The sequence below is a fragment of the Phaenicophaeus curvirostris genome, chromosome 24 (assembly GCF_032191515.1).
Source record: "Phaenicophaeus curvirostris isolate KB17595 chromosome 24, BPBGC_Pcur_1.0, whole genome shotgun sequence".
Taxonomy (NCBI): Eukaryota; Metazoa; Chordata; class Aves; order Cuculiformes; family Cuculidae; genus Phaenicophaeus; species Phaenicophaeus curvirostris.
The window spans coordinates 636,117-757,643 of NC_091415.1; the positions used below are offsets into that span (position 1 = coordinate 636,117).

Consider the following 121,527-nt stretch of genomic DNA (forward strand, 5'->3'; position numbering starts at 1 on the left):
GCGTGGAAACGATGCTGGGAAGCAGAGCACACATCTGGGATTCACCCACCACCCCTGGAGGGGCTCAGCCGTGGCGGCAGGACAGAAAGAAATCAGCCCAGCAGCAGCCCAGCCGAGCGATAGTTACCTCTTACTGGGGTTCACACGAGCGCCTGCGCATCTGCCAACCTCGGGTAGCTCAGGTCTTGGCCACGGGCAGACATCAGCGCGTCTGGAGGGAGAAACAGAAACACGAGAAGTGATGCCGGCTGCAAGAACCTGGGGAGCATCAACCGCCGTGTCCCCAGGCTCGGCCAGCCCCACGCAGCACACGCACATCCTACACCACGAGGACGTGCTGGGAAGGGTCAGAGTTTGATATAAGGAAGAATTTAACTCCCCAAAGACTTGTTTTTTGCTGTTGACTGCTTTAAATACATCCCCTGTGCGACTTATCAGGTGCTCTGGGGGCTCAGCAGGCAGGAGCGTGAGCGGCAAGAGATTTGACAGCAACGTCTGCGCTCAGCATCTTCCAGGTGAAGCCACAGCCCCTAGACCTTGTTCGTCGCCTGCTGGGATCCAAACAGGTTCCAGAGCAAACAACTGCATCCCCCGTAAAACTTCAGTGCTGGATCATCACTTATTATCGCGAGGCCATGAAGACAAGAGCAGGGATGGCGAGGCTGCCCACGGCTCCCTCTCTGCTGAGCTTCACCACACCAACCCCACTGCATCCCCCGGGGCCGACACGGGCAGCATCGGATGCCGTCCGGGTACCAGACAAACCCAGGCTGCTGTGAGGTCTCTGATTTTCACTCATCTTCCACATCTCTGTGTGCTCTGGACCAGGCTGAGCGAGCGAAACAAACTCCTGTAATGAAGTGCCGGCACAGAAAACACTGACATTTTTAATCAAAACAAAGTGATTTGAGGTGGTAAAAGGGCATTTCTTGTTTTGAAGCACTTCAAAATGAATTGTTCCATTTTAAACTGACATTTCGAAATGAAAAATGTTTCATTCAAAAATGCTGATTTAAAGTGATTTTTTCCGTTTTGATTCTCCCAGCTGGAAAAAAAAAGAAGGCAGAAAATGTCACCAAAAATGTTGACATTTGCTCAGATAAAAAAGAAAAGTATCTTGACAAAAACACATATTTTACGTTAGAAAATGATTTAGAGGTAAGAAAATACTCGTGCTTAGCGCTGCGGGATGCTCAGCTCGGCCAGGAGCAGATCGAAGCGTGGAGGGCACGGACACACAGGCATCCTGACCCCCTTCCCAGCTCCATCCCGGTGACCAGGGACCGATCCTGCTCCAGCACAGCCCTCCCGCAAGAGACCCCAGGAGACGCCCCTGAACCTCTCAGCCGGACCAAAAAGCAAGAACCTCCACTCCACGCAGGACAGGGATGAGCTCCCAGTGCAAACTATATTTAGCTGAGAAAAACCGAGCTGTTTGCCGTAGCCAAGGGAGCATAAATAAACCACAGGGTTATCAATAATGCAGCCTGCACGGTCCGCGCTGCGCTCGGAAGGGAAGTCACCGAGCCGAGTGGCAGGAGCCGAGCCGGGGGCAGCACACGGCGCTCGGAGGAGCTTGAGGCCAAGAGGTGCCCCTGCAGCGATGCTCGGCGCGGAGACACCGGCACAGGCACTCGGGGCTCCCGCTCACGCACCAACTCCCATCGGGAAACACAGCTCCGCAGAAATCGCTATTTTGACAGTTATCAACCTCCAACGTCATGAGGCTCCAGCTACAGCTGTTGGGTCTGACATGAAGTTTTTCAGCCTGGGATGTCATTTTGAAATGAAGAGCATGTCAAAGCACTTAATTCTGATTGAAAATATCAGCATTCTGTCTTCTCTGATGTTCCATTTGGAATTTGAGGGTATTTTTCATAACCATTTCTTGCTGGCTGCTGTCCGCCTCTCGGGTCTGAGCTGGGACCTGGAGTAACCACAAAGCACCCAAATCTCTCAGAAGACGAAGCTCGGTGGAAGCCAGCGGGGCAGAGGCGACTGTTCCTCCACGCGGATCCGCATCCTTCCCGGCACCAGCTGGAGCCTCCCCAAGGCTCCCAGAAACAAGCACACCAGGAGAACCCTGCGCTGCCATCCTGGACCCGGGGAGCTCGGCCACTTGTGGAAGCTGGAGACCTTTTCCTCCTTCTTCTTCATTAAAGCCACGCGTAGAGCTGTGACCCTCCAGCCAGGACTGCTCCGTCGCAGCCCGGTGCCCCGCGGTCCTAATGAGGGACTCTCTGTCACACCAGATTATGCTCCAAGTCCTGCCAAGCTGGAGCGTTGTTTGCAGAGGTCCGTGTGAGCCGGATAATTATAGTTAGCAGAATTCCACCCAAGAAAGAGCGAGGGAGGCGGGGGAGGCTGGCACCGGCTGGTTCCTGTGCTGACACCAGCCCTCCGCGCTGCAGCTCCAGCGCTGTCAGCCTTCGCGCACATCTGGCCCTCCAGCTCTGCCAGTTTTCCAACAGCTATTTTCATTCTCCTGCTGTTTCAGCACTTCTTGGAACTTGGGCACCTTCATTTGGTGCCAGAAGAGGTGCAGGCTCCGGTGCAACCAAGCGAGATCCAGGGCTCTGCAGCGCCAGGTGCCCCGCGAGCAGGAGGGACACCCAGACAGAGCCCAGCGGGGACAGAAACCTCCCCACGACGCTGGAGATGTCACGCTGCCCACAGGTGGAGGAGATTTTGTTTTAACACTTCCTTGAAGGAAAAAGTCAGACCGTTTCAGGATCCCTGTGTGCAGGACCAGGGGTCCGGCTGCACACCCAGCCCCGTCACCATCCTGCACGTCGCTGCCGCGCCGCACGGACACCTGGCAAAGCTCAACCTGGACCCTGCCCCACACAGAGGGAGCGCTGGGACCCCTGAGCACCCATGCCCCACTCAGAGGGAGCGCTGGGACCCCTGAGCACCCCCTGCCCCACACAGAGGGAGCGCTGGGACCCCTGAGCACCCCCTGCCCCACACAGAGGGAGCGCTGGGACCCCTGAGCACCCATGCCCCGTGCCCACGGGCACTGCCCGCAGGGAAGGCGATCTTCCCTTGCCCCAAAGCACAACTCTGTGGATGGAGGTGATGGCAGCAGCACGGAGAGGCTGCTGAGTCTCCTGAGAAGCTGACGCTGCCTTCAAAGATCCTGACAAGCAAGGAGACATCCCCACAGTCCCTCGGGAAGGCATCGCACAGGCTCCGCTACGGCTCTGCCTTCCAAGAGAGGGCCAAGCAACAAGGCAGGCTTGGCAGAGGGCATCTCCCTTCTCCTCCAGGGCTGGAACACCAGCTGGGTGCTGGATCCTCTGCCCTGGGCGGCGAGGAAAGGCTCAGCCATGCACAGGCTGTGAGGTGTGGGGCCAGGACCCCCGAGACCTGCTGCTGCCCATGCTGGAGGCCAAGCTGGCAGTGCGGAGCGCCGGCGCGTCCCTGGGGAGGCTGCTCAGCAAAATCCTGGCATCCGCCGAGCGCAGGCAGACAACATCAGCAACCCCACAGCCCGGGGTCCCTCAGGGCAGGGCAGCAGGGTGGCTAAAGCCCAGATCCCATCGCAGCACTGAGGATGCTCAGGCACAGGCAAAGCTGGGCAGTCGCAGCTACAGCGGCCGTAGAGCCGGGACGGGAGGCCAGCAGCTCCACTCAGAGCTGTGCTGATGGGAGCTTCTTCCAGTAACGCCTGCACCCTCGCCTGCTCCGTACTGCGCCGAACACTGCACCGCTCCTCCCCAAGGGAACCCCACCACAGGAGAGCCCAGACCAAGCTCCAGAGCCCCAGGCTGAGCTGAGTCCTTTTGCACACTTCATTTTAGCTCTTATTCGGGGCGCACTCGCCGCGGTCCAGCCCCACAGATGAGCTGGGGAGGGCACCTCGAGGCACATGCCCTCTGACTTGTGAGGTGGCAGGGGAGCAAACAGAAAGGCAGAGGTCTCCTTCCCCCAAGCGTTCTCTCTCTTCCTCTCCTCTACACAGATTTATTTCCAGCGCCTTGCTCATTCCTCCAGCGTCTGCAGCATTTCCCTCCCAACCAAGGTGAGCGGGAGAGTTTTTAACTCTAATTCTGCCCGAGCACAGGCCTGTTCCTGCTCCCTCGCCCGGCGAATCCCACATCCCACTGCTGCTGGCATCCTGGGGGGCAACTCCGCTGGCAGCTCGAACCTCAGAGTCATCCAGTGCCAGGAACCTCTGCCTGGCCGAGCGCACCCACTCATCAGGGGGTTGAACCCCAAGGTCAACAGCACCTCAGTCACTCGTGTCAGTGGAGAGAAGCAAGGTCCTGACAGCTCGAACGGTTTCCCCGTGAGACACAATATCTCACCTCTGCGGGTGGGGGTGAGGGTGCTCCAGCACGGACCAGCTCTCGCAGGGCACAGCGCGCGCTGCGCAGCCCCCCAGGCCTCTCACTGCATCCAAAGGCACAGGAGGAGGGGACCCCTGCTCCCTGCCCAGCACCACGGCACAGACCCCCTCCTGCCTCTCTCTGGAATGGGACTGGTACAACTGGTGCACTCCTCCGGACCACTGAGCCCCCCTCGCAGGGGAGGGGGAGCCCGGCCCGTGCATGCTGCTCCCCACCCTGCGCCCCTCGAGCCGCCCCACGAGGCACAGGATGGAGCATCCCTGCCCCACACCAGCCTGGCACCGACCAGAGGGGAGTCCCCCCCAGCTGAAGGAGTTACAGTGGAGAGGAACAAAGTAGAACAAGGCTGAAGCCCACATCCCACCCTGCCCTGCCTGGAGCTGTGGCTGAGGGGACAGCTTGCACCCCAGGATGGTCTTGATCCCCCTCCCGGTGTGAAGAAGCAGCTTTGGCTGCTGCAACCTCGGAGCAGCCCAGCAGCACTTTCCCTCTCGAAACCACAACCTGCGTCACAGGGCTGGCAGAACTGGGGTAACCTGCACCCCTGGCCAGAGCTCAGCCCCCAGAAGGACCCTGCAGCCAGACCCGGGACCCTCCTAGGGTGAGCATCCCCTCCTGGGGCCAGCATTCCCTCCGAGGGGCCAGCAACACCTCCCGGGGGACCAGCATCCCCTCCCGGGGGACCAGCATCCCCTCCCGGTGCCAGCATCCTTTCCTAGGGTGAGCATCCCCTCCCGGGGCCAGCATCCCTCCCCGGGGCCAGCATCCCCTCCTAGGGGGACCAGCATCCCCTCCTAGGAGCAACACGGGACGGTGAGAGCGCTGCTGCCGTCGCCGCGGAGCGCTGGACCGGAGCCGGCGGGGCTGCCGAGCCCGGGGACTCATCCCCGTCCGGCACTGGCGGGGCGCATCCCCCCCCACCCCGCTCCTCGGGACCGGCGGGGCTCCTCTCTTCCCGGTTCCCTGCCAGGGATCATCCTTCCCCGGCTTCCCGGGACCCGCGGGGCTCCCCCTATCCCTGCTCCTTGCCCGGTACCGGCAGCGCTCATCCTCTCCCCGTTCCTCGGCACCGGTCGGGCTCACCCTTCCCTCGTTCCTCGGCCGGGACCGGCAGGGCTCATCCCCCCCCCCCGCCGCTTCCCCGGGACCGTCAGGCTCTTCCCTCCCCGGCATCCCGCTCCCGGCGGAGCGCATCCCTGCCCGGTTCCCGTCCCCCCCGGTACCTGCGGGAGCCGCCCGGGGCCGCCCATGGCCGCTGCTGGGTGGGCGCCGCCCGCGGGCCGCTCGGGGCTCGGGCTGCGCGGGGCGGGGGCGGCGGAGCCGGCGGCCCCGGAGCCGGCGAGGAGGGAGCAGCGCCGCCTGCCGCCCGACACCGCCCCCCGCCGCCCCCGCGGCTCCGACCTCCCCTCCGCCCGCCCGCCCGTCCGTCCGTCCTCCCATCCATCCGTCCGTCCATCCTCTGGTCCATCCCTCCCTCCCTCCTTCCTTCCATCCATCCATCCTCTGGTCTGTCCATCCTCCACTCTATCCTCCCGTCCATCCACTCACCTGTCCATCCTCTGGTCCATCCATCCCTCCCTCCTTCCATCCTCTGATCTGTCCATCCTCCGTCCCGTCCATCCTCCACTCTATCCTCTCATCCATCCACTCATCTGTCCATCCTCTGGTCCATCCATCCCTCCCTCCCTCTCTCCTTCCTTCCGTGCATCCATCCTCTGATCTGTCCATCCTCTGTTCCATCCATCCTCCACTCTATCCTCTTATCCATCCACTCACCTGTCCATCCTCTGGTCCATCCATCCCTCCCTCCTTCCATCCTCTGATCTGTCCATCCTCCATTCCGTCCATCCTCCACTCTATCCTCTCGTCCATCCACTCATCTGTCCATCCTCTGGTCCATCCATCCCTCCCTCCCTCCCTCCTTCCTTCCTTCCATCCATCCATCCTCTGATCTGTCCATCCTCCGTTCCGTCCATCCTCCACTCTATCCTCCCATCCATCCACTCACCTGTCCATCCTCTGGTCTGTTCATCCTCCCATCCATCCACCTGTCCACCCATCCATCTGTCTGTCTGTCCATCCATCCTCTCATCCATCCCTCCTCCCATCCACCTATCTATCCACCAACCCATTCATCCACCTGTCTCTCCCTCTGTCCATCTCTCCATCCATCCATCTACCCACCCATCTGTCCCTCTCTCCTTACCTGCATCCACTCATCCACTCATCCACTCATCCATCCATCCATCCATCCCTCCCTCCCTCCCTCTACCCACCCCCAGCTGCTGTTCAGACCAGCCCCACGTGGGCAGTTTGAAAAGCTCCCAGCCCAGGTTCTTATTCCTCCTTTTTAGAGCCAAAATTGCCTTATGTAAAATCCCAATTAATTAGACTTGGTTGCTCAAAAGAAAAGGGAAAAGCTCTACAAGATTAAGCGAAACCCCAGTAATAAGATATTAAGGAAATGCACACATCTCATTCTTCAGATCAGAGGGTTTTAATAACAATGCCAAAAATCAATATGAAATGAAAGCTGCTGTTTCTGTTAGTCAGGTGATTTGATGGAGCGCCTGAGATTCAGGTCCCTGTTGCTGTGATAAGTAAATACAAATAGATTACTTCTCAGATCACAAAGTTTTAATGGGAATGATCAAGAGCAAATGCAATCAAACCCACCCTTCACAACAGTCATATTCCAATTAAATTAGGCCAGATCATTCAATAAGGCAGCCTAAAAACTCAAGCTCTTTATTGATGGAACAGCACAGAAATACAAACTTGCTGCTTTCCAGATCACAGCATTTTGATGCAAGGGAAGAATTAAGACTTTGGTAAAACTGATTTCCTTTAAATTCCTACAGAGGTGAACATGGTAACTGCTCCTCCTTCCGAGTCCTTGTTCCTGCCCAGCAGCCTTCAGCATCACTCCCTCCCCCGGCTGGGACTCACCAGGAGCCCCTTATCTCGCAGGGAAGGGGGGAGAGTTCCTATCCATAACGAGATGGGGTTGGTAAGGGAAGGAATCACTCTGGAAAATCCTAGTGATGAGCACTCCTGCTACACTCCCTTTTCCCTTGGACTGGACGGCAGTGGGCACCTCTGGAACCCTCCTGGCCTCTCAAGGTGACCAACCTGCCTTTCTGCAGGAGGGAAACCCAGGGTGTACAAGCAGGGCTGGGGTATGAGGCTGTGCTGAGCAGCTGGACACACCAAAAAGACTTCAAATCCTCTGTGTGATCAGCTTCTCTGCAGCAGTGAGCCAGCAGAGGTGCACAAACCATTTTATTAAAGCTGGGAAAAGCAGAATTCCTGGCAGTGCATTCCCAGGGAAATTTTGTCCCACCTGGCTTTCAGCGGATCACTGGACAGAGATTCAAGATCTTTATCCACTTCCTCAGAGGAGCCCTGGTGCCTCCAGCCTGTGTCAGCACAGAGCACCCAGCTCTGAGGATTTTGCTCTGGGAGGAGAGGAGAGGGAAAAGCCAAATGACCCAGGGAGGTAAATTTGCCAAGCTTCAACTCCACGGAGAGAGAGTCGAAGGGAAACACCTGCAGGAAAAGTGCACCCACCCCAGCTCATGGGGTCTGCAAAGCACTGGCCACAGCACCTTGCAGAGAGCTCACACGTTCCGAGCTGCGAAGGTTTTTCTGCACTCGAGCAGGAGCGGGATAAAGATGTGTGGCTGCAATCAAATTATCCCTTAAAAAACATCACAATAAATTCTGAGCTTCCCAATTACAGGGGACAGGCAAACCTTGGAAACCATTAAAGGGCTGCTTCTTCTGTTGATGGATCATCCCGGGTGCACAGAGCTATTTGCTGAGTTGAGCTGTATTACACTAATTATAAATTAATATATTGCTCATTACACAGTAAAGCTGTGCAGTCGACTAATGCACTGCTGCAAAGAGCCAACTTTAAAACATCCTCTGGTGCTTTTATGATCTAGATGTTTAATTTACTTCAGTTCTGGCCTAAATGCCACCAACATGCTGTTCTTTCACAAAGAAATATCCCTGGCTTCATCCTGCCCCTCTGGGGCTCGGCAGGTCTGGGTGAGGAACCTTAGAACGGCTTTTTTAACGCTAAGCAGTTGCACAAGAAATGAGGGGAGGAAAAAAAGAGCAGAATTTAAGACTAATTCCTGTGTTACTGTTTTTAATCGGTGTTTATGGTGGCAGCAGGCAGGGGATTATTGGTCCTGCTTCCTCCTCACACACGTGTGGCTGCTGCCCCGATGCACTCAGCTCCTCTCGTCCCACAGGGATGGGCAGAACCAGCCCAAGGGCTGCTCTGCTCCCAGGAAAACTGCTTTGGAAAGGAATTAAATCTCCACTCCCTTGAAATCAGACTTCTCATATAAAAGTAACTTCAGAAAATTGCTCCTCTGGTCCCTGAAGAAATTAAAAGGAATCGTTTTCATTACCACTTTTTTGCACAGTTTTGTCCAGAAACAGAGGTGATGCCATGATCTCACTTCCCTTCTATTCTGCATAGACAAACCCTTGGAGATTAAGGCAGGAGAGGACCCAAGGGCTCAGGGTCCAGATCCAGCAGGAACCCCCACATGATGCTGAGCTACAGAGCAGCCTTGGGTTTGGATCAGCCTGAGGAATCCCAGCATCTCCCCAGCTTCACACCCACTGGGGGAACACTGCTGCTAGGAGGAGCTCAGGGCAGCCTGGGGGTAAAGAATTGTCTCTTGAACTGAGCTCAGAAGCTGGTGGCTTTGGTAGGAATCACACAGGGGAGCAGATCTGCCAAAGAAAGCACTGGAAGCTCACCTGGAGCCGTTCCCATGGAGGGCGAATGCCTGGCCCCGTGCTCAGCAGGGGCGGACGCTTGGGTAGGAAGGGAGGCAGGGAAAGCACGGGCATCACGGGCAGGAATGGCAAAGGGCAGAGCTGCCAGTCACTGCATCTGCTCCCACAGTGACTCAGCCTGTGGCCGCGTCCCCAGGGTCACGCCTCGTGCTCGGCAGCCTCACCAGGGGGAACACGGACTCGCAGGCAAGCGGGAAACTTCGCATTGAGTTGGCAGGTGGGAAGAATAGGAGGAAACGTAGCCCTCTTTCTTGGAAACCAGTTCTTAGCGTTGCATTGTTTCAGGGAGCGTTCTTGCAGCGTGTTTTTAGGTCAGCCCATTCTCTCTGCGTGGAGCGCGGCGCAACGGAACCAACAAACGTGAACAGCCTTACGCAGGAGTTACTTTGGAACCCATCGTTTCCTTCTTTCCAAGGAAACCATCCCAGTGACTCAGCAGTGCTTGGCAGCCCTGTGGAGGGAGAAACACTTCCCAGGGAACTCAGGGACTTTCAGCCTCAGTAACACGAAAGGTATCGCCCTCCGAGACCCCACTGAGTGGCCAGCAGCGGGACAGAGATGCCTTAAGCGGAGAGGACCCAGGGCTGCTGGAGAGGGGTGGGATGGACGCTGGCCCCCAGGCTCCCGCTGCTGCTCTCGCACAGCCCCTCTTCGTGCTGGGGCAGCTCCAGGCACCACCTGAAATAAAGATGGGGAGCCAGTGCCAGACACGTACGAAGCTGCATGACCCCTACAAGTGCCAGGGGTCAAACCCAGCCCAGCCACGGGGGTCCCTGTCCCCACACCTGTGAGAAACCCCAGGGCAGCTCAGAGAGAGCTGCAAGTGCCAGGGAGTCCTGAAATCATTCATACCCTGCTCTTCCCGAGGCAGGTGGCGTTCCCACCCTCGCCACCCCTCACAGAAGGGTGTGAGGATGAGGACGGCTGCCGGGTCTCACCTTCAGTGCCATGGGTTGGCTCCCGGGACCGTGTCACAGCCTGTGTCGCCATCCAGTGCCTCCTCGGCTCCCTGCAGCTCCCTAGCTGCCCCCGGAGAAAAAGGATGAAGTGGGGCTGGAGTAGAAACGAGATGCTGGCAGAAGAGATCAGCTGCAGCCCCCTCCAAGAACACGAGCTCAGCTGCTGATGAGGAAGGGGACAGAGGGACAACACGGAGATCTTCTCACCTGGGCAGCTCATACTTGGATTCAGGAATCGTTAGAATTAATACAACAAAACCTGATCCCCTAACAGGGGAAGCTAATAAACCTGCCTGCATCTTACCTAGGCTTTTAGTACAGATCAGAGCTCCTTCCAGCTCCCCCTCAGTCTCGTAGCACCCATAACGGGGTTGGGAATTGCAGCCAAGCCCCACCTGGGGCCCCCAGGTGAGCAGGGGGTGGGAACGGAGGCAGAAGCTTCAAGGAGCGGCGTGCGAGGAGGCAGCAGGGTGGGACAAGGGATAGGAGGGGACTTGAGAAAGGCAGAATCCTGAAGCGGTGAAGGCTCGGAATTAGAAAAGAGGAACGCGGGGGGATCTGAACAGTCTGGAAGACTTCGCCGCGCTTCGGCTCCCTTCGGCTTCCGCTCGGGCCGCGCTTCGGCTCCGCTTCGGCTCCGCTCGGGCCGCGCTTCGGCTCCGCTTCGGCTCCGCTCGGGCCGCGCTTCGGCTCCGCTTCGGCTCCGCTCGGGCCGCGCTTCGGCTCCGCTTCGGCTCCGCTCGGGCCGCGCTTCGGCTCCGCTTCGGCTCCGCTCGGGCCGCGCTTCGGCTCCGCTTCGGCTCCGCTCGGGCCGCGCTTCGGCTCCGCTTCGGCTCCGCTCGGGCCGCGCTTCGGCTCCGCTTCGGCTCCGCTCGGGCCGCGCCTTCGGCTCCCTTCGGCTTCCGCTCGGGCCGCGCTTCGGCTCCCTTCGGCTTCCGCTCGGGCCGCGCTTCGGCTCCGCTTCGGCTTCCGCTCGGGCCGCGCTTCGGCTCCGCTTCGGCTTCCGCTCGGGCCGCGCTTCGGCTCCGCTTCGGCTCCGCTCGGGCCGCGCTTCGGCTCCGCTTCGGCTCCGCTCGGGCCGCGCTTCGGCTCCGCTTCGGCTTCCGCTCGGGCCGCGCTTCGGCTCCGCTTCGGCTTCCGCTCGGGCCGCGCTTCGGCTCCGCTTCGGCTTCCGCTCGGGCCGCGCTTCGGCTCCGCTTCGGCTTCCGCTCGGGCCGCGCTTCGGCTCCGCTTCGGCTTCCGCTCGGGCCGCGCTTCGGCTCCGCTTCGGCTTCCGCTCGGGCCGCGCTTCGGCTCCGCTTCGGCTTCCGCTCGGGCCGCGCTTCGGCTCCGCTTCGGCTTCCGCTCGGGCCGCGCTTCGGCTCCGCTTCGGCTTCCGCTCGGGCCGCGCTTCGGCTCCGCTTCGGCTTCCGCTCGGGCCGCGCTTCGGCTCCGCTTCGGCTTCCGCTCGGGCCGCGCTTCGGCTCCGCTTCGGCTTCCGCTCGGGCCGCGCTTCGGCTCCGCTTCGGCTTCCGCTCGGGCCGCGCTTCGGCTCCCTTCGGCTTCCGCTCGGGCCGCGCTTCGGCTCCCTTCGGCTTCCGCTCGGGCCGCGCTTCGGCTCCCTTCGGCTCCCTTCGGCTCCCTTCGGCTCCCTTCGGCTCCCTTCGGCTCCCTTCGGCCCCGTTATGCTGCCGCGGGTGCGCGCGGCCGTGGCGCAGCTGGTGTCGGCGCTGGGCGCTCCGGCCCCCGCGGGTCCCGGCGCGGAGCGGGGTTCGGAGCCGCCGCCGGAGCCGCAGCCGCCGCGCTGCCGGCCGCCCTTCCTGCAGCTGAGCCCCGGGGAGCTGCGCCGCGCCGGGCAGCGGGCGCTGCGGGCCGTGCTCAGCCCCCGCCGACGCCTGCCCTGGAGCGCGGGCTACGCCGAGTGAGCGGTGGGGTTTGCGCTCCCGGGGGCTCCGGGCGCGGGGAACCGGGGGGAGGAGGGGCCGGGCCGGTCTGGGCGTCCCGGCCGCGCTCCTCGCTGCGGCTCAGCCCGTCGCTCCCCGGCTCCGGCTGCTCTGCCCGGTGTCCCGGGAGCTCGGAGATGTCCAGTTGCCACAGGACCGGCCGCGGCGACACCCCCTCCCCAGCCCCGCAAGGCCGCTTCTCCCCCCTTCCCTGAGGCCGCTTCTCCCCCCTTCCCTGAGGCCGCTTCTCCCCCCTTCCCTGAGGCCGCTTCTCCCCCCTTCCCTGAGGCCGCTTCTCCCCCTCCTGGGGCTTCTTGCTGCAAACCCCTTGAAATTCTGGTCGCAGAGGGTTCCTCCCGCGGTGTGTGTCCGCGGCCTCCTCCCCTGAGCAGATTTGGGGATCTCCACCTGAAATCCGCACAGCCGGTACAGCCTGAGAAGAGTTAGCGTGACTCTTTCTGCTGAGGTTCTCCTGGTTTCACCTTCATCGCCTGCTCCCCTCGGAGGCAGCTGGAGGTGCTGGGACACGGATGAACCATGATCCTGTCCCAGGGTCCCAGCTGGGGGTGTGCAGTGAGGCTGCTGCGTGTTTTGCTGTGCTTGGAGCGGTGATGGGGACCTTCCAAAGCAGCTTTCTCTGGTCTCCCCCTCGCTGGGTGTCTGGGTGGGTGCTGTGCCCTGGGCCCAGCGGTGCTGCCGGGAGCAGTCCTGCCCCTGGCCCCCGATTAGCCCTGTGACCCGTCTGGGATGTCTCCCTGCCTGGATTCTGCTGCTCCAGACTGGGCAGGAGCTCCTGCGCTCCCTGAGGACGTGGGGACACAGATGGGCATTGGGGGGATGAGGTGCTGCGGGGTGGCTGCTGCTGGACCGTGGTGTGAAAGAGCTTTTATACCTTATTTCCTCCCAACAGGGTGATAAACGCGGGGAAGAGCCAGCACAACGAGGACCAGGCATGCTGCGAGGTGGTGTTTGTGGAGAGGAGACCCAGCCCGAGGGGCCAGCTGGCATCCAGGGAAGGCGGCAGGGAGCCGGGCAGGGTGAGAGCCAGGGTGGCAAGAAAACACGATGGAGAGGGTGCCCAGCAGTGGGATGCGAGATGGGGCACGTGGCAATGTGTGTGCACTGCCACCGTTTAGGGGATTCCCTGGGTTCCTGGGCTGGCTGCCCTGCTCCCTGCCAGCTCCTGCCATCGATCCAGGGCTGGCCGGCACGGATACGCTGCTGGCCCACGTGCCCAGCGGTCAGTGGTGGTGGCTGCCGCGCTGGCCCCATCGTGCCTGCCCTTTGGAGGAGCTGGCTGCTGGCAGCACGAGGTGTCTGATGTGGCACTGGGCTTGAGCCAGGGACCAGCCGTGTCCAGACACTCCTGATCAGCTGCCCACATCACTCTTGCCGGCGCTGGGCTGGGACCTGCGAGCCGAAGGCAAAGCCCTGTGTTCCTGTCCTCAGCTGGTGACCCCAGCTGCTCTGAATTCCCCACCCTGTCTACTTCCTCATAGCCTCACTTAACCTTTCTTTCTCTCCCCAAAGGGCAGGAAGGGCTTTTATTTCCACTACTGGGCCTTGTTTGACGGCCATGCGGGCAGCGGTGCTGCGGTTATGGCATCCAAGGGGCTCCATCTGCACATCTGCGAGCAGCTCCGGGACCTCGTGGACATCCTGCAGGACCCCTCACCACCTCCCACCTGCCTTCCGCACAATGCGGGGGCTGGCTTTGTGGAACCCAGCCGGGTGTCCCTCGCGGAAGATGACGAGGAGGTTCCCAATGATGCTGTGCCACGGTTTCACCTGGAGAAAGCAGTCTCTCACGAGAGCCTGGTGATCGGCGCCATCGAGAACGCCTTTAAGCACATGGTGAGTGAGTCCGTGCCTGTGGGGATGCCCCAGTATCTCCTGGGAGCATCTTGCTGTCAGTGCTGGCTCGTCCTCCCTGGCAGAAGGCAGCTCTGCAGCGAGGAGGGGGCTGCAGGACGGTGCTCTCCCCTATGTGGGGGTTCAGGAAGCAGAGGCTTTGGGCTCTAGACCTGTGTGGGTGCAGAGGGCCTCACTGCGCTTCTTTCCAGCAGTCCCAGTTGCTCTTCTCCCGTCTTGCTTTTTCCTGTCCGCTCCACTGTCCTGTTGAAGCCACCTCCCCAGCTGTCCTGCAGGACCCTTGCCCAGCCCTGCTGGGAAGGTGCCGCTGCTCCCCACCTGGAGCAGGATCTCTACTCGGCCAGCGGCAGTGGTGCTGCTGGAGCAGCCGGGGTCTATTTTGGGCTGCTGGCAGCTTTGCTCGCTGGCCTGGGGCCACCTGCCTGGAGCTGCCCTCTGTCTCCCCAGGACGACCAGATGGAGCAGGAGCGAGGGTCCCAGCACCTGTCGGGGGGCTGCTGCGCCTTGGCTGCCATCTACCTCATGGGCAAGTTCTACGTGGCCAATGCCGGTGACAGCAGGTATGGCCCTGCCAGGCAGCACCCGCCCTTCACCCGATTATTGTAGAGCAGAGTGGTGCTGGAGGCATGGCTGGTGAGGAGCTCCCGTCTCTGTCCTTGAACAGCTCCTCTGTTGTTCAGCCTGGAGAAGAGAAGGTTCCAGGGACACCTCAGAGCAGCTTCCAGCACTGAAATGGGCTGCAGGAAAGCTGGGGAGGTGCTCTTGACCAGGGAGGGCAGGAATAGGATGAAGGGGAGAGGATTACAGCTGAAAGAGGGGAGAAAGAGATGAGATTTCAGGAAGAAATTCATCACACTACGGGTGGGGAGGCCCTGGCCCAGCTTGCCCAGAGCAGTGGTGGCTGCCCCATCCCTGGAGGGGTTCAAGGCCAGGTTGGATGGGGCTTGGAGACCCTGATCCAGTGGGATGTGGTCAGGTCTGTGAGTTGGGGAATGAAAATTGCCCGCAGCAGAGCTTTCAGAAATGTGCAAGGAGTCATTTGAGGGCGCAATTCGTAGCAGTGAGGTGTTTCAGGAAAAGGACACACAAATCTATGTGTGCAGATGAGTCCTGAGACAGCTTGGAGCCCAAGGACTTTTGACTGATGCATGTATTTCATAGAATTGTAAATTGTTAAGGTTGGAAAAGACCTCTAAGTTCATCCAGTCCACCTGACAGCCCAACCTTCTCTGTGCTGACTAAACCGTGTCCCAAGGTGCACCCATCGCTGGGTGCGATGCTGTCGTTGTGCCTGGGTGTGTTTGTACCCCCAAGCCATGGAAGGAAGGCAGGTCCACCTGATTCTGAGGCTGAAGTTGGTTTGAATTGCCCTGCATTTACTGCAGGGGTGGTTTGTCCTCAGCGGTGTCAGGCCAGCAAATACGGGCTCTGCAAACTGTGTGAAGATGGAGGCTGTGCTTCCAGCTCTGGGATAGAGGAGGAGAAGAAGATCCAAGGGTGCCTCTGGGCAAGGGGCTGTGTCCCCTTGGGCATCAGACGCTGTCTGATGGGCTCAGCCAGGCCCAGCAGCCCTGGAGGAGAGCAGGGGGCAGTGGGGACACTAGTGTGGGACGTGCTCAATCCCTCCATGACCTCCAGAAACATCTCATAATCAGACTTTTATGTTTTTTAACACATCAAACAATCAGACTGGCCCCAGCAGTGAGCCGGTGTGGGCTGAGTGCTTGCACCCACGCCCTGCTGCTGGTGGTTTCTGCCTGTCCCAAATGTGGCTCCCCTCTAAAGGAGGCTTCACCACCCTTGTGCTGCTCCTTTTCTAACCATCTCCTGTCCTTTGGTTTGCACTGCTTCATTCCCCTCTGCCCCACGCTTCTCTCCTATTTTCTCCTCCTCCCTAACCCTGTCCCACAGGAAGGAGCCTGGGGCTGGGGAGGAGAGCCAGGGATGAGCTCCGGGGCTGAGAAGATGGGCTGGCAGCGGAGGGGAAAGGTTGCATTGCCTGGGCAGCCGTGCAGGGAACTGGGCTCAGAGAGGCAGGCTTTGCTCCCCTCTCACATCACCTCTCCTCTCCTCTAATCTCATCCTTCCATGTTTCATTGCAGGGCCATTATCATCCGTAATGGGGAAATCATTCCAATGTCCAGGGAGTTTACTCCAGAGACAGAGAGGCAGAGGCTGCAGTTTTTAGTAAGAAAGACCTTTCTTCTAACCTCATTCCTGCTGAACCACCTACCAGCCCCTTCCCAGCTCCATCTGGGACCTACTGATGGCATTTGTCCATCCCAGCAGGATGGCGGGGATGGGGAGAGGGCCTGGGATGGAGGCAGCTGCCCTGGCGTGGGAGCACCTCCTGGCTGGTGGAGCCCCACTTTGCTGTGGGGTGAGCGTGAGGGGCTGTGCCTGCAAGCCTGGGCTGGCCAGGACCTGGGGATGCTCAACTGTCAGCATGGGGCCTGTTTGGTACAGTTGCATGGAGTGAGTTTGGTCCGTCTTGTCCTGCTCCTGCCTGGGGAATGGGGAGCATCATCCACCCAGGCTGGGCAGCCGCTTGCTGCCATGGGAGCACCGAGAGGGTAAAGGAGCTGCAGCACTTCCACCAAGCCCTGTTCTCTTCTCTGGTGCCTCCCTGGGGATGCAGGAAGCTGCTGTGTGCCAGCATGTTTCCAGCTTTCTTCCTGAAATCTCCTTCTGCCTGGCTTGGACAAACCCCCCTGTCCCACACAGGGAGACTTTTTAAGGCTATAAAGGCCTCTCTGACAGCAGCAGAGAGGAGGAGACGTTTGTGTTGGAGGAGGTCTTGTTGGATGCGATTTCCTGGCTTGCAGAGTACTTGGAAAAACACTGAGATGCTTTTTTCTGGAGTCTATTTTTGAATGAGGAGGGAACGGCTGTGAGCGGGATCTTCTCCAGGCAGCTGCGATGGGCAGGGTGGAGGCACAGGGCCAGGCGCACGCTTGCTCTGCTGCAGGGTGCCCAGGCTGTGATCAGGGTCATCCCTTGGAGCAGGACAGGGCTCTCCACCAAATCCTCCGGTGTTCCTGAGGGTTCTCCTCCTTTCTTTCATCTCTCTCTTCCTCCATCTGCCTTTCCCAATGCTGTCTCTGTTCCCGGTCCCCTGCATGCTCTGCTCCAGGGAGTGCTGGGGCTGCCCCTCATCACCCCCGCAGCTGGGACACGGCTTCTGAAGAGACCCGTCATCTTTTCCTTGGGCAGATGCCATGCCCTGTGCTGAGCCCAGGAGGTTTGTGGCTGTGACTCCTCGGGGGCAAATCCCTGCTTCTCCTGGAATGTGCTGGGGTTTGATCCCTTCTGGGATCCATGCAAAAGCTTCGCCTTCGTGCTGGGTGCGGATATGCCCAGCTCCTGTCTCCCCTCTGGGCATAGCACAAATGGGGGTCTGAGGCTGCTTTACAGCTGCCTGCTCACGCTGCAGCAGAGCACCTGATGTTAGCCCCACCACGGAACCCACAGCCAATTTCCCAGGTCCCAGGAACCGGTGCCTGATGAGGTGTCACAGGCAGTGCTGTGTGGATCCCCCTCTCCCAGCCCTGCAGCTGAGCCACCGCTTCGTCCTGCAGGCGTTCCTGAAGCCCGAGCTGCTGGGGAAGGAGTTCACCCACCTCGAGTTCCCCCGCAGGATCCAGCCCAAGGAGCTGGGCAAGAAGATGCTCTACAGAGACCACAACATGACCGGCTGGTAACCCCCGACCCATGGGAGGCTGTGCCGAGGGGCAGCAATGGGGTCCTGCGGCCGCCTGGCTCCAGCATCCCTTCCCGCGGGGCAGGACCCTGATGTGCTGGGTGCCTGGACCTGGAGGGGCCTCATCCTGGGGGATGCTGTGTCCTGAGCGGGCAGGGGAGGTGCTGGAAGCCTTCACCTGCTGACATGTTCTCTCTGGCTTCTCTTAACCAGGGCTTACAAAAAGATAGAAGAGGAGGACCTGAAGTTTCCTCTCATCTATGGGGAAGGCAAAAAGGTGAAGCACCGTGGTGGGAACTGTGTGGGGGCCACTTCCCGCTCGCCCTTGCTGAATCCGGGTGTTCCAGCCTGGTTTTGTGGTGCTCTCGCCACTCCAGTGTCACCGATTCTCAGCTGGGAGTGGAGGTGGAAATGAAGCAGCTTAAAGATTCCTTTTGGTTTTGCTGTCCTGCAGGCACGGGTGATGGCCACGATTGGGGTCACGCGGGGCCTGGGAGACCATGACCTCAAGGTCTTCAGCTCCAACATCCACATCAAGCCTTTCCTGTCCTGCTTCCCAGAAGTGAGCCCGGCTGCCGGCCGCTCCACGCCCAGGGGTTCCTGCAGCAGCCAGAGCTGGTCAGGGCGACCAGGACCATGGTGCAGTGGGAGCCTCCTCTGCCTCTCTGCCCCTCACCCTCCTGTCTTGCCCTGTTGCTCTCCAGGTCAGGGTTTACGACCTCACGCAGTACGAGCACTGCCCGGATGATGTTCTGGTCTTGGGCACTGACGGGCTCTGGGATGTCACGGATGACAAGGAGGTGGCTGGCGTGGTGATGGAGGTGCTGATGAGCTACGAGCCCAATGACCCATGCAGGTGAGCGGCGAGTGGGCAGGGGGTGAGCGTGTCCTGCAGTCTGATGCCTCCCCATGGCCTTGCTCCCTAGAGCACTGCTGTGGCCATGGATCCCTGTGTCCTCAGGGCTGCTGCTCTTGCTCCGCAGCATGCAGTGCTCCCCTGAATGTTCCTGTCTGAGCTGGGATCTCTCCTCTCCAAGTACCCTTTGTGGCGCCTGTAGGTCTGCCAGCTTCTCCTTCCTTGCCAGGGAGTGCAGGATGCTCCGTGCGGGAGCCTGCGGGGTGTGGTGTGGGTGCTGAGCCGCGCTGTGCTGTGCCCTGCAGGTACACCATGGTGGCCCGGGAGCTGGTGGTGCGGTCCAGGGGCACACTGAAGGAGCGGGGCTGGCGGCTGGCCAACGACAAGCTGGGCTCTGGCGATGACATCTCTGTCTTCGTGATCCCTCTGGGCGGCCCGGGCAACTACACGTGATGCCCGATGACCCTGGGGCAGGGGGGCTCGGCTTTCCCTGCCTGCATGGAGAGGAGCAGGACATGGACTCAGCTTCGGGGCCACCTCTTCCCCAAACACTCCCTTCCTGAGCCGAAGGAGAGGACCTGGAGCCTCTGTTGGTGCTCCTGCCCAGAGCATCCCCCTCCACCTGCTGCATCTCAGCCCCAATGGAGATGGAAAGGCCTTGGATGGAGAGTGTGGACTGGGATTGAAGGATGTTTTTCATGCTGCTACTTCTTGATTGCTGTGAAAAGCCTAAAGGCTCCCTGGCCGCTCGCTGCGTCCCTTGCACCTTGCGCTGTGCCTGTGTGCGCTGGCTCTGGAGCTGCGTGATGGCCGGTGGGGCAGCCCTGCCTGGAGGAGCAGGTGCCTGCTGCTGCCGGTGTCTCCTTACCCCCACCCCGTGCCACTTGCACCACTGACACCAGAGCTGCCGTTGGAGCTGGATGCTGGGGTGAGGATGGGCCGTGGCGTGGGGTGAAGCCCTGCTGGCAGCCAGGCGATGCTCAGCCCAGCAGAGGTCCAGTTGTGGGTGGGCATCCCAGCTTTGTCCAGCCCCTCACGCCCTCATTCCAGCCACATACCTTGTCTTGGCCTCCACCCGGGGAGGCTGGGGCGCACAGAGAGCCCCAAGGGAGGAATGAGCTTGTGCCATGGGTTTTACCCCTGCTCTTCCTCATGCCTTCGATTGCTGCTGTGTTTCTGGAGCCAATTATTTATTATTAACTGGAGAGTTGAGCCGGAAAATGTCTAAATCCCCTCTTGGGGGGTCAGTCTGTATGAGTACATGGCTGTATTTGTGAGCGGTTCTGAGTTGGCCGCTGCTGAGCTGCAGTTGCACACAGAGCAGCCCTATTCAGCCAAGCTTAACAGCTTAGACGTGTGCTGCGTGGATCTGCTTAGCTGGGGGCTGGAAACCACAGTGAAAGCAGCTTGGTTGGGACTGGGGCAGGGAGACAAGTCCCTCCCTTTCCTTCATGATCTTAGAGCTGATGCTGAGCAGGGCTGTAGCAGCAGTTGTTCTGCACAGGGTCTTGTTTTGCATCGTACGTTGCTCTGACCTGGGAGATGCTTTTCCTGGACCTCGGCAGAACGTTGCAGCCTCCTAAAACACAAGGGATGGTCTCGTCCTGGCAGCATGGTGATGGTTCTGTGCTTTGGATGGGCTCCGTGGCACCAGTGCTTCGTGTCCTGCTGTTGCTGGTGCAGCCAGATCTTGTCAGGCATCACCCCTGATGGATGTTGTCTCCTGTAATCAGCAAGATGTAAATAAACTGGGTGCACTTCACGGGGAAGTGAAATTTATCCAGGGAGACGTGAACCTGGTGCCATCATTTGTGCCGCAGGAAGCGATACCAGGGCTGGGAGCCTGTCCTTGCGTAGCACCCTGTCTTTAAATAAAGGTTTTGCCAGTCACAGTCCCACTTCAAAGTCTTTCTTGCAGAGCTCTTGCAAAGAAGACTTGCCTAAAAGCCAATTAGCGCTGATTAATTTCCGTAGGCGGGCTTGGTAGTGAATAGGCCGAGGCAGAGCTGTGTGAGTTGCTTTCCCCGTGCCCTTGGTGCTGGCTGGACCCCGTGGAATGTCCTTCCCTTACCCAGGGGGAGCGGGAGCTGCTGCTGGTCTGTGTGGGGCTGGCTCGGGCCGAGACACAGCTCTGGGGGTCACGAGATCCCAGAAATGACTGTGGAGATAGGATCTGGGGGTTGCCGCAGCTGCCCCTGCCTCTGGGGTGGGCTGCCTGCTGGGGGCATCCCCACTGTCCTGCGTCCCCCTGGCTGCTCCCCTGTGCTCACACACACTCCCCACCGCCCCAGTTCCCACCGTGGTTCACACGGCGCGATGCTCTTCGTACTGCTGGCTGAGAACTGGCTCTGCTTTTCCAGGTCACTGGGAGCTGCTGCACGAGGCGCGGAGGCAGCGTTTAAAGCTTCCTCTGTGGCTCTTTTTTTCCTAAGGAAACATTTCATTTGGAACCAGCTCCTGGCCTGGGGCTCGACGCATTCAGAAAAATCATCTCGGAGCCCTTAAAATAGCAGCGGTTTGTGGGGCTGAGCCAGGGCCCGGGGTTGCCTTTCCCTGGCGGGGGGAGACGGCAGCGGGTCTGGAGGGCACAGGGGGAGCGGGCGCTGCCCTGCATCGCCCTGCGGTTCCGCTTGGCTCGGTTCGGCTCGGCTTGGTTCTGTTCAGCTGTCTGGCCTGGCTCAGTTTGGTCCCGTTCAGCTCCGCTTGGATCAGTTCGGTTCCGTTTGGCTTAGTTTGGTTCTGCTTAGCTTGGTTTGGCTTCTCCTGCCTCGGTTCATCCTCACTCGGTTCAGTTCCTCCCGGTTCGGTTCCCCCCGGTTCGATTCCCCCCGGTTCAGTTTCCCCCCCGGCTCGGTTCCTCCCGGTTCGGTTCCCCCCCGGTTCAGTTTCCCCCCCGGTTCGGTCCCCCCGGTTCGATTCCCCCCCGGTTCAGTTTCCCCCCCGGCCCGGTTCCCCCCTGGCTCGGTCCCCCCCGGTTCAGTTTCCCCCCCCGCTCGGTTCCCCCCCGGTCCGGTTCCCCCCAGTTCGGTTCCTCCCGGCTCGGTTCCCCCCGGCCCCGCCCTCCGTTCAGCCCCCGGACGGGGCGGTGCCGCCCGAGCCGCGCTGGGACTGGGAGCGGCGGAGAGAGGTGCGGGAACTGGGGTTACTGGGAGAGACTGGGGGAACTGGGAGCTGGGGTTATGGGGAGCTGAGGTTACTGGTGGAGACTGGAGGAACTAGTGTAGGTTGTTGCTGGTGGGGATGGGGGATCTGGGGTGCGAGGTTACTAGTGGGGACTGGGGTGGGGGGGTCACTGGTCAGGTCTGGGGTTACTGGTGGAGACTGAGGGGACTGGGGTGTGGAGTTACCAGTGAGGACTGGGGGAACTGGGAGCTGGGGTTATTGGTTGTGTCTGAGGGAACTGAGGGGGGGGGGCTACTGGTTGGGTCTGGGGTTATTGAGGTGGGGACTGGGGGAACTGGGAGCTGGGGTGTGGGGTTACTGGCGGGGTGGACGGTTACTGGTAGGGGGTTAGTGGTGGGGTCTGGGGTAACTGGTGTCTGGGGTTCCTGGTAGGCTGTGGGGATGGGATGGGACGGGACGGGATGGGATGGGACGGGAGCAGCCGGGACGGGGTGGGGGTCCCTGGGCGTGGGGCAGGGATGGGTCAGCGGTTCTTGGCCACCCTGGGCCATCGCTCCAGGGGTTCCTGACCCGCGGGTGTCACCCAGCTAGTGGGGGAGCCAGAGGCTGCCACCCCGTCCCACCATCACCCCCCACATCCCCGCTCCGGCAGTGTCCCTGCGCGTCGCCTCGCTCCTGGAGCTGCCGCGCTGTGTTTTCTTCAGAAAAAAAAGGCAAAAAGCTCCCTTTGCTTCCAGCTGAGCTCATTTTTAAACATTTACGTTAGGGGGGCTCGCAGGGAGGGAGCGATAATTGTGTAACGTCTTCGGAGCAGGGGAGCATTCCAAAACCATGACTGCGCCGCTCTTTCCAGCAGGAACCGGCGGCCAAGTCTTCCCAGGGGCTGCCAGACCCCTAAATCCCGGCTCAGCCCCCTTGGTGCCCCAGTCGTTCCATGGGGCACGTCCACGGGGGGAGTGGGGACCCGGCTGAGCCCCCCAGCTCCCCGACATGGTGTTCAGGTGGTGCAACCAGAGACAGGGAGGCAGCAGCTCTGGGTTGGCTGCATCTCACTGGGACCGGTTGCATTGGATTCTCATTTTTCCAAGTGCTTTTTGGTGTCTAAGTGGTTTCAGTTTATGTTCAGCTCGTCCTTCCCAGCTACAAGCGGCAGAGCTAAAGGCTGGGGGGTGGATTTTATGTGTCTTCAATTGATCTGTGCTCCTGACAGCTCCGGCTTCTCCAGGGAAACGTGTTTTTAAGTGGAAAATAAGCCAAGCCACTGTCTTCCAGCGTGTTATCGAGTGTTTGCCCGCGCTCACCTCCTAGCGCGCTGTTTGCCCTGGACCGGTACGAAGAGTAAGGAATGTATTAGCAAATATTGACCGGCCCCGGGGCAGTGGCAGTCGGGCATCGCTCTGGTACCAGCAGCTGTGGGTCTGGGGGATGCTCTGGGAAGGTTTCTGCGAGCTGCTTGTAGTGTCGTGAGTCTGGGAACACCGTCGCTTCCGTGGGAGGTGAAATAAGAGCTCGGCACCATGTCCTGTGGAAAGGAGGCGAGGGCAGGCAGCGCGTTCCCACGCAGCTTGTGGTTCAAGCCTTGTTTAGGATCTAAAAATTCTTCTGCTCCAAGTCCCTGTCTCTGTTTGGCTTGTGGACATTTCTGGGGGATTTAGCAATGAAAAGAAGCCAGCTTGGCTGCTCCGCTCTGACTCTGGCTCCGGGCAGTCGCTGCTGCGCTGGAGCGCGCTGCAAACCCCGGCTGCCCGACACGGTGCAGCCAAGGAACGGCTCACAGTGGCAGCAAATATAACTATCAGGCCCAAAACTGAGCTCAAGATCCTTTGTTTGAGAGTGGCTTCTCGTGTGGATGTGGCAGGTCTAGGTCTGAGAAGGTTTCAGGCAGCTTTCTCGGGGTAAATACAAGCATTTCCCTTGCTGCCGGGTTGGTTTGGTGTCAGTGGCTGGTGGAGTGAGGTGGTTCCGAGCAGTGGGAGTGATGTTGCGGGTGCGGGTTGTCCTCCGGGTGCTGGCAGTGGTTGGGATGAAGCCTGGTCTCCTCGGGGCTGCGTGGGGCTGCGCCGGCGTGAAATTCCAGGTGTTGTGCCAAAACCAGCACCAGTTTGATGGACTCGAAGCTGCGATCGCCTGGGAGCTCAGAGCTCAGGTTCTGCCCTGGCCTCGCATTCCCTTTTGCCGTTGCTCTTTGCTTTGAGCCCTTTTGGAACTTACATTCTTCTTCTGCATGAGTCCCTCTGATTCCTGAGACACTTGCCAGGACATTGCCCTGGGCTTCCTTGGCCATGGTTTAGATATCTCAGCAGGTTAAATCCCCCTCAACGGGTGCACTTAGCAGATTGTAAGTTGGAAGTTTACTTTCTTTTCCTCGCAGCAGCTGTGCCAAGAGTCCCACAGCCGCTCCTGGCGTGGAACGCCACTGCAGGGCCATTCCTGCCTCTGTCCCTCTGTCCCCAAAGACCTTCCATCCCCTTCCAGCTGATCTGGGGGCAGCCGCTGCCGTGCTGCACGCTCGGTAGGGTCCCTGCTTGTGCCGGTGGGAGCCCTGGGGCTCTGGTGGCGCTGGCCGGTGGCTCTTGTTTGCCTAGCGGTGCCACTCCGGGGTCCTGTCCCGAGGTGCCCTCGCCGGCGAGCCCTGCGCACACAGAGCCATGTTTAGAAGCGGAGACAGCTCGTCCTTGGCTGCGCTGGTTAGAAAACACTTTCTGTGTTCCCTGCTGGCGTTCTGTGCTCTCAGGATGCTGTGAGCTCCCGTAGATCCTGTCTGTGTTCCCTCTTGCACAGCCTGAGCCGCAGGTGTAGGGTTTGGGGCATTTGAAATCCAGTTATGTGCTTCGTGGTGGTTCTCACCTCGAGCCTACTCTGTGCTGCGTTAGCCCAGCTCCTTCCCAAAGGGGTTAAATCAGAACTTACGTGCTTCTGTTTGTTAAAACATTGTGAAACTTAGTAGAGCTGAAGATGTGGAGAACAGAGCCAGGAAGGTCTCACTCTGTTCATGGAGTGGTTTTCCTTCTGTGGTTGCGTCGCGGTGCCGGGGGGTCCGGGTGGGATGGGGGTGACGGGGCTGCATGCAGTGGGCTGGTTGTTCCCTGAGCCTCCAGTCTGAGGGGAGTGACCAGAGGGCTGCTGGGGTGGAGAAGTGTTTCCTAATCATCCGACAGGCAGCCTGTAAGGAGATGCCTGGTGGCAGCTCTGCATGGCAGGAACACGAGCCCGAGGTCTGTTCTCTCGGCTCCAGCCAACATCACAGAATCATGGAATGGTTTGGGTTGGAGAGGACCTCAAATCTCATCCAGTTCCATCTCCCTCTGGACCAGGTTGCTCAAACCTGTCCTTGAACACGTCCAGGGATGGGGCAGTCACCACAGCTCTGGGCAACCTGGGTCAGGACCTCCCTACCCTCAGAGCAAAAAGATCATCACCAGGGCGATGCTGGCGGCTCCAGGAGCGCTGGCTGGAGGCTTGGCCCTCCTCCTCGCTCCACTCTCCTGCGCTCCTTCTGGATGAGGAGATTTTGGCCAGAGATTGGGACACTGGTGGGGTCTGAGGGGCTGTGAGGAGCTGGTCCTTTCACACTAGGGAATGTCCCTGCAGAGGGGGTGTCCCTGTGAAAGGGCTGCTCCCAGGACAGCTCTGTCCCTGCCCAGGGTTTTGCCTCCGGCCAGGGCTGTGGGCCAAGCAGAATCGAGCTGGTTTTGCTGGGAGGTGGTGTGACAGGTCCTGCCAGGGTGGGTCTGTCAGCCACAGCACTTGAGGAATTCCTGCTGTGGAACAAAACCCCTGTGTTGGCTCGGGGACCTCGGATGCACCAAGGAAGTCAGTGGATGGGTTTCTGTCCCTAGTGTGATGCTTCCTTCAAAGCGTTAACGTCTTTCTCTGCCATTTCCCGAGCTCCCCTAGCAGACCTTGGCTGGCTGAAGCATCCTGCTGCCGGAGGAATTCCCTGTTTCCTGCTCAGCAGGAACTTTTCACATTTTGAGGCACAAAGCTGGGAGAGGCCAATAACACAAGGGCTATCCTGGAGCCCCAGCTGCTTTTATGGTGGTGACTTCAGGATGGCTGCTTGGAAATCAGAGCAGGGTGATTAGATCTGGTTTTGCTACTTCTTGGCTCACGGAAGGAGCTGCCTGAGGAGGAGGAGGTTGGTGTGGTCAGCGTGGGCGCTGCCGGCAGTGGTGGCACGGACTAAACCAGGCTGGCATCCCAGTGTGGCCCCATCCTGCTGCGCCAGGCAGGGGAGCTCCGTGGGGCTCGGCAGTGCCGCTCTGGAGGAGGTGCTGGCACAAAGTGGCCTCTGCCTTTTGTTATCTCTGTGAACGAGCAGGAGGCATCTCCAGCCAGGCACCCAGAGCGCGCGCACGCCCCAGACCCGTGGTTACCGGACGGGCCAGGTTGCATTGCCAGCACGGTGACTCGGGGTGCTTAATGCTCAGCAGAGTTTAAACTCTGAATTTCCATGTCTGTGGAGGACTGTGTCCTTTTGGACTGCTGTCAACTGTAGAGAAGCGATCCCCCTCAAATTATCGTCACGTTTTCCACTCTCTTTTATCCCCTCGCAATCCAAGAACAGCGTTAAGCCCTTCGTGCCGGGCGTTCCTGTCCCAGGGACTGGCCTCGTCCTGCTGGGTGGCAGAGCATCCCCTGGCAGAGGAACTCGTCTCTCAGAGCTCAGTCCCACCGGCAGCTGGTGCTGGATCACAGGGTGAGGGCTTGGAGCAGGGCAGCCCAGCCGGCAGCCGAGGTGCTCGCAGCCTCCTCACCCCGCTCACCTTCTTAAGCCAGGTCAGGGTCAGCAATGGGCTGTTTCTGGGCTGCTCTCGTGAGTAATGGAAGGGAGGGAGCTGAGATTTGGGTGGGGACGGTGCCTGTGCCTGGTGAGTCACCGCTCAGTGTCCCACGCCAGCGCCCAGAGCCGTCCCAGGCCAGGGTGGACACTGCTGGTGACTCTGCTCTGACTTTAGGGCACTGCGGGTTGGACTGATGATCTGTAAAGGTCCCTTCCCACCCAAACCATCCCGTGATTCTCCGATCGGCCACCCTCCTTGCCAGGACGGCTGCAGGCAGTGGGGCTGCCGGCCTCCCCATGCTCTGCCACGACGGTTGGTTCTGGTTTAGGTGTGATGCCCAGCAGACCCGGCACGGGCAGGTCTCGGTGTCTGTCTGGGAGTGAGCTGTTTGTCTCCCTCCCTGGCACTGCAGATGTCTCTCTGCTGCCTGTGTGGGTTAGATAGCGGCGCGTCCCACTCCACCTTTCTTCCTCCGTTCGCCTTTGTGATACAGAGTCACAAATCACATTTTGCTGTGGGCATTGGAACTTTGTGTCTCAGTAAATAAGCTTCTTTGTCCATGAGCTGTCCTTGTTCTGTGCTGTGGAGATGGTGGCTGGAGAGGGGACGAGCCGCTGGTGGGATGAGAAGGCTGGTTTGCAGCGGGTTGATGCATTTCATGTATCCCCAGGGATACAGTGTCCTCCAGAGCTTTCCCTCCAGTCCTTTTATCCACCTCCATAGCACAAATGTGTCTCCTCGGGATGAGCCCCTGGGTGTCCCTGGGCCAGCCCTCTGTCCTCGCTCTTCTCACCTTACAAGTGCTGCCTTACTTAATTTTATTAATGGCTCCACAGGTCTCAGCAGCTACAAACCATTCCTGAGCCAAAGCGCTTGCACCCTGCAAAGATCCACGGCTAGGCAGGTCCATCTGGATTTGGGGGAAGCCGTTCTCCCTCCTGCCCCAGCCAAGGTTGGATCGGTGAGAGCTGGGCTGGTCCCTGAGGCTTGAGATGGATTTTGGCCTGGGGAGTTTCCTCCAGGCAGGAGCTTAGAGGTGACCTGCTAAGTATGGAGATGAGAGGAGCTCTCCTCAGGCTGCTTTGGAATGCAAGTCAGCGCCCAGTCTAATTTCAAAATCCTTCACTTGCAGCTAATTTTAATGGAACCTTGCTCAGGTTTTTCTCTTTCCCTTCCTTTTATTCCAGAGGAGGGTGTGAGCGCCCAGGTGAGGCCAGCCCTTTGTTAAGGTTGTGTTTGTGCCCCGGAGAAATCCTGGAACGGTTTGGGTCAGAAGGGACCTCAAAGCCCATCCAGTCCCACGCCTGCCCTGGGCAGGGACACCTCCCACTGGATCAGGGGCTCCAAGCCCCATCCAGCCTGGGGTTTGGGAAGCTACTCCTGGGTGGGTGGGTCCAACTCTTGGAACTGAATCATCTGGGAATCTGGGTATGGGAAAGAGATTTTTGGTGCCTGAGATGGGGAAGGGATGTGATCCCACCACAGCTCCATTCCTTGTGCCTTGCTCAGGCACCATGGCAGGCATTCCATGGCATCGTCTCAGGCACAGTCGTAATCTCCCTTTGAAACTCAGGGATGCGAAGGCAGAGTTTTGCTTCCAGGACTGCATCTTCATTGCTCGGGGCAGAAAGCAGCCTGCATTACTAGGGGATTTTGGCTCTTTGCTGAGCAAGGGCTGGCAGACTCTCCCTCCCCCGGTGCCAGTGTCAGCTCCCAGCGGTCTTGTGGCAAAGGCTCCTTTGTCAAACAGGCTGGGATGGGGCCAGCCCGGTGTCGGGTGCCAGGCACGCAGGTCGGGCTCGCCTGGACCTCCAAGAGCTCCTCCCGCAGCTGCTCCGTCCCGCTCACCCACTCGTGTCCCCGCAGCGATGGCAGCAATCAGGAAGAAGCTGGTGATCGTGGGAGACGGTGCCTGCGGGAAGACGTGTCTGCTGATCGTGTTCAGCAAGGACCAGTTCCCCGAGGTCTACGTTCCGACTGTGTTTGAGAACTACATTGCTGACATAGAGGTAGATGGGAAGCAGGTAAGGACTGTCCCGGGGTGCCGGGGCTGTTCCCTCCCCTCGCTCCCGTGATCTGGTGCTGCCTGTGGGTTGGTCTGCAGCACCCAGAGGCACCCACAGCATTGGGGAGCCCCATGTCTCCCACATTCCTGGGTCACCCTGAACGTGACCTGGTTTGAGGAAGACCACGGCTGGACCTGAGGAAGAAAAACTCACTTGCTGCTGAGCTGCATCCCTTTTCCATCCCAGGTGGAGCTGGCGCTGTGGGACACGGCGGGACAGGAGGACTACGACAGGCTGCGGCCCCTCTCCTACCCGGACACAGACGTCATCCTCATGTGCTTTTCCATTGACAGCCCGGATAGCCTCGGTAGGGCCCCAGGGGCAAGGGGCGACTGGGGGGTCCCACAGCACTGGGTGCTGCTGCTAAACCATCTGGGGGTGCCAGTCCCTCCCCTCCATCCTCCTGCCTTTGCACGTTCTCCAGGAAAGTGCTGGGAACTTGGTGGGGGTGGTGGGAGAGGGGGATGCTGCGGGGTGAGCTCCCCCGTTCCCATGCGAAAAGCCCAGCACTGGTTCCCGTGGCCGTGGGGAGGCTGGGGGGGAGCAGCCCCTCGGCTCAGGGGGTTCCACGTGTGCTCATTGCAGAGAACATCCCCGAGAAGTGGACGCCTGAGGTAAAGCATTTCTGCCCCAACGTGCCCATCATCCTGGTGGGGAACAAGAAGGACCTGCGGAACGACGAGCACACGCGGCGGGAGCTGGCGAAGATGAAGCAGGTAGGGGCAGCCTCTCACAATTCTGCCTCGCTGGGGCTCCCTTGGCTGCGCTGGACCCTGGCACCGAGGGCTGGGTGCCCCGAGGGCAGGCGCTGGGCTCTCGCTGCTGGTTTCTGGTGATGTTTCTGAACCCTCTTTCGAATGCTTTCCAGGAGCCGGTGAAGCCGGAGGAAGGGAGGGACATGGCCAACAGGATCAATGCCTTCGGCTACCTCGAGTGCTCGGCCAAGACGAAGGAGGGTGTGCGGGAGGTCTTCGAGATGGCCACGCGCGCCGGCCTGCAGGTCCGCAAGAACAAGAAGCGCAGAGGCTGCCCGCTGCTCTGAGCAGCCCCGTGGGCCAGGAGGAGCTGCCTGTGCCGCGTCCCTGCGCCGCGCGGGGAGGGAGCGCTGGCAGGTGACAAAGCGGGACCTCGTGGTGCCAGTACCTGCCCCGAACCCTCCACGCGAGAGCTGCCACCCAAGCCTGTGGGGTGTCCCTGCGTGACTCTGGGGCCGTGAGGGGCCAGTGCCTTCGCTCTCCCTGCTCTCTACAGGCTGGGCATTCGTGTAGCTCTCAGTGTCACCCATTTTGTACCAATCTCCTTGATTTTTGTCTCTCCTGTGGGGATTGTAGTGGTGTTTGCTGTCCCCCCACAGCTCGTGTGCGGGGTCTGCTGGGCCCTTGGGTGCTCTGCCCTCTCCCCATGTGCCGTTTTGTACCAGCTCGCCCAGGGCAGCTCTCGGCTGGCCAGAGTGCTCTGCTCCCAGGCTCCGAGCTCTGCCAGTGATGCCTTCAAATCTGCATCAGTCATGGACTCAGCACCAGTAAATGGAATTGCCTAACTGGGGGAATAAACCCAAACTAGTATTTTAGCAACAGTAATGCCGTTTGTGTGGTGTCCAGGCTGTCCTTCGAGCCCCTGTGCTGGCCAGGGCTGCTCCTGGGGGCCGGGTTCCACCCTGCAGCCCCTCTCGTGTCACCGGGCTCATCGCCTGGGTAAGAGCCAGGGAGCAGCGGCTCTGGGAAGGGCTGGGACGGAGCTTCCCAGCCGTCTGTGGTCCCCAGTGCCATGAGCGCTGCAAGTCACACCTGTACCTGCTCCAGCGAGCCCGTCCCTGCCCTGGCAGCCCCAGCTGAGGTGACCAGACATCCACACGCTGCTTTTCTCTAAACATTTATTCCAGGGAAACCCAGTGAATCGTGCCCACGCAGCCGTGCCGGCTGTGGGAGTGGGGACCCCGGGCCCAGCTGACAGGGTCCCCGCGCACTCAGGGATGCTGCCTGGGGGCCAGACTTGCACTTTAGCCATTCTTCGAATGGTGGGGACGGTCACAGGGTCACGGCCGTCCTAAAAGCTTTTTAAAAAGGAGAGGGGAGTCCCGCTCTGCGAGGGGAGGTGGCTGCCCCCCAGTCTGTGTGCTGGAGCCTGGCAGGACCCCCTTCCCGGGGGGCTCAGCCCCGTTCCCACAGGGATGCACGGAGCACTGAGCACCCTAGGACCGAGGAAAGGGATGAGCAGGCAGCTGCTGGCAGCCGGGGGCAGGCTGAGGGTGCTGGAGCTACACGGGGCTTCTTTCCCAGGTGGGTTTCCTGCGGAGAAAGCCCATGGCAGAGTTGGTCCCCGAGTCGGAAGGGGACAGGCAGCCTGGGCAGGAGCCTGGCCTGAGCCCTGACACGCTGAGCTGCAGGAATCATAGATCCCTAGGTTGGAAAAGACCTTTGAGATCAAGTCCAACCGTCCCTGCCCACTACTAAACCATCCCTGAGCACCTCATCTCCCAGTCTTTTAAACCCCTCCAGGGATGGGGAATTGACCACCTCCCTGGACAGACTCTGCCAGGGCCCGAGAACCCTTTTGGTGAAGGAATTGTCCCTGGTGTCCAATCTGAACCACCCCTAGTGCGACTTGAGGCCACCCTGGTGCGGAGAAACCTCTCAGCACCCCTCACACACACGAGCTGGCCCCACAGCAGCTCCCAGCGCTGCTCACCTGGCTGCTACTCGCTGAGCTGCAGCGCCTGGAGGTTGGCGGCGAGGCCGTCCTCTTCTGGGCTCTCGTCCTCCCAGGGGTAGCCCGTGTAGCCTCCCTGCTCCTGGCAGTACCTGAGGAACCTGTGGGCACAGCACGGGGAGGCGGGCAGGAGGTGGCAGCGCGGCCAGGTGCCCGAGAGCGATGTCTGCGACGGGGCCAGCCTCACCTCCGCCAGTGCTGGTCCTTGCTGAGCACAGCCGGGTTCCCCACCACAATCAGCAGAGCCTTGGCTCTGGTGATGGCCACGTTGAACCTCTGAAAAGAGAAGAAAAGCGAGGGCTTTGCCCTGCTTCCCCAGCCTCGTGCGGGTGCCGGCACCGAGCACTCGCAGCAGGACATGGGAGGGGAGCAGGGGGTGCTTGGGGGTCTGCTTAGGGCAGCACCAGACCTTGGGGTTCTTGAGGAAGCCCAGCCTGAAGTCCTGGTCGAGCTGTAAGTGCTCGCTGCAGCTGCGCACGGTGGAGATGAGGATGATGCGCCGTTCCTGGCCCTGGAACTCCTCCACGGAGCCCACCTGGGACACGGAGAGCAGGTGAGGGGCCGGGGGCAACCCTGGGCCGGTGGGGGGACCCTCTCTCCCCTGTGCCCTGGGCTGCACCTTCAGCAGGTGGATGTCCGGCAGCGCCCGCAGGACGGGGTCCAGGGAGGTGATGGCTTTCCGGACCTTTTCCACCTAGGGGAAGCGCACAGCACAGTCCAGCTGCCACAGAACCATCCCAGTGCCCCCCTGTCCCCATCCTCGTCCCCAGAGCCGTGTCCCACACCTGCTTCCTGTAGGGAGAGATGATGCCAACCTCCTTGGGCGAGACGGTGGGGCAGCCGCCCTTGCCCTGGCTCTGCAGCAGCTTCTTGAGGTAGTGGAGCAGCACCTCGATCTCGGACGTGTTGAAGAACGAGGGGCTCTTGGCCTCTCTCCGATCTTCCCCGCAAACCCCGTGGAAGATGATGGGGAAGCCCTGGAGGGGGAGAGCGTTGGGCTCTGCTCCCCCTGCAGCCTGGGGCTTCACCTGGGGGCCCCTTCCCTATGTCCCCCTCACTTTTTTGGGAAGCTCCTCCCAGTCACAGTACAGACTGCGGACGTCGAGCCCGTCGCTCTTGCAGGCCTTCAGCTCGCTGTCGTAGAAGAGCTCGTTGGGGATCCTGAGGATGGCCTCGTGGGACCTGGCAGAGGCAGCACACGGAGTCATGAAATGGGTTGGGGCGAAAGGGATTTGTTAAAGCCCCCCGAGTTCCGAGCCCTGCCGTCGGCAGAGATACCTCCCACTGCATCAGGGCGCTCCAAGCCCCACCCAAGGTGCACAAGGTGGGTACCACACGTCTCATCTGCTGGAGCCGGAGCCCAGGGTGCACGCCCTGATCCCGCACCCGTCCCTGCCGGCACCTTCCCCATCCCCACCTGTAGTTCCAGAGCAGTTTGGTGACAAACTGAGGGTCGTATCCATCGCTCGACTTCTTGTAGAGGGGGTTGTGCAGCATCAGCCTCTCCAGCAGTGAGGTGCCTGTGCCCAGAGAGACGCTGTGGCTCCCGGCGAGGCCGCCTGGCTCCAGCGCCGGCAGCGCTCCCAGCCCTCTCCCCGCTCACCCAAGCCGTGCTCGATGGCCAGCGGCGACCTCAGCACGGGGCCCAGCTGCTGGGGATCTCCGGCCAGCACCAGCTGCCCCCCCTTGGGGTTGGTCTTCTGGTCCATGGCGCTCAGGAGCCCTGGGCAGAGGGGGAGCTCAGCCGGGGGAATGGGGGGTCCCCACACCAAGCAGAGACACTGGTCCCCGAGGCCACTCACCCGCGATGGCCACCACGCTTTCGGTCTCCACCGCCTGGCCGCACTCGTCGATGAAGACGTGGGAGAAAAACCCTGGGGGGAAGTTGGCCGACACCAGCCTGGGGGAGAGGTGGAGGAGGCTGCCTGAGCATCCCCACCCTGCCCTGGCAGCCTTCCTCCCCCCATCCTCATCCTCCCGCAGACAAGGGGTCCTCCCATGTCCCCCTCTCCTCCCCGCTGCACCCCTGGCCCCGAGGCAGCCCCTGGATGGGCGGTGGGGATGATCTCAGCTCCTCCGACCTTCCCGCTGTCACCAGTGTGGTGATGATGATCCGATAGCAGCCCAGGTGCTTCTTGCTGGGGTACACGTAGCGGCTCTGCTTGTCGTCCCAGTTGACGCAGGGCTGAAAAACAGGCGCTGGGTGGGATCCTGGCGTCCCGGGGTCAGCAGCCCCGCGGTGCCGCGGGCGCAGGGCGGCGGGCAGGGACGTACCCTGATGTCTGCAGGCACCTCCTGGTAGTTCCTGGAGCTGGCGAGGAGCCTGTAGACGTACCGGGGGGCGAAGTCCTTGATGAGGCGCTGGCACAGCAGGTCCGCGGCGCTGTTGGAAGGGGCGCACGCCAGGATCCGGGCGTCCTTGAAGCACGTCCAGACCTGGGTGCGAGGAGAGGGCGAGGGCGCTGAGCCCCATCGTGGGGCAGGGCGGGCAGCAGTGCTTAGGGCTGGATCTGGACACCAGCCGCTCACCTGCTTGATGGCCTCCACCAGCGTGACGGTCTTGCCGGTGCCAGGGGGACCGAAGATGAGGTACGGGGCTGGCCTGGACATCCCCGTCACGATGTGCGTCACCGCCCTGCGCTGCTCCTCGTTCGCCAGCAGCTTGCGGTCGAACCATCTGTGGGAGCGGAGGCTGAGGGTGCTGGTCCCCGACCCCCACCCCGTCCCATCCCCTCCACTCACTGGGGCTGGAAGGTGTCCGTGAAGAGGGACCTTTGGCAGGAGCCAGAGGGGAAGAGGACGCTGGACAAGCCGCGCTGCATGGCCAGGGCCACCGCCCGGTGCTGCACCTGCAGCGGCAGCCGGCTGAAGGTGAAGGTCACGTCGAACCGCAGGTTGTTCACAAACCTCTTCGTCAGCCTGGGAAGGAGCAGGGTGAGCAGGGAGCGGGGATGCTCCCTCGCCCTCCTCGGCCCATACGCAGCCCTCGGGTGCCGGGGCCCTCCCAGCCCAGCTGGGGTTGGACACCACTCACTTGGAGGAGAAGCCCAGCCTGACCTTCTCGAGCTCCACGCCGTGCACGTAGCCCTTGTACTGGACGAGCGGGGAGCAGCCCCGCTCGCTGCTCAGGTGGACCAAGAGGTGATCGCCCTTCAGCACGGACGGGCGGTTCTCGGCCACTCCAGGGACCTGCGACAAACCCCCCGTGAGACGCCAGGGGAGCCCCAGCCCCTCTCCCAGTCCCTCTGCTCCTCCTACGCACGCTGAGGACCAGCAGCGCCTTGTCCTGCACCATGGCCGCGTCCTGCATGTCGTAGCGCCTGATGTCCACCTCCATCTGGATCTCCTCCAGGTGAAGCAGCAGCTGGAACTTCTGCTGGTAGTTCTCTGCCTGCAGAGGAGCCTCCAGCAGCGACCTGCAGGCAGCAGAGACGTCACCGTGCCCCAGTGACACCTTGGCCAAGGGGCGATGAAGCGCAGAGCCAGGCACGGCTGCCCCCACCCTGCAGCACTCATAGAATCATTAAGGTTGGAAAAGAACTCTAAGATCACCAATTCCAACATCAGCCCCATCCCCACCGTGCCGACTGAACCATGTGCTACGGCCACATGGTTTCTGAACCCCTGCAGGGATGGAGACTCCACCTCTGCCCCGGGCAGCCTCTGCCAGGGCTTCACCACTCTGTCGGTAAAGAAATTGTCCCCGGCACCCAATCCAAACCTCCCCTGGTGCAGCTTGAGGCCAAAACTTGAGGACTCACCGCATGGCAGACCAATTGGAGCTAGCAGCAGCGTTGGGTCCTAGCAGGATCGTGTCCTTGAGACTCTTCGGGTACTGGTAGGTGCCCAGAGGGATTTCCCTCTCCAGTTCATTTTTCTCATAGCTGGGTGGAGGGGACAGCGGTGCCGCAGGGCTGGGCTCCCCTCAGCCCTGGCAAATAGGGTGTCCCCAGCCCTGCTGTCACCAGCCGTCACGTGGGGACCATAGAACCATGGCAAGGGTTGGGTGGGAAGGGACCTCAAAGCCCACCCCGTCCCACCCCTGCAATGTGCAGGGACACCTCCCACTGGATCAGGGGCTCCAAGCCCCATCAACCTGGCCTTGAACCCCTCCAGGGATGGGGCAGCCACCCCTGCTCTGGGCAGCCTGGGCCAGGGCCTCCCAAGCTTAAAAGCAAAACATTTCTCCCTAAGATCTCATCTCAACCTCCCCTCTTGCAGCTCAAACCCATTCCTGCTCATTCTGTCCCTGCCCTCCCTGATCCAGACCCCTCCCCAGCTCTCCTAGAGCCCCTTTCAGCACTGGAAGCTGCTCTAAGGTCTCCCCAGAGCCTTCTCCTCTGATGAAGCTCTCTCCCAGGGTTCCGCACAGCCGGGTCCCAGGTTGCTGAGCCTTGTCCCAGCTGAAGCCCAAGACCCTCCGTGCGGGATGGCAGCTGGTGGCCCCGCCACATACCTGCTGGGGGGGACGCCGTCCTCGGTGACGACGGTGATGGGGCGCTGCAGGCTGGCCTGGTATGGCTGGAAAGGCGCCGAGGGGCCCAGCTCCTTGGCCAGCTGGCTCTCGGCGACGGCTGCCACGTGGCGCCCGATGCTGAAGGGCTCGTCTGGCTCCTTGGTGAACTCGAAGACCACCACGGCGGGGAAGTACCCATTGCAGGTGGCCAGGCAGCGCACCTGGATGGGGTAGGTGCCACCTGCGGGGTGGAGAGGCGAGAACAGAGTCCTGCATCCCGTCCTGCAGGGCAGGGCGCGGGGCAGGTGCGAGGCCGTACCTGGGTGCAGCAGCAGGGACTGGCCCTGCATCGCCCCTTGCTCGTCCGTGAAGGAGAGCTCCCGCGGCCGCTGGCACGGGCGGCACCGCCGCAGCATCACCGCCTCCACCCCGCAGTTCTGCACCTGCAGCGTGACCGTCACGGGCTGCCCGGGCACCACCGCGAAGCGGATGCAGCCGTCACCCTGGTCGTGTTCCGAGACGATCTGCACCCCGTGCTTCTCGCGGATGAGCTCAGCCCTGCGGGGAGGGAGGGTCAGGGTCCCCTGGCCGCCCGGGGGTCCGCGGGGCCGGCGTGGGGAGGGGGCTGCTGTACCACTTCTTGGCGCGGCTCTGGGGCGCTGGCGGGCTGGGGCTGGGCTGCTGGCCTGGGGCGTTCGCGGGCACCAACGCCGCTGCGTCCGCTCGGGGTCTCCGGTACTGGTCTGCCACCACCATGCGCCTCTTCTCCTGCGAGGAGCAGCCAGCGTCACCGCGGCCACGGGGGCTTGTTGGGCACCGGGGCAAAACCAGTCCCCGTGGGAGTCACTGCGTGGCCCCAGCCCGAGGCCACCCTCACCTTCGTGAAGTGCACCACCTGCCCGTGCACCTGCGCCTGGTGGGACACCTTCAGCGCGTACAGGATGGTGGAGAAGCTGGGCATCTTCTCATCGGTCCTGCACAGGCCAGAGAGAGGGGTTTGTGCGTGGGATGGAGCATGGCTGGGGACACGGAGAGGAGGTGAGCGGGAGGGGAGGGGGTGAGGGGCGCTCAGGGACCCCTCTCTGCCCTGGGAGAGGGGGCACTGGGGCTTTATGCTGGCCCCTTGCAGATCTTTACAGGATGCGCCAGCAACTCCACACTGTGGTACAGTTCTTGCAGCTGTGCCACGGCCCTTCCAGCTGTGCCACGGCCATTCCAGCTATGCCACAGCCATTCCAGCTGTGCCATGGCCATTCCAGCTGTGCCGCACATCGCTGACCGTGCAGTCCCTGTCCCTGCCAGGACACAAGCAGCAGTGGGGCAGGAACATGTCCCTGTTCCCAGATCTTTCAGGGGCTGAGGTGATGTAGGTGAAGTCCCCTCCAAGTCGCAACGTCTCCCCAGGCGCCTCCTCCCACACCCCGGATCGCGTCCTGCAGCCCGCGGCAGCCTGCACCCCGGCTTTGCTAATTATTGACAGAGGTGACACTGCACGAGGCCGGCGTGACCGTGTCAGCGGGGTGAGGCGGGGAGGGTGGCGAGCGGTGAGCGCCCAAGTCCTTCAGCCAGGGAACACCCAGCAGGGCTCTGGGAGATGGGGACCTTGGGGACACACAGGGCTGGTGTCCGGAGCTCCGTGCCTGGAGAGAACACGACCCCTGCATTTGAATTTACCTGGTCCTGGTGTCTCCAAGCTGCTTGGAAAGGACACGCTGTCCACCCCACCCTGGCAGGGGATGGAGGGGAGCCCCTGCAAACCCCCTGCGCCCCAACTTCTGGCTGGGGATGGCTTGGGAGCCCAGGTGAAGCCCCAACGATGCTGGGGACCAGTGATGCAGGCCAGGGGAATGGGCGATGCCGGCCAGGGACCAGCAGTTCTGGCCAGGAGAAGGGGCTGGCGAGGTGAGCAGGTTATGGTGGACAGGAAAAAGGGGGGATGCAGGCCAGGGAAAAGGGGGATGCCGGCTAGGGAAAACGGGGATGTCGGCTAGAGAAAAGGGGGATGCCGGCTAGGGAAAACGGGGATGTCGGCTAGAGAAAAGGGGGATGCCAGCTAGAGAAAAGGGGGATGCCAGCTAGGGAAAAGGGGGATGCCGGCTAGAGAAAAAGGGGGATGCCGGCTAGGGAAAAACGGGATGCCGGCTAGAGAAAAGGGGGATGCCGGCTAGGGAAAAGGAGGATGCTGGCTAGAGAAAAAGGGGGATGCCAGCTAGGGAAAAGGAGGATGCTGGCTAGAGAAAAAGGGGGATGCCAGCTAGGGAAAATGGGGATGCCAGCTAGGGAAAAGGAGGATGCCAGCTAGGGAAAAGGAGGATACCAGCTAGGGAAAAGGAGGATGCCAGCTAGAGAAAAGGGGGATGCCGGCTAGGGAAAAGGGGGATGCCGGCTAGGGAAAAGGGGGATGCCGGCTAGGGAAAAGGGGGATGCTGGCTAGGGAAAAGGGGGATGCCGGCCCGGGTGTGGCAGCGGGGTCCTCGCTCTCACCTGCCGCGGAACTCGAGGCTGTAGATGCCCCGCAGCGCATCCCGCCGGCTCTCCGTCTCCCGGCCCGTGTCCCGCAGGAACCGCACGAACTCAGCCCCGCGGCGCCGGGACTCGGCCAGGCTGAGCCGGGGCATGACGAGCCGGGACGAGCCGAGCGAGCAGCTCCGGGGCTGCTCCCACAGGGAGAAATGAAAGCGAAAGGGGCCGAGCGGAGCGGCTCCTCCTCCTGCCCCGCAGCATCGCCCAGGGACCAGAGGGGGCATCGCCCTGCAGGTGCCGCATCCCTCCCAGAAGGGCTGCATCCCCCCTAAAAGTGCCACATGCCCCCCTAGAAGGGCAGCATCCCCCCTAAAAGTGCCAGATTTTCCCTCTAGAAGGGGAGCATCCCCCTCAAACGTGTCATGTCCCTCCCCAGAAGGGCTGCATCCCCCCTTAGCAGTGCCACATCCACCCCAGAAAGAGCCACAACTCCCCCAGTGGGGCCAAACGGTGCGTGACCGGGGGCTGCGGGGCCGGGGGTCTGAGCTGGGGAGGGCACGGGGCTGGGACCTGGAGCAGGAGATGCCCAGGTGTGCTGCATCCCATGCTGAGGGGCAAGAGCTCCCATGCTGCTCTGTAAAAAGGGCAGCAGGAGCTGGTTTCTGTGTTTGCCTCTGATTTCTGGAGTTCTTGCCCTCCAGCCTCTCTAGCGAGGACAGTGATCCCTGACCAGCCTCTGTAAAACGGCTCCAGACACTGGTACTGCTTGTGGAGCAGCCTGGGTGCTGCTTTTTCACTTTCTAAGGCTGTTGGGGTAAGTTTGTTGTTCTCCCCACCTCAGCTTGGGTGCCTTTTTCTCTGCCCTGAGCACTGCTGGTGTCCTGCTGCAGTCTGGAGGTGGCTGGTGATGGACCTCATGCAGACAGCTGGAGGGCTCTGAGGGTGCAAAAGTGGGAGCTTTGCCTTTGGAATTGCTGATTGTAAGTAGTTCTGTTACATATTGCAGGTAGGACCCTGGAGCTTTAAGCTTTGGCCTTGCAAACAGGTTGGAAAGCTCTTTCCGCAGGGAGCACTGGGCTGGCGGGGACCCCAATGCTGCAGCACCGGGGCTGGGCTGGCTCTGCCTTCCCTGGCTGGTATCTAAATATTTTGAGAAGGACAAAGAGATAGAAACAGTCTTAAGGCTGGAACAAGCAGCAGTAAACTACTAACACAGAGCAGGGAGAGACTAGCCTTGAGACAGTTAAAAGCTTTGTTGTGTGTGCAGCCTTATCACGGGCCCTGCTTCAGCGCCGCATTCCTGGAATTGCTGCTGTGCTTGTCTGGATGGGACCACAGCCACAGACCACAGCGCCTCAGGTGCTCGTCCACACAACCTTTCATCTCCTCTGGGTGCTGCGAGTGGGGAGGAAACCCCTTCCACAAACACCCGCTGGCAGCAGCGCTGTCCTTGAGCCGCTCTGCACAGCCCTGCTTTGGCCAACACATCCAGCAGCTTCACCCGTACAAGAGGCTGATGTTGCAGTAGGACACAGGATAAGTGGAATAACCTTATCCACTGTTTTCCCCAGGGTGAAGCGGTTGAGAGGAAACAGTCTCAAGTTGCGCCCGGGAAGGTTTAGATTGGATATCAGAAAATCTTGCTTCACTGAAGGAGTTGTTGAGCAGAGGCTGCCCAGGGCAGTGGTGGAGCCCCCATCCCCGGAGGGGTTCAAAACCCATGTGGATGTGGTTCTGAGGGACAGGGTGTAGTGGTGGAGTTGGCAGGGTGAAGTTTACAGTTGGGACTCCAATGATCTTAAAGGTCTTTTCAAACCCAAACAACTCAATAATTTGAGTTGTGTGACAAAAACATATTTCACACGGACACCGCTACCATTTCATGGTAGTGCCGTGCAGAAACTGCAGCATGAGGCGCAGCTAGGCCCATCCTGCTCCTCCAGCCCTGTCCCTTCTGTAGGGAAACATAGCAAGATGCCCCCCAGAACCCACAGGGAGGCCTGGTGATAACCAAGCACAAAGCACAGGGTGTTCACCAGAGAGTTTTCATTTTGTCATGAACCCACATTCAGACCTAGAAAGGCACAGGTGTGCCTCTTCAACTCCCTCCAGAGAAGCTGGTAGGACTGCTAGATTTAATTTTACAGAGTTAAAAGTAACACAGAACAGGCATTTAGAGAGCAATGTGATTAATTCCAAATTCATCTTAGAGTATGACTGGTCACAAATAAGCCAAAACAGAAAGAATTTTCTCTCACTTTGGTGCAAGTTTATTTGTTTTGTACACTATCCACCCATACACCTGTGAGACAAATGCTATGAACCTGCCACAAAGCATCGAAGCACAACATACCTATTATCCTGGAGACATCTGCATTTTTAACCACCACCCAGCCTATGCTGATCTGCAGGGATTCAATGCAGGCACCTGGGGTTCTGTGAGAATGCAGATGTTGGATAACCGTATGCACACGAGGAAGGGGAGAGGAAAAACATTCACTTTTAGGGGACATGGCTCAAATCTTCAGATTTAAACAAAGTTCCGTCCCTGGAAAAGCTGGCTGTGTAGGGATTTCTGGGAAGGATCTTGTAAACTCATTTCATACAGTAAAACCTAAGCCTGCGGGCTTTTTGCTTTGTGGAGGTCAGCAATGAGGATACATGAGGACTGTCTCTTGCATTTACTACACCTCGCAGCACAGCGCCTCGCGCTCTTGGCAGACTGGACAAACTCACTGGCGTACCTGGAGCACTGTATAGGGCGAGGGGAACACTCTGTACCCGCAGCTGTATCGATAATAGGGCTTTTCCATCTAGGAAGTTTTCCAGCCAGGACAGCCACTGATTGAAAACATCCTTCTGAACCACGAATGTGGCTTAATTAAAATGATCTATTGGTAAACGCAGTCACAACAGGGAGTTTATGCGGCAGGAAACACAAAACACAAAGACAACGCTATTTGTTCCATGGTTCTCTCTCAGGCTAGAAAACCTGTTAGCTTTGAAAGCCCTAGGAAAACGCTGCGCTGGTTTAGAAACCATCTACTTGGCATAGGACCACATTTGATTTTTGCACACGAACACCTGGTAAATCGCCTTCTTTCTGCATTACGCGTTCTGCATTTCTTTGCCGATCTTGTAGCTGAGGATTTTGTTCCAGTCGATCTTGGTGCGGGTGACAGGGAGCTGCCGGCGCAGGGCTTTGAAGGTGGTGTCTGACATAGTCTGGTAGTTTTCACTGATCGCTGTCTGCAAGGGCAAGGAGACTCAGTTACAGCAGCAACAGGATACTCTGCCAAAGCACAAGTTGCTGTTACAGCCACAAAGCCCTTTCTACAAGGCAAAGGCGCGCTAGTAGCTAAATTAATAATGCAGTCACCAGTGTGCGTGCAAGGAAACTGTTTCTATTAGTGAGCATAGCAGTGTCTCCCTCAGTGTTTCCATCACTTCTCGGTCTGGAGTCTCCTTGCACACACGCTGGGACAAAGTAAAAAGCTGTCACACACGTTTCCTCTTCAGTGTTTTCAGCTGTCACAGAGTAAAACGTTTAGACTCACCCACTCCCTTTCCATGCTTGTTCCAGGCATCAATTGTAACCCTTTAAAATAACTATACAGTAAACCTGATTATTAGTTACATGTAGCTTCACAACTGTATTCTTTAAACAAATACTACAGCTTTCTTCTAAGTAATTCTTACAGCCCATATCAGATTTACTCAGAAACAGAATTGTAAGTCAGTTTTCCATGTTTCCATTAACTGTAAATGGATACTGACATGATCCTGTTGTATTTATTTAACAACTGATCTTACCTGGTACTCATTTTCTGCATTTTCTATTATCTTTATGAATTCCTTAGCTGTCTGGACATCACTCTACAAAGGAGAAAAAAAGATGTCTATATCTTTAAGGGCAACTTACAACAGTTACACAATAGATTTCTTCTAAAATGACAGGCTGAGTACAGATGGGGCGGATAACATCAGCAACAGGTTTGTAGCTGTGTTCCTCTCACTATGGATGTCTGATGATACAGGTCTCAGGACAGGGATCTGTGTTGGCAGAGCAGGTGCTCCAAACTGAACCAGGCTGCACTCTAGTGAGCAAAACTGAAGCAGCCCTTCATGGCGCAGAGGAGAGTTTTGTGGCTGTTGCTCCCCCTGCTGTGCTACTGGACTTTGTATTTCCCCCTTGCTTACTGCCCTTCCTGTTCGTTACCCTTGTACGCAGACAGAAAACACGTTCTGCCCTCTTCAACTCCCAAGATAAGCTTTCCAATAGCGACTGTACTTTAGCAACCGTTTAACTTCAAGCAATTGAGAATCTGTGTTTCCCATGTAACTCTGAATGCTACAACTTCACTGATAAGTCACCCTAAAATTCATTACTTAAAGTCAGGAGCATGTCGTCGTAGACGCGTGTGCTTCATGAGATGCTTGGGAAATCAAATAGCTGCTTTCCCATAAAAACCCCTTTTAGCATACTTACTGAAACCTGTACGGAGTCCTGGATGTCTTTATGACTAACAAGCTGGACATTGCCATCTTCATAATAATGAACCTGAGAGACAAATGCAGGTTGTCATTAACACACACTTGACAATCCCTGGAGCTCCAAATGCTACCGGAATGGCACAACAGTGCCAGTCTTCTCTGCTTACATGAAAACTAAAAGCAGATGGATTTTCTAAAAGGTTTCATTCTTTGTCAAGACTGTTCAAGATTGTGTAAATGCAGTTAATGTCTAGAACTGAGATAAGAGCCATTATAAATGAATTCATGGCGTAGGCTTTAGCCCTATCAAGTGAAGCAGACCTGGAGGCAAACAGGGTAATACTGTACAATCAGCCACAAGCTGGACTGTGGCTGAAACACCAGCTTTAAGAGTTAATTTCTTGCATTGTATAGTTTAATAGCATCTTGATTTGAGAAGGATCTTGGCTGGATTACAGTGTGTCATTCTGAGCTGGATGCATTAGCGTAGGAGAAACGCAATGCAGTCTTTCCTGTTACGGCCAGAAAAAAGGAACTTGCCTGGATCTTGAGCACTGCAGCTACTTGAGCTGTTGGTGGTGTGATGGTGAACTTCCATTCTGATCTCCAGCGACCGTTCCTAAAAACAATCAAACCAGGAACACTGCATTTGCAAAAACCTCCAACAACAAAAAGAACCAAGTGAAAAAGAGTGAGGTGTTTCTGCTGACATCTTATGGCCAAGATTATAGTGCCTTTCACAGCACTAGATTAAACTCCTGAAGCACAGCTGGATGCAATGCAGTTCAGTACAGATGCAGCTGTGCTCTGGAACATGTACAGGGGGATCTATCTAACTCTGCTCATGCCCTTCCCTCTGGGTAGGTCACTGAGCCCACTGAAGGCTTTAGGGAAACGCCATGGGGGCTGCAAGGAAAGCAGAATGAGAAGGAGAGCTTCTTGGGAAGCCCAAGACTGTTTGCCCTTCAGAATGTGCCAGAAGACACAGAAGACAGGTTGGTTTGAGGAGCAGTAAAGGAAGAAAATAGACTTAATTGAAATGGTCTTACCAGAAGTTTTTGGGCTGGAACTGGTGGCTCTCGATGCAGGCAATAATTGTCTGCTGCCCATCTATAGATTTACCATAAACCTGTGTTTTGAAAAAAGAGTTAGAAAGGCCCAGAATTGAGAAAAGCCATTCCTAATCTCTGTTCTTGGCAGTGCTGTGGGGGCTTGCTATTACGGTATCTTACTGGGAACATGCAATTACCCTGTCCCACGCCTCCCCTTGCACAAACATAACACCCCTTTTATTGTCTGCAGCTGTTAAGGTGCTTAGCAGTTGTGGCTATGACAAATAAGGTCTAACACATCTTTACCACTGTGTGCATTCCAAGGTCTCTGCACCCTCTTCGGAACTCATTATTCCGAAGTTAGCAAAACCGCGAGTGAGGATGGAGAACTCAAACAGCACTGCCTGGCACATGGAGCAAGGAACTGTCAGTGAAAGGAGGCAGATACTCAACAGTACAGAAGCCGTTGGGGTAATGGTCTTTCACGTAAGCTCTCAGTGCGCTGTCACAGGCATCTCTCCACTGCTTTAATGCTGGTTCTGTCTCCTCAGGCTGGGGGTCACTTGCTTCTTTCCTTAAATGGTCAAACTTAAAGGAAAGTTTGTTTCTTGGGTCGAAAAATCTACCATTGCCCAGGTCGCCATGTTCTGTGATTAAGACCTGTAAAAGAAGTTGCTGAAACTAAGACACACTTATGCTGCTATTGATGTGCTGTTTTGCATTTCCCCCTGCCTATTAGCGTAGATATCAATGTTTCAAGAGATTCTGTCATTGAACTGTAACATCACAAGAGCAACAGGGATGTTCAGTAACAATTTCACCTTTGGGTGGTTGCAGTGAGACCGAGTGCTGTAACTTTCCCTTTAGTAATTTCTATGGGCAGCACTCTTAAAAACATCTGCCTCCTATGTCTGGGACAGCAGAAAAGCTGCTCAGTGCTTGGCTCGGAGGACAGAAGGGACCAGGGCAGCATTCTGTCTCTGTAGGACTGGCTGCTTGCTGTCAAAAAAACCCACTGTTCTCCTGTTACAGACATTGGATTGGTACAGCCATTGATATATGATGTTTTTAGGGTAACTGAGAATGGATTAAAAATGCAGAAAATGGGGGAAAAAAAATAATATTAAGAATTCACTACTGATTGTCACTAGGAATTGTAAGCAGGCAGCAGCCTAAGGAATTGTAGGTGAGTTTTAAATAAACAGGAATCTTTAATCATCCTTTCTCCAAGCAGCATAGATCTTCACTTAGGGAACCACGAATCAGAGTTACTAGGCAGCATCAGACACTTTAAGAGAACATTTCACAACTACACTGCTTCTACAAGAACAAGAGCTTGGTGTGGGGGGAAGGAAGAGAGGCGATAACTTGTGAGTGGAATGAAATGTTTCAAGATCTCTGAGAAACCACACACTTATTGTTTTGTTGGCACAGTGTAGTGATACAAACCCAAGGTATGAAAAGATTCTTCCTACCTGATCATCGTATCCTTCTATCTTCACTGGAGTGAACTGATCCATGTTATACTGTGCAAAAGCGCTGGGAAGAATTAGAACAGGAAGTTCAGTTGTGCATGCACGTTTATTTTCACTCAAAAGTAACAATACTGTGTGATCTACAATACAGAAAACTTCAACTTGGCAACTAATGCCCATGACTGTTCCTAAAGGATTTTCCAATACTTTTTAATGACAATAGCTATAAAACTCCAGGTCTAAAGCCAGGTTTATTTAGTGATGACCAAGAAAGTAGAGTTCAAAAGCAGAGCGGCAGGCAGCCTGGGGGAACAGGAGCAAGCCCGGGCAGAACAGGAACACCCCAGCTACAATTTAGACAGCAGCAGGGATAAACAAATGAGTAGACTAATATTTACAATAATTTTCTTGTGTAAAAGTCTGCTGACTGATGCGTCACCTAACTTGAAATAAAATCTTATCATCAGAAAGCTTGCAGGCATCATCTTTAACCACCTTCTAATGGGCTTGGGCAAGTAAACAAGGTATTTTGAAAGCTCTTTCTTTGAGGGCAGTTCTTGTTCCAAGCTTTGGCTAAGGATTACTCAATATTTTGGGCTTCACTTGCTTCAACAAGATCAGACGTTCCTGCTGCTGCAGAGCTAAACTTTGTGACAGAGTGCCTTCCTGTCAGTGTTACGTGGCCTCTACAGCAAAAATTCCAGTTTAGGGCTTTTAAAGAGAATAATCTGTGCCTTTCATTATGTGTTTTGAAGGGGGCATAAGAAATGACAGAAGATTGCTCCAAATACAACAAATTGCTTGCTTTGTCATAGAATGATGGGTTTAAGAAAGCACAGGCACCTCTGATGGTAATTTGACTGGCGTTTAAAATATGAGTACTTACTGTGCAGCCCCTTCCCTGAGAAGGTTGTCGTTGTTAAGCAATAACCGGACATCTGGAGGAAAGAGTGTTCGGGGAGGTTACTGGATTGTTTGATCAAAGGCTTCTCTTTATGCATTTCATTTTCAACTGTACAAATGCAAACACTGAAATGACTAAATGACTTCTTAATGCATATGCAGTCACCGAATGACAGCATGATTTCCCCTCAATGCTTCTTAAGCTTAAAAGCCATTTATTGTGACACAGTCTGAGACTCCTACAACAGACCAAACGTGAAGGAACTACCACCAATCAGTTTTCCTTGTTTCCTCACCATTAAACACTTCGTTGAATTCTCCAGGGGGTGCATGAGTGATGAATTTCGCAGCTATACGCACCTACAAGGAAGCAGAAAAGCAATTAAAGACAAAAGATTATTTACTGAGTTCAGACATACTGCAACCTATGCTGAAGCAATTCATCAGCAAAACCAACTCTGACAGTGATGGGAAATGCCAGACTTCAGGAGAAACCTATGCATGTGTTGTCAAAATGGAAAGAATCTCACAAGAGCAGACCTTTTTCATGCACTCAAGCAAAAGAACTGCAGATATGCTTGGGGGGAAGGGCAAACTTCACATGGGCACCTGTAAAAACGTGTTTTTATTATCCCACCTCATACCAACCTTTCTAAAGAATATGAATGCTGGGCAGCTGCTCTTCTCGGGGACATTCCTAAGCAATATTTCTTCCTGATCCTTCCTAGGAACTGGAAACCCAGTGCCCAGGTATATAGAGAATAAGAAGCCAGCCAGTAAAAGTGCCACTGTAATTAGATGGTGACTTGTAGCACAACCACCCAGCCTAGGTGGGTCTGACAGATATCGCATGTGATGCAACCTGTTTTGTTATGGAAGGAGACGCTACTGCTTGCCAGCAAGCCACGTATGAAGGAGGAGAGGCTGATCCCTGCAGGGGATTGCAGCAGCCGGTGGCTTTTTTTGCCTTGATCCTCTTCTACAGCTGCCCCGGTCCCTTCTGACCCTGAGCAGCACACGCTGCCTGTGCCATTCTGTGGCATTACCTCTCTTATCCTCTTGTAGCATTGTACTGGAAACTGTGGACCAGAACACAAACTGTAAGAGTGCTGGGAATTCAAGCACATGGAAATGTGAGTGATAAAATAACTGAAAAGGCCACCTGTAAGGAAAACACCTGAGCATCTGCAGGCTTTGAAGCTGGAAAAGCAAACCCCATCCTCTCCTAAAACATAGGCTTTTCACTGGCTTTTGGGTCAATGTGTTCTCATCAATAGAAAAAATAAAAGTAACAGGAGGAACTTTCACAGTCCTCCACTTGGAAGGATGGACAAAACTAAGTCAACTCTGCCTCTCAATCAAATGTCACCACCAGCCATAAACAAAGCACTGAGTGTGGAAAGTGCTCACTTTCATGAAGTATCCCTGCAATTGAACACAAAGCATTTCAGTCCCATACTGAAATCAGGAGTGGAGTGCAGCAAACGGGCTGTGGCGTAATTAATTTTAGATGTCACACATTCTGGATTGCTGCTGGTTTTCAGAACTGACTGGTTTCAGCAGTGTCAGCACAGGGGCAGGATGTTCGTTAGCAGAGGCAGGGAAGTCGGGCTCTCTGCAGGCTCGCCTATTTCCTGGCCAAGCCCGCCGGCGCAGGTAGCTCGCAGCCCGCCAGCAGCAAGAACTTCCCTTTCTAAAATGGGGAAGGTGGCTGGGGGGGAAACTGCGCAACCCTCAGCTTAAGCTGACAAAACAGCAGCTGAATGAAATGGGTACATCACAGAGGACCTGAAACTAAAACTTATCTCAAACCTGCCTAGAGAGTAAAGAAGTGAGGCTTGGGGTGTGGAATGAATTAATTTTGGTGCTCTACTGATTTTTTTTGTTTCTTCACTTTATTCTAAAGCTCTAGTAAACTCATATGTAGCTCTGTAGAGCCACTCCACAAAGAACAAGTCTTCCCCGCATGCATTCAGAAAGAAATGCAGATTTCAGGAGAAAGCAGCAGAAGGAAAATAAACACCTAGTGACTCTCACTACTGATACAGGCTGTGGGATGAGGAGATTGAGAGCAGCCCTAAGGAAAATGTCCTGGGGTGCTCGGGATGAGAATCATAACTGGGATTGAGCAGACCAGCAAACAACCCTGGCCTGGGCTGCACCCAAAGCAGTGTGGCCAGCAGGGAGGGAGGGGATGCTGCTCCTCTGCTCCGGTGAGACCCCACCTGGAGCCCTGGGTTCAGTTGTGGAGTCCTCCACATAAGAAGGACATGGAACTGCTAGAACGGGTCCAGAAGAGGCCACAAAGATGATCAGAGGGCTGGAGTCCCTCTGCTGAGAGAGTTGGGGTTGTTCAGCCTGGAGAAGAGAAGGCTCCGGGGAGACCTTAGAGCAGCTTCCAGGACTGAAAGGGACTCCAGGAAAGCTGGAGACGGGCTCCTGATCAGGGAGGGCAGGGATAGGACGAAGGGGAAGGGGTTTGAGCTGAAAGAGGGGAGATTGAGATGAGACTTTTCGGAAGGAATATTTTCCTGTGAGGGTGGGGAGCCCCTGGCCCAGGTTGTTCACTGAAGCTGTGGCTGCCCCATCCCTGGAGGGGTTCAAGGCCAGGTTGGATGGGGCTTGGAGCCCCTGATCCAGTGGGAGGTGTCCCTGCCCAGGGCAGGGGTGGGACTGGGTAGGCTTTGAGGCCCCTTCCTACTCAAACCATTCCGTCATTCCACCCTCCAGGCTGGCCCGCCCCGGGGCCCCCTCCCCGGCCCTCTCCTGCCCGCAGAGGCGGCGATAAAGGCGACAAAGCCCCGCGGCCCCATCCCCACCTTCTCCTCGTCCGACACCCGCTCCTCGAAGTCCGCCATCTTGGCCGCGCCGGGCCCGGCCCCGCCCCGCGCGGGGGACGCCGGGAGCGCCGGAAGCGCGCGCGCCGCCATCTTAGCTGCGGGCAGAGGCCGCGCGGCCGCCATCGCGGGGCCGGGCATGGCGGAGGGCGGCGAGCGGGCCCCGCCGGGGCCGGCCGGGGCGCTGAGGCGCTGGGAGCAGCTGCGGCGGCGGGCGGCGGCGCCCTGGGCTCGCGGGGTGCTGGCCGTGGCCGCCGCCGTCGGCCTCTGCTGCCTGGCGCTGCGGGGGCCGCTGCGGCTGCGGGACGGGGCGGCGGCCGGTGAGGGGGGCTGTCTGGGGGCCAGTGAAGCGGGTTTGGGGTGTCTAGGGGCTAGTGAGGGGAGTTTGGGGTGTCTCAGGGCCAGTAAAGGGGGATTTGGGTTGTCTGGGGGCCTGTGAAGGGTGTCTGGGGGCCAGTGAAGCGGGTTTGGGGTGTCTAGGGGCTAGTGAGGGGAGTTTGGGCTGTCTCAGGGCCAGTAAAGGGGGGCTTGGGGTGTCTGGGAGCCAGTGAGGGGTGTCTCAGGGCCAGTAAAGTGGGTTTGGGGTGTCTGGGGACCAGTAAAGTGGATTTGGGGTGTCTGGAGGCCAGTGAGGGCTGTCTCGGGGCCAGTAAAGGGGGTTTGGGGTGTCTGGGGGCCAGTGAGGGCTGTCTCGGGGCCAGTAAAGGGGGTTTGGGGTGTCTGGGGGCCAGTGAGGGGTGTCTCAGGGCCAATAAAGGGGGTTTGGGGTGTCTGGGGGCCAGTGAGGGGTGTCAGGAGGATGGGAGATACTGCGGGGGGCTAGTGATGGGGACTGGGGGCCAGTGGGGAGGGTTTGGGAGGGTGGGGGGGCTGAGGTCCAGTGAGGGAGCTGGTGGGACATTGTTTAATTTGTGTTTTTCAGTCCCCCTGTTAAGTCCCTGTTCTTGTTTCTCCCACCAGTGACCGTTTTCTTAAGCACTTTGACACCCAAATTCTACTTCGCCCTGACGGTGACTTCATCTTTCATATCTGGGCTGATATTTGTAAGTAGTCAGTTTTAATCTGTTTAAACAACCCAAGTACCTCCAGGTTGTGTTCACGGGATGTTAAAGCTATCAGCTTGGTTTTGGGTCAGACTCTAGAGGGTGCCTTTGTTCTAGGAAGGAGCTTGTTCTGTGATAGCTTTGCTCTGTGCGCTGTACCTTGGCGTGAGGCTGTGGGAAGTCTTTTTTTTTAAGTTGAAAGGGGGCAATTTAGGTGAACTCTTAAGAAGAAATGTTTTCTTGTGAGGCTGGGGTTGCAGTTGTGGCTGCCCCATCCCTTGAGGTGTTCCATCATCACCGATGCTTACATCGGAAGGCTGTTGCCTAAAGAAGTCTCTGGCGCTTTCTCCCCCGTGGCAGGTGTTTGAGTGGTGGCATTTCCGCAAGTACGGCACGTCCTTCATCGAGCAGGTTTCCGTGAGCCACCTGAGGCCGCTCATCGGCGGTGTGGAAAACAGCCCCCCAGCTCCTGTAGCCTTCTTGGCTGGAGAGAATGAGCCAAGCAGGCAGAACATGCCAGGTGAGAGGAACATTTCTTGGTGGTTTCTCTGAGCTTCGGAGTGGCTGGTTCGTGTGGATGGGGTTTTAGATGGCTTTTACTCTCTGTCGCGGCTTGCAGTAATGGGAGAAAAGGATGCATCTCAGTACGGTTGCGTAAAAATGGGGAAGTTGAAGTAATAATGTATCTTAGATCCAAAATATTCATTATTAAAAGCATCTTTTAGAAAACGTACTACAGATTTAGCTAAAATTATTTCACTACTGTTAAGTATTTGCTGATTTAAATATATGCAAGGTGAACACTGTGCAATTAGAGATGACAGTGTTTAATCTGTCCACCATGTTCTTTTGTACCCAGCAATGTTGGGGAACAATGATCATTATGGGATAGCAGAGGGTTAGAGAGAAGATGATGATGTGATTGTGGTCGGGTCATATAAAAATAACATCAAAGCAACTTTTGACGGTAATCTTGCATGTGCATTGCTGCATCTTAAAGGCAAGGGAGCATTTCTTGTGCTCATAATTCAAAAAGTACTTCTGTTTTATATTTCCAGAGTGCAAAGTGTGGCGGAATCCTCTCAACCTTTTCAGAGGGGCAGAGTACAGCAGGTAGTATGGTCTTACTTTCCACTGTGTGTTTTTGAAGTGAATTAGGAACATACAGGTGGCTTCTTCACAGAGCTTGCTCCAGCAGTGTGGGGAGGCAGCTGAGAGTTGGCTAAGCTCCTGGGCATAATCGATGTTTAAGAGGCACCTGTCCAAGCTTTGGCAGTTTTGGTGTTGAGAATGCAAATATTGCTGTCACATCATCGGGTGTTGAGAGTAAAGTAGGAGAAAATAATTCCTAGAATTACTTCCCTCCTGTTTTCAAAGACTCTATGGAAGTAGTGTTCTCTCAGCTGTTATTGCTTTATTAAGAGGTTGAGACAGTGATTCTGCATCTAAATTCTCTTTTATTAAACCAACGTGGCTGTGTTATGAGTCTCCTTGTGTTATTTCTTAGGAAAATCTGCTTCCTAGGAAGCCAGTTCCCAAGTTGTTTTGAACTTTAGGATCAAAACCACATTTTCCCACTCGTTGGGGAGCCTTCTGGCAACCAGTACAGATGGAACGATGGTGCTTGGACACTGGTAGCTCCAGGCTCTTACTAACAAATGTCATCTCCCTGGCGTCAGTTACTGAGCACATCCACTCTCCTCCTCACTCCGAGTGCCTCTCACTGAGATTTCTCCTGTTACAGATACATGTGGGTGACTGGGAAGGAGCCACTGACGTACTACGACATGAATTTGTCTGCTCAGGATCATCAGAACTTTTTCACGTGCGATACAGACGCCCTTCGGCCATCGGATACAGGTACAGATGATGTATCTGTAGGGTCTGATGCTGTATCTGTAGTGTATGAGGCTGTTGAAGAGTGTCAAGTGGGTGTTTTTGATGCACTTTGCATAAGTTAGGTCAAATATTTTGTGAGATGGCAGCCTTTTCTTACTGCTTAGGAGATGTAGTAGATATATTGAGTGAAAAGATTTTGATTTTTTTTTTTAACGTTGTGCTTTCTCTGCTGACTTGAAGTCTGCCAGGGTCTTGATATATTTTAAAGCCAGTGTGATATTAGAAACCTGGATTGCCTTCTCAACACGCTCTCATTTAAACCTTAGTGATGGATGGTGCCGTCTCCAGGCGATTTTCACTGTGTTCCACATTTTTAGCACAATAAACATTCTCTACCTGGTTATTGTCAGCCTGGGTGCAAGTTCTTGTCCGTGTGTTGGGTTCCGGAAGCGCGACTTGTCATGCCCAATAGGAGCAGTGTGTTTTTGTTTCATCAAGGCCATGTATTGTCTCGCTGCCTAAGCCAAGACTAATATTTTGTTTCCAAAAGAAAACTTGACCATTTTTCCACGTTATTCTTGTCGGACAGCAGAAGGATTTGTTCCAAAAGAAACATGTATGGAGTCTTTGGTTTTCTTATTGTGCTTGAGATAGGCCAGAGACGGGACCCCACAAGAGTGAGGCTCTGGAGCTCTTTCAGAGCTGTTATTTGGTGTGAAAGCTGTCAGTTCTGCACAGAAGATGGTAGCTCCACGTGTGTTTTCTTTTGCTGAGTGTTAGTTTGCAGTTTGGGGTTTTCATTTTTTCCCCCATGGAAGTGTGGTGCGGAAACGTAGTACTTACGGGAGTGTAAGTTTGAGTTCGAGTTGTGAGGCAAACAACTCTTTTGAATAGATTTTATCTTTCTAATGGCTTCATAGAACACATTATTACAGTATATCTTCAGTTGTTTTCTGTGTTGTGCTGCTTGAATGGGCTTTGTGAAGGTAAAAAGAAATTACCGAACCCTTTCTGACATGGTAGTTGTCTAAACATTTCAGTAGGAAGCAATACTTGTGCGAGACACAGCATCCTCTGTCGCTGGTTTCTTTGAAGCCGTGTTGGAAAGCTTAAATTGCAGCTCTGTGCAGGTTCATGCGAGAACCTGTTTAACAATCACTCCTGCCAAGCTTTCAACAAGGTTTGGGAAACATTTCCAACAATCTGTAGTGATTTGGAAATTGTACATCTGCCTGATTGTGTGAGCTGTGCCTGCTCCTTGGAGAGGGAGTTCTTGAATGGGCAATGAATAGTCTCCCCGGTGATGCTTTCTTAAATTAAACATGGGGTGTAATCATAGAATTGTTTGCTTGGAAAAGACCTTTGAGATCATAGAGTTCAACTGTACCTATACACTACTAAACCAGTTCCCTGAGCACCTCGCCTGCCTGGCTTCTGAACCTTTCCAGGGATGATGACTCAACCACCTCCATGGGGAGCTGTTCCAGTGCCTGAGAACCCTTTATGTGAAGAAAGTTTTCATGATGTCTAATCTGAACCTGCCCTGGTGCAACTAGAGGCCATTTCCTCTTCTCATATTGCCTGTTGCTTGGGAGAAGAGACCAACTCCCACCTCACTCCAACCTCCTTTCAGGCAGTTGTAGACAGTGATAAGGTCACCCAACAGTCTTTTCTCCAGGCTAAATGACCCCAGCTCCCTCAGCCACTTCTCATAAGGCTTCTTTCCAGCCCCTTCTCCAGCTTCACGAAGAAAAGTTGTGAGATTCTGCTGTTTTTAATAGGAGCTCATACTGGAATTAAATCTTGTTTACTCTTCCCTGTAGCAGTCATATGGCAAGTAGGAATTCGCAAACAAGAAGCGGATGTTCCTGTATTGCTGAGGCCCAGGCAGGCAGTGGTGCCAGTGCTGGCTCCCCCGTGCCTCCGTCCCTCACCAGCCTTTCCGTGTCTTTGCAACAGTGATGCAGAAAGCGTGGCGAGAAAGAAACCCTCAAGCCCGGATTAAAGCAGCATACCAAGCTCTGGAGCTGAACAACGAGTAAGTTTAGAGATAAGTTCAATTGCTGTATTTCCAGTGTGAAAGATGAAGCAGAGCAATACTGAGCTTGGTTTTTTTGTTTTAATAATTGCGATTTTGTAAAGTTCTGAGTAGTTTAAGGGGGATTTTTATAACCAAGCATTGCACATTTGGCTGTTGGTTACACTGAAGTGTTGTGTCCTTTAAAAACCAGCTTTCCTGCTCTCTTGTGTTGTCCCTCAGAATCATTGGTGTTTTTTTCCTGTGACAGCTGTGCCACTGCATACGTCCTGCTGGCTGAGGAAGAGGCAACGACTATTGTTGATGCCGAGAAATACTTCAAGCAGGCTCTGAAAGCAGGAGAAATGATCTACAGGAGATCCCAGAACTGCCATTCACAGAGTCCCCAGCACGAAGCACAGCTGAGTAAGTTTTTGGTGGGGTTTCTTGAGAGAGGGAAGGAGATATAAGAGTTGACACTGATAGACTGGTGGTTTTTGTCTTCTGATCAGGAAGAGACACCAATGTGTTGGTGTATGTGAAAAGGAGACTGGCCATGTGTGCGAGAAAGCTGGGAAGAATACGAGAAGCAGTAAAAATGATGAGAGATGTGAGTAAAAAGCAAGCATCTCCTGTTGTTGTCAGTCACATTGTTCGAACTGATGGTTTAAAGTTCCTTTTTAGGCGTCATAATGAACATAATTGCATTATTTTCCAGTGTGATTTGCACATGATTTTTTTGATAACCATTTTTTCAGTTCCTACATCTAGATTTTAATTTTTTCTATTATTCACAGTTCTGTGGTCCAGTTTGCTTGACTCAAAACTAACTTATAAAGCTGGCTACTTTGACACATCACCGTAAGTTTTCTTTCGGTTGCCCAAGGTGTATCACGAGTTATTTTTACACAGGAAAATATCAGTGACCAGAGGAACTCCCAGTGGGAGAAGTGCAGATTTGGGCTCAGAGCTGAACTTTTGCTTGCTTGTTTTCCAGTAGGTGGCTATGAATACAGGAAAAAAGTGATGCCTTAAAGGTAGAAGTGATGCAATTCTTCTCCTGCTGCTTACATGCCAGTTTAACCATGGGGAGGAACAGAGCATTGGAGAAGCTTACGTTACTGTGCTGATTTCTGTTGAGTAATCAATTAGCTGGGATATGGGTGTGATTCTGGATGTGCCTGATCTGTTTCTCCTTACCGATTCGCAGCTGATGAAAGAGTTTCCGCTTCTCAGCATGCTAAATATTCATGAGAACCTCCTGGAGGCACTGCTGGAGCTACAGGCTTACGCAGATGTCCAGGCTGTTTTAGCAAAGTATGATGGTACGTGATGTGTACTGGGAATAGTGGTGGTGTTGGGTGGAGCATGGGTGAAGTGGGTGAGAGGAGCCTGTCCAAGAGCAGGACTCTGCCCATGATCTTGGCTGATTGACTGGATCCTTTTCATTGGCAGCAAAAAGCTGCTTCCAGAGCGCATGTCACGTTGTTTTCATTTTGAACGACGAGGTCAAATTTAATGACTTGTTATGGACGTAAGTTACTTAGAAAACTTGGAGCTCGCTCTGCTTCAGTTCAGGGATTGTTTTAATGTTTTAATCTCTTTATCCCTGGTTATGCCCTAATTCCTCAGCCTTTTCCAGTCAGCACACAGCCCCTAAGTAATAGATGTAAATAGGCAGGACAAGGTGGTTTTCCTTTCTATTGTCTTCCAGCTTGACCTCTTGGCTGTGTGGTACTGTGTGCCTTTCATGGTCCTGCCTGTCAGGGACTGGTGGCGTGAAGGCCTCGGTCCATTAAATGGTGCAGCCATTAAATGGGCAGTTTGCTTTCATTTTGCATCTCAACTCAGCGCTTCCCTGGAGCCCTGTTCAGTACTGGCAGCTGCTATAAGGTCTCCTCAGAGCCTTCTCTTCTCCAGGCTGAACAACCCCAACTCCCAGCCTGTCCTCGTAAAGGAGGTGCTCCAGCCCTTGGATCATCTTCATGGCTGTCCACGTTCTCCTGCATGGATTCTTAAGAATTTGACAAAACCATTTGTTCTTTTCCTGGTGCTTCTTCATGTTAGCACCAGGAATTGCGACACTTTCTTAAGAAAGCGTTGCTGATTTTATTTTCTAAGCATCTGGAGAATTGAACATGAGCTTCCAACTCTGTAGCGCCCCTGTGTTTTGCTTGACGTGACAGCCAGACTTCTAGGAAGTGATGGACAAGGCCAGGATGGGATTTACAAAAAAAGCAGGGACCATCTGACTATGCACAGCGTGGTGCATGGGAACTGGACCCCAGACTTTGTCTGCTTTTAAAGTAAACTCGTGCTGCAGAGTGTGAACCTTCTCATCTGTAATTGTCAGTTCAAACTTGGCTGCAGGTATGCCGCAAAACCTACAACTAATAGATTTTTTCCCCATGAAACTGTAACAGAGTGGAAAGTGCATTTTTGTTAAAATCCGTCTGCTTGTCTATATTGTAATTTTTTTGGTCAGCTTCTCATCAGCCCCTGTTTCATTGTAAAACTCTGTTCACGTACAGTTGCAATACTAGGTGAAGATTAGAGCTTATATTATACCTTCGTGGATTAATACAGAACAAGTGCACTGTTCTTAAGTAAGTTTTTATACACACATTTATCTTTCAGTTAAGTTTCAATGTCTTAGTGTGTTTAGAGGATAAAAATAACTCTTTGCCACCTACAGCTGAAGTTTTAATGTGAGACTAGTGGCCAGAGAGAAGACTGGGGAACAAAATTCAGTGTTTTTAATCATGGAATGGTTTGAGTTGTAAGGGACTTTAAAGCCCATCCAGTTCCAGCCCCCCCTGCCATTAGCAGGGACATCTCCAGGGATGGGGCAGCCACGGCTTCCCTGGGCAACCTGAGCCAGGGCCTCCCCACCCTCACTGTGAAGGATTTCTTCCTAATGTCTAACCTAAGTCTAATCGGAGCTGAAATATTCCAGATGTTACATTCATAGTCTGCCCAAGTGAAAATCTTTGTGGTTTCAAAATGTTTGTCTTACCTTAGAATCTCACAGCTCAATTATTTCATTTTATCTTAGATATCAGTCTTCCAAAGTCAGCAGCGATTTGCTACACAGCTGCCCTTCTGAAAGCCAGAGCCGTTTCAGAGAGGTAAGCAGCATGTTGGCGAAAACAGAGGTTTGTGCTGTAAGGTAGGGACTAGAAAGGTCTAAATTCAACGTGCAGCAGTTATTTCTACAAGCAACTTAAGTGTATTTATACACATTTGTGTATGTGGTTGTAAAGTTTCTCTTAAGCATCCCTAAAGTTCATACAGGTGGGGATGTTTTTCAGGGGCTGCTGTACACACATTTCTGCATCAGTTTTGTTTTCAGAGTCTTGCCTGCGATGCTCAGCAGTTTTATTTTGTGGGTTGGGCGCAGGGTGTTTGTGGTGGCTTACGCTGGCGTTTCACTTTCATTCTGGTCCATTTGTGCAGCTGATTCTGGCTCTGCTGCTGAGCAGGTGACGTTGTAACAATCCTAGGAAGGGCTGGGCACTCAATTACTGTACGTGTTGGACACAAAGGTTCAAGAAGTTGAACATAACTGTAATAGGATGGCGATCAAGATACCTAGATTAACAGGAGTATTTGTCTCTTAGAAGGGGTGTTTTTCTCGATAAATCAGTCAGTTTTTAGCAAATACCAACTTACAATGCAAATAAACGCCTGGTTAGCTTTTATTATTTGTTACTACTGTTCAACATACATTTTTCCCTTCAGGTTCTCACCAGAAACTGCCTCTAAAAGAGGGCTCAGTACAGCAGAAATTAATGCTGTGGAAGCAATTCACAGAGCTGTGGAATTTAACCCTCACGTTCCAAAGGTGAGAGTGTTTGATTTGCTATTGGGCCACTTCTTGTCTTCTAAAAGTTATTCTGTTATGTTATCATCATTGTTTGGGCCTTTCTAGCCCTGTGTTTTCTTGAGGGTGGTTATGGCTCCGGCTGTTGAGTTGTTAGCATGATAGCATTTGCATCATAAACATTTAGTGGCCAGAATTAGCCATGAGGTGATGTTTAAACTCAATTCTCTGAGCGACTGGACAATCCAGTAATGCATTAACAAAGGCCTTTTGGGTAAGGGTGAGCATTAATCAATATAAATTTCAATATTTAAAATCCCTGAAGACAAATCAAGTTCTCCCAGCAATAAATACTCATAGTACTTCAGAATGCTTTTTCTGCTGCGCTTCCAAGCAAAGCTCCAGTGCTGAGGTTATTGAAGGAGTTACAGTTCCTCATTTTTTTCATCCATATGTAAATTAGTGTTGCTACCGTCTGTAATTTAATGTCTGGTGTTACTTGAAATGGCCAGGATGCAGATCTCACCAAGCACTGTGTGACAGTAAAATCTTATGTTGCCTTTTACTGTAGTAGCACTGGTGATGGGTTCAGTGTGAAACCTTGAGTGCAGAAGGTTGGCTTAGTGCTGGATCTAATCCTCTGCAAATGACGGTGGAGCCTGAGTGGCTGTTGCTGTGAAGGCTCGAATTATCCCGCCGCCCCGTCCTGTCTGCCTGTCCAATCCAATAGAATGTGCACCGAGCAAGCTAATTGCTGGGAGAAATTGCTGCTGGTGTGCATGACTGATCAAGAGCGGAGCAAGTTCATTTCAGACAGTCTCAGACAGACTTTTCTTTAGCCTCTGCCTTTAGGGGGAGAAGATTATAACGCATTATCGTTATCTGGAAGTCCTTTTGTGTGTTCTCCAGTTGTGTCAGGAGCCTCCACACCTTTGTAGAGATGTTGGATATCGTTTCAAATGGGCTTTTTGCAAAATATGTTCTGTGGTTCTGCTGACAAGCATGGAAACTGATGCCAGGTTTCAGTAGTTTGGTCTTCTCTTCTGATTCTATCCTTGTCCAGTTTCCATGATTTATTTTTTATTTCATTATTGCTTTGAAACGTCAATTTATGAGATGACAAGACAGAATTTTACTGGTGCTGGCTCTCTGGAGCTCTGAAATGCTCACAGTCAAAGCAAACAAGTGAAGGAGGGCACCAACCAGTGCAGCAACTTCCCCAGAGGGTTACAGGGGACTAGCAGGGAAGAAAACGTGAGGTTTGAGTTTTCTGTCTGTGCTGTCCCATGGACCAAAAATAAATGAGTGTGGAAAGTAGAAATCCCTCTGTTCTTGCATCTGATGAAAGTGGTTTTCTTTGCACATAACATCACTTTGCATAAGGAAAATAAGACAGCATGTGTTTCCCTTTGTTCTGAGCTCTGCTTTTACAGGAGTGAGTTTGTTTGGAAAGATGGGGAGGCATTTTACAATGTTAGAAAAATGTGACTCTTCTGCTGTTTGAGATTGGAGATGCGTAACCACATTTTGGTAACAGATGAAACAATCTTTTCCAGTCACCTTCTGAATATCTTACAGGTTTTATAGTGTAGAATGACTGGCTTAAATCTGCAAATGCTTTTCAGTGCTGATACCTCACCTGTCTTATGGTTGAACACAGACTTGGAAGCCTACTAACCGGTGTAATTGTTACTTTTCTGTGGTGACGTGGGTGCAGAGACATCCCGGAGTTCAGCACTGCTGTGGCAGTGGTTGCAGTGGGGCTTCCCCACCACCGCTGCTTTTATTCTCTCGCTCTCCGTGCGGTCAGGACAATGAAAAGTGGGTGCTGCGGAGACCATGAAGAGTCAGGTCAGGGGTCAGCTATCTGAGACCATTTTCCCACAGCAGCCCTGTGCGAGTGATCCTTTACTGTGTTAAAAAAAACCCTAAAAAGAAAAAATTGCAGAGGATTAGAGGGGATTAGCGGGAATATTAGCCTGCGGAGTGCAGGCCCAAGGCACTGCGAGGAGAACCTAGCCAGGCAGTAAATGTGCTTTATGTGGTTGGGGCACAACCCCTCCTGCATTCCTTCAAGAGTCTGAATGGGAAAAGTTAAGTCCTCCAACTGGATTAGTAAATAATCTCATGGGTTGTGGCATCTGCTGAAACAAACTGACGAGTTCGCTGCATTCTTATAGTTGGGGAGACAGGCGAAGGGATTGCTGGCTACGTTGATCAAAGATGTGGATTAACTTTGGCTGTTATTGGATGAGACGCTAGGAGAGAGCAGGAGAGCAGTGAGCTAGGAGAGGGCAGCTCACAGGTAAATGCTGCAGCTGCTGCTATCATTTCATGCCTGTAAAATTGCTCGTCTGCTTTTAAAAGCAAAGTTCAAATGGATACCTGTCTTGTCTGAAAGCATCCCAAGAAAACAAAACTGAAAACCCTGTGTTTCAAGGGAAGCGATGAATCCTTGTGTGCTTTGACCCTTCTGTGCATCAGATGTTCTGCTGGAACTGGAACCATCTGAACTCAGAAATGCTATGTGATGGTCCAGCCAAACCACATTAAACCACAATTTGGATTTGGTTTGTTCTTCTTTTGGTTTCTGGGCTGCTCCTTGTACTTGGGAGCTGCCGAGTGCTCAGCCTCGTACACTGAAATGTTCGGGGATTTAATGATGAGCAGAAATACTGCTGGTGAGTTCTTCATCAGCTCAAGCTTGTCGCTCGGGTACCTGCGCCTTTGTACTTTGTGTATTCCATGAGAATGTGGTTTTGTTTCACCTTACTGATGATGCTGTTTTCCCTGATATTATGAGTGTGGAACCCCCAGTTTAGGAGCCTCTTGCCCAGCCGTGGTCGTGTTGCCTTTCCCTTCACGTGCTGTATGCACTGCGTTGGGGCTGGGCTGTCTCTTTAACAGGCAGAATTGTGCGTGATCTGCTCAGTTACGTCTTGAATGTTCATTAGTTTATCCCAATTAATGATTTTGGACTATTCCATGTAACAAAATGTGCTTTCCATTTTTACTTTCAGTATTTGCTAGAGATGAAAAGCTTAGTGCTACCTCCAGAGCATATTCTGAAGCGAGGGGACAGTGAGGCAGTGGCGTATGCATTTTTTCACCTCCAGCACTGGAAGAGGATAGAAGGGGCTCTGAACCTGCTGCACTGCACCTGGGAGGGCAGTAAGTATCTCTCCTGGCCCAATCTCTGTGCCTTTATTTGCCTCAGACACAATTGTTCTTGTTGTGAGAAGTGATCCCTTGGTTTATATCCAGATGTAACATCACCCACTCTTTTTCCAGCCTTTCGGATGATCCCCTACCCGCTAGAGAAAGGCCATCTTTTCTATCCCTATCCAAGCTGCACAGAAACAGCAGACAGAGAACTGCTGCCAAGTAAGTGGTTTCTAAGCAGTGATGATAATAAAACACAAGCTAGGGATGCGTTCGGTCTATGGTATTTGGTATTTACCTTACTGGGGTTGTTCTAGTTTGAGCTCCCTGAGCAGGGGGGTTCAGCTGTTTGTTAATGTCCCCCCACCTAGTGATGGTGAAGCACTTGCCCTGTGTGTGTGGTAAATGTCAGCTCAGGTCCGTGATAACGAGTCCTTTGGAGACACAGTCTGTGTGGTACGTTCAGGCTGAGGGTGGCCAGCTCTGAGAACAGCAAAATGGACCAGTTCTTTAAATCATCAAATCGTGGAATGGTTTGGGTTGGAAGAGACCTCAAAGCCCATGCAGTACAACCGCCTGCCATGGGCAGGGACACCTCCCACTGGATCAGGAGCTCCAAGCCCCATTCAGCCTGGCCTTGGACACCTCCAGGGATGGGGCAGATACCACTGCTTTGGCCCGTGTGGGCCAGGGCCTCCCCACCCTCATCATGAAGAATTTCTTCCAAATGCCTAATTTAAATCTTCCCCTTTCCAGTGTAAAGCCATTGCCCCTCATCCTGTCGCTCCATGCCTTAGTAAAAAGCGCCTCCCCAGCTTCCTGGAGCCCCTTTCAGTACTGGAAGCTGCTCTGAAGTCTCCCTGGAGCCTTCTCTTCTCCAGGCTGAATATATAGCTTTGTAGAACACGTCTCGCTTTCTGTCATCAATCCGTTGGCGCATCAGGACAGTTTGCTTTCCTGGGAGTTTTCATCCACATAGGTATCTGTATGGATTCGTGCTCATGCTTGGCACTGCAAGTCAGGCTCCAGCTGCCCATTGCTTCCCAATTACTTTATGCAATTAAGAACCTTTGTGGGTTTTGTCTTTAGGTGAGGCAAACAAACTAAACCGTTAGGGTCTGCGCTCATCTTATTTAGGAAAATAGCGTTAATTTAGGTAGAATTGGGTAGTAGGTATTAGGTAGTAAATGTTAATAGAATTCCTTTAGGGGTGAACTTTTACATCATGAAGGTCCTGTGGGACTGGCCAGGGCTACTGTGAAAGCACAGGCAGACCAGACCCAGCGAGACCACAGCTGTGGGAAGGAAACCTGCACCAATGGGTTTCTATTCAAAGCCTGAAGTTATATTTAAAATGTGTAATTTCCATTTGCCCCCAGACTGCTCTAAATTACTCATTTCTCACTTATGCAGGATATTGCACAAGGAATTCCTAACCCTAAATTGCAGGCTGCCCAGCATAATTAAACACCAACACTGGCAGATATTTCAACACGATCACTCGCGCATTCCTGTTATGCTTTAAATATAAAACTACCCGTAAATAAAATCATCCTAATGCTTTTATTGCAGTACTTCCACAAGAAACCTTGACACTTAATGTTTTTAAATTTATCTGTTTAAAATAAAGGTGACAAGTTAATGATTCAAGAATCCTGTGTTGGTCTGACTGATTCTTGAATGACTGAACATATAGAATTATCTTTTTGTTGTCCTCATGTATGTTGGATTTTGTTTTAGTTTCCCAATGTAGGGAAAAACTGGTGCAAATAGAATGTTCTTTACACATTCCTAACTTATTTGGGATGCTTCTTGGATTATATTGCTTCAAAAATCAGGTGAGTTTCTACTAAGCGGGAGAGCAGAGCAGGGTTCTGTGTCAGAGAGGTGGTTTCTTTGATCTCTCAGTGGAGCCTGTTCCTGTATCGCAGCCCAGCAGGCCTAGGGGCTTGTTGAGAAGGTGAATCGATAGTCTCCAGGATCCCATTAAACACCTCAGATGGGACATTAGACACGGAACTCCAGAAGTTCTGTTAGTTGTGCTCCGAAATCATGTGCTTAACAGCAAAACAAACCCTGAGCGCTTTGCCATTTGTGAGTTGCAGCAGCACAAGCCCCTTCTGCTGGGATTGTTCCTACAGCAGTGGCTCCCATGTGCCAGCACTCAGATTGGGAGGGTGAAGTGTTCTTTTCCACCTCAGACTGCGGTTTCAAAATGAATACAATTATATTTTCTTGTTTTACAAACAGGCTTACTCACCTTTTGAGGTAGAATTTAAAAAGCTTGTCAAGAATCATAGAATCGTGGAATGGTTTGGGTTGAAAGGGACCTCAAAGCCCATCCAGTTCCAACCCCTGCTGTGGACAGGGACACCTCCCACTGGACCAGACTGCATGCAGCCCTTTCATAATTATTTGTGTCTATTCTTTCCTTCATTAAAAGCTCTTTAAACTCATTGGATCGTGGTCAGAGCTGCAGGTAGCGGGAGCCTGGTGGCTGCACACTCACCCAACACTCCCGAGCTGTAACCAGTAGTAGCGCCCTGAGTGCTGAAAGCCCCGCATGCCTGCCCTCAGCCTGTCTGCCCACTGCCCTTGCGTTTTGTGAGCACTGATTGGAAATTGCAAGGAGCTGCTACGTGCAGGATTTATAACCTTGTCCTAGTGCTGTTTGCTTTGAGGTCTGCTCTGTCAGCTGCTCGGAAGAAATTTACTGTAGCCTGTGGCCAGGGGATCTATGGAAAGCGCTAAGGAGCTACCTTGTGTGTGTAACCTCATGGCTGTTTTGTGCTTGCCGAGCTGCTTGGAGGGTCAGAAGATGTGCTGTTCTCTCCAGGCGACAGGGTTAACGCTTCAGGGGGTTGAAAACACCCAAATTGTTTAAATTGGCCTAGGTGATTTTGACAGCTTGTGAGTTTTACTGTTTGTCCCTCTGTCCTGTTAGAAGAGGAGGCGCCAAAAACTAAGCATGATAAAATGTTTCAAAAATAAAGCCCATGTGAGTGAAAAGAGGTTGGGAAGAGAGAAGTCTAATGACTAATAAACGTAGGGGGAAAGGGTTGGGAAGTGTAAGTACTGGGACCTGATGTGTGCTGCACAGGAGTCTCCAGTCTACACTATTCCTGAAAGCCTACAACTGTCTTATAAGATGGTGTGAACAATGCACAAGCCTCTCCTTGATGATCAAACCTCAATATTCTCTGTTTTTTTTTCCTTTCAGCATTTCACGAAGTCTCCGTTTACCCACAGAAGGAGCTTCCCTTCTTCATCCATTTCACAGCAGGCCTTTGCTCCTTTTCGGCCATGCTGGCCCTCCTCACTCACCAGTTCCCTGAGCTGATGGTTGTCTTTGCAAAAGCTGTGAGTATTGCCTTCATCGTGGGCCTTGCTTTGATGACTCGTGGGATCCTGGGGAGTTTAGAGGTCTGTGGTGAAGCAGGCTCTGGTCAGTAACTTCCAAGCCGAGGTCAGAAGCTGGTCAGCTGTCGCTTTTGGGAACTAGACCCATGGGTTTGTATCTCGTCTGGTTCCAGTTATGTAGTTGGAGAACATGTTCAGAGGCTGCAGTTCTGTCACTGAGTACTTGTTTGAGGGTAGAAATTAGACTCGACAGTGGCAGTGAGGCTTTTGGCCAGGTGTGTTTCTCATCTGTGCTGCTTTAAATACACGTAAATGTGTTTGCAGCTGAGCTGTTTGTCTAGGGGTCTGTTCTGTGCGTGTGTCCCTTCTCCTTCCCTCTGCCCTGCTCTTCTTAGGGTTTCTTTTCCTTGCTTATCCATTAGCGTTGCTGGCTGTAACCTTTTCATCCTTGCCTGGGTTGTGAAAGCTCTGCTGTCCACTTTGCCAGAGGGAGAAACTGCAGAGGCACCCTCCCCTCACCACTTCTCGCACTAAGCTGTGCAGTTTATGTGGCCCTTATTGCACTGTGGATCTTGTGCAGTAGATCAGGGTGGCAAGGAAAGAGCTCTGAACTCTGCACGAATCATTTTTTCTGACATTACTGGTCACAGTGGAAGGTGAAGGGCTTTGTGCGTTCTTGCTGGTTTAATGCGACAGGTGATGAAGCCGCAGGAGGTAAAGAAAGCCTTATTTCTTGAGAATACTTTGTTCCTACCAGCGTTGGCTTCACTAGCGATTCTAGTCCGCAGTGTCCAAGTCATGCAGGTCTGAGAGGGGCCTCATTTCCACCCAGTTCTGTTGATCTTTGTGTTGGAGAATGCGGCTGGACGCGCCAGTGACAAATCTCAGTGCTGCTCAGAATTGGCTGGGATCTTGGTAACGAGGGGCTAATGATCTGCTTGATTAATTCTGCAAGGGCTGCATTAGCAGAGTTGTATGATTTCCAGAGAGATACAAGGTCAGATGTTATGCTAACAAAGAATTGCTTGGTGAGGTTCTCTCTGCTGGGTTTCTTGAACCTAAAAAAAGACTTTGTACTTGCTAGTTGGCTTTGCAGAAGGGCACGTAGTGATAGGACAAGGGGGAATGGCTTTAAACTTGAAGGAGCAAGATTTAGATTAGACATTAGGAAGAAATTCTTCATGATGAGGGTGGGGAGGCCCTGGCCAAGGTTCCCCAGAGCAGCGGTGGCTTCACCATCTCTGGAGGTGTTCAAGGCCAGGTTGGGTGGGGCTTGGAGCCCTTGATCCAGTGGGAGGTGTCCCTGCCCCTGGCAGGGGGTGGAACTCAACGGGTTTTGAGGTCTCTTCCCACCCAAGCCATTGCATGATTTGATGATTCCTTACTGGTGCTCGCCTCTCACCCAAGAATGCTTTAGTAAAAATGCTTGGGAAAAAAAATATTATTTTCTGTATTTCATTTTTTCAGTTATTTCTTTATGATGCTGTGTTTTAACTCTAGTAATTTGGGAAAATAAAGCTCTAGGTGGTAGAACTGGAGTGCTTTGGGCTTAGTGAAAAAGTGAAGATTTCCAGTAGGATGTTGAATTTCCAGCAAATCTAGAACACTGTTCTAGGAATGGCAATTGGAAAGTGTCCTCTATAGGGAATTTTTCACTCTAAATCTCTGAGTGGTTTAAATATAACTACTTAGGTTACATTTCAGTTAATCAAACTGTTATTTCCAGCGATTAAATGCACAGCGAGCTGCGTGCCTCAAAAGGGTTTGAAGGATCTGAATACCTTTCTATTGACTTGAAAAGTCAGAGTTTACATATTTTCATTTGTTAGTGCTTGAGTTTGTTTCCTCCCTAATAAATCACAGGGTAAACCTTGGCAAATTGCTATAGTATTCCAAGTGGCCAAAAATCACAACGAAGCGTTTCCTAGCTCCAATGTACACAGTGTGAGACACCATCAGCAGAGCCCAGAGCGCTGGCACCGGCTGCAAGGCGGCTCCTTCGGAAGGGGCGGCAGCGCGGCCTCCGTGCTCCCTGGCCCTGGCACCCGCGCCAGAGGGATTTTTGTTGTCGTGCACAGGTGGAAGGATTTGTGGGCATGAGAATTTCTTCCCAAGATCTCATCTCAATCTCTCCTCATTCAGCTCAGAATCGTTCCCTGTTGTCCTGTAATGTAAGATATTCCTTCTGTACTATCTTATAAAGACACTGAGATCCCTTCCTTCAGGGCAACCAGAGATGCAAGGTGGCAGCAGGCATTGTGAATGCTCACCTCAGAGGTTCCTGAAAACATCAACATGCTCACCTTCAAAGCAAATCAATCTCATTTTTAGGGCAGAACCTTATGGAACAGACTAGTATTAGTTAATATTGAAGTATTGAAAAAAATAAGTGTTCCTGCTGAATCCCACTGCAAACAACTTCCTTGTTCAGGGAATTGGCCAAAATTCTCAGACAATCCATCTTCCAAAGTGTTTTTGTATGGATTGCCTTATACTTTCACAATGAAGAGAGAAGTCATGGGACTTAAGGATTAGACAATTCTTTAATTTATGAGTGTGAGATTAGGAGAATACATTTCTCAGGTTGGTCCATGCTCCCTGTTAAAGGAGTGCAGGTAACAGCCATCGAGAGAGAAAATAGGAATGAGCTGAGCCCTGGCTGCCAGTTGTGCTCTCTGCGACGCTCTGCTCTGCTTTCCTTTCCGAGCAACCCCTCGAGCACTTTCCCCAAAGCTCATTAAGTGAGCCGGGAGAATTAACTTTTTTTAGCCAGCTGCTGAACTTTTCATATTTATAAACACTTGAGTCTTTTGCTTATCTAAGAGAAAATGTGTACGGCTTGGAGCCGTGCGCTTCCCTGCCAGCGCACAGCGAGCGGCTCTGGCTCCATAGGGAAACAGCCTGACGTCTCCTGTCACAGCCGAGTGTCAATGCCAAGGGCAAAGGTTTCCTGCCTTGCTAATCTACATCCTAACTCATGCACTTAACGGAAAGGTGCCACACGCAAGCAGGCAGGGAAGGAGCTGCAATGAGTCTCCCATGCTGCTGGGAATGTCAGCTTTTAAAAGCCTTTTTAATGTAATATTTGAGGTTATGATGGAAGCCAGGAGAGCCAAAGTAAAACCCTGAAAGTAAATGAGTTGCTGCCTCATGGAAAGAGGGTATGTGCAAGGATAACATGAGGGGAATAGGTTGAAAAGGTGCAGGGGAGTTTGCACCATTTGTTTTAGCCTCATCTTTATTTCTGGAGCTCTTCCGATGGCATCTAGAATATGGATCGTGTTTGGCCAGTCGTGCTGGACTCTCTGTTCAGTTTTCACACGTTTGAGTCAATGATCCATAAATAATCCATGCCTGAATGCCCAGGAAATATGCTGCCCTCCTCCCTGCTCTGTCTGGCACTGCAGGCGGCTGCAAGGGGGAAATGCCATCCTAACGTCTCCTGCTTCTGCCCAGGTGCTGCGGGTGCTGTGGCCGGTGAGTGCTCCCAGCGTCCTGGCCTCCAGCTGAGTGGACCACACCAGGCAGCGCAGGGGTGAGTGGACAGGGCTGGAGCTACGGTTTCCTGCAGGGTTTGTTCTTCCTTTGTGTGTCTTGGCTGGTATTTAGTGCTTGCCACAAGCCTGTTTTGTGCCAGCAGCATTGAAGGAGTCATATCTTTGTTTCCTTGAGGCAAAGATGCAGGGTGGTGGTTTGTTCGTACCTTGAGTCTGTAAAAAGACATTGTCTTTGAAACTGAGCTAATTTGTTGTGTTCTGTTTCTTACAGTGCTTTGGGACTCTTCACCTTCAGCTTCGTTATGGGAAATGTCGAGGTTCTCCTGCTGCCCAGCCTCTGGCATCAGCCACTCCAGTGTGACTGGAGTGTGTTTTCCCTGCAGGTTCAGTTCCGTTGTTGTACAAGCCTCATCCTGGCAGTTTAGCTGACCCCTGCACCTAGGAGCGAGGAAGAAAACTGTGCTTCTCAAACTGGTGTCTTTGACAGGCTTCCATGTCGGTAATGGTGCTTAACCTGTGAATTTCTCCTTCGGCCTTAGTCTGCAGTCATCTAAGAAAACAGCTTTTGTTGGGCAATAACTTGTTGCGCCCTAAATCACTTGTGCAACTGGAAGCCGATACTTCCTCTGTAAGAAGGGAGAGGACACTAACTGGGCAGATGTTTTAGAGTATCAGCACATCCTTCTCAGCTGCAGATGCACCAGATAATTGGCTTAGATTGAATTTTATAGGCCTTTTTCAAAGTACTTGTTAACAGCACAGTATGGTTCTGCTTTCTTTATTAAAAGGTTGCTTCTTAACACATTAGATGTGTTGATTTCTTAGTCATCTCTTTAATACAGATTACTGCATGCAAACAAAGATGTGTTTTTTTCTGTATCCTCTAAGCTTGCATTACACAAGGAAATCATAGAATCATAGAATGGTTTGGGTTGGAAGGGACCTTAAAGATCATCCAGTTCCACCTCCCATTGTCAGAAGTGGTGGTAATAGCTGCGTGAGAGTCTTTGGAGGGACGGGGCTGAAGTTCCATGTGTTGGCCCAAAGCACTGTTATTGTTGATACCAAGACCTAAAGAGAACTGAGATGTGGAGCTCTCATCAAAGGAATTGAGTCACATACTGAATATGTTGGAATTGAGACTGACTGCAAAGGTTTGTTTACTGTGGAGGTGGAAGGATGGCTGTGGCAGGCAAGTGGTGTGAGGTATTTGGTGTGACCTCTGTTTCCACTCTCCCCCATTAGAGGAAACGCCTGCATTTCCACACTCAGGTCTGCTGCGTGGCACGGAGGAGGCAGTCACGTTCGCCAAGGCTAGTTGGAATAAAAATAGCACAGGCTTGTGGGTCAGTGCTAATTCTGAGCCCATGAAAAGCTGTCTCTCATCTTACACTGTATGGATAAACACATACACTTACCTGTAACAGTGAGGGGGATTTGACGTGTATGGTCTTCACCGTAGGATTGCGGTAAGCTGTGACATTGATGGCACCTTTCAGAGGTGGTGTGAATTGTTGGGATTGTTCAGCCTGGAGAAGAGAAGGCTCTGGGGAGACCTTGGAGCAGCTTCCAGTCCTGAAAATGGGCTTCAGGAAAGCTGGGGAGAGGCTTCTAACCAAGGCATGGAGTGATAGGACGAGAGGGAATGGCTTTAAATTGGAAGGGGCAAGATTAGATGTTAGGAAGAATGAGGGTGAGGAGGCCCTGGCCCAGGTTGCCTAAGGAAGTGGTGGCTGCCCCATCCCTGGAAGCGTTCAAGGACTGGCTGGATGGGGCTTTGAGCCCCCTGATATGGTAGGAGGTGGTGGAACTGGATGGGCTTTGAGGTCCCTTCCAATCCAAACCATTCTCTGGTTCTGGTTTCTGAATCCTGTATGGAGGAAGCTTGCTGTAGCCTGCTCTGTTCACTGAAATAGCACTCAAGTCCATCGGTCACGGGTCAGTTTGAATTGCCTTGTAATCTTGTCTTGATGCAGAAGGCTGTTTTGTTGTGGGTTTTTTATTTTCTCAAACTTCTGTACCTTATAAATAAAGCCCTGTGAAGTGGGACAGCCACCTATGCATTTATTTCAGGCTGGCTGAGAGGGACCACAGGTGTTGAGGTAGGAGTGCCATCCTTGCTCTCTGCTGGGCTGGGATCCAAGCTAAATACCTGAATTCATGGAGGAGTCCAGCGGGGAGCCCTACAGAAAGGCACCACCAAATCTTTCTGAGTTGCCTAACTCCTAGCAGGTAATTTTCTCAGCTTTTTCTCTGGTTGAATGTGCACCCTTGGGGCTGTGGAATCGCTGTGGTATCACGGTGGTGATTAATAGATCTGTTGTGTTCATGTAATTCCACTTCTTGCTCCACAGGGGCCCATAAGGTAACCCCCCTAATGCTTTTTAAAGGTGAACATTCTCCAGCGGTTGTGCGGGGTTATAAATGAAGCGCTGCCTCCCATGTATCATCCCAAAAGCTGCTTTCTCTCACTGTCCTCCCCTGACAGGACAGCAACAGAAAGGGGATGGGCTTGTGCTGGAGGTATGGCTGGCAGCAGGCGCTGTAATGAAAACCTTCCTGTCTCTAGAAGGGACAGTAGATCCTGAGGAAGGAGAAGTGATTGCCTAGCAGAATTGTTTCTGCTTCCAGGGAAGTTCATTTGCCACTAAGGATCAGGAGCTCTCCACTGGATCCATGCCATAGTAATGCCGTTGCAGTCCATGTGCAGCTAAGTTGCATGTGTGTTCTTTAAAGAAAAAGACAGTTGTGATGCGGGACAGATAAGCACTCGTCATTGCCATTTTCCTGAAACACAGGATTGTTCAGGTTGGAAAAGACCTTTTAAGATTTATTGTGCTGGTGGGGAGCCCCTGGCCCAGGTTGCCCAGAGCAGGGGTGGCTGCCCCGTCCCTGGAGGGGTTCCAGGCCAGATTGGATGGGGCTTGGAGCCCCTGATCCAGTGGGAGGTGTCCCTGCCCAGGGCAGGGGGTAGAACTGGATGGGCTTTGAGGTCACTTCCACCTCCGACTATTCCATGACTCTGCCATCATCCACTCCAACCATAAACCTCACACTGCCAACTCCACCACTAAACCCTGTCCCTAAATAATAAGAACTCATGTGACCTTAGAACCACAGGGATGGCAAAAGCCTCTCCTAGAGGCTGTGTGAGATGTCAGACTTGTCAAATGTTCATTTCACTCAGTGAAACTCGAGGAACTTGACAACCAGCCTTTATTTACAGACCTGATGTGAATATGTGTGTTTGTAGAACAGGGAATTACAGGATCAGGACTTTTATTGCACCTGTAGGGATCGCACAAGCACGGTTTGTTATCTTCGTATTGAAACAGCTTTCTAATGTTGGCTGATGTTAAATGAAGTGTTTGGAACCTCATACTGAAGCGCTGTTGCATGTCATTTAGATGTACTAGTCCTCTGAGCCTGACAAATGTCTGTCAGTGCACTGTTCCTGTATTCCTGCTTAGTCTGAGAGATTAATGAGTTTGGAAGAGTAACTGCCCCTTGCTCAAGGAGGAGCGTTCCAATCCAGAGTCAACCTAAGGCTCTGATGGCTCCTACCAGAAGCTGCCCAGGGAAGGGGGTGAGAGTAAGCCAAGTGTGTGCGCTTCTCGGAGCGCACTCCTGCCCCTGGGGGCCACAGAGCATCTCCTCCACAGGCAGTGACTTTGTGCAGAATAGCTTTCAAGGTCTAAAACCCTTGACTGGTGCTGTTATAATAAAACTCAAAGCATGGGTGAGGCAGTTTAGCCTAACAAATACTTCAGGGTAGCAGGGGCTGCTCAAGGCAGGTTTCGTTCATGTGGGCTTAGAAACCGCATCAGTGTTGTCCTCCAGGGAACGGGCTCTTGTAGTTATTTACCACACAGAGAACCCTTCCTTTTTGGAACCTGGGGATAGGTGTGTGCGCTCCTGGCTTTTAAGCCTGTGTAGATGTGACAACAGGACTTCCCATGCTGTTGGAAACCCCGGACAGAGGCAACGCTGACAGATTCGTAGTGGAGATGGTCACCACACAGCCCTGGAGCGGTCTTGGTCCAGGTTCCCTTCCCGCATCTCTTCTTGTTTATCCCCTGCTCTTCGTCCTGGAATTGTTGTGAGGGTGCCAAGGCTCGTAGCTCCGTGACTCTGAGCAAGGCAGGGTTTAAAGGTCGTCGTCGAGCCCATTAATAACAAGGTGCAAACGGCTGGTTTATGTGTAATGTGAAGCTTTTTACTTATTTCATTTTTGCACTTTGGGGGCTCTGTTTGCTCACGGAGCTCTTGGTGTCTGGTACCTATTTAGGCTGAGAGCAATTGGGTTCCTTCAGGCCTTCCGAGGAATGCAGCAAATTGTTCTCTGGTGTTGTAATTCTGCTGGGATAACTGGAGCTTATTTGTCTCTCTGCTTATTAAATGCATACTTGTCTCGAGGTCCTCTTTTTTTTTCTGAGAAACATTGGGTGAATCCCAAGGACCACAAGAGAGATGAAGATTCCAGGGGGAGGCGGGGGGAGTGCAGTGCCTGCACCTCTCCTCAAGCTGCATCATCTGCCGCTGGTGCCAGTGGGCTGGAGGGGTGGAGAGGGGAGCAGCCTCCCTCGGGGAGAAGGAGACGTGCGTACAGGGCTCGTGCAGGCATAAATTCACCCTGCGTGGGGATGAAACGCTGAGGGGATGTGCACCTCCCAGACCACTGATAAATGGGGTGTGTGGTTGGGAGCCACGTGTGGAGGCTCCAGAATGGGACCAGCTGTGGAGGCAGGGAGCAGATGTGCTGGATTCTGAGCAGAGGACAATGTTGGTAGTGAGTGCAGAGAGTGCTGATTGCTTCATGGTCTGCCAGCCGTGAGCAGCACCCAGCTCGCCTCGTCTTGCTGTTAACAAGGGCAGAGAGACTCCTCTGTCCTCTCTGCTGCACTCACAGCCGTACGGCTGCACAGGAGCTGTTATGATCTGCTTAGAGGTCAGACATCTCCAGAGTTCAGGTCACGTTGGCAGCAGCAATCACAGCAGGCTTCTGTGACCGCTTCTGTGGTCTGAATTCTCCCAGCCTTTGGTAAAGGTAGGCAGAGAGGAAAGGGAGCTCCGGTTCCCAGCGCTCTTGAGCCTTCTGGCTCCTTCCTCCCTCTTTTGTGCCTGCAAAGTGGGGGAGGCTCAGTGTGGCCCAGCCCTGAGCGCTGTAGGGAGAAAATGGTGACCAGGGGTGCTGCTCATGCGCTTGGAATTTTCCTCCTTTCCAGCTTCGATTGTTGCATTGTGCTTTCTGGTCAGCCCTTCGGTGAGTCTGGTCGCTGGGGAGAGCTGGAGAACACACCCGCGCTTTGCATCAGTGAGGGCGCATCCACAAAGATGAGTCTGCTTCTCCGGAGGGGACCTTCCTGCTTTGGTCATTCCTGGCCAATGGCATTTTCCTTTTATTCTGGATGCGTCAAGTTGTATAATCACACTGTCCTGTGGATGTTCTCTTAAGAACCTCTTGATTTCTTTTCTCCTTTGGGTGGTGGCCCCCATTAGTCACAGAACTGTGTGACACACAATGTGACCATCGCGTTCTCCTGCTTTGACTCATCTGCTGCGATCCCAGAGCAGGAACCCCCCTGCTGCTTCCTGGAGCTGCCCTCCCTGACTCCGCTTTGCTAATTGGGGATGGGGAAGCTCCCAAATGGACCTGGACAGGTTGTGCAAGTGTAGTCTGAGATAAATCTTTCCCTGAAAGCTGGAGCTGTACTGGAAGAACCCCCACAGAGCACTTTGTCATAGCCCAGGTACCTGAGCAAAGCCTGGTGAACAGAAAGGGCCCAAGGCAGCGACAAGCAGGTGTAGGACTGGACTGTAGCTCAGCAGCATATACACAGCATTGCCTGGATCAAAAACTGGATGGATCTCATCCCTACATCCATCCAGAGTTCCAGTGATATCACCTGGGCTGAGGCGCACTCACTTATATGTGATTTAGTAGAGAAAATACCCTGAATTTGTGTGGATTCCATGTTTCCCATGTCTTCTGCTTCCTTCTCTGTGTCCTATCAGGCTCCTTAAGAGAAGGTAATTTATTCAGAAGCTCATTAAGCAATCAATTCTGCTCCTTGTCCTCGAGTTCCGACTTTGACTGGAGGATAATTAAACGATGATCCTGCAGCAAAGGCTCCCTGCACACTGCAGGCAGATACTTCCAAGGGTCTTGCGCGAGGCCACGGCGTTCCCTGAGCCCGCAGCCTTCACAAACGTTTGGAGATGGAAAACATCTGCCGGCTGAGGATGGGTGTGCGGCGCGGGAGCCGCAGCGGGGCTGCTCTGCGCGAGGGGATGGACCAGGCTGGATTCCCTTCAGCAATGGGACGTCCTCCTGCACAGGCTCTGGGCACTCACTCTCACTAACCAGCGTCTTGCTGGTTCCCAGGCACGGAGCTTCTGCTAACTGCTTGTTAGTGAGCAAGAAGGGAATGTGGTTTTGTGTGGCCCTTTGCAGAAGAAATGCTCGCTGCCTGCTGTCCAGAGCTCGTTGGGCTGTGTCCGTGGCTGCTGCTTCTCAGCAAGGGCTGTTCCACAGGGTGCTGGAGGCAGCCAGGTGGGATCTCTTGGTGATGATACGGGAATAGAGGGCAGGAGCAATAAGCCCAGGACAACCTGTCCTCAGGAGGGAAGGGCAGGAGCTCCCCATCAGCTTCAGCTCAGGAATTGCCATGATTTATTTTTTAATTCCTACCTGGGTCAATTTAGTTTGCAGGTTCAGCTGTTGGACTTGTACATGGAGTCTGTTTGTGGGCTTTGGTGCTGTAGAACACCCCTACCCTAACAAAGCATCTTGCTTGCCCAGGCTGGGGGGAAAAGAACTGAGGAACTTTCTGGAGAGGCAAAGGATTTATCTCTAACAGAACTGCAGCTGCCCCTCCTCTTATCAGCTTCGATTTTAGCAGATAGTTTAAGTTTGGGGTGTTTAGGTTGGGGTTCTTTTTAAGGGAAAGGTTTGGAAGCCCATCTGGCCTCTCCTGTTCCACCCCGTGCTGTGTTGTCCGATGTCCCGGAGCGCTGCTGCGCACGGAGGGTTCCCCAGGGCTGCGCTCGCTGGATGCCTCGCGGGGAGCAGCAGGTAACGCCGGGGCAGGGGTTCTGTGATTCAGGAGTGTGGGGGGAAGCGCCCGGCTGGGCATGTAGAAATTCAAAACCCAAAGAAAATCAGTGTCTGATACAGGTTTATAATGAATTTTGACTTAAAATAATAAGCAGTATACACAACATACAAGTGAGGGTTACAGAGATGGTGCTGGATCTGTTGACTTCAGAACCTACCAGTGAATTCACAGACTCTGTTTGCTTTCTCTACCCCTCCGTGTACGCCAGCTCCCGTGGCCGGCCCTTCTCCCTGCGCAGTCACTCGCTTTTCAGTTCCAAGTTCCAGTTCCGTGTGTCACCTTTGCCGGGAGAAGCAGAGGCTGCTCTGGCTCCGCAGGGATTGTGCTGGGGCTGCTCCAGGGGAAGGCAGGGATCACGGAACTGATGGATTCGTGACACCCTTCCTCTGGCCTTGCAAAAAGAGTTAAAGCCAAGATGCTTTCTGCAAGAGCGGGTTATTCTGAACTAGTGTTTTTTGCTGGTGAAACTTCCCTGTCAGTTCCCCGGGGAGGTGCAGCGTCCCTCAGCCGTCGCATCCCGACGCTCGCCCCTGCCAGCACGAATCCTTGCTCCGTCCCTTTGCAGGGAGAAGGATGCGCAGTGTTGCTTCCACAGTTTAAGCAAGGCTCGCGGACTCCTCCTAGATGGGGGATGAGTTCTGCTGAGCAAACGGAGGGTCCGCAGCCCCTCCTGGGAGGTGCAGTCCTGCCTTTAGTGCTTTGCAAAATCAATTAAATAACAGCCATGCAGCCGAACTGCAGCTCCCAGAGCGCCGCGGCCCTCGGGGTCCAAACAAACGGCAAGGTGGGGGTGGCAGCGGGTTTTCTCCTCGGCGCTCCCGTCTCCTCAGGTCTGGTCCAGCCACTCGGCCCGTTTCGGTGCTTTACACGTGTGCACGTCCACAGTGTCCTCGCACTCCTTGCAGCGCACGGCGCAGCACCAGTGGAACTTGCACTCGCACTTGGTGACGCGGGTGACGCGGGTGGTGTCGTAGCCCCGGCCGCAGCACATCACCTCACAGCCGTCCGTCCCACGGGACACCTTGCTGCACACGCGGCCGGCCGTGCCCAGCGAGCCTGGAGAAGGGAGAGAGAGAGGGGTCAGGGTGCTGCTCCTCCTCCATCACCCTCCAATGCGCCCTCCACCCTGCCCGGCAGCCGCTGGCGTCTGCCCCATCCTCTGTGGGAAGAGGTGCGGGAGCCCGTGCTTCACTTTAAAGCCCCTCGCTGCAAGAAGGACATTGAGGGGCTGGAGCGCGTCCAGAGAAAGGAATGGAGCTGGGGAAGGGGCTGGAGAACAGGGATTCTGGGAGCAGCTGAGGGACCTGGGGCTGTTTAGCCTGGAGAAGAGGAGGCTGAGGGGAGACCTCATCGCTCTCTGCAGCTCCCGGAAAGGAGGTTGTGGTGAGGGGGTTGCGGGGCTCTTGTCCCAGGTGACAAGAGGAGGATGAGAGGAAATGGCCTAAAGTTGCATCAGGGGAGGTTCAGAGTGCATATTGGGAACAATTTCTTTATGGAAAGAGTGGTGAAGCGCTGGCAGAGGCTAAGGGCTCACCTGAAGTGAGCGAGCCACCTTCCCCACTGAGCCCCACGGCCACTGCGAGCTCCTCGCAGCAGGGATGCTCCAGCTTGGGAACCATTGATCTCTGCAGGAGCCGAGCAGCCCTGACGCCGCTTCCCTGCTCTCCTCCCAGCCCGGGGCTGCGCTCAGAGGAGAGCCCGGCAGCCTGCGGTGCAGAACAGGCTCTTTATTGCCTGTTTCAGAGAGTCTGCTCTGCGGGAGGAAAGCTCCGAGGCAACACTGCGCTGCACTCATTACAGGAGCCCTGATGGGTTTGGATCTTCGGTGTGAAACCTGGAGATTTTGGGTAAACCCAGGCCTGTCTGCACAGGCGTGAGGTGCTATGGGGCTCCCGACACCTGCCGAGGGCCTGGGTGAGAGCACAAACTCCCTCCAGGTTTGGTTGAGGGGGGTGATGTCCCAAAGCAGCCTCTGGAAGGGAGGAATCAGAGCTTTTGGGTGATGCCTGAAGCCTGGGTTTTTACCTGCCGACTTGTCCATCACGCAGTAATCAGGTGAGTTCTCAAAATACACCAGATCTGTCTTTGTCGGCTTCCTGAAGTTCTTGTTGGCCACCGTGAAGCCAGTGCCGTCCTGGTTCATGGTCACCTGGATGGCCCCGTTGTATTTCTTCCGCAGGTAATCCCCCGTCTTCCGGAAATCCGACATTGCCAGCCAGCACGTCCTCAGCGTGCAGGAGCCGCTGACCCCGTGGCATTTGCACTCCAGCTTCAGGAACCGCTTCACAGCCTGCGGGAAGAGGGGTGCCGTTAGGACCGGGGTCACCCCGGGCACCGCGACTGGGTCTGATGTCCCTGGTGCAGCTTCAGGGTCAAGCTGTCCCGGCTGGGATCCTGGTTGGAGAGGGGGCTGCGTACGGAGGATGCGATCCCACGGCCACGGGGAATCAGCGAGGACGTGTGGGGGCAACGGTGAGACCAGGCTGCTCCCTGGGTGGAGCGTGCAGGGGGCACTGGGGAGGTGGAGGGGCACTGGGGAGCACTGGGAAGGCAGGGGGACACCGGGAAGGTGGCGGGGCACTGGGGAGCACTGGGAAGGCAGGCAGGGCAGCGTCCCATCTGTCTGCAGCAGGACCTGTTCTCCACAGACACCCAGGGTCCTGCTCCCTTTCCCGAGCTGCTCCCACTGCCCGTTCCCTGTGGAACACCCCAGCGGGGCGGCTGTGGGGCTGCACTCACCATCCTCCCGCAGCGGTTGTTGTGCAGGTTCATCAGCGCTCGGGCGTCCTTCACTTTCTTCTCCTTGGCGTCCACGAAGGCTTTGGCGAAGCGGATCCCGTAGTTGATGTTGTCGCTGCAGCCGCCCCAGTCGAACTCCCCGCGCTCGTCCTTGGCGCGGCCCCTCTTGAGCGGGTCGCAGCCGCACGCCTTCAGGTCCCCCTGGCTGCACGCCCGCGTGATGGCGTAGACCACGCCGGCCGAGGAGATGGCGTAGACGAACGCGGCCTCCCTGCTGCCTGCCAGGAGAAACGGGGATGGGGATGAGCGTGCCGGGCAGCCCCAGGAACCAGCAGCCCAGCAAGGAGCAGGGCGAGCGTGGAGCAAAACCATCCCACACACAGGTAAGTCAAGTCCTGACATCTCTGCTGCCACCAAGTCCAGCCTTGTCTTCCCTGGCACCTTTTGGAGTAGAGGGGACTAGGAAGACATTCATTACTGTGAGGGTGGGGAGACCCTGGAACAGGTTGCCCAGAGCCGTGGTGGCTGCCCCATCCCTGGAGGGGTTCAAGGCCAGGCTGGATGGGGCTTGGAGCCCCTGATCCAGTGGGAGGTGTCCCTGCACGTTGCAGGGGTGGGACTGGATGGGCTTTGGGGTCCCTTCCAGCCCAAACCATCCTGTGATTCTGTGCTCAGACCCCTTGCTGACCCAGGAGCCGTCTGGGAGCTGAGGCTGCAGGAGCCTTCGGCCGGGGCTCCCTTCCCGTGGGGCGATGCCGAGCGCGGGAGCTGTTGGCGGCTCTGGCTGGGCTCGGCGTGCCCTGCGCGGCACAGCTTGCCGCCTGCTATTCTATGTCTCTGGTTCAAGTTCGCAGCTGCTTTTATAATGCTGTAAAAGAAGCTGCAAATCAAAACCATGTTCGTCTTCATTTTGAGAGCCTTTGAAAGCAACTTCAAAGGCAGTAGAGCTCTCTTTGGGCCCCGCAGGATGGGGCTGTGGTGAAGGAGCTTTCATCATTCCCCATCTTTTGCCAGGGGAGGCTGCAGGCAGGAGCGAAGGTGCCGTCGCAGGCGTGGAGAGGCTCAGACCGGGCAGGCTGCAGCACAGCGGGGTGACGGCTGCATCCCGGCTCCCACAGCCCCTTTCCCTCTCCAGGGTCTGCCTTGCAGGCTCTGCTGCTCATCCACCCCCTCCTCCTCCAGCCAGGATGAAGCCCCCAGCTCCCTCCCCGGGCGCCCACATGTCCTCCATATGAGCTGCTCCTGGGGAGTGGGAAGGCTCTTCCCAGACGCCTTTGATTTGAGGCCGCATGGCTGGAAGAACCCGGCACGCCACGGGCGCAGCAGCATCTGTCCCGCACTGCCAGGGCTCCCGGGGTCCGCTCGCTGCCAGAACCCTCCCTGGGGTGGCTGGAGCCCACGATGCTGCTCCTGCTCTGGAACCATCCCTGTCCCCGTGTCTGTCACACCTTCCCTCTCCATTCCTTGGTGACATCCCTGCTGGTGTCCCGTCCATCCCTCACCTGGAGCGGGCAGGGTCTGTGCCCTCGGCAGGGCTGGTGTCTGCCTCGTGGCCGTGGTTCTCCCGCACCTCGGAGCCCGAAGCAAGGAGCGGAGCCTCCGCTCTGCCTCTGCCTCCCTTGCCATGCGAGGGAACAGCCAGTTCCCACGTGAATCCCTGAGTCTTGGCCAACCCTGCTCTCCAAATATTTATGTATCCCATTACTGTTTACATAGGAGCCTGCTCTCCCGAGGTGTCTCCTCCTTCCCGCTGCTCCCCCGTACTCCCCCTGCTCCCTCTCCTCCGGAGCAGCTATTCCGAAGGCCGCGCTGCGCTCCCATTACTGCTTGATTAATTTACAGGGAAGGGCAAAGCTCTCCTCGGGGAGCAACCCCAGCCTGGCGAGCGCGGAGACGAGGCACGTGGCGGTGGGGAAGGGCTGGGGCAGAACCTACTTCTCAGCATGACCCGTCCGAAGACGGTGTGGTCGCGGTCCAGGGTGCTGCAATTCCAGCGGTGGTGGCGGAACTGGTGCTGGCACTCGCGGATCCACTCCTTGGCTCCCTCGCCGACCGACTGCATGATGTCGGGGTACCGCTGGCACAGCTGCCGCTGCTTGTTCACCAGCCCGGGGATGTTGTCGCAGATCACCCTCGCGCCCAGCGCCCCGATGTACCTGTGGGGGAGAGCGGCACCGTGTTACCAGCTGCCCGCGGAGGGGGAGGCGCAGGGTGCTGCCTCCTTGGCTCCTAACCCTGCGGCTGGGGGTCTTATTCAAAGCCCAGCATCCCCCTGCAGCCGCGTGCCCTCCCTGCAGCGTCGCCGTGCCGCGTGCCATGGTTGGGACGGGCAGGACACGGGGCCAGGGCGCTGCTGAGCCATCACAGCCCCTGGGCTTTGCTCTTTGTGTTAAAATAATCCCGAGCTGCAGCAGCCCAGGGCAGGCGATGCTCTGCTCTGTGCGTGCGTCACTGCCCCCGCGGAGCCCGTCTGCCCCAGGAGGTGCCACCTCTGGATGCTGCACGTCATGGGGATTGCGCCCCTGAGAGCTCCTGGGCTGGCAGCGGAGGAACGTGCTTATGTCCTAAACCTCCCTCTCGCCCTCTTCCCTGCATCCCAGCCTGGTCCTGCTGAGCACGGCAGGATGGAGCCCAGCAGCATCTCCTGCCTGCACGCTGCTCCCCGGCACTGGCATCCGCACGATGCTCGGGTCAGGGAGGAAGAGAGGAGCAGGCTTCCCCTCTCATTGCTGCTGTCCTCGTTCTCACTGTTATCCCCTGGATGCCGACTCCTCTCTGTGCATCTCTTGCATGTTTATGATCATGCCCTGAAGGTGGATAACAGGGAGAACCACGCTCTGTCCCTTGTCCTGCCTGCATCCCGGTCCTCTCCCTGCATCCCATTCCACTCCCTGCAGCGCTGAGGACAGAGTGGGAGCTGGGAGCCAGGACTGTGCCAACAACAGCCTGGTAGAGCCTGGCTGAGCCCCGCGGGCAGCGTTCCAGAGGCGCAGGGGAGGGATGCCCAGCTCTGCCCCGCAGCCTCGCACCCAACGTGGAAATTTCCATCCCGGTCAGCCCCAGCCAGGCAGCGGCTGCTTGTGCCGGAGGATGCTGTTTGCCACGGAGCGCGGAGCTGAGATTCTGGCTGGAAGGGATGAGGTTTGGGTGGAATTCAAGTTTTTCAACCCCCCCAGACTGGAAGTCAGAACTTTCCTTTAATAATAATAAAAGCAATGAGCCCGGGCAGTATTTCATTGTCTCTGGCCACGTTCTATCACTTCTATTGGCCCCAGAGAGAGCTCACAGGCTCAGGAAAGCCCTGAGAGCATGGAAAGCAGTGGGATTTGTTCCCTTTTTTATAAGTATTTTGTTTAGAAGCTGGCAGAGGCGCAAGGTCATCTCAGGCTGGAACGGAGGAGAATAAACCCGGCTCCCTGCGGCTTTGTGAGCCCCAGCTCTGAGGGGCATGAGCATTATTGTCACAGCCTGGCTCATCAGCCTTTCATCCTGCAGCGGGGGAATGAGGGAGATGGTGGATGCTGTTCAGAAAAGAAAAGCCAACAGGAGCTCATCGAGCAATGCCGACTGCGAGTGTTTTAGTTGCCTCGCTCGTGCTGGGCCGTGAGCAGCATCCCAGCAGCTGGATGATGGCACTGGCTGCAGAGACCCCGTAGGGAAGTGTGACCAGGAGCCCTGGCTCTGAATTCGCTCTGCCCAGCCTGTTTGGTCCCAGTGAGGATGGGAACGGCCGCCGTGTCCCCAGAAAAACTGTTGAGAGCTGGGATGGGGCTGCTGAGAGGACAGAGGCTCCAGCAGCAGCCAGAGCTCCTCTGCACTGGGGGGAAGAGATGCAGGGAAAGGTGGAAAAGGTAAAACCTTCTAATGGCCCCGGTGGTGCTGAGCTGTGGCGCTGATCCTGAGGAGCAGCGTGGGCTGGTTTGGAGAGAGGAGCTGGCAGATAAAGCACCAACAGCATCCCTAGGGAGGCTGGGATCAAGGGAAGCCCTCCAGACAAGATAAACACCAGGCACTCCCCTTTTCACACTGTGAGCTAATTACTTCTCGTTAATTCTCCTGCCAGATACCCAGATCAGAGCAAACATTATCAGCGAGGGAAAGTGGAAGGAGAGAGCAGGGTGAAGGGCACCGACCGCCAAGGGAGCGCCTTGCCGTGCCGGCTCCCGGACCCTCAACGGGGTCGGTGCCTGCGTCTCCAAACAAGCGGTGCGATCGCTGCCGTGCCTCCTCCACCCGAGATCAGGTACCACAACCCACCCCACGACTGATGGGGAAGTGCCACGGCGCAACAAGGGGGAAAAACGTGCCTTGGAAAGGCTGCGGTGATCCCAGTGGGACCACAATCTTCCACTTGGTGAGAGATGGCCCCGTTGGGTTCCGTTGCTCCAAAAGGGAGCGAGGTGGGGAACAGCAGAAAATTCTGCCAAGCCGAACTTTGGGAGGGGAAAAATCTCAAACATTTGTTTTGGATTGGTTAGAACATCCCTTCTGATTGTATTTCTATGACATTTTAGAAGCCCTGACACAGGGAAGACAATGGCTATTCCGAGAAATCCCCCGCTGCCTTATCAGAACTTCATTTTTAACAAATGAAGCCGTGCTGGAAGTGGCAGATCTCTGTGAATTGCTGGGCTCTTGGGGAAACTGCATTTTTGCAGCAGAAAAAAGAAGTAAACCCAAGACTTGGGTTTGGAAAAATCCATGAGAGGGAAGCACTCGTGATGCTGAAGGCAGCTCAGACCTGGGCTGCTGAGAGGTCTGGAGAGGCAGGAGCAACCTATGAGAGCCCAGCACCCTGCAGCCCGGAGGAGCTGGGAGAGAGGGACTGAATAATGAAGGGCATGTGGGGATAATGATCCTCCACCCTGTGGAATAGGGTTCATGGGCTGCTGCCTCCTCTCAGCTTCTCTCTCTGTGCCCGCTGAGCTCCTGCATCGCCTCCCTCCTAAGCGCAGGAGAGCTCAGCCCAGCCAGAGGGGCTGGTGATCCTGCCTGGGCTTTGGGGTCCCTCCCAAGCCACGAATCTATGAAATGCGGAGCTGCCACCGTGGCTCTGGATCTTCCCCATTTGCTGCATGGAGCGACTGAGCAGCAGCAGAGACTGGAGATGGAGCGTTACAAAGGCAGGTGCTTTCAGAGCTTCTGAGGAGATGGAGGTGAAAGGCTCCTCACTCCCTGCCAGCCTTCCTCCTCTCTTCAAGCCAACCTCTTGCGCGGCCGCATCCACCGGAGCTGCAGGAGCGAGCTCGTCCTCAGCATCGCCGGCTGCTCCAAAGCGCTGGGGGAACAGGAGGCAACTCTCACATGTTGGCTCCCAGTTGTTTTTCTTGTTCTAAGAGCCTGCTGACTTCGACTCTTGTAAACAAGCAGAAACCCAAATTGCTTCTAAGATAAACATGCAAATCAGAGGCAGACACATCTATTTACTTGGCAGCGCGCAGGCTGTGCTGACCCCCCTCTGCCGCTCGCCTCCGTGCTGGATGTGTCCCGCTCCCGCGCTTCCCGCAGGGCTGGCAGCCTCCTCTGGGCGCTCCTGCCGAGCCCCGTGGCCTGTGCCATGGCTCTGCCAAGGCTGAGCAGCTTCTCTGTCCACAGCAGCTCTGCTCCCTGCGGGTTAGGAGGGGATCCCTGCGGTCCTACGTGGGCTGCGAGTTCCTGGGATCCCCTGCATCTTGTCCCAAGGATCCGATCCCAGCATATCCTCACTCTCTCTCCATCTTCACCGTGCTGGAATATTAATCTGGATCAATAAACTGTGCTTTTGGCACTGACAGCACCTGCAGCTTCCCAGTTGCCAAGCTCTTTAACAGGAAAGCCCAAAGTGCTTGGGAAAAGAACCGTCTGCCAGGTGCAGCGGTGAGGGACCAGGAGCACGGCCAGAGCCCGAGGCTCCAGGCGGATGGGAGCTCCTGGTGAGGGTGGGGAGGCCCTGGAACAGGTTCCCCATCCCTGGAGGGGTTCAAGGCCAGGTTGGATGGGGCTTGGAGCCCCTGATCCCATGGGAGGTGTCCCTGCCCAGGGCAGGGGTGGGACTGGATGGGCTTTGGGGTCCCTTCCAACCCAAACTATCCCATGGTTCTATGAAGATGCTGCAAAAAGGAATTAACTTCCCTTTAGAAGTAACCAGCCCCTGCAATGAAGACCTGGGTTGCTAAACCCCTCCTGGCTGACCCAGTGCTTTGGGGGAGCAGCCCTCCAGTCCTGAAGAGGCAACGGCAGCGAAGCCCAGTGTGGATCCAGCTCCGGCTACCCCCAGCCACCTGCAGAGCAGCTTTTCTCCAGGACTCGGTAAGTCTGCGCGGCAGAGGTGATGCCTCCTATCCTCACCGTGTGCTCGGCTGCCGCTTGCTTTGGGTAGGGCTGGAACAAGTGTCGCAAGGCAACACCAGCTGTTGTGGGGCTGTGGTTGTTGTGCTGGGCAGGGAAAGCTCTGGGTGTCCTCCTGGTGCCAGCCCAGGGCTTGTTGCGTGGTGTCGGTCTCTGCTCCGGCATGCGGTGTGGGGCTCTCAGACGGGGGGTCCCCAAATAGTGGCTCCTTTCTCCTCTATCAACCGTGAGCCCTGGCTCGGCACAACTGCTGCCAGGGAGATCCAGGACCAGGAGGGACCTCGCTGGGGTCGTGTCCTGACCTTGCCAGCAGAGAGTGGGTGGAAAATGTCCCTTGGAAAATGAGGTTCTGAAGAAAGGGAGGCATTCTGTGGGAATGGGGAAAATTAAGTGGAACTGGAATTTACTCATGTTCCATAATGCCAAGGCGTCGCTCAGGAGTATCCTTGTGCACTAATTCAGTTTCTAACGAATGTTACACCAGACACTGCTGGATTTAATGTTTCATTTTAATCTACTTTCTATGGCATTGGCTTTATGAGCATTGCTTTACTTCAGAAGGGAAATGTTTGGAATTGCTGCTCTCAGGCGAATCTCAAATGTTAATGCTTTGCGCTCTGCTTTACAACCAAACCGGCTGCAGAAACGTTGGATGTTCCCAGCGCGGGGAAATCAGGGTTGTGCCAATGCCATGACAGGCACCATCTCAGACTGATGCAAAATGAGCTTAACTGAATTATGGAGGTTAGCTGTGTGCTAGGAGGAGGGTGCCCGTTCACGCCAGCAGCTCTGGAGGTGCCGGGAGCCAAACCGAGGGGGTGGGAAAGCTCTGCTGGGGCAGCTCCGGGCGCCCTTGGCCGCTCCCCATGCGTCGATGCAGAGAGAGTTTGTGGCAGGTTCAGAAGCCTCCTTTCTGCAGCTTCTCTCTTCCCGAGGATCTCAAAGACTTGATGCAGTTTGTAACTCCTCGGTGGGTGGCAGAGCAGGAACAGGAATGCGGGAGATGATGCAGCAGCTGGGGGGCAGGAGGTGCTTTGGCCAGAGAAGCATCATGAACCCCATCAGCTCCATGGCTTCCAAACCATCAAGAGATGCTGCTATGACCAAGCTGGGTCTTGGAACAGGCTCTGACATCCCATCTGACAGGTCTTCAGCATGAGAACTTGCCATTAAGCGCAGGATGCTCTCAGTGTGGTTAAGACAGCTTGGGCAGCCTAAATCCCTGGACCCTTGGCCACATCAGCTGCTCCCGGGGGTTCTGAGCAGGGTCTCTCATTTTCTGCTGTCAGCGAGGAGGTGCAGGCAGCCTCACACTGTGCGGTGACATGCAAAGCATGAGATGAGAGCGTGGTCTGTCTTCTTGGTGGTATCAGAGGCTGTTGGAGCCCTTCCTCTGGGAAAACCGGCCCACCTCGCCATTGCTATCGTAACCACTTTGAAAGACCAGATGGGGAGCCAAGCTATCTTGGCTTCTGTTCTCTTCCCATCCCACAGAGTCAACACAAAATCCGTATGTTGGTGGGAGGCTGGAAAGCCCTAGGCAGCTATTGGAGACACCTCGTTCAGATAGGATCAACTCCAACATCCCTGCCTCCTTGTCTGATAAAGAGCAAATTCCAGCGTGCCTGGCAGCATTTCACCTCTCCAAGTTCTTCGCATACTTCCCAAGGATGCTGCACTTTCCTTCCTCCGCTCTCCCTGGCTCTGGGCAGACAATTTATAGCCAGCTGTGAGGCACTTTGGGTTGCAAGGTGCTACAGACATTTGAGATATTATTTTATTACTATATTACTATAAACCCCGAGTATTTTATTAAGCTCCACTGGGAACGGGGCCATCCTGGCCTGCTGGAATTGTTAACGCCTTGGAATGATTAATAGTCCTAATTTCCTCACTTAGAACCCCTACTCTGCATGTTGAGAGTGTTAGTCTCACTTGAATAATTTCTGATGTCATAATGCTGAGCCACTACCAGTGCCATTCAAGGCACAGATTTTTCGTTTGCTGCACTGTGATATTTTAGTTTTTCCCGTGTGCCACCCTTTCCCCAGCCTTTGGTTCTGTGTCAGGGTCCCCTCCCTGCAGTTTTCGTGCAGCCGGTGGGATGCGGTTTCTATGGGAAGCACTGAAATGTCCAGGAACGCTGCAGTCCTGGAGAGCTGGACCCAAAATTCACTCCCTAGGCTGGCGTGGGAGAGCTTGCTGTTGGCATCTTGTATCAAGAGTGACCTGGAAATCCAAAGCTGTTCTGCTTGCTGGGGTATAAAGGCAGGATCTAGGGTGTGCAGGTGAGGAACAAAGCCCCTGAGTGCACAGGCTGTAAAAGCACAAGGTGGAAAGGGCTGTGGTGCCTCTGCAGCAGTGGAGAGACCGTTGCTCAGCGCTGGCTGGAAGATGTTCCTCACAGGCGTTGGCAGTGTATGGATGTGATACAAACTGTTCAGCAAAAAAAATGCTTAAAGGGTCATTTTTTCTCCTCCGGGATGTCCAAGCGCTTTGCTTACGAGGCTACTAGACAGTCTGTGCAGTGCTGTAGGACGGGTGACTCTTCTCTTGTCTGTGATACATCTTGTGTGCTGTGTGCGAGCTGCTCGGAGCAGAGGTTCCTGCAGGACCCATCCCAGCCCTCGCGAGGGGCTGCAGGCGCTGCTGAAATCGCTGTCAGCGATATAAAAGCTAATGAGTTTGGAAGAGCAGAAGGATTTTTTTCTTCTGCACTTCCTTGCAAGAAAGATTTCCTATAGGTGAAAGTGACCCTAATGAAAAATGAACTAAGAAACACAATTAGAATGATGATAACGGCACAGAGCGACTGAGAGAACCCATCTGCTCGCTACGCCCCAGCTTACCAGGGCTGCCGCGAAGGCGCAGGGTTCACTCTCCATCACTCTGACGTTACTTTAAAACTGATTTTTCAAAGCGCGGCTGCCTGGAGAGCCCGAGCTGCGGAGCTTTGAGGATAAAGGCTTCCTGGTCGCAGACCTCTGGCTTTTATGGCCTTGCGGAGCGCTGCGAACAAGAAGCACACAGCCGGGGCGAACCCACGCAGACCCCTGTGAGATGCGCTGGGGCCGGGAGAGGGTGGACCATGAGCAAACGGTTCATCGGGAGCTGCGGACACGCGGCCCTTGGAGCTGCGGGAGCTGCCAGACCCTCTGCCAGCGAAGCCCTGCAGGATTGTCCGTCTGAGACTGGCACGGAGAGGGAGGCGGCACCCCCGCACGCCCCAAAGAGTTACACGGACGGGATTTACACCGTCGGCCCGCAGAGCTCCTCCAGGCAGCTGTCTTTGCCCTGGCTCGATTTCAAGCATTCCTGTTGATGCTATTTCCCCTCCCACACACCTCAGTGTGATGCCTGGCGAAACGAGCCCCTCTCCTCCATCCTCACCCACACGCTGGTGTCCCTGGGAGGAGCGGCTGCGGGAGCACTGCTCCCTCCTGCCTGAGGTGGTGGGAACGTCCCCTTCTCCACCTGCCATCAGGGTGTCCTTGGAGAGCCCTTGGGAAGACCTTGATACCAGATCCCATGTTGCTTTAGCATGGAGGGTGCGACCAACGCTCCCGCTTCACCATTTGTCCTTGGTGTGTTCTCCCTGCCCGTGATCACAGAGCTTTTCTGCGGCAGCTGGAGCGTGGTGGCTGCTCAGAGCATCCCTAAGAGCGCCCATCCAGCATCGTGCCTGGGACGCAGCAGCTCCCCACAGTCTCTTGTCACCCGCCGATGCCTGGAGGAGCCCCACGTGGCCACCAGACTCCTGTGCGCTCCCCGACGCGCACCCAGGCCTGCGTTCGGCTTCCTTCCACGGGTTTGTTTTATCTCTTTGGGAGCCTGATGCCTCCCATCTGTTCTGATGCCAGATGAAATTAAATATTTGTAGTTTCCAAGGGCTGTGGTTAGCAATAAGCAAGTTGGCTAGCGCCGGTTCGGTGGGCTGGGGGCTCAGGCGGGCGCTGAGCGAGGGTGGGGTGCGCGCCCGGCGCTGTGTACATTCCTCTCCAACCAAACCTTCGCTTCGAGGTGGATTTTCCACACCAGAGCAGCCGGCGGGGCTCTCGATCGCCAGTAAACTCTACTTAGTTATTTGCACCGAGTTTGTTTATCGCACAGTTTGTGTTTATCGGCAACGTTTGTCTCATCTTCCAAATCTTTCGGATGGAATTTCGGAGGCCGCTCTTGGGGCCCCGTGTCCTCTCGCTGTGGGCGTGGGGCACAGAGAGGCACTGTCCCTCGGACCCCGCTGTCCCTCGGACCCCAGCACTGGGGTGTAAATGGGATTTAGGGATTTCCCCATTGCATTTCTCCTTAATTTCTATCTGGGTTTCAGTCGGTATTTTGTTGCTATGGAACGCTCTATAGTTTGGGAGCTCTATAGTGGCTGCATGGGTGCTGCTCCCCACAGCCCTGGTGGCCCCGGAGCCCGGGCAGTGGCCACACCAGCTCCTCCAGCACCAGCCCATCCCCTGTGCTGGTGCAAACGAGCACCGTCACCCCCACTCATGCACCCACGGACGCTTTTCCAAGCACCAAAGTTCACCAATTCCTGGCATTTCTGGGAGGCGGCGCGGGCCACGCCTGACGTCACCCAAAAATTAAGAATTTGCTGTTGTTTAGAAGAAACATTTGGTTGATATTTCCTTTCCATGTACCGCGATCAGAACTGACCCGGCTTCTTGTATTAATCTACTTTAAAAGCCAGCTCTGAAAATGAGAAGCATTTCCTCTATTTCCACAAGTTTATTGTGTGTGAATCCCTGCAAGAATTTGGCAACGCTAACAAAAATAAGGAGCGATGATGCACCACCCAGTGCATTTACTGTAATATCAGTAGTGCTAAAGATGTGCTTGGAAACCTATGTAAATCACTGAATAAATTTTTCCCAAACCACAGCTGGTTGAAACCGCTTTCAGTAAAACCCGATTTCATCTAAACACGCTGTTTTATCACAACTGACACGTCCAGCAGAGCAGCCCCTGCCTCAGCGGCGCCTTCTCTAAGGGATGTTCTGCTCTACAGGAGAGGAAGCACGGTTGAAAATGAGAACTTTAGAGTTTAACGTCTCCGGTTTGTGATTTGTTTTGTTAAGTCACGGACTTGGGGACCGATTCTGCCTGCTGAGGGGGCTCAGGGACGCGTGCCCGGCCGCCCCAGGGCTGAGGAGCCGCCCGGGGAGCGCTGCCCGCTCCTGCCCCTGCCACCCCCCGGATGCCCCCGCGCTCCCGCACACCAGGACACAAACTGCTGTGGGAGCTAAATCGAGCGTCCTCCAAATAAGCCGCAGCCACCGAGGCTTAAAATGCGGCCGGTTTTCCTGCCGCGTGTTGGGAAGAGACGTGCGCCTGGAATGAGGACGGAGGCTGCGGCGGGGTCACCGTGGGGAGAAGCGGGGTACAACGGCGAGGAAAACGGGTGGTTTTCACTCCTCCTAAAGAAGGAATTTTTACGCTCCAGCCAGCAGCCCAGTCTGATAGCAGAGCTGCCCAGCGCTGGGCAGAGGATGCTGTGGCTGCTTCGTTCCTCGGCTTTTCCAGCTCCTTCACCCCACGCACCCACTCTAACGAGCCTTCTCGGTAATGAAGTGAATTAATCCCACTTCGCTGCTGCCCTGAGGCTCTCCCTTGCCTTCTCCAGCTGTTAGCACGGCACCCACATCACTTCCCACACCGACTCCATCCTGTCCTCACCTGCCCCGGAGCTTGGGGGCAGATCTGTGGCTGGAACCCAGGCCAGTGCCGGCACCGACCTGATGCCGATAGTGACTCAGTTTCTCACCGGGGGCTGACCTGGCAGCAGCAGCTCTGTGGGCACCGTCAGAAATGGCTCTGCTTTTGCTTGTTTGCATTATGCGTCCCCCAACGCCCGTGCTGCCCTTCGGGAAAGACTTTTCCTCGCACGATCCACCTCTTGTGCCTGGCTCCAGCCCACTGGGCTCCTTCCCACCCTCCCAGCTTTCCCCTTCGCCTTCCCCACCCTGGAATCGCTCTCCGAGCGATGCCAGCGTGGCTACGGCTGCCACATGCAGTGCTCTTAAACACCAGGAATACCTGTGCTATCGGCACCACTGTGAAGGGCTCCCGAGTTAAGGAATTCCAGAATCCACCGCTCTCTTTTAATGGCAGATGGGTTGAATTTGATTAAGTTCGGCTTCGTCCACCGCAATGTGCTAATGATGATGAGATTGGCGTGGAAAACAGTGTTTTCCACTAGATTAGAGGGTGGAGGACACTGAGAGCGTTCCTGCCACAAACAGTTTTTCCCCCAGAATTACTGAACTGCCGCAGCAGCCTGGAAAACTTCACTCTCCTTGTTTTCCTAATTACTCTTATTCTGCATATATGAATTTCCATTGTTACAGGAATTGGGATAAGGAGGAGATTAATTTCAGGAAGGCTGGTATTTTCCACAGCATCATTTTGGTCTGTTGCAGCTCGTATCCGAACGAGGGAGAGCAGCAACTTGCCGGCTTGTGAGGAGCTGGAACACAAATGCACGGCAGTCCGAAGGGATCTGGGAGCTCTGGATCGCAGAGTGTGGATCAGGGGAGCTCCAAACCCTACCGAGGGGCTAATCCTGCTCCTGGCCACTGCCCGGGGTGGGATGGAGGGGGAAATCACAGCATGTGGAGCTCGGCTCCTCGGAACCGGGGGTGAACTGGTGGTGATGGCACTTTTGGGTGCTGGGGGAGCTGCACCCTGGGAGAGCCCTGGGGCAGGATTGGGGGTGTGGATGGTCCCCCCTCCACCTGCTCTCCCTGGAGCTGCTGCTGGAGCCGGGGGGAGCCCTGAGCCCATCCTGCCGGGACCAGGACCAGGAGTGGGGTCAGGATCAGCGCACACATCGGGCTGCGGCTGGGCATCCCCCTCCAGCCTGGGCATCTTCCATCCATCCCAGGCATCCCCCTGCATCCCCCTGCATCCTGGGCATCCCCCTGCATCCTGGGCATGTCCCACCCATCCCGGGCATCCTCCTGCATCCCGGGCATCCCCCCCCGTCCCAGCCGGTCCCGGGAGGACTCACCACCACGAGCAGTCGGCGCGGGGCGTCAGGGCGAGCAGGAGGAGGACGAGGGGCAGGCAGAGCCGCGGGGCTCCGCACTCCGCGCTGCCGGGGACCACGGCGATCCCAGGAGTCGCTTCCAGGCGGTTTGTGCTGAGCATAGCTCCCCGCGGCCGGTCCCAGGCGGAGAGAGGAGCTGGGGGGGCGGCTCCTGCCCGTCACGGACCCGCAGCTCGGAGCTCGGAGACCCCCGCCCGGGACCCCGCGGCTGCGCGCATCCTGGGGGCGAGCCCGGGGGGGGGGGTCCTGGAGGGGCTCTCTTGTCCGGGGGGGTCCGCAAAGGGGGTCCCGAGCCGGGGAGAGGTGTCCTGGAGAGGGTCTTTTCTCCGGGGGGGTCTCCAAAGGGGGTCCCGAGCCAGGGAAGCGCCCCCGAGGGGGTCCCGGGGTGGGTATCGGGGCTCCCCGAGAGGGTCCTGGCTCGGGGAGCGGGTGTCCCAAGGGGGTCCCGCGGCAGGGGGGGCTCCCCAAAAGGGGTCCCGGGCCGGGAGGGTCCTCGAGAGGGTCCTCGGCGGGGGCTGGGGCTCCTGGCAGGGGGTCCCGGAGCGCTCGGCGGGGCCGGCGCCCCCCGATCAGCGCGGGGGGGACGGCGGTTTGGGGCCGCGGAGCCTCGTAGCGCGGAGGGCGAAGTGCGGCCGGGAGCGCGGGGGCCGCGGCCAAATAGTGACAGCGCCCGGCGGGCTGCGGGCTCTCATTGGGCAGAGTCAGAGGCGCGGAGCCGCCGCTCCGGCCGCGCCGACCCCCGCCTCCCCGGGGCACCGGGACAGCCCCCCGCCCCCCGCCCCGCGGGGACCCCGCGGGGACCCCCCAGAGCCGCCCCGTCGGGGCGCGGGGCCGGCTGCGAGGGGCAGGGATGCTCGGCGCAGGGGATGCTCGGGGTCAGGGATGCTTGGGACTCAGATGCTCAGGGTCAGGGATGCTCGGGGTCAAGGATGCTTGGGACACAGATGCTCAGGGTCAAGGATGCTCGGGGTCAGGGATGCTCATGATTGGGGATGCTCAGAGCAGGGGGTGCTTGGGGTCAGGGATACTTGGGACTCGGATGCTCATGATCAGGGATGCTCGGGGTCAGGGATGCTTGGGACTCAGATGCTCAGGGTCAAGGATGCTCGGGGTCAGGGATGCTCATGATTGGGGATGCTCAGAGCAGGGGGTGCTTGGGGTCAAGGATACTTGGGACTCGGATGCTCATGATCAGGGATGCTCGGGGTCAAGGATGCTTGGGACTCAGATGCTCAGGGTCAAGGATGCTCGGGGTCAGGGATGCTTGGGACTCAGATGCTCAGGGTCAGGGATGCTCGGGGTCAGGGATGCTCATGATTGGGGACGCTCAGAGCAGGGGGTGCTTGGGGTCAGGGATACTTGGGACTCGGATGCTCATGATCGGGGATTCTCAAGTCAGGGATGCTCGGAGCAGGGGATGCTTGGGGTCAGGGATACCTGGGACTCGAATGCTCAGGGTCAGGGATGCTCATGATCAGGGATGCTCGGAGCAGGGGATGCTTGGGGTCAGGGATGCTTGGGGTCAAGGATACTTGGGACTCGGATGCTCATGATCAGGGATGCTTGGATTGGGGATGGTCAGGGTCAGGGATGCTTGAGGTCAAGGATGCTTGGGGTCAGGGATGCTCAAAGCAGGGGATGCTCATGATTGGGGATGCTCGGGGTCAGGGATGCTCAGGACTTGGATGCTCAGGGATGGGGATGCTTGGCATTGAGGATTATGGGAGTTCTGGATGCTTGGGGTCCAGGATGCTCAGGGTTGGGATGTTGCGGGCCAGGGATGTTTGGAGCAGGGGATGTTGACCATAGGGGATGCTCACCATCGGGAATGCTCGGGGTTGGGGATTCTCAGGACTCATGTGCTCAAGGTTGGGGATGCTCAGAGCTGGGGGTGTTCAGGGTCAGGGATGCTTGGGACTCAGATGCTCAGCACTGAGGATGCTCAGGGCTCTGGATGCTCAGAGCCAGGATGTTGAGGGACAAGGATGCTCAGAGCAGGGGTTGTTCAGCACCAGGGATGCTCGGGACTTGGATGCTTGGTGCTGAGGATGCTCGGGGCTCCAGATGCTCGGGGTCAGGATGCTGAGGGCCAAGGATACTCGGGCTCAGGGATACTCAGGATCGGGGATGCTCGGGGGCTCCTCCCGCTCTCGCCCCCACCAGGGGTCACTGCAGGGTGGGAAACGGCTGCGCAGAGCTCAGCACATGGACTGGGGTCTGCGCTGAGCCCCCCGGGATGGCTGGAGGGGGATCCCTGTCCCGTGTCCCCCCCACCAGTGCTGGACGAGGCTGTGGCCACCATCCCTTGGGTCTTTTCCAACCTGGTGATTCTATGATTTTTTGATTTTATGATTCTATGATTCCATGATTCCATGATTCCATGATTCCATGATTCCATGATTCTATGATGCTATGAAAACTGGGACCATAAGCTCGTCTGCGGTTCTAATCCAGTGATGCTTCTGGAAGCGGCAGGGCTGGTGCTGGTAGGTGCTGTCCTTTTGTCTGAGAGGCCAAGTGTGATACTGCGTTCCAGCTTATCCACGCAGCGATCGCGCTGAAAGGGCCGATATTTATAGACGCGCGGAGGGCTGGGTGTTTGTTTAGGAGACCCATGACAGCGACAGCGCGTTTGGGGCTCCTGTGCCTGTTTTGTCAGCTTTTCACTGTTATTGAGTTGTTTTAATTCAAAGAGAGGAGGCTGGGGGCTCCGCATCCTGCTCTTAAGGAAAGGGAGGGGGAGGAGGCAACGAGTGCCATGTTCTTGGCTTCTTTTCATAGAATTAAGGAATTGTGGAGTCATTTAGGTTGGAGGAGACCTTTGAGATCATCAAGTCCAAATGTTAACCTGAGCCTGCCAACTCCACCACTAAACCATATCCCTAAGCAACACACCTACAGGTTTCCAATTCGGATGCTCTCCTCAGCCAGACGTGACTGACAGCCCAGGGACTGTCCCGTGGGCTTCCCAGGGTCTGTGTCGGGCTCTCCGCTGTGTGTCTGAGCAGCCCTCACTCCTCCAACTGCGGCTCGGCCAGGCAGACTCGCATTTGATCTTTCATTCAAATGAGCATCGCGCTCAGGATGTCTGGGTGCTCCGTCCACATGAGCTGCGGCGAGTAAATAAACAAGGTTCTGCTTTCAAAGGCTTTCACGATTCATTAACTTCAAAGGAACGAGCTTTCTATTTTCTTAGCAGGTCGGTCACTCCGGAGGCTCTCCGGGTGCTGGAGGTGGTGGCTGGGAAGCTGCGGGGACAGCCCGTGCTGCTGTTACCCCAGGAGAAAAGCAGAGCATGGAATCCAGCGGCGCTGGATCCCACTGGGATGGTGCAGGCGCGGGTGCTGGGGCTGTGCCAGGGGCGTGTGGGGCTAGCAGGGATTGCTGTGTGTCTGAAATGCCCGTGCTGGGTGCAGCGAGGAGCTGACCTTTCGCGCTGGCAGCCCCAGGAGGAACCGGGGACCTTGCATAATCACGGCCGCCTGGAATCCCAAGGGGAAAAATCACTGTCCCGGGATAACCCGCAGGGCCAGGCCTGCTGACCTCGTGGGAAACCTGTTTTCTGAGGCAACAAAGCCCTGCTGTAAACATATTTATTTGGGACTTATTTGAGGATGGATAATGTGGCCCTACTGAGCTCCTGAGCTTGGGCTAAAGGGCTCACAGAGGTGCTGGCGGGGACTGAGCACCAGGCACAGCCCCTGCTGAGCTTCTGTCCTCTTGGTTATGACAGAAAGGTCTTTGATCCCCTAAAAGAACAACTCCCAGTGTCTGAGCAGTCCCTGATTCACCCCAGCTATTCCTCCAAGGTCTGAGAGGACAAGAACACCTTTTGGATAGCTACGAATAACCAGAACGGTGGATCGACCCCTCCTATCAGCCTCAACCACCACAGAAAGAGGAGCCAAACAAACAGGCAGGAGCCAGCCCTTCTCGGAGAGTGATGGCACACGCTTTGTGAGCCTGTCCCCTGGCTCCCCTGTTAATTGCTTTGTTAATTGCTGAATTGGTGTGGACATGCAGCGCCCAGTTTTGCAGCCACGTGGTGTCGGCCCTTCAGCCACCGCTGCCATCTGGCCACACACACCCTGGGACCCTCCTGGTGCCCCGCTGGAGGGGGGTTATTCCTGCCCGATAAGCGTGAGGAGGCGTTTGGTCAGTGGGTCTAACTGTGACCGCAGGTAAAGGTTGGATAATGAAATTAAACCCCTGCCTGATGTTAGATTCCACCCAGGAGGCTTTGTGCCTTCCCGGAGGCGTTTACCAGATGTGGTGCCCTGGGAAGAGCTGGTTTCCCATCGCAGGACGCATCCTGCCCTGCAGCATCCCTGTGGATGCGGCTCCATCCCTCCCTTCCCTGCTGGGCTCCGGGATGCAGCTCAAGCCACCCGGTTCAGATTGATCGCCCCGAATCCAGCTGCGTTGGCCGTAGAAGTACCCGAAGGCCAAAAATGGTGCAATAACACCTAAAAATACCCACGCAGCCCCGGTTTCCATCATCCCGCAGAGGCCTCGGTGTATTGTGTGTGCGGCGGGGAGCGCGCAGGGGAGAAACTGGCCATAAATCCTGGCGGCCGCCGCTCTCGGCTTCTCCTCCCGCCGGCCGGGGCTGTCTGGCAGGCGCGAGCCCGGCTGTCATCGGCGGATCAGACGGGGCTGAGATTTGACAGGCCTGTGGAAAAACACGGGGTGACATCCCGCAGAGACACCGGCCGCTGATTAATCTCCGAGGTCGGCGGCTGCGTTATTTATAACCGGGCGAGGGTTGGAGGTGGGTTTTTACGGGAGCGGAGCAGCGTGGGGTGCCTGTCCCGTGTCCCCGCGGCCGTTGCCTTCCCACGCCAGTGGGGTCACCTCCGGACACCGAAACAGGGCTTGGGAGCACCAAAGCTGAGCACGAGAGCCCAGCTGGAGGGACCAGCACCGCTGCACCGGGTCCCAGTTTCCAGCTGTTTGCATTACTCCTGGAGTTCTTCCTTGCCCTCCCTAGGAGGGGCAGCTTGAATCCCCCCGAAACACAACACATCCAGCTTGAAATTCTGTGTGAAACTGTCAGGCTTTGAGGGAAAGGGAAAGAGGGCACAGAAACATCCTGCCACTTCATTTTCTAAACAACCTTCCCCATTTCCAATGACTTTTTGTCCTATTCTAGTTAACACGTTCAATCTATTTTACAATGCAAAACAAAATCACAACTAAAATAATATATTTAGAGTTTATCAGCTAAAGCATTTCTAGCCATCCATTTATCTATCTTTTCTTTTACAGATAATCTGGAAAGCTTTGAGGTGGGTGATGCTGAACTGGAATAGAAAGTGGTTTCAAAATGTTTTGTGAAGACAGAACTTCATCTCTGTTGCCAAGTGGTAAGCGGCCAAGGGGAAAAAAAAATCTATCAGGTATCTCTCTAGCATTGTTTCTAAATGGAGAATATTTCATGTGATTAATAAAAACCGGGGAAACAGGGCCAAAACCTGCATGCACTTTGACCGCGGAGCTTGTACAAACATGCTGGTTGGGCTTTGCCTGGCAAGACCAGGTTGAATTAGTTCCCTCGTATCTAGGGATGCGGGTTGTTGCTGTCAGTGCAAGGAATTATTTATGTTTCCTTTTCTGCGGGAATATGACAGGTGTCTAAGTGTTAAGACCAATCATTTCACTGCTGTAAAGTGAATTTCTCCCCCTGCGCAGGCGATGGCGAGGGGGATGCTGCTGAGCCGCGGGTGCCATTCGGATGAGTTCTTGGCAGTGATGAGGGTTTATTGCTGCTGCCAGGAACCCACCTGGGTGCTCACCCACTCCTGGGGCTCTTGGGGAGTCCTCGTTCGCCTGAGTGGGGGTGAAACTGCCCAGCTCGGCTGCTCCAGAGCTGCAGGACCCGATCCCTGGTGGCACCGCGGCTCCGCTGGTGCCCTCGGCGCAGGCAGTGCCAGCTCGTCAAGCTGTGAGTTGCCTTTTTCTTTACATTGGGAGCCCATTCTGCTGCCAGCGTGGGGTGCAGCCCTGTGGGACCGTGCAGCTCTTTGCAATCGAGCTGCCCCAGAGCCTCCTGTCGGGTCCCGGGGTGAGCAGAGGAGCTGCTCAGGGGCTGGTGGCAGCATCACAGCAGCTTCCACCATCAAAGCTCCCATGTTGTCTGTTCTGCCCTTGGAAGCAGGTAACGCCGTGCCTCCCCAGGCCTGAACAGCACAGACTCGACCTTTCCCAGCTGCATGCTCCTCGTCGCAGCCCTGGTGTGATCATTGCATCCGGATGAATCTCCGCTCGCAGCGTCGCGGCTGGATGTGGCGGAGAATTTGGAAGGAGAGAGAGAAGGTGGAGTAAGCAAGGAAGAATGGAGAGTCTGTAACTCCAAACTAGGGCAAGAACGGCACCACACACAGCGCTAACCTTATCTTTGAGGATGGATTTAAGTGCTTCGTCAGTGACTCATATTCCCTGAATGGTCTTGGAGGACTGTCTGCCCAGAGGAAGGGCCAGAGAACTCTGGATCAGATAACAGGTTAGCGCAAAGCACCAGGCACCTGCCAGGACAGTGGCTGGGTCTGCTCAGCCCTGTGGGGAGGCACGGGGTGAAACAGGGTTTCTCAAGTGTGATTTGGGACGGGCAGGGGGTGGTGGAGGCTCCTGACAGCCCAGGACGGGAGATGCCGAGCCCTCCTGCGCGAGGGATGGGGCAGGGCAGGGTCCCGCTGGCAGAGCCCGCAGCAGGTCAGGGCTCAGCAGGACACGTGCTGGGCTCAGTCCCGCTGTAGTGAGCAGGTGCTTTGTCCACTACAGACCAGGCAGCACCGCAGAGGCCATAGATACTAATAATGCCTCTCCTGGAGCCTGTACAGCCCATGCACGACTTCTCTGCAGCACGAGGTGCGAGTGCACGAGCCAGCGGGCAAGGCTGCCGTCAAACAAAGGGCTGGGAGGCTCAGCACGGCTCTCGGTTTGAGCAGCAGCAGCCTTCCAGACTCACGGGTGTGAGGGGTGGTTGGAAGCAACCCCTGACCTGCTGGAGAAGGGAGGGGGCAGCAGGAGGTGACGGTGGCACAGGACAGGGACAGGAGGGGACCCTGGCTCCTGCGCTGCCTTGCATTGCCGTGCAGCCCATTGCATCTGGCACACCTTGCCGCAGCTCCAGGTGATGTTTTCTTGAGCCTCCTCCTTTCCCAAGCATCCAGCGTGGCTCTTCCAGGCTGCCTCCTTTCTGAGACCCCTCTGGAGTGGACGCTACCTACCCAGAGAGCTGTTCCACACAGGCAACCTGCGTCAGGGCTGCCCTGAGCTGTGAAACCACAGCTCCCTGCAGGGCCTTTAGTGGGACCTTGGGAGCCCTAACTGCTTTCCAGCTGCAGTTTGCACCCTCCCTCCCCGAAATCCCCAAGGGAGACAGCATTGCCTTTCATTTCCCTTCGGAATGGTTGAGGTCTCCTTTCAGTGGGCAGTGGAAAGGGCTGCGAGGAGTGATGAGAACTGCTAGGAGCCATTTGGGTGCTGAGAGCATGTGGATGCACCAAACAGAAACCGGGTGTTGCTGTTGCATCCTGGCTCCCAGCATCAGGTGAGGATGGGGGCAAACGGAGACAGGCTGAAACACACGTCGCGGAGCTAAACTGGCTGTAAAAAGCCCTCTCTGCATTGTGCCGTACATGAAAGATGCTGGCACGGTTCAGAGGTTAACTTTTATCTTCCGCTCAGCGAGAAGCTGAAGAGTTTTAACATTTCTTCAAAATCCCAGAAAAGTATAAAAAAGGAGGACAAATTCTGGTATTAATAGAGAGAAATTTAATGGCAGCCTGTAGAAGCTTCTGATTTACTCTTGTGTGTGATGGGACAGAAATAGCCCAAAGAGCCTCGTTGCCGCTGCCCGGATTCAGCTGCTCAGCAGAGACCCATTAATGCTGGTTTCGTGCCTTTGGTCGATGCATCTTGCAGGGCAGGAGGAAGCTGGCTTCTGTCTGCGAGCGTCCCAGTGTCGTGCTAGGTTGGATAATGAACTGTGGCTAAATTGGATCGGCTTTTCAGTCGCCGGCCTCTCTGAAATCCAACAAGGAGCCGCGGCAGCAAGCTGTGCTTTCAGCCCCTGCGTGCCAAGAACAGAGCGTTTGCTCTGACGACCCACGTGCAGCAGCGTGGGGCAGCGGGAGCTATTGTGGAGATGGCAGGCTGGAGCAGGTGAAAAGCCTTGTTAACCTGGAAATTTTGAGGCTCTGTTTCTCTCGGTGCTTCTCCGTGCCTTAGAAATGTTTGGTCTGGTGCAAATCCGCGGTTGGAAATAGAGAAATAACGAGTGCAGCATCTCACCGAGCGGCATTCGCGATTCGCCTCTGACCTGATTGTTCTGTTAGTGCTGGTGGGTGAGGAGCAGGGCTTGGGAGGCAGCCAGGAATGTGGAGAACACCCTTATGTTGGACACCTGAAAGTCTGTGTTTCCATGGAAATGGAGGGTTTGATCCAGAGTTACTGGGGAATATGGAAAAATTCCCTTTGATAGCAGAGGTATCTAGTCAAACCTTGGGGGAGAAGATCCACCAGCTCCTCTCCGGTGCATCTGCTGCCTGGTTGTGGTGTCTGGCATTATGGGATGCCCCTTCCGTGGCATGAGGATTGGAACTGGATGATCTTTAGGGTCCCTTCCAACAGAAACTACTCCATGATTCTACGATTCCCTGCCCAGTGCCCTGCAGTGTGTGTGCCCCAAGGAACAGCCCCAGTGCTCCAGGGGGCTCTGACCCACTCCTGGTGATGCTGGGATGGGAACACGCGTGGGCTGTTGGAAAGCCAGGGTCAGCACGGACCCCAGAGGACCCCAAACCCCCTGTAGTCACTGGAAAGACGAGCCCGTTCCTCGTGCAGGCACGGAGTTCAGCCCAACCCTTTATTATGACATTTCCAGCAAAACAGGAGTGTCTCAGCCTCACGGCGGGGATGCTCTGTGAGCAGGGCTGCGCCGAGCAGGGTGTCTGTATTTTCACTGCCGTTCCCAAGAGCGTAATCCTGTTAAGGGCTGAGCGTCTGATTCAGCTGTCCTGCTATCGGGCTAATCCTGCCAGCGGGAGCGTGCATTATCCCCCTGCCGGGGAGGCTCCGCGGCCCCCGCAGGCACTGGGGTCACTGGGGGGGTCTCCAGCCCCTCCACCAGACCCCTGCTCCCCTCCCGTTGGGAAGCGAGCCCCCGGAAAGCCTGGGAATTGTGTGGTGCCCCGGGAGCCGGGCAAGGCTGTGTGGGCTCCTTTGAACTCTCCTGAGCGGCTTATGGCCCTGGGTGTCACGGCGGGTGCTCCGCTGGGGCTGGGGCAATCCCGACTTTGATCCCATTGTCCCCTTCTGGGGCTGCGGCGTTCAATAGTTTCACAGCCAGGGAGTTAATTTTACTCATTACCTATAGATTGGCCAGGCTTTAAATGCAATTTTTACTCTTGTCCTCCCTTCACTTCCATGATTTCCCCTTATCTCAGGGAGTTTCACCCTTGCTGGTGGCTGCTGTGGTTTCTTGGAGTGTTGTGAATGCTGTTTAAAAATAGGATTTATCCAAACCAGGTCATTTGTTGTTGCAGACGTCTTTATCTCACCTGAAAAAGAAAAGATCCGGTGCTGATGAGTGTGGAATATGTTGATAGAGCCAGTAATAAATATGCATGTGCCTCTACCACCTGGGAAGTCCCACACTCGTGAGGAGGTGAGGAGATGGGTGAGATGCCTGTGGCACCAGGGGCAGGAATTTCACTGCTTTGGGTTCATTTTGGCCATTCAATTATTTGAGTTTTGGCCTCAACCCATCCCAGAGCAGCCGCTGGCGTTCAACCCCAGGAATACCCATTTCATCACTACAACCTGAGACAGTGAATCTGGGGTTAAAAGCCTGAAGGAAAGCTGATAAATGTGTCTAATATAAACTATTGAAGAGTAAGAAATTCTGAAAACACTGGGGAAAGTAAATACAATAAATTTGGGGTGACATTTCTCTCCCTAACTCAGGTTTTCCAGCAGCAGCTGCCCAGCCCTCCAGCAGCTCAGAACTTTGCATCACTTCCAAACTGTAATGAAGAGAGACCCTTGTGAAATGTTCGTCCCCTTGGAGCAGGGGTAGCCGTGGCTCTTCCTTCACCTGGGGTCTGTCTGGGCTGTTGATGAGGGAGAGACGTGCCCAGCTCTGCGGGTTCCTCCCCTGCAAGGTCCTGGTCCCCTCGATGACACTACTTTTCCCTTAAACAGTCACTTAAACTGAAAGAGTCAATGAAAAACGAGGATGCAGTGTAGGAGAGAAGGTGATAAAGCACATGTACAGTGTTACTAATCCAGCTGCCCATCCTGAGCTGACATCCTCGGGAAGGTGCTAGTGGGAACGTGGTATCCGGAGACACCCTCGCAGAGCCCTCCCCGATTCTGGGGCACAACCCACCGCAGGGCAAAGCATTTTTGCTTTCACCTGTTTTTCATCTGGTACAAGACCCGTTACTGGTTCAAAAAGTACAAAACAGTTTTGCTGGAAATCCTCTACATGGAGATCTTAATGGTGAGGTGGTGGAGTCTGGATCAGTCCTGCTACACCAGGAGCTGGATTCCTTTCCTGAAGCTCTCGTGGTGGGACCCTTTCCCGAGCTGAGGAGCATGTGGGTGGGGGTTTTTCTGTGTTCTGCCTTGGTTTTGATGTCTAATTCCCGTCCTGACTGGGTGAATCCTGCCTGCCAGAGCCTGGCCGTGTGGTGGGCACTGGGCTGCTGGTCCTTTCTGAAGGCGACGCCGCTTGCAGAGCAGCCGAGGGCTCGTGAAAATGCTGAGATGCCTAAAGGGCCCCTGCCAAGTCTCTGTATGCATTCAGCACGGTCCTGTTTATCCAACAGCGCCGGGGCACTTAAGCCTTGATGAGGAGGAGGAGAGCTATGCCCTGTTTACGGGCTGGCGCGTGATGCAGGGGGGCAGCCGGCCGGGTGCCCGGGCTGAGCGTGCGCCGTCCGAGCAGCCCGCGTCCCCCGCCGGGACCCAGCCCCTGGCTCCCCCCTAATCATTTTGCCTAAATGCTTTGCAAATCAGCCAGCAACCCATTTATCCCTGAAGTATTTGGGAGATGTCACTCGGGGAATGTTAATGGCGCGTGATCTCCGGGTCCTGCGTGTGCGGCCGTGCAGCGGCTGGGACAGCACGCGACGGGACGGTGGGTTAGAAATGCTGGGTCCTCTCGGCTTTTAGACCCCTCTTCGCTCCAGCGCAGCTCGGAGAACTGGGGAAGAGGCTGGGCTGTTGAGCTGGCGACGTTGTCATGCTCAAGACTTGTTATTTTTGGATGGAGTTTCTGAGCCCCCTCTCCCCCCCAGCTTTAAACACAGTTGTTTATTGGAGCTGACAGTAGAAACACAAGCAGTTGTCCGTCGCTTCTGCAAGAGTCGTGTCTACCAGCGGTGGAATGAACATGACGGAGCCGATGACTAATACAGCTTTGAATTTTATATGCTTCCAGCTAACGGGTCCCATATGTTCCACTGCTGCAGCCCGAGGAGAGAGCAGTGAGTTCGGTGCTGGCTCCAGGGCAGGAGCCTCGCTGGCTCCGAGGAGCTGGTGGTGGATCTGGGATGAGGCCCAGGGCTGCACTGATGCCCGTCTTGGCCCATCTCAGGGTTCCTGGACAGCTCTGGGCTCATACCTGCACACGTACCCTCCCCGTGGTGGCAGCTGGAGCCGTCCTGCTGATGCGACTGGGGGGTCCGAGCCCTGGAGGGGCATCAGGAGCCCGTGTGAGCTTTGTGGGCAGCACTCAGCCGGATGCAATAGATTTATGGAGAGATCAAAGAGCCTCTAATCTCCCCTGGCTAACCTGGATCTCTACAAGAGACTGTTGTGATCAAATTGATACCCTTGGCTTGGAGCTCTCTCTTGTTGGAGGGCTGAGCAGGAGGGGAAGTGGCGTTTCCTCCGCAAGCTGCTGTGTCATTAAAACAACCCATCAGCTCTCACAAATCATGCTTAGTAAAAGTGTGTGCAGCTTTATTGCAGGGAGCTGTTCAAACCCCACGTCAATAACATGTAGACCACGTCCTCCCTGGGCTCCTGGGTGCAGGTTCCCATGTTTGCTGCCACCCAGCCACTTCTCTGGAGGAGCAGAGGTGCTCTGAGGGGATCACACAGCTTGAACAGGTCGCTTTCCAGGACCTACAACACTAGGAGACTGTCCTGGAGTAATTCCCGGCAGCCTGTGCTCCCTGCTGCTGGTGCTGTGCTGGGAAAGGCTTTTGTCTCCTTGCTTTTGTTTGCACAGCACCGGCTGGGCTGCTGCTGTGTCGCCGTTGGGTGCGTGTTGGTTCATTCAGACAAAAATCAGGATCCCAATGAAGAAGGAGGTGATGGGAAGGCCGTTCCCTCTGTTTGCAGCCCGGGAAGCTGTTCTCACTGTCCGCTCCGTGGTCTCACCTCTCAGAGCATCCCTGCCCTCTGCCAGACTTGGCATCGGTCGCTCCTGGGGGCAGCACCTGGGGACGGCTGCGGGCTGGTGCTGTTCAAACAAGCATGTGGCATGTTCCTGAGCGGCTGACGCTGGGAATAACTGCCCAGCCCGGGAGGAGTTTGGCATCCCAGCCACTGGGAAATAAACTGCTGGCGCCTGTCCCTGATGGACTGAACGCCAGAGCCGTGCCCGGGCCAGCTCCCTGCGCAATTCTGACTGTGTGTGGTTTTAAACTCCTCTGTGCAGCCTGAGTCAGGCCCGGGCAGAAGAGGTGAGGGTGTTAGTGCTCGCTGCTGTGTGCCCTCCCTCCTCAGAGGCAGCAAATACCTTTTCTCTAGCAACGCCCTTGGTACCAGTCATTTTTCGAATGGCACAGAACTGGAAGATGGAGCAGTGTGTGCCTGGGGCGATGCGATGCCACTCTGGATCCTCTCTCCAGGCTGCTGGAGGAGAGTTTGCTCGTGGCAGCCAAATGCTGCCCTGCCTGTGCTGCCCCTGGTCCGCTTTGCTCCGGCACAGAGGCTGCAGCACCGATCCCTGTTTGAATTCCCAGCTGTGTCTGGGCAGAGGTGGCCCCAGCAGCAGCGTTTCCAGAGCTGCCAGCCTGGCCCAGCACCGAAATCCCCATTGCCGTGTCTCCAGCCAGTTCCCGTCTGTTACTTCTTCATTCACTTGATTTATCTGCCAAAGAAATTCCTGGTATAAACACAGCATTATCAGAATCTCACTCCAGACTTGGCCCCTGGATTCCCTGCCAGCTTTTGCTGGTATTGCACTTTTCCTGCGGCAACTTTCCAGCGCAAACAAACCTCCCGCGGGGAGCTGGGGAGGCTGGGGTGCTCGGGGTGACCCCCGGGAAGGGCTGCGGGTGCGATCCCACAGGGATCAGCTGTTTGCATCGCAGCAGGGCAGCTGCCGGGGCCACGGGGGTGGTTGGGGCTCTGGAGCGAGCCAGGAAAAGGACCTGTTGCAAAAGGGACCATATTCCCTTTTGGGTTTAGTGTTTAGTGGTTTAGTGTTTGATAGGAATGGTTGGACTCGATGATCCGGTGGGTCTCTTCCAACCTGGTTATTCTACGATTCTATGATTCTATGATTCACCTTCCTTCTGCGAGTTGGTGCCAGGGAGGCACCACCAGCCCTTCCCACAGCCCCGACACGCGATGCGTCCTGCTGCTCCTGCCATGGCCGGAGATTCCATGTGTCCAGACAGGACTCTGCGCAGATCTGAACCTGCCCCTGGGTCACGACCACATTCCCATCAGCAGCTGCTCTGGGAGACACTCACCAGCGAGGAGCTGTGTTTAGTCACACTCCCTGTTAGCGCCAGGGCAGAGGCTCATCCTCCTAAGGCTGAAGGTCACTGGGTCGGTCTCGCTATCGGTGGCTGTGGGACAGCCCAGGCCCTGCTGGAGTCACAAATGGGATCGAAACACCCGGTTCCGGGGTCAGTGCTGGGAAGCGATGCCTGTTCTCCCAGGGCAGTGCTGGAAAACATAATGTTTTTCCCGAGAGGGATGAAACAAGAGTTTGGAAGGTCCCTGCTCTCTTTTTCCCGCAGTCCTTTGGCAGCACTCGCCCTCCTTGCCGCTTCTCTTTGTGCCGTGCGTCTCCCCTGGGCTGAGCGCGGGGACGATGCCGCGGTTGTGGCAGCGGCGGTGAGGATGCTGCAGCCCCACACGGGTGTCTCTCTCGCCCGTGCCAGGGTCAGGCTGATCTGCAGCCCCACGGCTACAAGGGCCAGCTCGCTGCTGGCAGCCCCGCACTGCACCCTGTCCAAATTTGAGGCTCGATTTTCCCTCAGCCCTACTCCTTTCAATTGTAACTCCTAGGCAAATGGAGCCCATTCATTAAGAAGGGGAATCTGATCCTGCAATTGAGGAAAGATCTCTCGTGGGCTATTCTTAGCTCCCCAAGGGGTTGCGTAAGAGGCAGATTTTGTTTTCACAGCCCACCTGGCAGTCGGGAACGCTCCTGTCGGGGTCTCTGCTCCTGCCCTGCTCGCCGGGTCAGGCACAGGCTGCAGCTCGCAGGGATTTGACTCCTGGCATCCCTGGAATCGCCGCTGTTATCGGACAGGAAGAAGCGAGCAATGCAGAAAGGAAGGGTTTGCCTTGTGCCGCTGATAACGCCGTCATGAATTACTGTGATAGCACCGGGACGGCTGCCATGGAGGAAAGGCTGGATAATAGAATCATCACGGAATGGTTTGGATTGGATGGGACCATGAAGCCCATCCAGTCCCACCCCTGCCATGGGCAGGGACACCTCCCGCTGGATCAGGGGCTCCAAGCCCCATCCAACCTGGCCTTGAACCCCTCCAGGGATGGGGCAGCCACCCCTGCTCTGGGCAGCCTGGGCCAGGGCCTCCCCACTCTCACCGGGAAACACGTGAGGATTATGGTTTGACTTGTGTTGCCAGCAGGAATTTTCCTCTGTTTAATGTCAGGTCTGCCCAGAGTCGATGATGATCATAGGTGTGCACGGCTGCGTGATGGAGATGCTTGTAACTACCAAAATACCTGGTAGCCAAAAGGGTCCCCAAGTTTTATTTCCATCTGCATCTCCTGAGCCCTTCAAAGGGTCCGTGTTGAACAGGCTGGCTTTGTTCAGCGGCGGGGAGGAGGATGCTCCAGGTCAAGTCTCTTGTGCAAGGTATATTTCGAAAAAGATTTTTTCCCCACCCCAGGGCAGCTATGGACCTTTCAATGTACAAAATAATTTTTCCAGCTCTTTTGGCAAAGAGAAGAGTTGAACACAGATTCCCTTCAAAACTTTAAAGAGCTTTTATCTCTTTTTTTTTTTCTGTGGAAGCAAAAGTCGCTTCCCACTCCTGGTCCTCGGAGCGGCGTTCCAGCTGGTTTGGCTCTCCCACACCCAGCCCCATCCCGCTGTCAGTGCACTGTCCTCTGCTTGATCTTCCCGGAGCCTTTCAAAGCCACCAGCTCTGTTTATGCCTGGTGCACCCTTGCTTGCTCCTCGCTCGACGTCTGCGGAGATAAAAACCTGCCCGTGCACCGCGAGGGCGTGTATGGGTGCACGTGCCCAGCCAGCTCTCCTCTAGGGTTCAGTTTGGTTCTTTCCTTCCTTTCTGAGAGGAAGGGATGGGTTCAAGGCACCCGGGGACAGGTGCCCTGCTCCAGCCTCACCTCCTGCACGCGGTGTCACTGGGGTCACCGGCATGGAGACGGCTCTGGGGTCCCGCTCTGCGGTGGGAAGCTGAAGCGTGGGACAGGGTCCCACAACAGTCCGCAGCCATCACTCGCGGGCGCGAGCTCTGTGTTTGTTTTTGTAATCCCCCCCTTTTTTTTAATTGTGATTTTAGCGGCGGTGAAAGGTGCTGGATTGACAAGCCCTGGAGACGGAAGGGCCTCTGGACTCCACCGAAGTTTACATTTACAAAGGACACAGCGAATAAATAGAAGACAGTGTTTAGAGTCCTCTGCAGACACTTCAGACTTGCTTATAATTCTGCAGCAATTCCATCACCTCTGAAGTGATTGATGCTCTCTATAAAGTCTTGCCTTAAAACATTTTCCTATGTGTCAGAGGAAGAAGTTTATTACACTTTACTGAAAGGGCAGGAGTTGTGTTGGGCTGAAGGCTGAGTCCTTCCCAGCCCCGTCCTCAGGAGAGAAAATAATGGGAGTGCTGGAAAGAAAGAGCCTGACCCAGAGCACGCCCGCGGCGCAGGGAGAGCCAGGTCTAGGGCTGGGATCGAGTTCTCCGTGGATGCTGCAGACAGGGTGTGTTCAACAGGTTTTCAGTAAACTTTATTTTTCTAAAAGCTTTTATTTTCATTCAGGGAAACACACAACACATTCCCTTTCACAAAATAAAATAAAAGGAGATAATGTTTTTCATTAAATTACCAAATGCATTGAGGTGAGGCGGCTGTGGGGACAGGAATGCGGTGCGGATGCTCTCACGAGGCACTGGTTTCTGCACCAAGCGCTCGGTGGCTTTTGATTTCGGCACTGGTGTCATCCTCTGCCTGTCTGGTTGCTGTGCTGCTCGCTCCTATCGACCCTAGAAAGCAAATCAGGGGTGCCGACACGATGCTGAGGGTGCCTGCGGGAGCTGAGGGGGTTTGCAGGGTCTTTCCCATCCCACTCCTCTCTGGTAAGACCAGCGGGTCTGGGCTGATTTATCACCAGACCCAGTGGCAAGGAATTACCCATGTCTGCCTGCATTTAATCTCCGTTTTGATGTTTTAAGGACAGCCAGATAATTCAGCTAATTGTCTCCTAAAGACACTGCTCCTTCCCTGCTTTCGTGCTCGATTCACCTTTTTTCCTTTCCTTTCCCCAATGCCCTCAGGTAAAAGGCAAATTGCAACCTATAAAAAATGACCCCAGTCGCTTAATTTGAACCAGAGAAGAGAGCAAGAGTCTGGACGGAGCTGGATTTATGCTCCGCTCTCTGAAGGAGCCCCTTCCTCCAGCAGCGGCTGTCGAGCGGCGCGAGCAGCATCTGAAGCAAATTGAGGGTAACCTTTCGTCCCGCCCGGCTCTTCCAGCAGGGTTTGCCGGGCCCGGGGACATCTGCGAGCCGCATGTTGGATTTGGCAGCCGCCAAGCCCATTGTCAGCCAGTTCCCTGCATTAGCTGGTAATGGACAGACCTGCGCCTGCCAAGTCGTTCCCTGCACGCGGAGCCACGTGTGGCCGCAGCATCCCCGCCCTGCGCTGCCCAGCGCCCTCGGCAGCATCCCTGCAGCTGCACCCTTGCAGCCTCCTCGGGTGCCTTTTGCTGTCGGCTCATCCACCCCAGCGCTTGTGCTCTCCCCTGCGCAGCTCCCGGGCTGAGAAGCATAGAATTGCCTGGTTGGAAAAGACCTTTGAGATCATCATGTCCAACAGTACCTGTCCAATGCTAAACATACATATCCCTAAGCACCTCATCTGCTTGACTTTTCAACACATTCAGGGATGGGAACTCCCTGAGCGCATCTCTGCAGGGCCACAAGAAGCCATCCTGACGTGGGAGGAGCTGGGAAAACAATTAATATCTTGCTTTGCCCACTAACTCTAAAGGTTGTTGGTATTTTTTTTCTCATTGTGTCCAACAACATGGAACAATGTGAAGGATGCAGTTCAAGAAGAGGAATTGGGAAGCTTAACCTGTGGCTTGCGAGCTGTTGGAACAGCAGCTTGGGGACGAGAAGCCAAATGTCAGACACGTGATGCCTGTATTGCACATCAGGGATTAGAGGTTTGCTAATGAGTTTTTCCATGTTTTGGGGGGTTTGGCTGTGCATCACGGTGGGTCGTCAGGACAAGCTCCTTCTTAGGCCTGGTCCACGGTCCCGGGGCAGAGGACAGACCATCCCCGCTCGGTGCTGGGGCTGCAGGTGGCTCCCCAGCAGAAGAGAGGTTCTGCTTGCCTCCCAGTGTAAGATAAGAGGCAGCGTCCAAGCACCAGCTGTGCCCTTGCCCGTGAGCAGGCAGGTCAGCGCTGCTGCCTCTGAGCATCAGGACATCAGAGGCAATTCCCTCCCTCCTGGGACTGAGAATTTCCCAAAGCAGGGTGTCCTGCCTGCGAGTTCTGAGGAGAACACACCTCTGTGGCTCCATCACCCTCCTGGCCCTCCCCTTCCCTTGGGTTCTCCACTTCCAGCTCATTTTCTGATTTATGATCAAAATCATACAGTGACCGAGGAGTGCAATCAGGACACTTCATAAAACATTTAATTGCGTTTCATAACCGCTTTCCGTAAACCATCTGTGACGTGTTTATAAACTTCCCATCTCTTGTTCCCTGGCTCTTGCAGCAAACACCCACAGAGCTGCGTCTGCGGGGCCGCGACTGCGGTACCTGGGGCTGCATCACCTGCAGCTGCGCCCACGGGAAAGCCTGGGATGCTCTGCTCGGAGCTGAGCCGGGGTCTTCAGGGGGCAGGGGAATTTGGGAGCTTGGATGATAAAGTAACAAGAGCCTCTCACTCTGAATTCCTGTTTCCCAAAGATGAAACCACCCCCTGCGAGCTGTGGAGGCATCAGCACCTTTGCAACCCAGTGGTGTGTCCTGCACTGAAGCCCTGACTGATCCCTGCTCCTGTTTTTAGCTCGGAGGATTGCTGCAGCTCTCCACTGCCTTTCAGGGCTTGCTTGTTTGGTTTTAGCATAATGTAAGCAAAGTGCAGCTCGCAGTGTCCTCAGCAAAGCGCAGCTCGCAGTGTCCTCAGCAAAGCGCCTGACTCCTACAGAGGAGGTTTTCCGCACAGAAAGTAATGACAAAGCAATGGTTTCACCCCGAGGATGCAAAACGATAAATTTTATCTAGAAGGTCAACAACTTTTAGCTTTTGGCTGTTCAAATCCAAGCTGTTTTCCCAGGAAGCTCAGCTGTGGGTGGCTCACGAGGCTGCAGGCGCTTTGGCCAAGGAGCTGCAAGAAGTTGCTCCGCACTCCACTGACCAGGAGCTCCACTGTCCCTACTCTGTGGTCCACTGCTCCTTGCTCCATGCTCAGTGTTCCATTGCTCCTTGCTCCATGCTCCAAGCTCAGTGTTCTGCTGCTCCTTGCTCCACTGTCCACGCTCCATGCTCTGTGTTCCGCTGCTGCCTGCAGGGTGGATGCAGCTGCAGGGTCCCCTGGGCCCTGGTGCTGCTCTTGTTCTCTGCTCAGCAAACATTCCCTGTGCTGCCGGCCTCCCTGCAGGATCCTCAGCTCGGGGCAGGGTTGCTGGGATGGCCGGAGGGAGGGCAGCAAGCCCTGGCCACTGGGTTTGTGCAGCCGGTGCCGGAGGATGGTTTACCTGGTTCATCCCAACTGCAGCGCTGCAATAACGCTGTGATATTACCAGCAGGAGCAGAGTGCAAAGCAATACTAGACCTGCGAAGCAATACTAGACCCCTAAAGCAAAGGAATACTAGAGCCCTAAAGCAATACTAGAGCCCTAAGGGATTACTAGAACCCTAAAGCAAAGCAATACTAGATCCCTAAAGCAATACTAGATCCCTAAAGCAATACTAAAACTCAAAGCAAAGCAATATTAGATCGCTAAAGCAATACTAGACCCCTAAAGCAAAGGAATACTAGATCCCTAAAGCAATATTAGACCCCTAAAGCAATATTAGACCCCTAAAGCTGTACTAGATCCCTAAAGTAATACTAGACCTGCTTTATTCCATGCGCCCAGGACTGCAGAACGGGCTCAGGCTGGGGTGCTGGCCCTGGATTTCGCCCCTGCTGCCCCTTACCTGCCAGCTGGGGCGCATAGGGCACCCTGCAAAGCTCTCCTGTTGCGCTGCGGGGGATTTATAAGCTCGGGGTGTGACTGATGGATAAGGGTCTCCCACAGAGCGAAGATGGGAGCAGGGGAACCAGAAAGCTGTGGGCTTGGAGCCAATTCAAGGAATCTGCTTCCCCTCTTGTTCAGGCAGGTTCTGATGGAGAATTTGCCAAATCAACCAAACAAACACAAGAACGTTGCTGGAGGAAGGGTTGGGGCAGAGATGGGCTTATGAAAAACACCCACCGAAAGCCGCGCGTCCCACCCTGGTATTTATGAGATGCGCACGGACGGTGTTGATAGCAGAGGCATTTTTGTAAGTCAATAAAATGGAAAAAGAGATTCCACTGGGTTAGGAGGGGTGGTGGCTTTGAGCGCATCGAGTGCGATGAAGGAGATCATTCCATTGTTTTAAGATTTCCATAACTCACTGTGCTTAAGCACATAAAAATGTAGACATTTTGGCAATAAAGTTTGGGTAATTTTTGAGTATGAATCAAAAATCTCTCTCTCCTGCTCCCCTCCCCTTCTGCCTTTTGTTGTTGCTGCAGGCGCTGCCCTCCCTCCCCGCCCCACCCCGTGGCCTCATGAACGGAAAAATGTCTTCAACAGAAACCTCCCAGCTCCTCAATTTCTAATCTGCAGCATCTGTGCCCAGCCCAGGTGCTGCTGCGGGCTGGCCTGGCCTTTCCCAGGAGCTCACGCGTGAGCCTCTCTCGCCCGTCGAGGCTCCCACCGTCGTGCGTGGCTCCCATCGCTGCGCGTGTGGCTCTCGTCGCTGTGTTTGTGACTCCCGTCACCGTGCACGTGGCTCCCACCACGGCTCCTGTGGCTCCCATCGCCACGTGCCACCACCTGGCTGGAAGCAAGAGGTTGGTTGCCCATGCTGAGAGCAGTGTGGAGCATCCCTTCACCAGTGCTGCTCACCACAACCACCCCACCTGCCTGTGGTTTGTGCTCCTTAAACCATACAGCAAATTCCTGCCAGGGAGATCAGGTTTTTTAGTTAGTTTTTTTCCCTTCTCAGAGCAGGGATGAGCTCCCGAGCCGGCACAGCCCTCCTATGCATCCATCAGCATCCCTGCTGGTGATGCTGCATGGGCAGCCCTGGCCACGGGGCCGGCTGGAATAAGCGTGGTGACAGCAGGAGCATCGATTCCTGCTCCTGGCAGCTCCACTTTGCCCACGTGAAGAGCCTGAAACCCAGGTTCCCTGCAGCACCCAGCAAACGCCATCCCCAAGCACTGGGATCAGCAGCTCAGCGAGCCCCGATGGTCCCCGTGACGGCCACTTCGCCTCTTTGGTTGCAGATGGACGTTATTTCACCAAGAACCTGCTAGGATGGGGTGGTTTTCTCAGGCTCCGTGGGGGCTCGGTGCCTGGGGTTCCTCCTGCTGGAGCTGCTCCTGCACGGTTGCTCCCTCCCAGCTGTTTGCGTGAAGGGCGAAATAGTGAGTACAAATATTTTCCACCAAGAGCAAGCTTGTTTGAGTGAAAAAAACATGTTGTTTTGTCAACATCTAATTTTCTCTGGGAAACCAGTTTGCTTGGGGACAGGGGGGATGTCTGGCCGGTGGTCCCAGGCTGCGCAGGCTCGGGGGTGGCGTGGGATGGGGGCTGCTCCGCGTCCCCCGGTGCCAGCTGCATCGCTTTGCCGTGGGCATCGCCTGCTGCGGGGCTGCGCTGTGTGGAACAGCGAGGATTTTAAACCAGATTGAGGACGAGCACCACCTCCATCCCACCTCGCTGCCGCCCAGCCCGCTGCTGTGGGCTTGCTGGTGCTAATCGTGCCTGATGTTACGAGAACCAGATGATGGCAGGGCCAGGAATGCGCTCGCCCATTAGTCACTTCAGATAAATAGAGTCATCTGTTTCGGCACCGGGAGACCTTCCGAGATGAGCGCGGAGAGGAAGGAGAAGAGCAGGAACCTGCGTAGGGTGTGAGGTGGGAGATCAAAGGGTGGCATCCACCCTTGTGCCACTGTTGCTTTGCCGTGCGCTCTGCTTGTAGCCTGTTCCAGGGATGGAAAAGCCCCAGCGCCTCCAGCCACGGTGCAGGACAAGTGCTGGGGGTGGTGGTGCCACCACAGCTCTCCTGCTGCCCCACGAAGCACCCGCTCCAGCCCGTGTGCCGACAAGGCTAACACGGTGCTGCTCGGGATTCTGTTTTTCCCCTTTTTCCTCACTCTCTTTTTTCCCTCTTGTAGTGAACAACTTTATTTCCCACTTTGACATTTTCCAGACTCACCTGGGAGCCTGCCTGCCAGAAGGAGAAATGGCACAGGAGGAAATACATCTTCACAACCTCGTAGAGAGGAGAGGGTTGGAATCCCAGTCCGAAAACAGCATTGCTGCGCGGTGAGCAAAGGCAGAGCAGGTCGGGCTCTGGAGAGTGTAACCCACCTCCACCGCTCCTATTCCTAATAGAAAAGGCACAAGAGGAGTGGGTATGTTTGTCCCTCTTGGAATGGTTTGTTTGTCCCTTTTGGACTGGATGCTGAAAGCCTAGGGATGCAGGGAGCAAGTGCACCACCTCCAAATAGTCGGGGAGGAACCACTTGGCTGCAAAATCCCCTTTCACTGACTGGGGAGATTTCATCTCAGGAACCGCAGGGCCATGTGGTGGCTCGGACCTGGGGGGCTGGGACTGGTGGGGAGCCCAGCGGCAGCTCGGTGCCCATCACCGTGGCACCTGGCACCCAGGGAGTCGCCACCCAGTGCTCTCAGCTCCCAAAAGCCACCGTGGCGAGAACAGGGACCACATTCTGCAGGGGAGAGACAGCGCCCTGCGGTGCAGCCAGGAGGGCAGCGATGTCCCCTGGGCACCACGGTCACTCACGGGCGGCACAGAAGGTCCGGCCTCTCGTGGCCAGGGTCGCAGGACACCTGCAGCGTGTCAGGTTACCGGCCACCCCGCCAAACCCTGTTTCTGCCTCTCTGACCGCATCAGCCCAGCGCGCGGTGATGCTGAGCGGGTGGGGAGGTGCCGCAGGGTGGTCACATCAGCGGCCACCCCGGTGAAATTCCTCCCAGGCCAAGGGATGGCGAGGACACAGAGCCTGCTGTGCCCAAGGGGAGCCCAAAGTAAACCTTGTCCTGCTGGACAGTGTGCTGGGATGGGGCTGTGGGACGTGCAGGGGCTCTGAGAAGCCGTCCTGCAGGCTTTGTGTGGGTGCTGGGGCAGAGAGAGTCTCAGGGGTGCCAGGACACACGTTTTGCTGCAGAGGCCCCCGCAAACACCTGGGGAACAAGAACAAAATCCACCTGGGATGGGCTCAGCCATGTCTGACATCCCTGCTGCGTGGCCCCTGCAGCTCACGCGCGGCTCCGGGGTGGGATGAGGGGCTCCCCGAGCGCTGGGAGACACCAATAATGTCCATTTCTGCCCCAAACTTTTGGCCTGACTGAACACGACCACCGGTACAAGACCTCCAGGACCCCAGTCTCCATCTGCAAATCGAGTTCTCATCCTGCTGCTGCCCCAGGTCAGCCCCAAACCGTGGTTCCTGCTGCCACCAGCGAGGAGATTCGGCTTAACCAGAGCAGCGCTGTGGCAGGGGGGTTACCTTTGATTTAAACAGGTTTCCTCTGGCTTCGAAGAGGACTGGTTAGAGTGGAGGATGGCAGGGAGGTGTCAAGAAGCCGCTTCCTTCAATGCGTTTCTTCTAAGCTTCTTTTCCCCTCTGATCTCTCTCTATTCGCCTTCCCTGTGCTCGTGGGGGTCACTCTCTCTGTCATCAGAACTCGCAGCAGTGCAGAAAACCACTTGATGGCAGGTCTGGGGACAACGCGTGCCTCCCCGAACCAGGACGTCGGGGACGGCGAGGTCACTGTCCATTGCAGGGTCCGTGTCCCCCCTCGGGGTGCACCCAGCGCTCGGGGAGCTCCGTGCTGCCCTGGCGAGTGTGCAGCATCCACACTGATGGGCGGCCCCGAAGACGTGAAAGATCGACCTGCAGACACAGTGTGTTTTATTTTATGACCATCAAAGCCTGATCTTGAGTGAAGCGCCTTCCCAGCGTTGCTGGTGCTGATGCCCGGTGACTCTGGGCTGTCCCTGCCCGTGAATTATACAGGTGTGGAGTGGAATTTACTCTCCCCACATCCTCACCTACCAGAGCGCAGCAGCGTTTTCTGTGTTGAAGCAGCCAGGACAACCCCAGGTCTTTGCCAGGGCCCGTGGGAGCCGTGGCACAGCTCCCTGCAGCCAGACCCCGGCACCCTGCCCAGCCCCAGCTCTTATCCCTTCACCTCTTTCGTTCCGACTCACTGAGCAACAACTGTCATGTTTATACTCTCCCCCCCAGCCCTGCTCTACCTCAAGGATTAAGCTTTCATCCTTCATTATGAGCTTCTCCCCCAGGCAACATTTTCCACGAAGAAAAAGGAATTTCTGGGATTTTGCTTTTAAGAGATTATGTTACCAAGCATGTGTGCGTGTGTTTGCGCCGCGGCGAGGAGCTTTCTGCACACACACACGGGTGATTTGTCACAACCTGGAGCACCACAGTGGGGTGGTCTGGTGGGACAGGGTCTGCGTGTCCTTCATCCACTTGCAGCTCCTCATCCTCCTCTCCTCCAGGGAGGAGCTGGCAGGATCTGGCCCCACAGCCCTCGGACTTGCTGGTGTGGGGTCTGGGATGTGGGATGCAGGATGGGCATCACTGGGGATGTGGGATACAGGATGGGCATCGCTGGGATGTGGGATTCAGGATGGGCATTGCTGGGATGTGGGATTCAGGATGGGCATTGCTGGGATGTGGGATACAGGATGGGCATCGCTGGGATGTGGGATACAGGATGGGCATCACTGGGGATGTAGGATACAGGATGGGCATCGCTAGGATGTGGGATACAGGATGGGCATCGCTGGGGATGTAGGATACAGGATGGGCATTGCTGGGATGTGGGATACAGGATGGGCATTGCTGGGATGTGGGATTCAGGATGGGCATTGCTGGGATGTGGGATACAGGATGGGCATTGCTGGGGATGGGGGATACAGGATGGGCATCGCTGGGATGTGGGATGCAGGATGGGCATCGCTGGGATGTGGGATACAGGATGGGCATTGCTGGGATGTGGGATTCAGGATGGGCATTGCTGGGATGTGGGATACAGGATGGGCATCGCTGGGATGTGGGATACAGGATGGGCATCACTGGGATGTGGGATACAGGATGGGCATCACTGGGGACATTGGAAAGCATGGGGCTCAGCTTTGCTCACTGGGGAGCATTGTGCCCCCATCATTTGGGTTGGAATCACCAAATATCGGCTGTGAGGCTGAGCTGCTGCAGCTTTGCCCATTCCCAGCACCGTCACGATGCTCCGGGGTGGCTCGTGCCCTGGCAGAGTGGGTGGCTGCCCCAGCTGGTCCTGCAGGGCACGCGCTGACCTCGCTGCGCTCTCGCCTGTACTTACAGGGAACCTCAGCTACTTACAAGGAGCTCACACCACGCCTGCAGGCTTGGCGTCAGAACGATTTGGCTGTACAGTAACTGTAGAACAAGGTTGCGCTTTCGTTGGCAGCAGCTCTTGTTATTAAATCCGTTTCAGGAGCTCATCTAAGCCCAACAAATTAACATAAGGGAAACACGATCGCTAATGTCGACCTACCCAAATAACCCAAATCTGTAATTACAATGGGGAAGACACAAACTCGGCCTTGGGAGAGTGGCTGCTGCGTGTTCAGCTTCAGCATCTGGGCTGCTGCTGCCCCAAAAGGTGCCAGTTTGGGTAGGGAAGTGTTGGTTCAGCCTGGGAACACTGCCTGCCTCCCTAAGCCCCCGAGGCTCAGCCCCAACGTGGGAGGAGAGGCAGAACCTCAAGAAAGCCCCAATATCCCCGCTGCTCCCATCTCCGGGAGCCCCCGGCCGCCTCCCCGCCCAGCGCCGCGCAGCCTGGACCGGAGCGCGGGCGATGAGCAACGCTGACTCACAGCACTGAGTCAGACCATTAAATACCACTTATTCTATGTGTTCTGGGGCACAACGCGAAGCCAAGTTCCTAGAGAGATAAGACGCTTTGCCATTGCTCTCCCTGCAGCCATCGCAGGCACTAACGGAGCTGCGGGAACTGGCTGCCTCTTACCTGCGTGCCTGAGCATCTCCTGCTCTGCAGCAGCTGCCACCACCCTGCTCTTGGGAAATCAAACAAATACCAGCTCTCTGCTGCTTTCTGACAACTTGTTTTCCGCTTTCCTTTAAAAGCCAATAAATAAAACCAGCAGATCCTGTAGAGCGTAAGCACAAATGGGAAAGTACAGTGAAAACAGGCTCCTAAACACCCAGGCATCCCCCCCAAGCCCCAGCGTGACAGTGAGTCTATATCACCCATCCAGACACCATTGTGGGTATTAAAGAGCCTAAATCTGATTAAAGCCTTTCCATCCCCACCAGTGGTCAATCCCAGAACCCAGCTCACCCGGGAGGCCGAATTCATTTCATCCCTGAAGTCTAATTAAAGCCATTAGTGTATTCCTTGTCTTTCTGATAAGATCAAAGCATTCCAAGAGCCAGTCATTACCTTATTTTCAAGACAATTCTACAACGTACAGCATCGATTTATTCTGCCTCCAGCTGTACGTGTTTATCTCTGTCTATCACGGCGTAATCTGCACCATCAGCCCAGCCCGCGCTCTCAGCTGACGAGAAGCTCACCGTGCTGGGCTTCTTCTCCACCTCTTGCTGCAAATAAACATCCAAGGCAGCGCTGGGCGCCTAGGTCCCTGCGGCCATGGCAGGACATGGGACACGAACACGTGGGTCTGGGACAACTCTCATGGCCATTTCTTCATGGGAAAACTCTCCACAGAGACAACTCTACCTAGGACACCTCTAACTCCAAGCCTAACTCTAAAGGTTCCTTATGGACAGTTGTTCCCATGGAGAGTTGGCCATGGGGAGTTCTCCATTGAGAGTTGTTCATGGAGAGTTGGCCATGGAGACTTGTCCCTTTCCACACCCGAGACATGGTGATGGTGCCTGGGCAGCCAGCAGTGACCTGCTCCTACGGTCATGGAGAAGCGGTGATGGTACCACCCCACAACCTGGGTCCCCCCCTCCCCACAAAGCCGCAGTTAGTGGCAGAGCCAGGATGCTGCCCTTGCGCCACGGAGCGTTCCTGACCCCCGTGCTGAGCGCCGGGCGGTGGGGCAGCACGCACGGGGTGCTTTCCCCTTGCATAAACACATCTCCAGCAGCTCGCGGCCCCAGCGAGAGTGGAGCTGTGAATTTTCATCTCTCAGCTAATCAACTCGCCTGCTAGTCCAAACTTGTCAGGAGCTTTATCCCTGCCCTGCCAGCCTCCTCCCGGCCCACGAGTGACAGGAGACGTTCCCATCCCTCCCCAAGACACATCCAGCTGCTACAAAAACAAACATCCTCCCGACGGCGATTGCTCCTCGTCAAGCAGCCCTGACCCCGGTCCCCGCGCAGCCCCTACAATAACATCTGCGCCCGTGCCCGGCGCTCGGCACATCCCGAGACGCAGCCGGAGTGAGGGTGATGCGCGCGGCCGGGACCGCAGGGCTGTGTTACCGCATAAGCCAGGGAGTTATTAATTGCTGGTTCTCTCTCTTCCTCCAAAAGACAAAAGATTAATGACCTGGTGAGGCTGCGCTGCCCGTGAGGCTCCTGCAGACGAGAGGCAGCTGCGGCAGCACCAGGCTCCGTGCTGGCCAAGGAGGATGAGGATGACGATGGGGATGAGGATGATGATGATGGGGGTGAGGATGCTCCCGGGTTGTGCTTTTGGGAAGCTTGGCAGGGTCTGGGCAGGTTGCACACCAAGAGGCTCCCAGAAACCCACCTCGAGGGGCCCGTCCTGGCCCCCCCGGAGTCGTGGCCAGGGCCTTGCTTCTGTCTCAGTCCATTCTGAGGGAGCTGGGACAGTTTAGCCAGGAGAAGGAGAGGCTGAGAGGTGACATTATTGCTCTCCACAACTACCTAAAAGGAGGGTGTAGTGACACGGGTGTTGGTCTCTTCTCCCAGGTGACAAGTGGTAGGATGAGAGGATGGCCTCAGGCTGCGCCAGGGGAGGTTTAGACTGGATATTAGGAACAATTTTTTTACTGAAAGAGTGGTGAAGCCCTGGCAGAGGCTGCCGAGGGCACTGGTGGAGCCTCCATACCCGGAGGGGTTCTAAACACACGTAGATGCAGAGCTGGCGGGTGACGAGGCGCCTGGACGGCGCCCAGGGGTTATCAGCAGTGGTGGCCGCGGCCGAAATAGCAGGACAGGCGAGTGGGGTGAGCAGACCTCAGCCTCTCAGCGTGTTTGCTGGTGCTAAACCTGCAGCATGAAAACTTTTCACAGCAACACTCACCTCTTGAAGTTTCCCTTGGCTGCATGCATGCTGGCAGAGGGTGAGAGCCAGGCCTGGCTCGCGGGCTGGATTGTACAAACAAACCGTGTCCGCAGGCACCGCGGCTGCAACGGCCCAAAGACGATGCTGCAGGGTGAACGTGAGCCAAGGAAAAGCTCTTTTTCCCAGCAGAACTGAGAGAACGTCCTGCTTCCCGAGGGATGCTCTCAGGAGCACATGAGATGCTCACACCGGCCGTCCTCTCAGCAGCATCCTTGTTCCATGGCGGGTTTCTCCGCTGAGAAGTGAGGTCTCCTGCCATGAGGCACCCAGAGATGAGGATACCCTGTGGTAGGGAGAGGTCCCTGCCTTGGGGTGCCCTGTGGTGCTCTGGTGTGTGCTTTGAGATGTGGGGCCTCTGGCAACGGAGGGTGCTCTGGGATGGGATGGTCTGGGATGGTGTGCCCTGTGATAGGATGCCCTGTGGCAGGATGCCCTGTTAAGGGATGCTTGGGGGATGCTCTGCAATGGGATGATTTGTGACAGGATGCCCTGTTATGGGATGACCTGGGGGTGCTCTGGGATGGGCTGCCCTGATAAGGGGTGCTCTGGGATGGGATGATTTGTGATGGGATGCTCTGTGGGTGCTCTGAGATGGGATGATGTGTTAAGGGGTGCTCTGGGGATGCCCTGTTATGGGATGCTCTGGGAAGGGGGATGCTCTGGGGATGCTCGGGGATGGGGGATGCTCTGGGATGCGGGATGCTCTGGGGATGCTCTGGGATGGGGGATGCTCTGGGATGCTCTGGGGATGCTCTGGGATGGGGGATGCTCTGGGGATGCTCGGGGATGGGGGATGCTCTGGGATGCGGGATGCTCTGGGGATGCTCTGGGATGGGGGATGCTCTGGGATGCTCTGGGGATGCTCTGGGATGCGGGATGCTCTGGGATGGGGGATGCTCTGGGATGCGGGATGCTCGGGGGATGCTCTGGGATGGGGGATGCTCTGGGGATGCTCGGGGATGGGGGATGCTCTGGGATGCGGGATGCTCTGGGGATGCTCTGGGATGGGGGATGCTCTGGGATGCTCTGGGGATGCTCTGGGATGGGGGATGCTCTGGGGATGCTCTGGGATGCTCTGGGATGGGGGATGCTCTGGGATGCGGGATGCTCGGGGGATGCTCTGGGATGGGGGATGCTCTGGGATGGGGGATGCTCTGGGATGCTCTGGGATGCGGGATGCTCTGGGGATGCTCTGGGATGGGGGATGCTCTGGGATGCTCTGGGGATGCTCTGGGATGGGGGATGCTCTGGGATGCGGGATGCTCTGGGATGGGGGATCCTCTGGGATGCTCTGGGATGCTCTGGGATGGGGGATGCTCTGGGATGCGGGATGCTCGGGGGATGCTCTGGGATGGGGGATGCTCTGGGATGCTCTGGGGATGCTCTGGGATGGGGGATGCTCTGGGATGCTCTGGGGATGCTCTGGGATGGGGGATGCTCTGGGATGCGGGATGCTCTGGGATGGGGGATGCTCTGGGATGGGGGATGCTCTGGGGATGCTCTGGGATGCTCGATGCTCTCTGCTGGGACTCTCGGCGCCTGCCTCGCTCCGGGCGGTTCCCGAGCACACGGCGCCCTCCTGTGGCCGCTCCGCCGCACTGCAGCCCCGGGGCGCGGCCAGCCCGGGCTGGGGAGGGACTGGGAGCGCTGGGAGGGACTGGAGGCTCCAAGGGCTGGAGCCCCTCGGCTCTGAGGCCGGGCTGAGAGCGTTGGTTGTTCAGCCTGGAGAAGAGAAGGCTCCAGGGAGACCTTAGAGCAGCTTCCAGGGCTGAAAGGGGCTCCAGGGAAGCCGGGGAGGGGCTCTGGGTCAGGGAGGGCAGGGAGAGGATGAGGAGAGATGGTTTTAACCTGAAAGCAGGGAGATTGAGATGAGATCTTAGGCAGAAATGTTTTGCTGTGAGGGTGGGGAGGCCCTGGCCCAGGCTGCCCAGAGCAGGGGTGGCTGCCCCATCCCTGGAGGGGTTCAAGGCCAGGCTGGATGGGGCTTGGAGCCCCTGATCCTGTGGGAGATGGAACTGGATGGGCTTTGAGGTCCCTTCCAACCCAAACCCTTCCCTGTGCAGCCCCAGCCAGGCAAGCAGGGACCGCTTTGCACACGTGGCCACAGCTCCTGAGCACACGAAGGTGTCAAAAGCCCCTGTGGCCGCTGCTCCTGCCCCGAGCACAGCCCAGCAGAGCTGGCGTGGTCCATCTCCAAGAGGAGGATGAACGGATCCCTTGTGCGCGAGGCCCTGACTCACTCTCTCCTGTGCAGAAACCGTCTGCGAGCAGAGACGTGGGGCTGGGCTCGGCTCGTCCGCTGGAACTGGGTTTAAGCCTCAGCCATGGCTGGAGTTGGGATTAACACCCTTGCTCACGGCAAACACGCTGTATTGGCGAGACGGAGCACGGTGGCGTTCATCAAAGGGTTTGTAGGCATTCCAGGCTTGGGCAAGGTCCTTCCACCTCTGGTGCTATAAAAAGCAGGCAGGGCTGTGGCCGAGACAGACCAGTTCCAGTTCCTGTCTGGGCAGGGCCCTGCGGCTTCGGCGCCGGTGGAAGCGATGGGCACAGCGCCTGTTGGGTGGCGGCTGCTCTCGGGGACTGTCACCCACGCGGTGCTGCTCCAAAGCATCGCCCAGCCTGATGAGGTGGACCAAGAGCTGCTTGTTGCCAAACCTGTTC

The 121,527-nt window shown here is 55.6% G+C and overlaps 7 protein-coding genes and 1 long non-coding RNA gene across 10 annotated transcripts in view; 3 read left to right on the plus strand and 5 right to left on the minus strand.

The window, feature by feature from the left end:
* The window catches only part of TAFA3 (TAFA chemokine like family member 3), a 16,663-nt gene extending 11,014 nt beyond the window's left edge, over positions 1-5,649 (minus strand). Inside the window, exons 1-2 of the mRNA XM_069875918.1 lie at positions 5,576-5,649; positions 128-211 (exon numbers count right to left, since the gene is read on the minus strand). The gene's annotated coding sequence lies outside the window, so the exon portion shown is untranslated. The remainder of the gene's footprint in view (positions 1-127; positions 212-5,575) is intronic.
* A 6,016-nt stretch (positions 5,650-11,665) lies between these two features.
* On the plus strand, positions 11,666-20,377 carry PPM1J (protein phosphatase, Mg2+/Mn2+ dependent 1J). Its single transcript, XM_069876238.1, has 10 exons — positions 11,666-12,035; positions 12,968-13,094; positions 13,588-13,911; positions 14,377-14,489; positions 16,032-16,116; positions 17,508-17,626; positions 17,843-17,906; positions 18,084-18,191; positions 18,334-18,485; positions 18,791-20,377. The coding sequence occupies exons 1-10, from the start codon at positions 11,800-11,802 to the stop codon at positions 18,936-18,938; spliced, it is 1,476 nt and encodes a 491-aa protein (XP_069732339.1). The 5' UTR covers positions 11,666-11,799; the 3' UTR covers positions 18,939-20,377.
* RHOC (ras homolog family member C) lies at positions 18,363-30,028 on the plus strand. 2 transcript variants are annotated; one of them, XM_069876239.1, is made up of 5 exons: positions 18,363-18,485; positions 28,259-28,416; positions 28,645-28,765; positions 29,044-29,174; positions 29,327-30,028. In XM_069876239.1, exons 1-5 carry the CDS (start codon positions 18,473-18,475, stop codon positions 29,498-29,500), a joined length of 597 nt encoding a protein of 198 aa, XP_069732340.1. In that variant the 5' UTR covers positions 18,363-18,472; the 3' UTR covers positions 29,501-30,028. The 2 variants fall into 2 exon arrangements, with proteins under 2 accessions (XP_069732340.1, XP_069732341.1); XM_069876240.1 differs by lacking the exon at positions 18,363-18,485 and adding an exon at positions 21,571-21,612.
* Positions 30,029-30,317: 289 nt separating this feature from the next.
* On the minus strand, positions 30,318-38,279 carry MOV10 (Mov10 RNA helicase). Its single transcript, XM_069875898.1, has 22 exons — positions 38,108-38,279; positions 36,501-36,597; positions 36,258-36,391; positions 35,943-36,181; positions 35,624-35,864; positions 34,929-35,051; positions 34,430-34,583; positions 34,202-34,356; positions 33,910-34,086; positions 33,697-33,844; positions 33,442-33,603; positions 33,249-33,352; positions 32,970-33,067; positions 32,771-32,890; positions 32,585-32,687; positions 32,226-32,349; positions 31,953-32,144; positions 31,787-31,861; positions 31,577-31,702; positions 31,355-31,443; positions 31,147-31,268; positions 30,318-30,746 (listed from the first exon to the last, which is right to left on the minus strand). The coding sequence occupies exons 1-21, from the start codon at positions 38,239-38,241 to the stop codon at positions 31,154-31,156; spliced, it is 2,910 nt and encodes a 969-aa protein (XP_069731999.1). The 5' UTR covers positions 38,242-38,279; the 3' UTR covers positions 30,318-30,746; positions 31,147-31,153.
* Positions 38,280-40,333: 2,054 nt separating this feature from the next.
* CAPZA1 (capping actin protein of muscle Z-line subunit alpha 1) lies at positions 40,334-48,899 on the minus strand. Its single transcript, XM_069876188.1, has 10 exons — positions 48,830-48,899; positions 46,307-46,370; positions 45,994-46,045; positions 45,108-45,171; positions 44,086-44,292; positions 43,630-43,709; positions 43,121-43,199; positions 42,576-42,647; positions 41,900-41,962; positions 40,334-41,335 (listed from the first exon to the last, which is right to left on the minus strand). Exons 1-10 carry the CDS (start codon positions 48,866-48,868, stop codon positions 41,195-41,197), a joined length of 861 nt encoding a protein of 286 aa, XP_069732289.1. The 5' UTR covers positions 48,869-48,899; the 3' UTR covers positions 40,334-41,194.
* An 87-nt stretch (positions 48,900-48,986) lies between these two features.
* On the plus strand, positions 48,987-68,390 carry ST7L (suppression of tumorigenicity 7 like). The gene is made up of 16 exons (XM_069876146.1): positions 48,987-49,167; positions 49,808-49,890; positions 50,251-50,410; positions 50,949-51,003; positions 51,635-51,750; positions 53,689-53,767; positions 54,018-54,172; positions 54,259-54,356; positions 54,957-55,071; positions 56,802-56,874; positions 57,488-57,590; positions 60,590-60,740; positions 60,861-60,953; positions 63,952-64,091; positions 67,548-67,626; positions 67,860-68,390. The coding sequence occupies exons 1-15, from the start codon at positions 48,987-48,989 to the stop codon at positions 67,599-67,601; spliced, it is 1,656 nt and encodes a 551-aa protein (XP_069732247.1). The 3' UTR covers positions 67,602-67,626; positions 67,860-68,390.
* A 6,363-nt stretch (positions 68,391-74,753) lies between these two features.
* Positions 74,754-90,945, minus strand: WNT2B (Wnt family member 2B). Of its 2 annotated transcripts, none has more exons than XM_069875868.1 (5): positions 90,791-90,945; positions 79,381-79,601; positions 77,446-77,723; positions 76,732-76,996; positions 74,754-75,762 (listed from the first exon to the last, which is right to left on the minus strand). In XM_069875868.1, the coding sequence occupies exons 1-5, from the start codon at positions 90,928-90,930 to the stop codon at positions 75,533-75,535; spliced, it is 1,134 nt and encodes a 377-aa protein (XP_069731969.1). In that variant the 5' UTR covers positions 90,931-90,945; the 3' UTR covers positions 74,754-75,532. The 2 variants fall into 2 exon arrangements, with proteins under 2 accessions (XP_069731969.1, XP_069731970.1); XM_069875869.1 differs by lacking the exon at positions 90,791-90,945 and adding an exon at positions 83,617-83,718.
* Positions 90,946-112,249: 21,304 nt separating this feature from the next.
* LOC138730653 (uncharacterized) lies at positions 112,250-114,303 on the minus strand. The gene is made up of 3 exons (XR_011339063.1): positions 114,060-114,303; positions 112,742-112,913; positions 112,250-112,422 (listed from the first exon to the last, which is right to left on the minus strand). It is a non-coding gene; the product is annotated as an uncharacterized lncRNA (long non-coding RNA).
* Positions 114,304-121,527: the final 7,224 nt, after the last annotated feature.

Excerpts from the sequence above, each read along its gene's own strand:
- PPM1J (XM_069876238.1), top strand. The coding sequence starts at position 11,800 with ATGCTGCCGCGGGTGCGCGCGGCCGTGGCGCAGCTGGTGTCGGCGCTG. Across the intron at positions 18,192-18,333 it reads TCCTGTCCTGCTTCCCAGAA|GTCAGGGTTTACGACCTCAC; the intron begins GTGAGCCCGGCT and ends GTTGCTCTCCAG. Across the intron at positions 18,486-18,790 it reads GAGCCCAATGACCCATGCAG|GTACACCATGGTGGCCCGGG; the intron begins GTGAGCGGCGAG and ends TGTGCCCTGCAG.
- RHOC (XM_069876239.1), top strand. Across the intron at positions 28,766-29,043 it reads TGACAGCCCGGATAGCCTCG|AGAACATCCCCGAGAAGTGG; the intron begins GTAGGGCCCCAG and ends TGCTCATTGCAG. Across the intron at positions 29,175-29,326 it reads AGCTGGCGAAGATGAAGCAG|GAGCCGGTGAAGCCGGAGGA; the intron begins GTAGGGGCAGCC and ends AATGCTTTCCAG.
- MOV10 (XM_069875898.1), bottom strand. The coding sequence starts at position 38,241 with ATGCCCCGGCTCAGCCTGGCCGAGTCCCGGCGCCGCGGGGCTGAGTTC. Across the intron at positions 34,087-34,201 it reads AGGCTGGGCTTCTCCTCCAA|GCTGACGAAGAGGTTTGTGA; the intron begins GTGAGTGGTGTC and ends GCTCCTTCCCAG. Across the intron at positions 31,703-31,786 it reads CGGACATCCACCTGCTGAAG|GTGGGCTCCGTGGAGGAGTT; the intron begins GTGCAGCCCAGG and ends TCCGTGTCCCAG.
- CAPZA1 (XM_069876188.1), bottom strand. The coding sequence starts at position 48,868 with ATGGCGGACTTCGAGGAGCGGGTGTCGGACGAGGAGAAG. Across the intron at positions 46,371-48,829 it reads GGGTGTCGGACGAGGAGAAG|GTGCGTATAGCTGCGAAATT; the intron begins GTGGGGATGGGG and ends GCTTCCTTGTAG. Across the intron at positions 45,172-45,993 it reads CTCAGGGAAGGGGCTGCACA|CGCTTTTGCACAGTATAACA; the intron begins GTAAGTACTCAT and ends AATTCTTCCCAG.
- ST7L (XM_069876146.1), top strand. The coding sequence starts at position 48,987 with ATGGCGGAGGGCGGCGAGCGGGCCCCGCCGGGGCCGGCCGGGGCGCTG. Across the intron at positions 50,411-50,948 it reads AAGCAGGCAGAACATGCCAG|AGTGCAAAGTGTGGCGGAAT; the intron begins GTGAGAGGAACA and ends TTATATTTCCAG. Across the intron at positions 55,072-56,801 it reads TGTTTTAGCAAAGTATGATG|ATATCAGTCTTCCAAAGTCA; the intron begins GTACGTGATGTG and ends ATTTTATCTTAG.
- WNT2B (XM_069875868.1), bottom strand. The coding sequence starts at position 90,930 with ATGCTCAGCACAAACCGCCTGGAAGCGACTCCTGGGATCGCCGTGGTC. Across the intron at positions 76,997-77,445 it reads ACAACCGCTGCGGGAGGATG|GCTGTGAAGCGGTTCCTGAA; the intron begins GTGAGTGCAGCC and ends CTCTTCCCGCAG. Across the intron at positions 75,763-76,731 it reads CGTGATGGACAAGTCGGCAG|GCTCGCTGGGCACGGCCGGC; the intron begins GTAAAAACCCAG and ends TCCCTTCTCCAG.